This window comes from Arvicanthis niloticus, chromosome 9, assembly GCF_011762505.2.
Source record: "Arvicanthis niloticus isolate mArvNil1 chromosome 9, mArvNil1.pat.X, whole genome shotgun sequence".
NCBI lineage: Eukaryota > Metazoa > Chordata > Mammalia > Rodentia > Muridae > Arvicanthis > Arvicanthis niloticus.
Genome location: NC_047666.1, coordinates 26,971,191 through 27,093,086, shown reverse-complemented (window position 1 = coordinate 27,093,086; position 121,896 = coordinate 26,971,191). Strand labels below are relative to the sequence as shown.

The window sequence follows — 121,896 nt, the reverse complement described above, 5'->3', positions numbered from 1 at the left end:
TGAACAGGGTTGAACTGAAGGATTTGTGTTGCAGCCCTCTCCATTCCACGCTTGGCGGCCACTGTTTCCCCGGCCCTAGCTGCCGCTCCGGTCTGCAGGTCAGGGTCTAGTGAGAGAGAGAGAGTGGGGATAAAGGGGAAGAGACTCAAAGAATGGAGACAAGACAGAGGTTCTGATCAAGTCTCAAGTCTCGTTTATTGAAGGGAAATCTGGGGTATTTATAGGCTTTTGCCACGTGCCTTGTAGGCGAGTAGATACCACGTGCCTTGCAGGTGTTGATATGACGTAAGCCTTACAGGCGTGGATACCACGTGCGCCTTATAGGCATGTATGGCGTGGATAGCACGTGGACAGCACGTGAACTGCATGCCTTGCAGGCATGGATACCACGTGCGCCTTGCAGCTGGGGGCAGTAAACAGCAAAACAAAATATGTGGGATATCAGAGTGTGCTTTAGCTGTTGTAGGCTGTTGAAAAACAAGTCTCACGTCAGGGTATATGGCTCAAGATGGCTGCAAAGCTGATAGCCGCTTTCTGCTAAAAGTCGGCTCCCAACAGATTTGCTCCAACATCCGGAATGAGACCTGTAAAGAAAGAAGAGGTCAGATTATTCCCATTTGAAGGTATAATGACTCTAGAGAAGAGCCAAAAGGTGCCAGCAGACCTGATAAACTCAGCAGAGCAGGATACAAAATCAACATTAAAAAGTCACTGTGCTTTTTTTGTATAACAATCATAAGCCCAGTGAGAAAAGAACCAGGAAAACAATCCCATTCATGACAGCCTCAGAAAGAGTAAAATAGCTAGGAATAAACCTTAAAAGGAAAGGAAGACATTTATAATATATTATATATAATTATATGTACATATTTATATAATTATATGTACATATTTATATAGATATAAATTATAATGCATAGTATAAGTGTCTATATACATATGTATATAAAATATACAGTATGTAAAAGACAGCTTCTTTAACAAATGATGCTGAGAAAACTGGGCATGCACATGTAAAAGGAGGAAAAGCAGTCTGTATTGTTCAGCTTGCATGATAATGAATTAAAAGTGGATCAAAGTCCTAACTACAAATGTGAGGTTAAAGCTGCAAGGGCAAACACTTGCGGCCAGAAGCAGGGACAATGGCTTTCTGAAGAAGATTCCAACTGTAGAGGAAGTAACAGCCAGGACCAACCAATTTGATTGTATCAAACTAAGATGCATATCTAGAGAGACAGTCTACAGAGTGGGAGGAAATTCTCTTGTCAAGTATTCAACCAATGTGAGATTGATACACCATACACATAAAGAACTTTTAAAAAAGTACTCACTAAACAAATAATCTTAGCGACAAATGGAGAACAGATGATTTTTTTTTACAAGAATAGAAGCCACTAGTAAATGGATGAGTGATCAAAATGTGGTGATGTCCCCAGTGGTTATCATTGGTGAAACAAACCGGCAAATGGTGACAAGGATGTGGGGAGAGGAATGCGTAATCCTGTAGGGAGCAGTTTTGATGCTGAGGTCCTGTTCCTCATTTGGTTCTTGATCTGTCAGTAAAGAAAGCCATGGGTCAATTGCTGGGTGGAAGTGACTGGTGGGACTTTCAGGTCCCTGGAGGCAGGCAGGGAGATGAAAGAGAGAAAAATGGAGTTCTCCATGCTTTTGAGAGGGAGGAACCAAGCCACAATGTGAGATCTCAAAATTCTAGTGAATCAGGGGCCATTGTAGGGTGTGGGTGGTGGGGGAGCATCAGTTACACTGGTGTAAGTCGTAGAAGCTCTGCCTTCTGAGTGAAGGGATGCTTCCTTTAGTCATCAGCTATCTGCAGTTGCTGCTGAAGAGTGCTGACTTTGCCTTTCTCCGAATGAGTACCTAAATGTCTGTTTTCCTTAGAAAAATTTATTCATTTTTTACTTTTATGTGTATAGGTGCTTTGGGTGCATATATGTCTGTGTAATCCATAAGTGCAGTACCCGTGGAGGTCAGAAGAGGGTGTTGGATCCCTTGGAATAGAAGTTATAGGATGTTGTGAGCTTTTGTGTGGGTGCTGGGAATCAAACCCAGGTCCTCTAGAATAGCAACCAACGCTTTTAACCACTGAGCCACCTCTCCAGCCCTAATTGTATACTTTTGTTACTTCTCTCTGTTGCAAGGACATCATCCTTAACTGCTTCTGGAGCACTTTGCTGAGTACGGTGGAGGATGCTGTCCCTCTGGGCTCTGACTCCTACTCAGGGAGCTCACGAGGTGGTGGAGGTGCTATGGAACGAGCCTCTGTACCCTCAGCAAGTCCTACTAGACTCGGGATACAGTGCTGAGTCTGAATCCACGATCATACTGGGCATAGTGTGCATCCCGAGAGAAGATCAAGATTCACAGAAACCATAAAGAGCTGACTTAGGTTTCAAGGGTGTGGGACTGAGGACTTTAGATTCGTTTAGCCTGTATCCCCCAGACAGCTGATGATGGGTTTCCATTAAAAGGAAGAGTTTTAGTACACAGTTGGGGAATTGAGCATTATTATCTAGGTAACCCAAAGGAGATGACTCAAGGACGCCGGTAATCACTGAAGGATAAGGAACCAGTGTCATCCGGGAGATGGACATGTGGGTATGGGAGGAATCTGAGGTGCAGGAGAGAAGGAGATGCTAGTGAGGAGAACAGGCAAGAGGGATGGCATGTCTGTAGTCAGGCTGAGCCCTGCAGAAGACATGTGGAAAGCCCTGGCACAATCAAAGGCAAGTAAGCGGCAACCTGTCTGAATTGCCATGAAGTCTCTCTCTCTCTCTCTCTCTCTCTCTCTCTCTCTCTCTCTCTCTCTCTCTCTCTCTCTCACACACACACACACACACACACAATCTCAATCTCCATCTCCAAATCCCAACAACATGAATTAATATGCACACTCCTTTTACATCTTAAAAAAAATTACTTAAAAGGGCTGGAGAATTCGCTGGACAGTTAAGAGCACTGACTGGTTTCTCAAAAGACCCAGGTTCAATTCCCAGAACCCACTATCTGTAACTCCATTTCCAGGGGATCCAATGCCATCTTCTGGCTTCCACAGGCACCAGGCGTGCTTGTCTTGGGCAGACACACCTGTGGGCAGAACACTCATACACATAAAAAATATATGTATTTGAAAATTAGATACGAGGGCTTAAGATTCTATGATTGATTACAACATGCACACCCTGAAATTAAGTCTCCTTTCCACTTCCTTATTTTTACCTATTGTTATCTCTTGATAATAAAATATTGAAAATGAAAATATTTTTCTTGTAAAATTTTCAAAATATTTGTTTTGTTTCCCTAAATTACTTCTAAAGATAATATCCTGGCTAAGTTATTTGGCCTTTCCTGTTCTTGGTATTGGACACTCTGGTGAGGAAGCCCTATAAGATTAATTTAAATGTAGTGATTTCAATGGCACTTGGAGCATCCAGTGCTGCTTGGTATTTTCACAGATCCTTTGGGGAAAAGGCATGGTGCTGATGCAAACCATTATCAGAATAGGAGGGGCAGCGGGAGGTGCAGCTGTCTGCGAAGACTTCTGATATGTCAGGTCATCTGGTGATCAGACCTGAGAGATGGATGTGAGGAAAGGAGTCTTCCTATTGGTGTTCTGTGTCCTGTGGGGGGCTGGATGGGGTGGGTCAGGGGTTCAGACACACTTGGGTATTTCCAGTGAACTGGAGGGACTGAGAGAAACTGCCGGGGAAGTGGTGTCTGAGGGAGGGAGTCACAGAAGACTCACCCTGTAAAGAGGTGTTTCCCCAGGGAGGTGGGAATTGAAAGAACACCGTGGCTGCTTAGATGCCCACATGGGTGCTGAAGAGTAGAACAGAAGGACAGCAGGACCTTCTATAGGCTTGAGTGATGCAGCCTGCCATCCCTCATCCAGGAAGGACCATCCTCCTTCACCTGGAGCCCCTGGGTCCCTGAGAAGAGAAGAAGGCTCACTTTCTTCCTCTTTGCTGTGGACCCGATTTGATTTCTGTGTGGCACCAAGCCTGGAACCCCACAGAAAAAGCACAAGTGGTCGAAAGTCCAGCAGAGGGAGCTAAGAAGCAAGAGTCTTCTACCAAATACCTCAGCAGTTACAGCTACAAAACAACATGGTTATAATCTGCAACAGATTTAAGTCAACCCAGAAGTCCTGTGATTTGGCCAGTGCCCCCATGGAACTTCTGTCCTGCTTTGCTAGGTCCTCTTCCTGGAGGCTCAGGAAGACAAATGCAACATAGGTCAGCTGACATGGACATCTGCCCTACCTCATGAGCCTCCTTGGAGACAAAGAGAAGAGAATTCAATTGAACTTTGGATTATGAGACTAAATGGCCAATGCATTTCTCAGCATGCTTTCCCCCTAATAAGTTAAACAATGGCTTTCTTTAAGGTAATAGCATTATGCTTTCTGAGAGATGCTTCATTGGAAGTCTTGTGACAAGGCCGGCCATCAGATCTCTAAAGGAGGCAGCTAGTTACGCAGAATGCATCGTACGAGTTGATTTTATGTTTTGGCGCAAACAGTCCAGCCAGTAATTGAGACATGAAAAAGGAGAATAGGCCACAGAAAATACGGAAAAATAGTATTGTGGCTGTAAACAGAAAGGGAAACGCTTTTTTAAAAAAGGACATGGTTTGCGCTCTAAAAGAATGTTAGAAGAAATCGATGAACGGAATATATTAAATTCCTGGGTGAATGGAATAATAACGATAGTTTTGTACTAATAGAGGGTCTGCAGATTCATTCCTGGGTATTAAGTGAATGATAACCAGAGCCTAAGGGAACCTAAGAAGCATCTGAACCAGCCTCTGCTCCTCAGACTGTAGGAGAACGGTGAGTATGGAATGACTCTGCCTGAAAGCAATTACAGTGTTTTTATTTACTCACTGGAAACTCTCCCATAGGTCACATTTAGCGTTTTGAGCTAGTTGTATGGGTGAATTCCAGCCCAGGCGAGGGGCTCTCAGAGTTGTTCCCCCTGAGCACACAGTGAGCCGTTAGCCATCAGTTACTTCTAGCCCTGGTGACTTTGGACATAGTAGATGCTCCAGACAGGTGACTCTGCAGCAGGTAGACAACAGGGCCTTTCAGGTCACATTCCTCAGGTTGACTGGTGACCTCACCAGGTTGCAGCATGTTCTCCCATACAGACTTGTTACACAGGTAGGAGTCAGCAAGGATGGTACTGCCTTGAGACACAGGTAGAAATGTCTCCAAACTCTCCAGGAACTGGCACTTGGTGGATAAACATCCAGACCTCTGCTCTGTGTCATATAGAATAAGGGCCAGCCCAATGTAGTTAGGGTTTCCTCTGCCTCCCTGGACTCCCATATCTTTGTGAGCTGCCTGGACCACCTCATGACACACTGGAAACTTAGCTTTTTACTTTCCACCACAACAAAATGGCTTGCACAGGCTGCAGCCTTTCTTGTCCCTCTCAGAGACACCATGTTTCTTCCTTTCCTGTCCTGCTCCTGGTGTCATGGGGGTCCGATGCTGCTCCCTGTTTGCCGGTTATTTATCTCCCCCTCAGAGCCTGGCACTGACTTTCATGGTGGTTGCGGGAGGCATAGAGTGAACTTTTGATCTAGTCTTTCTCAAAATATTTTTTTTTTAGTGGGGGCACATGTCTTTGTAAGATAAATTTTGGTGCAAGTCTTAAGTCAATATTTTCTCAGTTTTATTATGTATGACTAGTCTAACTATATTATTGGTACCTTTGTAAGAACAGTTGCTCTGACCTACAAAAGCTCCACCCATATCTTTGGTTTTGATGTAAAGAAAAATGCAAAGAAGAGAAAAAAAGGAGAGAAAATTCCTTAATAGGAGGAAAGTGTGCACTACATAAGTATCTCTTTTTCCTCCTCTCCCTCTCCTTCCCCCTACCCTCCCCCTTTCCCTCTCTCTTCCCCTCCCCCCTCTCTTCCTAGACAGGGTTTCTCTGTATAGCCCTGTCTGTCCCGGGACTTGCTTTGTAGAGCAGCCTGGCCTCAAACTCAGAGATGCACCTGCCTCTGCCTCCCAAGTGTTGGGATTAAAGACACACAACGTCATGCCTGGCTACAAAAGTATTTTTTAACCAAACAGATTAAAAGAAAAATATCCACTCAGATAGAATAAAACAGTAGCAGAGTGTCTTTCTGTTCTCCTTCCTTTCCCACCGTGGGTCTTTTTCGAGTACTTCAGCATTCAGCTGCTGTGCCGGTTAAATGGTGTCCCTGACCAAGAGCAATGACTAAGCCCTGGGTAGAGAGCCGGAAGTGTGCACCACAGCACACGACCTAAAGCCTGTGGCAGGAAATCAGTTCTTTGAAATCCGGGGAAGAGGGTGGGCCCTTTCACAGCTGGGCCCCTCCTCAGATACAGTTCTCAGACCTGCTCCACCAGCATCACCTGAACGCCAATCCACTGCCCTGCTCCAGACTTAGAACTTCTGGGATGAAGCTAGCAATCCAAGATTTTCTTTTGGGTTCTGGGGATTAAACCAAGGGCTTCAGGCATGCTAGGTGAGAGGAGAGTGTCGCCCCTGGTGATTTTGATGCTCTGCAAACAGCTCATTTTTCTTGCCAACGATTGGTTTCTGGATGGGCATGTGACTTTATTCTGGTCACTGAGACTCTGTAGAGGAATTGTTGTTGAGGCTTCTGGGCAAAGAGTTCTTGCTTTTGGAAGGGGTGGTAGGGGATGATTCAAGAACTGCTCCGCCTCAGTCTAGATGGTTTCCTGTCTGGTTGAAGACAGAACTCTTGTAGTTCTACATCATGGGGAGAGCTAGAATATTGAACTAGTCGACATGAAATGACATCTGGAAGTTCCTAAAATTAGTGATATGATAGCCACATATGGTTAATATAAAAAAAATCAGTGGAATTCAGCATAAACTTGTATGAGAAAATTCTCATCTGGGGTTCTATTGTTTCTAGGTGTATGGACAAGTGACCGCCAAGACCTGCTCTCTAGCTTGTGGTTGGAGCATAAACTTACTAAACTTACTGTTTCTACACCCCAGAGCTCCCACAGAAAAGGACTGGGTTTCCTAAATCCAAGAGATGTATCTCTACATAGATTCTTAGCAGTTGCTGGTCTATTTGTGGCAGAATCAGGGGTGTAGAATGGCTGTTGAGGTGGGGCAGACATACCCCAGTCTAGGTCGGTTTCATAGTAAATATATTTATAAACTCATATGAATGAGTGGGAGAGGCAGCTAGGAGAAAGAGGGCCCTCAGGTTCAGTCATTCATTGCTCTCATTTCTGAGGTCAGAGACATCTCTGACTCTTTTCTACATTACAGCCTTTTATGAGCCATGTTCTGGGCTGCTCTCCCTCTGCCAGCATTTACCCCTCAGTGCAAACCCACCTGAAATCACAGACTCATCCCTTAAGGTCCTTGTTTCTCCTTATTTTTTCTTATTTCCATTGAGGTGGGAATTGGGGAAATTAGATAAAGGAGTACAGTTTGCTTAGCCAAGTTGGCCCAGTTCGTTGTTTGCTTGTGTTTCGATATAACATTTACTGCCCTTGGTAACTCATTTTGGAGGAAGGAAAGATGACATCATGGAGAAAGAACAGAGCCTCCAGTGAGTATACAAGTGCTATGAACCTACACAATAATTATTCTTAACCCTTACATACCACACAGACACTTCAAGGTAGACCAGAACACTGAAGTATATCATCTGGATAAGGGGTGACTCCAGGACTCCCCTGTTTGTAACAAGTGGAGCTTGAATTAGCAACCTTCTCAGGGACAACTCAGGAGATCTGGAATGTGGGTCTCTTTACCTTCACACTTCTATTTTAAATGTTAAGTTTCAGTTGTCTGGTACAGATTGAGGAAGAACATCTATGCAAGACACTTGAGCAGAGCTTTATACAACCCCTCCCCATGTGATGTGGTGGTATTTTTAGGTGATGCTTATACTGGTAAAATTGCCATAGTGTCTAGGGCCATGCCAAATAGGCACATGCATTCTACTTTATAGTGTCTTGAACCCAAACTTCATTCAACCCAGTAAGATTTTGCTCCAGCTTACTTTTCTCTTTGATCATGGCTATACAACACATGTACATCCTGCCCCCTCCAAATCTATGGCATTCTGTGTAACCAATGCTGAGTCCTGCATGATCATGGAAGGGATGGAATGACATGGTTCAGGCCCATGGAACAGAGCCAGCAGGGAATGGGCCTCTATAAGTGTTGACAGTTGCTGAGCATGAGGCTTGTTTGTATACCACACACACACACACACACACACATACACACACACACGCACACATACACACACACACACTTCTATGTTCCTCCTTCAGGAAATATTCTTCCAGCCAAGATTATTGGGAAATGCTCTTCCTGCCAAGGTATCAGGGAATGTCCTTTCTGCCAAGGATAATGATAATCAGAGGCACAATGTCCATGATAATTAGAGACAGCAGTAATTCTGGAGATGAGGGTGTGTCTACATCTCAGAAAAAGGGCAGAATGCTGCAACCTTCAGAACAGCCCTTAAGGCTGTGGGAAAGAACTCTGAAAACATGAGTTCAAAAATATATAATTTCTCAACTATGTAAAATATAAGGATACAATGTGCATTATATGAAGGGCTTCATGGAGCTAAAAGAGCAGAGGCAGCTGCACCTGTTGGACTTAATGACTCAAAACCAGGTGATGCACTCCCCCAGAGACACTCAGGGATGTAGGACTCGCTGCAATAACATGAGGTTTATTAGTAAATTGATAAATTGATAAAAAAAAAAAACCCAGTGCACTGGGGTTCCCTTGTATGCCAGCAAGAAGAACCCCGAATTATAGCTGAGAGTAGCTTGTATACTATTTTTACAGAATTTATGAAGGCAGTTATACAATTACTTCTTAAACATTAACCATAAAGACCAATCTCTAACAGCCTTCCCAGGCTCGGTTTCTGTTCCCAGGCCTGGTTGCTAAGTAACTCAAATTTGCACCTTATCTTTTTACAACAAAGGAGGTCAGCTTAAGAAGCTTCTGTTTACCCAGGTTTTACTGTGTTAAGGGCTCATAAACTCCCATCTTGGGTCTTTCTTCCTGGAATGTTTGTTTGAGTCTTTGGAATGTGCTTCTCCTGGGATGTGTCCCTGGGGGAAGTTAATGTTTGAGTTTAAAACCGAAATAGGAACTTTTTATTAATTTTAAGTTTCTACACACCATGAACCAGCTTGTCAGGAAGATATCAAAGAAGGAGATAAAGAGATTTGGTGACTGGTGATCTCAGGGAAAGATCCCATCCTGCTAAGTTTATTGTTTGTGCTTACAAAGGCAGGCAGATTCCTGAGTTTATGGTCAGCCTGGGACAGAGCTAGTTTGGGACCAGGTTATGGAGAGAATGGCAATCTCAGGATGGTATTCCCCCAGCTAGCTTATTGTCTGTGCTTACAAAGGCAGGCAGATCTCTGAATTCATTTCCAATGTTTAAAAAAAAAATGTGCTTGCTGTCTCTTTCAAAGAATCAATCGGCTGGGGTCATGGAATGCAGATTGGAGAATAAACAAAAGGGAACCTGGAGTAAATGATTGAATTGATATGTAAATAAAAGACTGGGCTTTGATATGTAAATAAAGACTCAGCTCTGCAGAGCTGAGCTATCTGGAGAACTCCAGAGAGCCCTGTCTGGAGCACAACACAAGGCTGTTAGCTTGTACCCCATGACTGACTTTGAGTCATTCTTTTTGCTGCTCCCAAACACCCCTTCCTCAGAACCCCTCTTCAGGCAGAGGCTGGTCCTTGGCAGCAGCAGCATTTCTTTGTGTGTATCCCTCAGTGCTTCCGTTATAGTTAGATACGTGTTAATTTAAGTTCCCATGCTACGTGTAACCAGGGCCACCTATATAAAGGGAGACTCCAGATCTGGCTCAGAGCCAAGGCATGGAAGCTTTTATTAGTTGTACAACTAAGCCAGTTCATTGCTTTCCTTTTGTGTGTGAGCCTCTATCCCTACAAAAGACCAGAGATTAATCAGAGCCTGGCAGATTTTGCATGTCCTCAGCTTACATCACTGTCCTGGGCTGACAGCAATCACTCAGTCTTTCACAGTTTAACTTAAAAATTAGACACGCATGCACTCTTACCATTTCCCATGTACAAACTGCATCCAGCATGCACTGGCAGGAAAGTGTGGGCTTCTTTAAAGTGTGAGTGAAAATTGAGACATGTTTATAAGTACTTCCATGTGTGGAGATTTTTTTCTTACCTGTTTGTGACAAACCTATTTTACAGTGATCTGCATTTCTTTTTCTATAGCTATTACTTGGACTTCATTAAAAGACTCCCATTTTCTTTGTATTCATGTTCACTGGCTTAAGTGATCTACATATAGAATTAGAATGGGGAGTAAGGATTTTACTGGGAGAAACGTTAGCTGGGGATTAGATACAGCTAAGTTCATTTGGGCAATCCGTGCGGTTTGTTTGATAGGAAGAGAAGGGAATTGCTAACCACTAGCTGTAAGTACTACTTGACACCCATGTAGAAGTTTTACAGAGGAGAACTGGGGCTTAAAGGGAAGATCTGATAGTGGTAGTTCTTCAATACAGTCGACAGTGTCCCACTGGAGCCTGGTTACATGTGGTCTGGGCACCAATGACATCCTGCTATTTGGGACATAATCAATCATGGGCTGTACTCAGCCTTCTTGAAATAGAATCTTCTTTCTTTCTTTCTTTCTTTCTTTCTTTCTTTCTTTCTTTCTCTCTCTTTCTCTATCTCCTTCTTTTTTCCTCCTTCTCCTCTTCCTTCTCCTTCTCCCCTGCCCTTCCTCCTCCTTTTAACATGAAGCCCAGTGGTTCAAACACACAGAGAAGCATGGGTGTAGGTCTGGGTAGCTTTTACTTCACTAAATCTGTGATAAACCACAATGACCAAAAGCAAAAGGAAGAAGGTTTTTTTAGCTTATGGTTCCAGGGGGTTAAAGTCCATAACAGCAAGGAAGGCACAGCAACAGGTAGAAGTGGAAAACTAGTTACAGTCTGTCTATACACAGGAAACAGAGAGCACAAGCTAGAAGTGGGTGGGGTGAAGCTATAAATTCTCAAAGCATGCCCAGTGACACACTTCCTCCAGCAAAATACCAAGTCCTAACAATTCCATCACCCCAGCAAACAGCACCAAGATGCCACTGGGGACAAGTGGGGGCCATTTCCCATTCAAACTCCCATAGCTTGCCATAGAACCTCAGTTCTTACTGTTTGTGTCTTCCCTTTGGACAGACACACCAACTTTGAATTTGGCCCAAAGTAAACATGTCACAAAAATAGGACAATCTTGTTCTGAAGAGAATTGAAAAGCGTATGTTGGAAGTTGCCACAGGGACCTCTGAAACAAGTTAACTTTATAATGTTGTCTGAGCTTCTATCTGCTGCATCAACAAAAAGCACAAACTGAATATCTCGGGCCACAGCTTTATTCTCTGGTAGACCCGGAAGCCGGATGTTCAAAATTGGTCTTATGGGCTAAAGTGAAGTGTCCCTGGGGCTGCTTCCTTTTGGAGAATATGAGGTGGGAAGTACTTCCTCCTCACTTTCAGCCTCTACAGTCTGACACACTCCTTGTCTTAGTTTTCCTTTCTGGCATTCCTCAGCTCTCTGCTCTGCCTTACACCTCGTACTTCCATTCTCAGATGTCCTAGTCCCCTTTATAAGGATCCATACAATTGCCATCAGGGCCCAGAGGATAATCCAGGGGCGTGTTGCCATCACAGTATCCTCAGTTTACTCATCTCTGTAAGTCCCATACTGTGTTGTGTAATCATTTTGTGTGTGTGTGTGTGTGTGTGTGTGTGTGTGTGTCTTTTCCTGGTTCCTGGCAAAGTCCTAGAACTCTCTGTGCATGTTGTGGAAGAGTATCTTAATCAGGTTAATTGAGATGGGATGATCTCCCCTTGGTGGGCACCACTCTTTTCTGAGCTGGGAACCTGGACCACATAAAAACTAAGAGGACAGCAGTGGGCATTGTTCCCTAGGAGCTGCTCCTCTCGTTTTTTTTGAGCCAATGTCTTTCTCCAGCCTGCAGCTTTCTCTTTTTAACCCTCAGAACAAACAATCACAAGTTAATTCCTACTTGTCTCTGTCTCTCCAGCACTGGGACTATAACTGAATATCGTTTCTTCTGGCTTTTGCACATGGTCCTGGGGATTGGACTCATATTCTCAGGCCTGTGTGGCAAGCACTTTTTTTTTTAGCCAATGATAGTTATGTTTCAAATGAAGATGAACACAAGTTTCAATTTGATGTCTACTTCACACTTTGTAAACAGAGCCTTTTTGCATGATGGATAAACTCTTGGGGGGGGGAGTGGATTCTTTATCAAAAGGACAAAAAAAAAAAAAAAGCACTTGCTCTTTTTAACCCTCAGAACAAACAATCACAAGTTAATTCCTTTCCTTTCAGATTACATTGCATGTTGCATGTTTCAGGGAATCACACTGAATATTTTCAGGGCTCCAAGAATTTCTCCAACAGAATACAGATTTATGATCTGCCCTATAAACAAATTGCTCTTCTGTCCCACATGATTCTGTAAAGCAGGAAGAACAGTATCAGTATCGCACACACAGGCTGTGGTGAGTAGAAAGAAGTGTCTGTGAGGCCAGTGTATCATCCTACCAGCCCATGAAGCTCTCTGCTCTCGCTTGCCCCCTCCCCCAGCTGCTCTCTCCTGTGTTCAGTTACTCAACTTGAACCTCAGAGTTTCGTATCAGCTCTGGAATCAGCTGTTGTAACTTCCTGTTCTGGCAGAGCTCGGCTGTGAATCTCATGACCTCAGGACAGTAAAGTTGGTGCTGAACAGTCCAGATTTGTCTATACAACATAGTTCTTGGGGTTGCAGACAGGGCTGAGAGTGCATGCTGTTCTTGCAGAGGACTTTGGTTCAGTTCCAATAATCTACATGGTGACTTGCAACTGTAACTTTAGTTCCAGGATATTTGATAACCTCTTCTGGCCTCTAAAGACACTAGGCATGCATATGATAGTATGATAATGTGATATATATGTATATATGTTTTAATATATGGTATATATCATATATATGTTTTTCCTCCAGGCACATCTTAAAAAAAAAAAAAAAAACCCTAAAACTAAAACAAAAGCACAAAGCCAAAATCTACAAAGATTGTTCTCTGAATACTGGGGATATAGCTCAGTTGGTACAATGTGCACATAGTGTCACAAGACTCTGGGTTCAAGACTCAGCCCCGCCTAAACTGGATCTTGTGCTACACACCTGCAATCTCAGCACTTGGGAGGGTAAAGCAGGAGGATCAGAATTTCAGCATCACTTGAGACCCTTTGTCAGAACCGAATTGCAATTTTCCAAACATCACACTGCATTTCCTCACGGTGGAGCCTGCAGGGGGACAGGGTTCCAAGTTTGCATTTCTGCAGTTCAGGTCTCTTTCCTTTCTCTGACAGGGTTTGGCTTTCTCCCTCCTGACGTCTCACATCCTCTCACCCAATATGTCCAAGTCAATCAAGTTGGGTGTGTCATTGTCTGCACATGTGCTAGGCCACTGGGTAGGCAAGGAGGGGAGCCTTAAACCACACCAGTGGTTTGTGGTCTAGAAGTAGCCACCACCTCAGCACCTCAACACTACAGTGCTTTGTGAACAGACAGCGCCCTTCCTCTTTCCTATGTCAGGCCTTCTGCATCTAGTTCAGAGTGCCTTTGAGGGGAAAAAGGAAGGGAAGATTGTATTCCCCCAGTTAGAGCAGAGATGGCACACTGTCGCTTGCTAGGGAGGAAGTCGCATAAATGGAGCTCAAGGGAATCTTCATGATTCATAATTTTACCAATGAGTATTATTTTCTTGTCTACTGTGCATTAAAAACCTGTTAATATGCTAAGTACTGTACTTAATGCTTTTTGTGGAATATCTCACTTGACCCTAGTAGCTCTAAGACCGAGAAGTTCTCAACCTTCCCAATGCTGCAAACCTTTAATACAGTTCCTTGTGTCATGGTGACCCCCCAACCATGGAATTATTTTTGTTGCAACTTCATACTTGTAATTTTTCTGCTTATGAATTGTGATGCAAAAACAAAACAAAACAAAAATTGTGATGCAAATATCTGTGTTTTCTGATGGTCTTAGGCAGCCCCTGTGAAAGGGTTGTTTGACTACTAAAGGGTCACTGCTGAGCTAACAAACTCACCATTGGACAAGTCAGCAGCAAAGCTTAGAATGGGTCAGCATCTCTGGGTCCTGCAGGACATAAGCTGAGGCAATCTGAGCCCTAGAAGTCTGTTCTCAGACTCCCGGTCTTGTCATTTCGCATCCTACCCCAGGTTTCTGAACTCACAACCTTTTCCAGATTGCCTGTGGGCTCCGTGGTGCGCAAGTCCAATTTTGCAAAGCACTATGCAAGCATAGACAAGGGCAAGTGTAACTTGGTGCAAACACCCACAAGCAGGCTAACGGACACCGAAACTCCTTACTTCCTAGCCAGGGAGAGGCATTCTTGGTCTGGGCTTCGCCAGAGGGACTCCGACCCCTCCTCTCTGCTATGGTCAAAGGTTGTGCTTTCCTTTTTGAGCTGGCAATTCCAAAGTTTATTTACATGCACTGTTGATGTCCCAGAAGGAATGCAGAATAAGTAGAAGACCCCCTGTGAAACCGATCACAGACCACTTAGCTAGGGAGCAGTACATCTCTGTCAATCAGATTCCTTTGGGACTTCTAATCATTATATTTGTGTTGGTCTCAGCAGGGGTTTTGCAGGTCTCTGCAGTCTGTGGTTGTGTGTACTATGATGGCTGGTGCATCCAAAGCCTCCTTAGGTTTTCATTATTCCGGTTGCTTTTCTGATCCCTTGCTCCTTTGAGGAGCATAGGCTCACACTCATAGCTGAGAGGCTAGAGTTCACAGATACATGCTGGCTCTCTGGCACATGGTTCCAGCCTTTCTAAGGACTGCTACTGTTGTACCAAGGTGTGCCAGTGTGGAGTGAATGGTGCCTAACCAAGTACACAGAAGGAGATGGTAGACCCACCAGGGTGGAAGATGGCTGATAACAGGTCTTTCCCTTTCTCTGCTCCAGACTGGTCTCCCCCACTGTCCCTCAAACACTCCAGCTGTGTCCCCCTCTTCCAGAATGCCTGCTCCTTGCTCTGGCAGAATGTTCATCCACCTATGTCTACCTGTCTCATTCTCTCTTTTTTTTTTTGTCTGGTCTTTTCTCAAATGCTCTCCAGTCGGTGAAGACTTCACCATCCAGCTACTTTAAAATGCCATGCTGCTCCTCTCCCACCAACCTGACAAGTCTCCATCTTTGCACAGCACTGGCTAAGACACCCACATACTCAGTTGTGTGATTTATTGCCTGTCTCCTCTCACTACAACAAGCTTCCTGGAAGGAGACTTTGCCCTCTCGTTGGCTGCATCTCCAGCACCTGGGCAGCGCCTGTGGCACCACAAGGGGAAGATTCACTTAGCATTTGTTGTATGGCTGAACTGCAGACAGCCCAGTCTCACTGAACCACTGCAAATTTTGAGAGAAAAGAAACTGCAAGTCAAAAGCGGTTGAGTATGGGCTGTTTTGTGCGGCTCCACCGGATATAATGCAACCCATATTAATTTGTTCAAGAAGGCTGTGAGCTTGGGGGATTTTTATCATTTTAAAACATTGAGATCTGCATGTCTCTCACCAACCCTGATCCACAGAGCAACCTTCTTCTAGAAGACTATCATCAGTAGAAGAAATGCCAGTCTTGCCTTTCAGACCTTCACTTCTCCAAATATAGTTTTTCTTGGCTATGGATTAGTTCAATAAACTAGAGTTTAATTTGCCACAAAACGAACCAGGCATTAGATCCAAAGCTGGGAAAATAATGGTGGTCAGCGATGAGACGGAACATGGGCGGGGACAATACCCTCAGAGCAGAGGAGGGTATTCCTGGTGGCCACCCAGTGTGACAGAAATCTTACTCTGCAACGTGACCTTTTTCCATTTAGCCAAGGGAATAGAAACCTCAGGCTTCCTGCCATAGAATCCCCGCTTTCTTAAAGCTAGTGTGCTAAAATCCAAGTGGAAAAAGCTTTGCTTTTTGGCATCTCCAACATATTTTTGAAGACAAATGCTGTGAAGTCTGCAATTCAAGGTGCCAGATGCAGCTGCTAGCCCCTAACACATAGCATGGGCTCTAAGGTTGTGTCCCCCACTGTCCAAGGTCCACACAATACAGGAGCTGCATTTAATCTCTGCAGGAGTGAAATACAATGAAGCTGGGGCACTGGGTGGACTCACATCCACAAACACTCGGGTTCGGTCCTACCACATTCCACGGCAGGCTACATGTGCTCACTTTGAAGTGAGATGTGGGCACAGAGCTTTCACCTTTCTCACATGATCTCAAAGAAAACAGCAGTGCATGCCTACAGCGACCCTTGGCCCCGCCTCTCAGGAGTGTGAGGGTTTGGCTTGGCTGGCTGTGGCACTGTGTGCTGTGTTCAAGTAGCTGTCAATCATTAATAATGCCTGCACATAGGAGTGGGGATGGTTCTGTCACGGTTGTCCTATCCCATTGTGAGGGATAGTTGTCAGCTCTCACCATGCCTCAATCATAAACCAGACCTATGCATGCATATAGAGAGTGAAAACACCCTGTAGAGATGGTTACTACTATCTGGAGTGTCAGGAACTTGGTGAGGGTATTGGTCTTTATCAAGAGGGGCCACTATCCACATGAAGTGGAAACGGCTGGCTTTGTTGATTTAAAATATTGAGAAAGATCACTCATGGGATTCTAAAATCACAGACTAAAAAATCACAAGGAAAGGCATAGCATGTTTAACCCTGTCACTTGGGAGGCAGAGGAAGGTAGATCTCTGAGTTGGAGGCCAACCTGGTCTACATAGTGAGTTGCAGGCCAGCCAGAGTTGCACAGTGAGACCTTGTGATCTTTTTGACAATAACTAACTAACTAACTAACTAACTAACTAACTAACTAACTAACTATATCGAGTTCTGGCTACCTCCCCTCACCATTCCGGATGCTTCCCTGATTGTGCATGGAGGGCGGGTGGCATATTTTAATGGCTACTGCTGGGATGCTTCTTTTGTGGACAGTGTCCTTCTCCCTGCTCTCTTGCTTCATGACCACTTTTGTGGTAGCATTTCCAGGGAAGCTACCCTGGCCCCCAAGCAGACCTGGTCACTGCTGTCCCCACCATATCCCATGAGAGTCCCACTTCTGTGCCTGGCACTACACCAAGTCCACAGCTCCCAATCCTGACCCTGCACCAAGCTTCAGTCTTTTTTGCACATCTCTCTGTGGAGGGAACTGCTGCTGTCCCAGTCATCAGAGTCGGGGTCAGAACTGCTCTGTTTCTTGTGTAAGAACCCCCAGGCTTCTCATCCCCACTGAAATGTTTATAAAAAGATAAAGAGAGAGGGATATGTTTTGGTGGAGGTGTAGGGAAAGGGGTGCCTCCCTTCCCCCTGAGGGACCAGCCACAAGATGGTGTAGTATAGAATAGAGTTATTCAGGGCATGGGGAGGGGAGATGAGGGGGTAGTAGAGACAGAGAAAAGCAGAGAGAGAGAGAGAGAGAGAGAGAGAGAGAAGAGAGAAGAGAGAAGAGAGAAGAGAGGAATAGAGACATTGAGGAGGCCGGCCATGAGCAAGTGGAGAGAGAGGTGGGAGGGGAATGGGGAGAGAGGGAGGAAGGGCTGAGAGGACAGATCTGGAGTAAGAAGGCAAGTGAGCAAGAGAGGAGGGGGTGAGCAACCCCTTTTATAGTGAGTCAGGCACACCTAGCCATTGCCAGGTAACTGTGGGGTGGAGCTTAGACAAAATGCAAACACTCACAACAGACTCCTATGTGGCTTCCCTTCTTTCCATGTCCCACCCTCTCTCCCCGACTCTTCCTCTCACTCTGGATGTTGGCTGCAGCCTCCTCACTCTGCTGAGCTGAAGACTCCTCAGTGATCCCCACTTCCCTGGAAGTCAAAACTCCACCAATGCTTTCTGGGCCCTGCATACAGCACCCTCTGGCCCCAGCCTGTCTTTCCTCTAATGCACCCCTTCTAAAGGTCAGAGATGTGCATCAGAAGCCATGCCAAGTTTCTACCCCGACTCAGGATCTGACAGTGCATTTGCTGTTCTAGAGCCCATTTTATAACCCTCAGTCTCCCCCTCCCTCCCTTCTTTCTTTCCTCACCAGCTGTGTGTGTGTGTGTGTGTGTGTGTGTGTGTGTGTGTGTGTGTGAGAGAGAGAGAGAGAGAGAGAGAGAGAGAGAGAGAGAGAGAGAGAGAGAGACTCTGACTCCTGAAGTGCAGGCTGCCCTTAAACTGGGGGTGGGGGTGGGGGTGGGGGGGACATCTGCCCACTTCAGCCTCAGTGCTCAGATTACAGGCGTGAACCACCAGCTGGTCCTTTTTGAAACCTTCCTATCTCCCTGACAGGGTTGTCAAGTCAGAGTGTGAAAGTGGCTGCCTGGGAAGCAGTCCCTCTTTCTCTAGTCCTGCTCACGCCCCTCCCACGTGAACGTTCACAACTCCCATTCCTCCTCAGCATATCCCTCCTCCTGTTAGATTTAGGTGAGAGGAGAGAAAGGAAGGAGAGAGGCTTAAACCAAGCTGCTTGTTCATGAACTTTCCCCCGGCAAATTGTTTATGTCTTAATAAATGGTTGGAATGAATAAGCAAATACATGGGTGTTCGCTTTCCTTATTGCTGATGTTAGCTCAGCTTTTACCATTAGACATCCAGTTCTTCATCTTCTAAAGGTCAGAGATGTGCAGCAGTAACCAAACCAAGTTTCTACTCCCCCTCAGGAGTTGACACCCACCTACCCCACGCAGGATCTGATACCCAGCACCAGCCTCTGTGGGCTGCCTTTCCAGAGCTGCTGCTTTTGCTGACTGACTTTCTTGAGTGTGCGCACCAACTTCCCCATGGGTCATATGATTTTCCCAAGACTCACAGGAACTCACCCCAAAGAGTCCAGGAAGTTCCCTATGTGTCTCTAAATGCCACCTTCAGAATGTTGTCAGAATTCCTACGTTAAAAGTTCGAGGACTGAAGCTTTGGGTGTTAAGTTTGGAGCTGCTACCAGGTGCTCAGTGGGACTGTCAGCTAGGGAACAGTGTGCTGGGCCAGGCAGGAACGAGTGTAGATCAGAGACTCCAAAGTCCCCAAAAGCCAGAGCCAAAGTGGAGGAATCCTGCACTCCTGTGGCACTGGTTGGCAGCCGGGTAAGCTAAGAAGTCCCTTTTCTCTCATTGCTGTGTGTACTTCCTGTCTCTGTGTCGGTGTGCTTACTCATGTGACTCACGTTGGCCAGTGACATATAAGCAGAGAAGATGAGCACAGGCTTGAAATACATTTATTGGTTCATGCAATCCTTTAGTTCCCAGTGAGAAGGACATGCCCTGGGTCACCACCCTCAGGCCTTGGGTGTTCACATTGCATTCGTCTGTGTTGCCTCTTGGAGATGTATATAAGTTGGAACTCAAAAGTGGTCTAGTCTGGAAACATCCATACATTATATATGTGGGGTACATATATGTGGACCCTTATCTATGTGGGGTAACTAAAGTTTTAGGGCAGCCATGCTCATCAAGATGAGAAAGACGAATAAACAGCCCACTGGTGAAATCATGGCTTACAGAGAGAGGAGAGAGAGAAACCAGAAATAGACACCAGGAAAAGAGGCAGAAAACCAGGCCAGTCACAGACCCCAAAGGGCAGATGGGGACTGCTCTGAGTTCTGTAAATCTGCAATGGCCACCTATGTCCATTGCTGAGAGGCTGTGAGGTGAGGATGGAGACCTGACCCACTGGTTCAGTGATAGAAAAGCTGTTGGTGTCCTTGAGAAGCCGTTCTATGGGGTCCTGGGGGTAAAAGCTTCGATGGGAGAAATCCAGGAAAGGAAAAGAGGAGAGATCACAGCAAGTCCAACAGTCCCTATTTAAAAAAAATTCTCAGAAATAGGCTGTAGCCAAGGGGAGGCAGTGGTGTTAAGAGATATTTCTTTTTTGCAGATGTGAAGAACATTGTAATGTTAATACTGATTGAAAAGATCCAAGAGAAAATAGGAAGAGGTGATGAAGTCGAGCTGGGGGAGAGGGGAGATGGCTCATTCGGAAAGCAAGGAGCTGGAAGCTGGGTCATCTGCCAATAGCCTGTGGGAGGTGAGGGAACACACACAGTTATCCAGGGGAACGTAAGTGAACGGCCCAGGCATGTGGTGTGTCTGGTGATTATGGAGAGCGTTTGGAGCCCGACGTCTGCAGAAACCTCATAGCAGCCCTGAGAAGTCGCTCTGTTAGTTACTACATTTACAGATGAGGGAATCGAAACAGAAAATAATCAAGGGGCGGTATCCAAAGTCACCCAGCCAGAAGATGGTGAAACTAGGAATCGAACACAGCCGTCTGGTTCGAAGGCCTAGAAGCTTAACCGCTAGCTTAAGCTGACCCAGTTAAAGATGTAAACGCCTGCCACAAACTGAGCTAGATAGAATGCAGGTCAAATCAGTGCTCATGAGGTGACGACTGTCGGAGCCTGTACCATCGGCCTCTGCAACAACTCAGTAGTCTTCTGAAGAAGACACGGAGGCCCAAGAAGATTCTGTTAAAAGGGGAGGAAAACTGAGTTTTTCTTATACATGCTGGTCTTGTTGTAAACACCACAGCATACACAAAGGGGAAGAAGCAGTGAGCCTTTGTGTGGTTCTGCCTGGCTGGAATCAACATACCCACCGAGTGCATCCCAACCCTGTGTGCATCAGGTGGGGACCACCAGAAACATTTTACCCATGCAGGTGTGAGCTATGTGGCCCTTACACAGCAGGAATTTTTAAAGATGGTAACTTGGGCAGAACGCTGGCTGCTTGCCTTCTAGAAAGCTTGAGTCGAGGAGGAGGAGAACATAGGAATCGAGGCACATGGTGAGAGCCTTGGGATTCTCTTTCTAGTTAATTAAAACCACAACCTTATAACACAAACATGCACTAGCTTTGCAAAAATTTCTAAACATCTTCTGAAGAAAGTGTGTTCATAACGCTACAACGCCAAACAGCTACCCACTTCCTCAAAACGCAAGGAAGCAGACAGTTAAAAAAAAAAAAAAACAAAAAAAAAAAACCAGTTGTTTATCACTTCACTTTAGTAAGGCCTGAGATTCTTCCGAGCAGGGGCTCTGCATCCCAAGAGGCAGTGTCAACTGGGATATTTCTGGTAAATCTGAACGCAGAGCAGGGTGCCAGCCCCTGGGGGACTGTGGGTGGGGCTTGGGGAGTTTGGGTGCCAACCCCGAGTGACAGATGGATGGCCGGTTCATGTGAGAGAAAGGAGGAGACACGTGGGCAGATCAGTCTGGAACGTAAGAGTGCCTGCAAAGCAGTCACCAGGCAGAGAAGGCAGAGGAACTGAAGAGAAGATCAGAAAAGCAAGAAGGGCACAGCCTGTGACACACTGGCCACTTGACCAGCTACTCACCGAAATTAGAAGCAAAATGTCCCTGAAGTTGCCAAGGAACTGGGATTTCCACTTGAAAGGGGAGGCTACAAAAATAGGTAAGGTCAGGGTCCAGGTCTGGGGTTTCTTATGTGTGAGCACCCACTATTTGCATGCTGGGTTGTGGGAGCTCAGTCGGCCAAAGCACACCACAGAGCAACACGGAGCTTGGCAGAAATGTGCATCCAGGTGGATGTGTCCTGTGACGTTCCAGCATGCTGGGACGGGTTCTCTTCTCTCTGAGTGGGGGCTACATGGGTCAAGGGAACTTTGGACGGTTTAGGCTGTGCATTGAACACAATAACGGAGATTTTGTTCATGTCACCAGAGAGTCAGTTTTGTCTGGCGTGGAAAGTCGTCTGTTTGTTTCAGTAAGAGGACAGAGACTGGAGTTTTTTCAGTGATTCATCTGTGAATGAATTCAAGGGAGTGTCACATTTTTGTGAGCCCAAAGGCTAATGAGGGGCTACCTACAGTTTAAAGCAGACAAGGAGAACGGAGTGAGTGTAGAGGCCATTGAAGTCTAAGAACAGTGTTCTAAGAAACAGAACGTGGGAGAACTCAGGAGAGCTGGAAAAGATAGACTTTAGTTAGTTATTAAGGATAATTTGAGATGGTCATACCATTTCCCTCAACAATGGTGATATATTGCTTCAAATCTATTGTTAGTTATTATATAGATGTCTTGTTTTCTTGCCCCCTCCCCCCCAATGGACTCTCACTCTGTAACTCGAGTTGGCCTGAACTCGCTGTGGAAACTTAGATTCACAGAGACCCACCTGCTTTACTGTAGTGCTTGGATTGTCAGCATGGCCTAAATACCTGATATTTCTTCTGGTGTTGAATTTTATCTTTAAATTGATCATAGTCGTATGACACACACACACACACACACACACACACACACACACACGACTGTCTACTCAGTGAGATGATTTCTTGATTTTAGACTTTTTAGTGTTGAGGTGCTTGCAACAGCGTAGAAGGATCTTTCTTAGAAGAAAGTTTTGGCCAGATGGTTCATTGTGGTTGGTGTGTTAAAATAAGCAGCCCACTGTAAACTCACAAACAGAAAGCAGGTCAGAAAGAAAGGGGCTTTGAAATGAAACTGAAAGTAACCAGAGAAGCCATTTATTTCGGTGATCAGGAGCTCACATTTCCAAATAGAGCTGGAACTGTGTGCTGAGGCCAATTCCAAAATGTGACGCGGGGAAGAGCCTTCTCTCCTGCCCATACAAACACACATGTCTAACTACATACGTGTCTAACTCTCACTCTAAGTCACTCAGATTCAATTTTAAGGTAGAATATCTGTCCCCCTGCTCCGTGGTAAGTGTCCCACCTCCTCGAGCAAGGCATCCCATTCTCTCACCTTCCATATTTCAGCTAGAATGGGAAACTTGAGAAAATAAATGTTAGATTTTTTTCAGAGATATAGAAAATCATCACATTAGGTTTTCAAGCCTAGGATTAGACTAAGTGGGGTTCCATAGTCTCTCTGAGTGGTTCTTACAGGTGACCCCTGGATTGCTTACTGTAGAACACCCTTTACTCCTGGCTGAAAACACAGACCCTCAGAGTCTACCCTGACTGTGAAGTCAGACTCTCAAGAGAGGACCCAGGATCCTGCCTTTTAATGAGCATCTCCATCTGATGAGCTGTCAGGTCCCTGAACGAAGTGCGGCAGGCTTGGTCACTGTGCAAGTAACACAGTTCCTAGTGCCTGGACCCACTGGACAGACAATGTTTGAAGTCTGCATTATTATATTATATTATTATACCAGACTGCATTATTATTTAGTTTCCCTTACTGACATATAATAACAAGCACATAAGGTTTAGAAGAGTCTTTGCTGTTACCCACAACATCTACATGGTTGTCACCACGTAGCAGTGTCACACGAACTGGGATCCAGATCATAGGTAGAGCCCCCTGAGGAAAAAGTACTTGACTCAGTTACAAGATCTCCAGTCCCTTCTCCCACTTCCCAAGTCCATATACAGCTGTAGGCATCGGTTTATCAATGCCAGAAAAGCCACTTCCAGAGGAAGGGTAGTGTAATTGAGAGTCCACACAGGGAAGCCAGGAACTGTGGCTTTCTAGCCTGGGTAGTATGGTATAGAAGGATCGTGCTTCTCAGCCTGGTCACTGTTGACATCTGGGATTGGATAGTTCTTGATTGCAGGGGTTTTTCTGCACATTGTAAGACAGCAGCATCCCTGGCCTCTACTCTCTAGAGGGTGGTAACACCCCTCTACCTCCATCCACTGTAGCAACCAAAAAATGTTTCCAGATGTTGCCAAATGTCTCCCCGGGAAGAGGTGGCAGTAGTATTTTTCCCTAGATCACTGTACCAAAGTGTCACCGTTATAAGATCATGGGAGACTGGAGCCCACACATCACGATTTGCTTTCTAGTTCAGTATTTAGGAGGCTCTTACTAAGATGTGATTTGAAGGGAATGGGAGAAGGTGTGAGCGCTTCAAGAAAAAAAAGAGGCTCTTGATAGAAAAATACAAGACCCCCCACCCCATGGAGCCCAGCAGGGGGTGTGCTTGTCCATTCAGTTTCACTAATCTTGCGTGCTGAATCAGGGCTGGAGAGAACACCAACTCCTCCTAGACTTGGGGGAGGACTGTGCAGCTATGCTCTTCCTCAGAGAATGGCAGGTACTGTTAGAGTACCAGAACTGCCAGGAGACCCCCTGCACGGCCTGGGTGGCTCCTGGCGCAGAGATGAGAGGCGGAGAACTTGGCCACCTCGAACCTGACCCATCAGACCTGATGGAAAACAAGGGTTAGACATAGAAGGTTTGAGGGCACTGGTCTGGACTTGAAGTAGGACCAGAAACACATCTTTCTTCCTCAGATGTAGGAAGAAAACTTACCATCTTAGTCTAGCAGACCACTTAGAATAATAATGTCTCATGTGTGAGTACATCTCACTGATAAAGTCTGTTCCTATAGCTAACCACTGTTAACAAAAATTGCATGTTTTTGATGGTTTGCTGTCCTGAATTTGTTGTTGTTGTTTGTTTGTTTGTTTGATTGATTGATATGTAACTAGGCGTGCAGATTGCTGAGCTAGGAACCTCCAATACCACAGAAATGTTTTAGTCTAGAAGACACCTATGAATGATTGGAAAGTGTATAGGAAACAAATATACTAATACTTGACCAACAAACATGAAAATATATAATTCTATTAGTCGGCAAGTGCAAACGAGAAGCATCGTGGAACATTCATTCTCATCCACTAAATCAAATCAACTGAGGAAATCTGATAATTCCGAGGGTTATCCACGCCTCAGTGTGGGAGGGTCTCACAAGGCAAGCCTGCCACCATTGTGGAGGATGGCTTGACAGAGCTCTCCTGATTGATTCGAAAATCTAACCCTGTTGTGTTTCTCTCCAGAGACCACATCCTAGAGAAGAGCATGCCGGTGGGTTAGTGTGCGGGAGAAGTCTACATGTCATTAGCAAGGGAGTGGGTTAGTGCCCAGGAGCATCTCTGTAAGATGGAGCACGTCCCAAAAGCAGAGACTTATTCATTAGTTTACGCCCAAGTGAATGGAGCACCAACAACTTCATATTGGAATTCTCAGAATGATAGGGTGAAATGTATCCATATTAAGTTTAAAAACTACACATGCTTGTAGCAAAACTATAAAGAAAAACAGAGTTGGATCTTATCAAATTCAGGATTATTGTTCTTTTGGAAGAGAAAGGATGGCAAAAGCATTTATGAAGGCCCTATCTCACCAATCCACTCATGTGGTTATATATCAAATGAACAACAAAACAAATTCAGATACACACAATCCATCAAAAACATGCAAGGTTTGCTAACAGTGGTTAACTATAGGAAAAGACTATCAGAGAGATGTGCTCATACATGAAACATTATTATCCTAAGTGTTCTGTATTAAGAACCAGTGTAGCCGGGCAGTGGTGGCACACGCCTTTAATCCCAGCACTTGGGAGGCAGAGGCAGTCGGATTTCTGAGTTCGAGGCCAGCCTGGTATACAGAGTGGGTTCCAGAACAGCCAGGGCTATACAGAGAAACCCTGTCTTGAAAAACAAACAAAAAACCCAAACAACAACAACAACAACAAAAAGAACGAGTGTTACTGTATTGTTAAAAATACCCAAAGCTAGCACCCATTCCCAAGTGCTTGACCAAGCACATTGGCCAAGCTCTGCTCACAGCCTGTGCTCCTTTAGTTTCTCAGCAGCTGGCTCCATGTGAGCCCTGTGTGAGCTCAAGAGGCTCCATCCACTAAGCTAGGACCTGCACTTCCTGTTCCACAGATGTCTGTCCACACGTCCCACAGATGTCCCAAGTACATTGTCCCTAGCATTCCCAGAGCTCCATCATTCATTCCACGGTGCCAGGCCAGCCTGTATGGGTCCAGCTGGACACCGAATGCAGCTGCTCTCCAGTGAGGTACACTGATACCATGCGGTCTGCGGTGACCAAGGACAAGCGTGTTTGTGAATTCAGTTTTAGAGACTTCTTTACACTTAATTGTCAAACTTAACACATGATAATTTAGACCAGCCTGGGTCTGGGCCAAGGTAGTCTATTTTCTGAGCTTCTTGTCACTGTGGTCCTTGTGCAGCTCAGTGTCCCCAGAAGCTGAAGATTACCACACAGGCAGCAGAGCCATGGCTGGAAACACACTTTCCTTCACTGACATTGAGCAGGCACTCCTTCCAGGGCCACATCTGTCTTTCTGCAGAGGTTATGTCGTTGTCCCTTATTTGAGTAAAACTGTCCCTAGGCTATTGACAACTTACCTTTAAACTGTTAATGTTAAACAGAGGGACATGCCTTCCACTGTCTAGGCTGAGAGTCTTCTGGTGACTTGGGGAATGAAGGCTGAAAATCCCCTCTGGGTCTCCTGTAGCAGCAGCAGGGAGAAAACCAACTTTAATGGTAAAGGGAAGACATGTTTTCTACCCACTTGCACACGGAGTGCTATCTGCAGACACAAGGCATTCTGCACTTCATGCTAGATTAGGAGCTGAGTGGGCAAGCTCGGTGGTTTGCAGAATTCAAGTCTCTTAAATGGGTCTGGGTTGAGATGGTTTTGGCCTGGGCTTACATAGCCTTGATTAGCTAACAGGATCTGTCTTGCTGTGTATCTGTCTGGCACCATTTACAAAGCATCTTCAGAGCTCCGTGGGGATCCACAGAGCTGCAGATGGGAGGATTCAAGGGTCGGCTGGGAAGGATACGTTGGTGACAACCGTCCTTTCACACACAGGCTTGGAAGAGAAAACTTTGCATGAGATAGCACCATTTGGAGCTACCTAGGTAGCATGAGATATAACATGGGAGGGCACAAAAGGCTTGAATGGGGCTCTAGCTGTGGCCATAGCAGCTGAGGCCAACTGCACCTCAGGGGAAACTGGGAAATCATGGACACAACAGTAAGGCACAAGCCAGGGAGGAGGGCTCCGTCACAAAGGGCAGCAGAGGAAGCTTTGCAGAACCCTAGGAGGAACTGAGATAAGAAAGTCATAAAGAGAAAAGATGATTTGCCTCTCCCCACTTAACACACCATTACTTTTCTTTGAAAAAAAAAATCATAGGATTAGATGCCAGATGTAAAGGCAGCTGGCCTATTTCTCTGAAACCTGTAAAAGTTAGGTCTGGTTCTTCTTCCCAGCCCCTTGCCCCCAGAAATAAGACCCAGGCTCAAAATATCTTTACAAATACCTTGGCCATATAGCGAGGCTCTTCTCTGAGTAGATCACAACCCATTTATTCTAGCCTACATTCTGCCACATGGCTGTTTACCCATGCTCAGGCACCATGTGTCTGTCTCATCATATCTTCCCAGGAGAATCTCCCGTGCCTCACTCTATCCCAGAATTCTCTCTGCTTCCCCAGTACCTTCTAGTGTACTCTTTCCTATAGGCCGTAGGTTGTTTGAACTGACAGGTGATGCGTCCACACAGTACACAACATAGTCTCTCTATAGGAACCTACAGTAGAGGCAGACAGGAAAAAAAAAACCTACAAGACTATGCTGAAACAGTTACTAGGGTCACAGGGGACACCACTGACCCAGAAGTCTGCTGCTGCCATCTTCTCCACCCAACCATATCCTTCCACAGGATACTGACCATTGTTTCTTAAACTTTCTCTCATTAAGACCTTTGTAGCCCAGGGAATTTTTACACAACTCAGGTATATAGGTATTTTAAGTTGCTATACAAACCAATATTTATTGGTAGTAATTTATAAACAACTTTTCAAATAAGTCAGGTACGCCTTTAATTTTACCACCTGTTAAAAATGAGAGCAGATTCACACACTAGTGAGAAAGATGTATTTGCTTATTTTTTGCACGGAGAATTAAATCTTGGCTGAATATTTGACATTGCAGACTACAGGATCTTCAAGGGTTTTCAGAGCTAATTAATATTTGATTTTATAACTGTCAGTGCTGAGAACATTACTTTGCATAAATATGTAATATAAAATGGCATGAGTTGAAGAAGATGGTTAAGTGGTTAGCCAAACTGTCTGTTCTTGCAGAAGACCCAGGTTCTGTTCCCAGCATCCACTTAGCAATTCACAACCAACTGTAACTCTATTTCTAGAGAACTGAGTACTGGATTCTGGCCTCTGCAGGCACCACCCACAAACATGGTACACGTGCATACTTATAGACAAACAGTCATACACATAAAATAAGAATAAACAAATAAAAATAGAAGCAAGATGGCAAAAGTTGTTTAGGGCCGTTTCAGAAATTGTTAGAAATTCTGCCCCAATTGTAAGTCAAAATTCATGACATAATTTCTTTTGAATGAAACTCAAGTCAATTCAAACAAAATTCAAACCAAAGATTCTAATTAAATTCAGCCCCCAAATATACTAATTTGATACTAGCATGCTGAAGACTGAAGGTAAAAAAATGTTTTAATTGAACCATTTTGCTACTACAGAAGCGGACATGTTTGTATGTTATAGAATCCTGCAATGAGTAACCTGGGACAGTCTTGACTATGAGCCAGGCATGGGCAGTGTGTGTTGTGTGGTGTCAGGCACAGCACAAAGTGTGCACGTTGTATGTTCTGAACCAGGACTGCAGTAAAATCCTGGGACACTGTAGGCGAGTGCCAAACTCCTCACATTCACCATGTGTTGAGTTTGAATTAACTTTTGGGCATTGCATATTCAGAAACCTTTTACTGTTGATGTAATTTCCATGACTCCCACATCAGTCACAGGAACCTCCGTGGGGCTGCAGCCACAGTTTTAGAAGATCTAGGTGTGCATCCTTCGATGAGTCTCAGACTTCCGTTCCATCCTGTGTTAATTTACTGTGTGGCATCTTGTGCATCTTTTATATTGTCCCTTTTCCAAGAAAGGAACCAGACTAGAAGGGCTTGTGACGTAACCCGGCAGTAGCCGCCTCTCTTACATTTCCCAAGCACAGCTTGCCCACTGCAGACTTCAGCTGACTTCCCTTTCTCTCTCTTCCCACTTCCGGCACCGGGCACCGGGTCCATCATGACTCAGCTAATCTCTGGAAAGAGGGTATAATGGTTCTTCATGAACCATTTCAGCAGAGAAGCTGACTCCTTTAAGCTGATACCCGTGGATGCTCCTGAACTTGGTGATATGACAACTAGTCGCTTTTTATCACAAAAGTTTGTTCTTTACTCTGTGGACCTATGAGTGAGGATGACCGGAAGCTGCCTGGAAGAGCTGGCGTGGTCGTGAGAGTTGTGGAGGGTTGGACTGTCTGTTGATGACTGACAGGAGGCATGAGGCATAGAAAGGGCGTGGCCTTGCATGATGCCGATGGCTTGACAGCACATCTAGGACACATGGCTTATTCTGCAATAAGAATCGTAACACCTATGTGTTATGAGAGAGGAATAGTCTTTCCGATACATCACATATGTACGGTGTTCAGCAAATCTATGTTCTTTGTTTACAGACAACCTCATCTTTAAGGTCAGACCATCTTCAGGGGAAAGCCCACCGAGCATGCTTTATTTCGTGTGGTTCTCTCAGGCTTTATTTTTACTACAAGACTGGCTGAAAGTTTGCTGGTTTGGAAGCAAGGACTGGCATGTGCCAGCAGCTCCCATCCAGAGCTCCACATGAGAAGGCTGAGTTTCCAGTGCTCAAAGGTTTACCATATGCACTCCCTCCTGATAAGGCACCTGCACCTACTATGTTCCTATTTCTTTTTTTTGCTTCCAGGAAGCTGAGTCACACCAAGGTCTGCCCATGGATTAGCATAGATTAGCATACTTGCCTTGTTGGTCCTCGCTTATAATTTACAGTTTTCTTTGAAAGTGATTAGCTATGTGAACACAAAGATCTCATAACCCCCTTTCTTTGAAGGCATCCAAGAACATGCACTGTATCAATACCCCTGCTATATACCTTATGGACAGATTCCGTATTTTGCAGTAGCAACTGAACACTATGATCTGTCTCAGATGAGTCTGGAGAGCACGTTGGTGCCGAGGACCATTTCTTCACAGGTCTGTCCACACCCCTCTCTCCTTTAGAATTCCACGGAGCAGTGGCACCTTCAGTCCATTCAAGCCAGTGATGTCATCCATTCACCAGCTCATCTCTTTGCTCACACTAATCTGTTTACCCCTATTTGACTGGTGCTTCCCAAAGAACGTTCTTCCTGTCTGCTGTGCCTCTCATGTGAAAAGTACTCCCCCACCCCCCTGTGGGGAAGAAATCTCGTGGGCGAGGGGAGGGAGTCCGGGGGCAGGGTCCCAGGGCGGTCAGGCATCAGGGTCCCGGGCAGGCTTCCCACATCGCCAGTGGAGGGTCCCACATTCACGCAGCTGTCGGTGGGCGGTCTGGAGGCTGCATCGGCAAGGTTCCAGAGTTCCAAAAGCTGGGAATCATGCGGAGAGTCCATGCGACACGTGGAGTCCGGTTTTCCAAAGCTTTATTGTTCATGACATGGTTAATGGATATAAGTGGTACGCGCTTTCCCCATCAAAAGCCAGGGGAGACCAATCTTATAGGGAAGGGAGAAAGGGGAGGGAATAACTTAATTAGCTACGCCCCTGGCCTTTTGATAATTCATTAATATTTAAATCTCTGGAGGTGGAGACTTGTTAATCAAGCCCTCTACCTGTGTCCTACGTGACTAAAGGTGGCAGGTTAAATGAAGTTACCTCATCCAAGGCCCAACACCCCCCCCCCAACACACAACTTTCTGAGGAAATTTTCCTTAACCTCAAGTCCGTCACAGTTTCTATAAACTGAGCAGATTATGTCCCCAGGACTGACTGGCTTTGATGAGCCCTGCCCGAACTCCTCAGCCTTCTCAAATGTGCCTAGGCAGATCATGTTTCTCGATGATTCCAGATCCCTTGTTGCTAGATTCTGGTCTCTGGCAGCCAGTCATTTCTGTACTTCCTTACATCACTAATGGCAAGTCACCGTGATGACAGAAGTTTACCTATCACCTCCAGACTGTCAGCCTGAGTGCCCCGTGCTCTTTTTGAAACCCACATTTCATCTTTATTTTGGCCCTGAACTTGTTCTGAGCATCTCAAGGTCTCCCTTCCATCAGCTGGCCTTGGGGTGGGGGGCTGTTCAAGGTATTTTGTGTGTTTATCAGATTGAATTGTTTCACAAGGCCATGGCATCTGGGGGGAGGGTAGATATGGAGCTGGGGAAATCATCTTTAAGTCGGGAATCATTCTCCCTAGTCTCCAAAAGTCCTTCCAAATTCTTTTCTTAGCCTATCTGAAGCTGTTGCTGTAGCTTCTTCATTTGCTTTAAGAAATCTTCCCTTCTGCTCACACGTTGGAGGCCACATCTGTTGCTGTGTTGCAAGTCTCTTCCCAGAATCATGCAATCCCCCTACCCTTATGTCTCTATCCTACATCCAGCCCCTAAGTTTGTGATCCTACTTTTTGGGTGTTCTTCCAACTCCGCTCCTCCCTCCCCATTGCCATGTGGGATCAGTTCCCCATGAAATTGTTCCAATATGTATCTGGTAGATACATATCATTGGGTGTTTATTATGTGCTGAACAGTCAGCTCAGGACTCCTGGAGATAAAAAGATCAAGATTCTGACAGTTTGTAGATTACAGCTGCCATGAGTGGTTTCTGGTCATGACAGGGATGCTGCTCACATGAACTTACAGCGGGGCTGACAAGGTCAGCTCAGCCACAATTCCAGACTGGATCTGGGAGGGACTTATGAAGCCCCATCCTTACCTGAGTAGCTACTGGAAACTGATGACTGCTGAGAGAAAGAGAGCCTGTTTACTTCATAGGCCCACATGCCCATAGGCGATCAGATACTGTGATCAAGAGAGCCTGTTCGCTTCATAAGCCCACATGCTGGTAGATGATTGGACATCTGTGCACATTCTGGCAGCATTAAGTGGACTTGGTGGGTTTAAAAAAGAAAACATGAATCTGGCAAGTCAAAGTGGGGGTGGGGGAGAATGGGAGGCGCAGGTGAACTTGATCTGAAATTTCTCAAAGAATACAATTTAAAATATTTCAACAGTGCCTTTTATCTAAGGAAAGAGTTTTATCCCCAAAAAAGATTCAGACATAGCATAGAAGTGTGACTGTCATTACAACATTTAAAGGACCAACACTGGGTTTGTTCTGTGAGGCCCTAAATGCTGATGTGTGTCATTCCAGCCCATCTGTGCCTAAGAAACCTTCCACTTCCAGAATGCATTCTCATTTACAGCCAGCAGAGGACGCCCACAGACAATGTTCTGTGGTTCCATTGCTCTCCAGAAAGCCCTGGATTTAACCAGTTCTCTGAGCAGCCTAATGCTTCCACAAGGTCCATCCTTCTGTGGCCTGAAATGCCCGGAATTATAATGAATGGAAAACGTAAAAGGCCTGTTTGTCTTCTTAACTTAAAAGTAAGCTTCCAGATTAAAATATTTCTTGAATGAAAAGAAAAAGATCTTGATTTGGGAATCCAGTCCTTGCATAGAGATAGGGCTGGGATGGAATTTGAGAATACAACCCTCAAGGACACATTTACATGGGTTAGATTACAAGGTCAGCCCTTTGCCTCCCAGAGCAGTGTCTGAAGGCGGTCACTCTCCTTCTTCATAGGTTGTTAGGCAGCACAGGCCAGCCACTACACACTGTACCACCTATGACCTCACCTCCACATCCTGTGAACTCAGTTTACCTCCTTTCCAGTCTCTCACTCCACTCCCTGCCACTCTGAACATTTTGGAGAAAGTCTAACCATTGGGCTGACTGCTTCTACTCCAGGCTTATGATCTAGGTGGGTACTTTATCTCTTGTTTTGAATGTTTCAATTCACTGTCATTTAGTTTTCTCTGTGTGTCTCTCTGTGTCTCTGTCTGTCTGTCTGTCTGTCTGTCTGTCTCTCTCTCTCTCTCTCTCTCTTTCTCTCTCTCACATCTTCTCTCACTGTCCCTCACTCTCAAGACAGGGTTCTTCTGTGTAACATACCTGGTTGTCCCGGAACTTGCTCTGTAGACCAGGATGGCCTCAAACTCACAGAGACCCACCTGCCTCTGCCTCCCGATGCTGGAATTAAACTTGTGTGCCACCATGCCCAACCTAAATGACCAAAATGTTTTGGCCTAAAGTGAGACCAAACATCATGGAAGGTAACTTGTAGCTGAGAAAAGATGGTCATGTCCAGTGGGCAGGAGGCAGGAGACAGATGGGGGATATGGCAGAGACCAAGGACAAAATGTGCCTCCAGAGGCCCCTCTAACACCCTCCACTGGGGTCCAGCTCCCCAGGGCCCACCCGATTTTCTGGAGTCAGTGGATTAATCCACTGTAAAGTCAGCATCCTTTAGACCCAAAACTTCTCAATAGCACTGCAAGCTAGAGACCAAGCCTTCGGCACAATGACCCCAGGGCATAGCTCACGCCATTAAAGGCCTTAATTCTGCTCTGGAGAATTAAGAACTTACTTAATAACTTGCTACAGTTACATAATAGCTTGCTAAGGCTGTTGGGGATTGAGTTTCAACATGAATTTGGAAAGGATATTGGTCTCTCAAGCCACAGAATCTATCTACCAAAGTTTCTTTTCTTTTGCCCCAAACTCTTGTCAGCTTGAGAGGATTCTGGGCCCCTGTGATGAGAAAAGGAAGGCACACCCTTGGCTGTGTCTCTGAGGGGGTTTCCAAAAAGAATCAGCTAACAGGATTATCTAGTTTGTCCTAGGAGCCCAGAAGGAATTAAAAATGGGAGATCAGGGTGGGGGAAAGAGAGGGCTCTGTGGTACAGCTACTACTTTCTCTCTGCTCCCTAGACATCATGAGTTGCCTTGCCCATGTGTGTCCTCCCCCATGTTGGATTAAACTCTGATACCAAGAGCCAAAGCAAGTCCTCCAGTTGTCTTCCTAGCCATTTGCCAGGCTTTTCTCCTTCTCAAGGCCTCAACAGTTCCTCATACTCTTGTTGAGACGTTTATATTTCAAAGCGAAAAATGTGGCAGCTAAAACAGAATCGTCCCCCTTTCCTGTTACAAAGAGATTCCATCGGCTTCCACCTATACCTCCAGTTTTGCCTTCAGACATGAACATGGGTATTCATCTGGACACCTGCATATTATCAGGGCCTCCACAGTCTCCTCAGGTTGAGGCAGTAAGTAAGCCACTGGAGCATGATCACCGGGACTCTGTGCCCTGCCCACCTCCGGGCCCCACGAAGCCACCAGACATGGTTACCTTGGGAAAAGCTTTTCAGGGCTCATTTGCTCTCACACCGTCTGGCTCTCCTCGATTTCAGTACCCACTCTTTCTGAGACCCTTCAGCAGAATGCCCTCCTCTGTCACACCTCGTAACACTCAGGAGTCTCAGGCAGCACTGGCTATGGTCGTTCATGGGGAGACGTCAGGGTTCTTGTTCAGAAAGCATTAAGAATCACAAGATGGCGGCAGCTGAACATCAACCCAGGTGCAGGAACCTCGTCAGGGCAGGACCGCATTTGACTGCGTGGCACAGGCTGCATGTTTGTGAAGTTGGCTTTGACCAGGACTTAGTGCACCGGTCTGAGACCTTCCTGTGGCTTGACTCTCCAGCTGCCACTCTACTGTTAGCTGTGTTCTGTCTCTCTTGTGGATTCTGCATAGCTCAGTCGTTTGCTTGGTTGCCTTAGAGGCTTCTCTCCCCTACTTTGGTTAACACAGGATCCTGGATTTTCTTCCCAACCACTTTACTTGGCTTTAGTCAGAGGCTCTACTCTTCACATAGCCGCTGTAGCCAAACACTCAGAGTCGGCTTCATTCTCCCTTTTTGCTCCCATCTCACACGAATCCACTGATGAAGCTCTGGGCTCACCAGCCTGTCTCTGGTCTGACCTCGCTATTGTCCCAGACCCTGAAACCCCAGCGTTTCTCACCCTCGCCACGCCTCAAACTCTTCCAGGTAACACATTCTCCACACTAGGCCCCACTCAGCACTTCTTAAAAAGAGTCAAATCATGTCATTTGTTCCTTCAAGCTATCAATGTGCTTGGAATCAAATTAAAAAAAAAATCAGTCTTCATCCGTAGGCTAGGCACACCCTTACCAGCCTATCTGCAAGGGCTCTGGTCTTCTTGCCTGTGCTCAGTCAGGTATGAGGACCTCCAGTTCTGGAGGCACTCGGCTTGGGGTTTCTCAAGGCCAGGCCTCTGTTCTCCTTGAAATGCCCCTTCTGAGATTTTGCCATGTCCTATCTGATGCTTGTTCAGCCTTAGAGAAAACATGATATTTCCAAAGAGCCTTTGCTTGAGCACAGTCTGCTGTGCTCCAGTGCCTCTGCACCCCACCTCCTTAGTCTCTTCCTGACAATGTGATTTTGAGTCTGAAGTGATCTCACTCGTTTGCCCACGTGCACTGTAAGTTCCCTAAAGTCAAAGCTTTGTCTATTTAATTTACTTTCAGATCCTCCAGGAATTAGGATGCGCCTTCACGTGATAGCTACCACAGAAAATACCGCGGAATAGCTGGGCTTTTTCTGACTTTCCTCTAACTTGGGGACATTAAATTAAAATGTGGCCAAAGCATATTTACGTTTGTTATCTCTAGTTGCTGTTATTATGACAGAACAGTGGTATGATCTCTCTCACACACACACACACACACACACACACACACTCGTGCATGCACGCATGCACACATACACACACACATTTGGAGGGGGGGCGGTAGACTGACTTTTGGCTTTAGAAGATAATTTGGACACTGGGGAGGAGACTGAGAATTTGGACAGTCTCAGTCCCAGGGCCTCAGTCCCAGAGCCTCTACGGCTGGCAAGGATCACAAGGAGTATGCCTTGCTTCTTACATCAAAGTTTTCTAGAGTATGGGCAAGGAATTCCTCTGCTTGAGCCCTGAGGGGCCAGGCATGTAGGCATTCATTTCATCTGCCTCCCTCCCCTGCTCATCTCTAACTGGGCACTGGTTTTCTTCCTTACTGTCTAGAAAACAGCCATAAACTGAGGGCCACAGGTACAATGAACAACATAGCTTAGTTCTCTTTATTGGAGAAAAACCCAATTCACATTCACTACTGAGGATGAGAAAAGTGACCCTTGGGAAGTAAAAATACTGAGGCTGTAGAGTGTTCTTGTAGTAGTTAGGATTAGTTAACATAAATGAGCCACTGAGAGGAGGAGTAAGAGTGAGCCAGGGAGAGGAAGATGGGGGGAGGGAATGAGTCAGCAGAGCAGGGAGAGAAATCCAGCGTATGAAGGGGTGAAAAGGCAAACCAAGAGTGGGACCGGGAGGGAAAGGGAAGGCTGTGATGTGGGCAGAGGGAGGGGCTGCTGTATGCTTTTTCAGTAAGACCAGTAGCTAAGTGGAGCTTACCAACTACATTTTCATAAAATAACTCCTTTGCCTGTCCATTACTGCTGGCAGCATTCATGATGGCTGCTCTAGACACTTCACTAGGGCTCCACCACGGGGAGAGATTGGGAAACTAATCAGGGACTCCCTTGCAGCTAGGATTCTGGAACCAGATTACTTGTGTTGATTAAACTAGAAGATAAGATAAATTAAGGAAAGGTGTCTTCCTGAGGTTCCACCCATGGCTGCTGTGGACAATGCTGGTGAGCCAAGCAGGAACTCTCAAGATTTTCCAGCAGCTAAGCTTCAGATCCGGCCTTGTGTCCAGGCCGTCAGAGTATTGACAATCATCTCAGTGCTGAGACAGTTTCTTCTAGGTGGCCTCGGACAGGTGGGCGATGTAAGAGTCAAGTGTTATGGCTTGGGGAGGTGTTCTAGGGGATAAAAACTTGCTCCTTTAGTTCCTCCAAATATTTTACAATCGCCTAAAACTTTTGTAAGTCAGTTCCTTCTTGCACTAAACTCTTACTCCTACACTGCTGCATGCTGCCTTACTAGAAATTTTGCACTCATTAATAATTAATTAATCATTGCACTCATTCTCAAATCCAGGGAGGTTAATGTGAGGGATCACTCATGAACTCCAGGTGCCTGTGGCGTACGTACAGCTTTCTGGTCTTGATGGTTTCCTTTACTGCCCAAGCTTGGCTTTCCTGAAACTCAGAGATCTACCTGCCCCTGCCTCCAGACTGCTGGGATTAAAGGCATGTACCCTCAGACCTGGTTCTAAACTCTCTTTAATTCCTTTTACAGGTTAGAGGCTTAGCTGGGTGGGATCTTGCCCCTAGGCCACCACTCCCTTAATTCTATTTAATGTCAGGATTTTATCATCTAAAACACAGGACTCAGCGCCATTCCACTTCCTGGTGCCCCCTTTCTCCTCAAACTGTACATTTTGTAATTTTCACCATTCATCTTGTTCATTTTCATTATAAATCTTTATAAGAGCGAACATTGATAGCCATATTCCAGAGTTAATATTTGGCCATTTGGAAATTTTCTGTGCTATCACAGTTTACCCAGAACTCTTCAGTTTAGTCTCAGGCAGATTTTTCAAGTAAGGCAAAAAGCAGCCACATTTTCCACCAAAATATCACCAGAATGGTCTCTAGGCCGCATACTCATATTCTTCTCTGAAACCTCTTGAGCTGGGCCCCCACCATCCAAAGACACCACTGTCTTCCATGGTCCTACTAGGACGGCCCATTAAGCCCCATTTAAAGTGTTGAACTGCTTTTCTAACCCAAAGTCCCAAAGTCCACTTCCCTCCAAACAAAAACATAGTCAGGCCTATCACAACCATACCATGGTCCCTGGTACCAATTTCTGTCTTAGTAAGGGTTTTATGCTGTGAAGAGACACCATGGCCACAGACAGCGACTCTTATAAAAGAAAACATTTAATTGGGGGCTGGCTTACAGTTTCATAGGTTGATACCATTATCATCATGGCAGGAAGCATGGCAGCATGCAGGCAGACATGGTGCTGGAGAAGGAGCTGAAGGTTCTATATTTGGATCTCCTGAAAGCTGGCAGAGAGCTGCCACTGGACATGGCTTGAGCATCTGAGACCTCAAAGCCTGCCCCCAGTGACCACTTCCTTCAACAAGGCCACATCCTAATAGTGCCACTTCCTACTGGCCTATGTATGAAGGAACAATATCACTGAGCCATGCATATGTCAACAGATCCAGGGAAAGGAGGATATTGCACCCCTTCTCAGTTTCACCCCTTTCCCTCCTGCACCCCCTTTCCCTCTCTGGCACTCTGCTCACCTGCTTTACCCATGGACTGACTGTAGGCTTCTGAGAACCACAATGCATACTCCAGGTCATGCACTCCACTTATGGCTCTTTCATCATTTCTCACTGGTGTGCAGGCTCTGCACCCCAATCATAGGGATTAAGACATGTTTGTCTTCAGTCACCCAGAGCAGCCTGAAGTTTGCTTACACACTGGGTGGTCAGGGCTGTTGGCTTCTTTTCTGAGTTTGTTTGTTTTTCTCACTCCCAACCTAAACTTGATGGCCAAAGACTTTGGATGGAAAAGCAGTACAGGGTGGGAGAGACCAGAAAACTCCAGGGTGCAAAACTGGAAAGTGGTACTCAGGGCAAGAAGGAAAGTCAGAGGACCCTCAGCATGAACAGACATGGCCAAGAGCCACGCTGGCATCTGGCACCTCATAGGACCGCTAAAGCAAGTTCTGCCCCCAATGGGCAACACCCTTCCCTTTCATTTTCATACACATCACCTGCTAGCTCTCTTTCTGTTCCACATAATGTCTGAGTAGCTTACATGATTCCTAGATAACGCTGATGTCAGGCCTATAATCAGGATTTTCCCGGTGTGCTCAAGGGCTGGTTTCCGAGAGTACATGCCCTCCAGAGGTTTTATGAAGAAATGCATATGAACACACACATCCCCAATGAGGTCTGTAATCTCACAAAGGTTAAAAACACTGCTGTATGTTTCTAAGTGCAAAGAAAGCCTTTACAAGCTGGACAAGTGGCCCCCACCTCTCATCTAGGGTGTCTTCTGGCTATTATGTGTAAGGGAACGCAGAAGAAAAGACTAGGCTGGTGGGAAAGCATGGCATGGCTTCACTAGCTCCGTCCATGTTGTTCTAGACTAAACTCCATGGGCTCGACTCGTGCAAATGATAACAGGTGGAGGATGTTCCTAGGACTGTTTGAGCTGCTTTTAGTTAGTGGACTAACAGGTTCCAGCTGGCCCCTGCTGGCAGCCCCTGTGAACTGATGCTGTCAGGCGCCACCAGGTGGCAGCAAGCCTCCCAGAGCAGCAGCCTGTGCAGGTGGCCAGCAGCCTCTTCACGAAGACATTGCAGAAGTATAGGCTTTAATTTTGAATTTCATTTATTGTTGCTCTTCTCTTCCTAATTGTTGAGGGAAGAGTGTGTGTGCCAACTGCCCTGGGGTCACATATTTGGTCCTTATGAAGGGCAAGGAGAAAAATCACCCTCCACAGCCACACATCTAGAGGAGAGAAGGGCATGGGAGTTGTTTTAACTGATAGAGATTACTACTAGCTGCTATAGATATCTACCTAGAGGTTTTCTGTGACTATGATGCATCGTCTCTCTGAGGTAAACACTGAGGAGGGGGAACACTGATAAGTCTGAGTTTAACTCTGTGAGACACTTGTCAGCAGTTTGCCAAAGTGGCAGGAGCATTTCCTATCTGACCAGCCTCCCAAGAAAGCACCCTCTGTGTCTTGCTCGCCAGTCCTTGCTGTGAGGCTGACTTTAAATTTTACCGTATTTATTCCAATATGTTTGTATTAGTGCCCCACTGTGGTTTTATTTTACATATCATACTCACTAAAGAGATACAGTATCTTTTCATCTGGCAAAGTGTCAGTTTAAATATTTTGGTCATTTTAAAAGTTGGCCTGTTTTCTCAGGGATGAGTTTTGAGGGTGTCTCTCTTGTCCTTCCCCTCTTCATCCCCTCCTCCTCCCCTTCCCCCTTCCTTCCTCTCCTTTTTTCTTTTTTGAGTTGTATTTTATTGAGTATGTTGTAAGAGAGCAGCAGGCTGGGAAGTAAGTGGATTATCACCTTCAGCCAAGAGTCTGCTAAAGTAGATCTTTTGTCAGATGTGTGATTGGAGGTACGTTTCCCCTCGCTGTCACCTGCTTTTCAATCTCTTATGTATATCCAAGAGTGAAACGTGTTGATCCTGGTGGAATCTAGTATCAAAGTTTTCCTATGTAGATCATGGTTGTAGTGTCAGGAGTTGGTCTTGGTCATCTTAGCCCAGGCTATTCTGTGAAGAACAAATTAATTCTGTAAGTATTAGGGATTCTGAGTCTTTCCTTCAGCTACTTCCTGCAGTGGCTTATAAACATCTTCTTTCATTTTTTTTTTCTTTACTAGTACTGCCCACAAGAACACTCCCACAATCAGGCGTAACAAATATGGATTTTCCATCTGACCTCTCAGCCTTCCGTTCCCAGGCCTCCCAAAGACCATAGAACCAGCATTTTCTAAAGTATCGCTCAGATGAAGTAGCCAGTGCACATTTTATGGCAGAGCTGCATCCTCTGGAAGCTCATGCCCCAGATATTCTACCCCCAAAATAATGAAACTCAGTCACCTATCAACTGACACTTTAGGTTTTAGGCACCAAGCTGTTTGTTTGTTTATATTTGTGCTGTGGAACATTTTCCTGCATACGAAAGGAACAGATATTCTTGGAACCTTTTCTTGAATCTATGTGCAACTTCCTCCTCGTCCTCCTCTTGGGTCTGACTTTAAGCCAGCTCTGTTCACAACTGGTGTAAGAAGGCAACACCAAGGAAGAAAAGGAGAGGAGGCAGTGGTTGAGTGAAGAGTCAGCGGAGGAGACTAATGATTCATTCAAAGGCGCAGTTGCTTTTTTCCTCATCTTATTCTCAATTCACATCTAAATCTAAATTGTCTACTCTTGCCATCAAGATGGCTCCTTGGTACTTGCCACATAAGCCTGATGACTTGAGTTTGACTTTCATCTAGATTGTACAGAGGAAGAAGAGAGCAGTCTTTCCCTGACCTCCATTTATACACATATTTACTGTGACAAGTGCACAGGTGCTCACACATATGCATGTGCACACACATTCATCACACACAAAATAAATAAATAAATAAATAAATAAATAAACACTTGCTGGTTTTCTAAATTTATCCCAACCCAGTTTATTATAAAATACATAAGCTGTTTTATTTTTGACAAATTTCTGTTTTTGGGGCTGGATTTAGTTGAATGGAATTGTTCCCTAAAACATAAAGGAAACTGGGCCAATGACAGAAGCACTAGGAGTCTGTATTCCTACCTGGGGAATCATCCTTGCAGAATCCACCTAGTTCAGCCATCTTGGAACTCTGGTGTTGCACAGAGGTTTCAGTTTTCCAGGAGAAGGTTTGGGTGGTAAATTTGCATTTAATTTTGGTTAAATTCTTGATCTTAAGTTTCAAGATCTTAAAACATGAGTATTGTCTTAGTCAGGATTCTCCAGAGTCACAGAACTTGTGAAATGAATCTGTCTGTCTGTCTGTCTACGTATCAAGAGAATTTATTGGAATGACCTTCATGCTTCAGACCAGCTCATTCAACAATGGCTAGCTGTGCACTGCAAATCCAAGAATATAGTAGTTGCTGAGTCCCATAAGGCTGGATGTCTCAGCTAGTCTTCTGCATATGTTGGAATCGCATAGAAGTAAGTTCCAATGTCAGTGAAGGAATAGATGTGCTAGAAAGGGGAGGACAAATGGGCAAAGAGAAATCTTCCTTATCCTATGTCCTTGTATAGGCTTCTAGAAGAAACTGTAGTTTATATTAAAGGTGTGTCTTCCTGACTCAATATCCAAATCAAAGGCATGTGTCTTCCTGCCTCAAAGGTCCTGACTAAAAGTGGATCCACCTACTTCAAACCAAGCAGAAAATCTCGCACAGGTGTTCCCTACATTTCCGGATTGTAGTTCATTCCAAATACAGTCAAGCTGGCAACCAAGAATAGCATCACAAGTACCTACCTGTCTCTCATTGCCACCCCTGTGGGTGGCAATACATACCCTGAGTAGCTTGTGCTGCTTGCTGGAGCCAGGGTGGACAAAGAGACTGGATCATCAAATGACAGAAATCTGTGCTTCAGGCAAACCAGGGGCAATCATTTCTGTTTATTCTACTCCAGCATTGCGTGAGCCCTCCCTCTTTGAGTATTGACTTTCAGAAAAATTTAAAGGCCCATGCCTTTAATTGGACTTTTTGAACTTCTCTGGTTTTTTTTTTCCTGCAAATGAACTAGCCTGTGACATTCATAACAGATAAAGTTTAAAAAGCTGGAAACCCCTGGAGAAGGGGGAAAATCTGATTTCCAGAGTTGTGTTATCAAGTTCAAATGTTGAGCTTGCCCTTTCTGTCTCACTCTCTCTCTGGCTCTCTGGCTCTGTCTCTCTCTCCTTTTCCTTTCCTTTCTTTTCTTTTCTTTTTTTTTTTGGTATAAGAACAACAAAATAACAAAGTGTATGAAGAAACATTAAAGTATGGTCTATTCAAAGGGGGAAAATAGATCAGCATAAATTATCCATGAAAAGAAAATAGAAAACATAAAAGAAAATTTAAAAAAATGCTGAAGCTAAAAATCATATAAAATGAAATGAAAATCTCACTAGAAGGTTTCTAAACCAGATATGAGGAGGAAGAAAGAGAATCTGCAAACTCAAAGGTGGCACATTGGAAATAGTCAAGTCTGAGGAACATAACACAGATTAGAAAGTGCTCAGAGCCTAAGGGGTCTGAAGGATATGAGTCAACACAGAAATCAAACACTCATTGTTTGAGTCTCAGGGGAAGAGAGAAAAGGGAAGAGAGGATGTCTGAAGAGCAATAACTGAAAGCTTCCCACACTTGATGAAGAACCAAGATGCTGAGTTAACTACAAGTGTGATGAGTTTAGGGCCTACAAAGATGGGTTTGTTACAGCCAAACTTTCAGAAAAGGGTGATAAAGAGAAATTTAAAAGCAGGGGGAGAGAAGTGACTGATCACCTACAAAGGACTCTCAACAAGATCATGAGAAATTTTTATCAGAAGCTTTTGATCTGATGATGAATTCGACCTTCTAGAAAGAAGAGAAACTGTTAATCAAGAATCTTATACCTAGCAAAACTATCATTCCATAGTACTAACTCAGCTCAGATAAAGGTGCTGGCCACCCAACCAGATGACCTGAGTTCAATCCCTGGGACCCACATGGTGGAAAGAGAGACCTGACTCCTGAAAGTTGTCTTTTGACCTTTATATGTGCTCTATATGTACACGCGCGCGCGCGCGCGCACACACACACACACACACACACACACACACACACACACACACACAAAGGTATTTTTAAAAAGTGAAAGAGAAGGTAAGACATTCCCAGACAAACACAAGCTTGGGAATTCGTTATTCTAATCCTGCAAGAAGTTCTAAATGCGGTCCTGAAGGTCAAAATGGGAAGTTACTAACTATAATTTAAAGACAACAAAGATACAGACCTCGAGAAATGTGTGTGTCCTACAATTATGAAAGCAACTTATAACAGTGCTGTGGAACTATACCTTTATTTCTGCATAATTTGAAATGTTAAAGATCACTCTAGATGCTATCATAATTGCAATTTTTGTTTATAAACTATACACTCTTCTTAATAATTTAAGGGATTTAAAACCTTTAAGATTAAAATTTTGTAATTTTTTTGGAACTACAAGATATAAAAATGCAATTTGGTGACATTTAAGAACTGAAGACACAGGGACAAAGGCATTAAAAACAGCATATGCATATTATTAAAGTTAAATTGGGATAAACCAAAATTAGAATGGAATAAGTTTGGACTGTCAAACATAATTCCAATTGTAATCAATATAAAATAACTAAATGACATATACAAGAGAAAATAAAAAGTCTAAACGTTTTGCTGTAAAAATTCAATGGAAGAAGATAGTCCTTTAGAAAATAAGGGACCAGATACTATAAGGAATGTGTGAAATAAATAGCAAATGCACAGAATTAAGTCCCTCATCATCTGTGATTATTTTGAATGCATTTTTCTTAATGGAGAGGAAAACATAACCCAACAATGTGCTGTCTGTGTGCACAAAACCACAGTAGATTAAAAGTGAAAGCTTTAAGATAGCTTCCCTGCAAATACTAACTGAAGTGTAAGGACAACTATGCTCACAACCATTAAATGCTCTGGACCTATAGAGGGGCCAGAGAAGAGATGTAGTAAGGACTCAAATCACTGAAATCAAAACTGGAATCGGAGACAGTGACACCTGTTTCAAAGACACACAAATAATATAAGTTAGTACACTGGACAGTTATGTACCAGCCAACTTGATAACTAGAATAGTTGGAAAAGCATCTCAGACATGCCACACTACTGAGACTCAGCTTGGAAGAACTAAGAAACTGGAATAAACCTACAGCTATGGTCAAGACTGAATCAGCAATTGCAAACCTGGGAAAGAAAGACATGAAACTTCACCAATGAACATCAAAGTATTATGACTTTATATTTATCTTGTATTATGTGTGTTGAGTGTTCTGCGTGCATGTAGGACTGTGCACCCAGTACCCTTGGAAGCCAGAAGAGGACGTCAAATCCCCTAGAACTGGAATATTACACATGGTTGTGAGCCACCAGGTGGGTGCTGGAAATCAAATCTGGTTCTTTAGAAGAGCAACCAGTGCTTTTGGCTGATGTATCAGAGAGAGAGAGAGAGAGAGAGAGAGAGAGAGAGAGAGAGAGAGAGAGAGAGAGAGAGAGAGAGAGAGAGAGAGAGAAGACTTTCCAGCTTGTTTTATAAGCTGTCCTTACCCTGAAATCAAAGCTAGCCAAAAACGCTACAACCAAACACAAAGTTATCCTTTATAACAGTGCTGTAAACACTCCCAACCAAGTACAATCAAGCTGAAGTTTACAGTGTGAAAGGCTGTGTGTTGTTATGATGGGATTCATTACTGGAACCCAGGATGACTCAGCCTTAAAATGCCAATCAATATGATGAACCACATGACAGAAGAAAGGAAAAGGAAAACTACATGATTATAGATACTGTGAACGTAGCAGTGCTCCACCCCACAGAGCAGGAGTCTTCAGCACCCAAGCATGGAGTCCTCCATTCTTCATTATTCACTCTCAATAAGGCTGGTGTTGAACGTATTGAGTACAAGTTCACAGTCTTCTGAGAACACTGAGCTTTCCAAACTTTGTCTTACCCATGGATAATATAAGCAAGTTATTTAAGTATCATTGCATTCATAGACTATTCTAGACATTTGTCATGGATGAAGAGGGCAAAGCTGTCTCACCTTGTGGAGTTTGTATATGAAGTATTTAGCTTTATAAAACCACACTGGAAATCATTCTCTTTTCCAAGTGGAGACGATTCTTGTTCTCCATGGTTTCCATTGTATTCCCCCCTCCTCACCTACACTTTCAGATTCTGTTTCACACTTTTCTGATTTCCTTCTTTTTGTTGCTGAGATAACCTTGGTTGTTTTAAAAGGAGAGCTATCATTGGAGGTCAGAGATACACAATGGCCGGGGGTAGGTTTTGGGGTAGGGAGGCACAATTGAGTTTCCTTCTTAAGTTCCCTCTCAGGCACCTGTGCTTGAGCAGAGTGACTGTGCAGGGAGCACTGCTCAGATCAGGAGCTCAGTGCTCCCCACTCATTATCTGGTTAAGTGATAGAGGCAGAGGGGGAGCAGGTCCATCTGAGGGAAAGGTGACCTCTGGGTCACTTCAGGGATTCGAGGGTGAGTAGTAAACACCAGGGTCTGAAAATGTAGACTTGGGGAAATAGCCATGAAGAAACTCAGGGCAATGGCTGGTTGCTGTGGGATGCCAGGCTTGGGGAATGTAAATAGAATCTTGAAAGACTGAGTGCCCTCCCCCACATACATTCCTGTGTATTCCACTCTTGAAATTCAATGGTTATTGAGTTTGTTGCCTTTAAATCTGTTCTTTTCTTTCTTCTTTGTTAAGGTATTCTAAAACTAATTCTACATTCAAAGAAACCCTTTGCTTCACGCTGAAGTAAGCATCTTTGGAAATGCAGATACTGTATTTCATAACTACATTGCTTTGATCATGCTTAACAACACTAATCAATATCTTATGTCATCAGACTTCCAATCATAGGTAAATTATTTCCATTTCTAGTGGGACATAGACTCCCTTTGTGAGGCTGTATCATTGGCCATCGCATCCAAAGTATTGCTCACACATTGGGTAGAGTTCAAGGCAAAAATTAATCTTCCCAAAGACCAGTGGTGGTCCCCGGAGCTCACTGAAGCAATGCCCGAGGAAGGACAAAGGCCTGTGGCCTCCAGGACTCAGTCTTGATGGGCCTGGAGTGTTGTTTCCCTGGAGGCACTCTGCCAGTGGAAGGTAGGGTTCTTACGTGTATAAAATGCAAATACTTCAAGCACCCTAACACACTATTTATTAATGAATGTAAGTAGATAATAAAGCAAAAACCCCTACCTAAAATGGCTAGTCTTGATGCTGGGGGAAGGACATAGCTCTCTTTACTTTTGGCACTGGGTAACTCATGGCACGAATCATCCCACAGTTCCACAGATCTGGATCATTCTTCCTCACATTCATTCTGGGGAGGCAGGTAGCTTCTGGACAGCCAGAGACATGGCCACCTTGTCTGCTCTGCTTCATTTGTCACTCATTGCCAAATCTCTACTTGTCTGCACTGAGGAAGAGGCAGGGCTTGGTAGGAAGTGCTCACAACTCTGCAAAGCTTCTTGTTATTACACTTGGTTTCCTGTTATGCAGAGATGTGCAGAGATGTGGAGAGAGAGAGAGAGAGAGAGAGAGAGAGAGAGAGAGAGAGAGAGAGAGAGAGAGAACGAACCAGGGAGCCATAGCAACTGAAGCTTACCCAGGAGAGTCAATGGAGCTCTATAGTCCTAGGAAACATGAAAGCCACAAAATGTGAACAGTTCAAAGGGGTTCGGAAGGCACCACTAAGGAGAATGTTCCTGAAGGCAGGAAGACTTTGGAGACAGGCTTGTTCCTAGCCTGGGTTTCCAGAGCTGCTAAATAGATAAACAAAGCAGAAAGCCAGGCCCTCCTCATCCCCATCTCCCCACCTCTCTCTTCTTTTTCTTCTTCCCCTTAGTACACACACACACACACACACACACACACACACACACACACACACTTCCTCTCTGTCACCAACCCCCATACTACTACCACGGAAACAATATCTGTGCCTGGCTTTTCTGTCAGAATTCATCACTATCTACACCAAATTCCTTTCAAAGGTGGGTTCTGCTTCTTTCAGTTGTCATGATCACCTGACTAACAGGAAAGACATTTCCATCAGGTGTCAAAAGTGAGATGCACTCCAGTCCTGGGCACTGAGGACAGACATTCCGAGAACAACTGTAGATGCTCCATGAATCTGTTCTCAAGGATGAGTGTCTGGGGCAGTTCCTGTGCTACCTGCAGTCTCATAGCTCCTCCTGATGTTCTTCACACCGAAGTGAAAATGCAATTGTCATTACTTCCTTGGCTGTTAGCAGCTGGAGGCAGCAAGGGCTTTGCTGCTCAAAGGGTACCCTAGAAACTTCTTCTCAGCCTGGGGATGGAGCTGGGTTAGCTCAGCACTCTCCTTCCCACTCCATGCCCACAGTAGGCTTCAATCAGCATCTTTATGGTTCTTCTAATGAGCTTGGGCAGTGAGCTGGTAAGACCAGCAGGATTACCTAATATGTCCATCTTCCTGTTGGTGTCAACAAAGTCTGGGTGGTAGGTGTGAGGTTTCAGTATGATCTTTCTGTCAGTGTTTTTTCAAGGCCTGACGAGTGTCACATATGACACACTGGGCGGAAGTAGAGGCACGAGGTTGTTTATACATAAGGCTTGAGGCAACTTGGGTTGAGTCTGTCCCCCAAAGTTCACATATTGGGAATTTAGACTGCAGTGCAGCAGTGTCTGGAGGTGGGGCCTCACGAGAGGAGGTTATGTCACTCAGAGGGATGTCTTTATCTGGAGATTAGGTTGTTACAGAAAGTGACTCCAACCCTCTCTTGGTTGCCTGCTCCTCCCTCTCTCTCCGTGGGACATTGTAGCTCAGAGGCTGGTGCCATGTGCAGCCTTCAGAACCGTAAACCAAGTGATCTCTGATCTGGGTGAAATACTCAGCTACAAGTGTTCTGTTAAAGCAACAGAGGCAAAGGCCAGCGGCTTCCTGTGGTCGGTCCTCATGGCTTTGCTTCTACCGAGATGAAGGATGGGCTGTCTGTCTTCCACATGCCGTCTTACTCTATAACCATTTTGATTTGTAATGTGGGCAGCTCTCTTTGCCACAGGATGCTGTTCCTCTCTGGGTCTTATGACCTGAGGATGGATAGCTGGCTTTAAATCACTAGCTGGAGATAATCACTCTAGCTCTGAAATTCAGACCCTTGCCTTTAAGATGGAGGTCATATTCAGGTACTACCTAAAGAAGAACCTGTCTGTGCACAGAAGTAATGGAGACCCATACCATAGCAGGTACTTGTAAGGACTTGCTATGTCTTAAGTAACTGGCTGTTATTACTGGAGTAGGCATCAATCCTTCTACCAGCCACCACCTGCACTGAACAAGGGAACACACCAGAAGTCCCACCAACAGAAAAATTTTCCATTATTTGTTACAAATATAAAGTTCCTTGATGGTGATTGCCAATGTATGCTAAAATGTTTATTTATTCATTCACTAACTATGCACCAATGACTGTCTGCTGGCCAGACCCCTTATTACAGGCTATATGGTGTTCTCATTGTGTGGCACTCAGTTGCCCTATATGATACTCACTCTGTGGCCCTTTCTGTGTGACACTCACTTTGTGGCACTCTCTGTGTGACACTCACTCTGTGGCACTTTCTGTGTGGCAATCACTCTGTGGCACTCTCTGTGTGGCACTCTCACTTTGTGGCACTCTCTGTGTGGCACTCTCACTCTGTGGCACTCTCTGTGTGGCACTCTCACTCTGTGGCACTCTGTGTGGCACTCACACTCTGTGGCACTCTGTGTGGCACTCTCTGTGTGACACTCACTCTGTGGCCCTTTCTGTGTGACACTCACTCTGTGGCACTCTCTGTGTGATACTCACTCTGGGGCACTTTCTGTGTGGCACTCTCACTCTGTGTGGCACTCTCACTCTGTGTAGCACTCTCACTCTGTGGCAATCTCTGTGTGGCACTCTTACTCCGTGGCACTCACTCTGTGGCAGTTTCTGTGTGGCCCTCTCTGTGGCACGCTTCTGTGTTGGACTATCACTGTGTGGCTAAGCATTCTTGTTCTCTAATTCCACCCCTGTCACTTCTGCAGATGGATCTTGGGGTTCTGTGAGTTTCTGACAGATGGGTGTTACACAGGTTGGATCTGACACTGTCTTGCTGTCTGTCAAGAGCTCATCAATATGGGCTGTGTGAGTGGTGGGGAGGCTAGCTCACCTAAGGTATACAAATGCCAAGCCTTGCAGAGACCCCTGTCTTCTCCTTGTTCATTCTACACTCAGACTGTGTGTCCACTTGCAGAGGCATCTCATAGGGGATCCTTTCCCACCAACACCTTCTTAGTCCAGGCCTGTCTGGCACAGCTGGCATACTGTGTGGTGTCCTATGAGCCTTCCACTTCCACTCCTATCCCTTCTCTTATCCTTCACTTTCCTCAGTCTTGCATCTCGTTTGACATTAAACCAACTACATATTTATAAAGATACTGTTTGCATCACTAGCTTCTTTTCAACTCTTGTGTTTTAGAGCTAGGCACTAGCTGAGGCATGTCCAGTAACATTGTTAACTCCTGTGGGTTAATCAGCCACAAAGTGCTTCTGACACTCACAATCTCATGAAGGAAGAAACAAACTATAGTACAGACTGAGACTCAGCCATGGCCACTGTCACAGAATTCTGCGTACCTCTCTACCTCATCCTGCTGATTGCACTCATACTGGAGGCTTCACTGGGGGTCCAGGATATAAGATGAGCAAGGACAAGCACAGAGGCAGCATCCTTGTCCTGTTACACTGCAAGTGGAGAGGGAGCCGGGGAAGAGAGCTGCCAGCCGTGGTGACAAATGCTGAGCCACATACTTGTTTCCAGGGAAAGGGGGACAGGGCTGGAGAACTGCCAAGTTCAGATACTGGGTCTTCTCATGGAGCTGTAGCCTGACTTGAGTCTGTACTCAGTCAAAGGGTGGGCAAGAACTTTTAAGAGGCAATCAGTGCTAGGAGCACACTGTCCTGCAGTTTGGATGTGGAGGAAGAACAGAAAAGCCACAAAGACTCCAGGAATGATATGGGCAGTGTTTTTAGGCTGGATCTTCTAGGAGAGAGCCATAGAGGATTGTGGGAGATTTGTAGTCAGGAGACAAACGTAAGGGCTGTACCTAAGCAGGTCAGCCCATCAGCAATCTCATCTCTGCTGACTGCAGGAGCCACAGCCTACTGGGTCAGTCATAGAGACAGTCAGGACTCCAGCTCTAGAGGCCAGAGAAAAGCAGGCTGGGATATATTTGTTAGTATAAGATAGAGATGGTAGAGAGTAAGAAGCAGGAAGGGTGGTGGGTCTGACTAGCAGAGTGGTAAATTTGAGAATTTCCCTCTGGTGCCTGAGGGCAGCTAGGTGATTGGTCTGCAACCGATTAGAGAGGTCTGGAGGGGAGTCACAGGAATTCTCCTCCCCTTTCTAATTTGTTCAGACAGGTTTCCACAGTGATGCTCAGCTCACAGTGAGAAAACACCAGCAGCTCCTCCCAGCTTTCCATCCCTATGACCTTCCTCCTCCTCATGTCCACAGCCACCCGATGCAGAGCCTCAAGCAGGGCGACAGAAGAGCATAGAGTAGAGGTGCTGCAGAGGGGGCCCCAGGAAAGTTTGTGGTTATTTTTCAGGTCAGTGGGTCAGCAGATGGGAAGATGAGGAGGAAGTGACAGTGTCTCTGAGGCGACTTCTCTGTTCATACTTCCCTCTTTAATTTTTTTCTTGTTCCAACTTGGGGCAAAAATGAGCTAACTTTTGCGACAGAAACAAAACCCAGGGTTCATGATACATCTCCTGTTTCCCTTCTTTCACTGGAGACCCAGCTACACAGTGCATCTTCTATTTCTCTTATACTGCAGACTAAAATTCAGCACGGACAATCTAATTGTGCAACATGTTTTTCATAGTCCTCCCTTGTCAATGACATGTAATGGCTGCCTATTTCCTCTCAGAAGAAGGTTGAAGCTTCACTCCACACCCAAGGCCACCTCTCTGGCCCACTGGTCCATCTGCTACCAAGTGCTTGAAATACGGCTGTTGTAAATGTATATTTACTTAATTCTATTTACCTTGATCCATTTAACTGACCACACCCACCTACAGTGACTGCCAAGTTGTCTAGCACAGCGCTAGCCAGGGGCTTGGTCTTCTCTCTTCTAGAGTAAGGCTGCATTTCTGGCCTCATTGAAGCCCTCAACCTGCTCTTGCTCCAGGGAATTCTGCAAACCCTGAGTAGTTGCAGTTTCAGTGTTTATAGAATTGTCTCTTTCCCTTGTCCCCCTATAACCTGCTCTGCAGCCCATGCCTGGTTCATTCCTCTTCCCTGAGGGGATTCCCGACCATGAGTGTGAAGACCAATTCATAGCAAAGCTTGTCACTGTGACCATTGTGATTACCAGGAATTAACCATGGACACTTGCGGATCACCCATGAAGAGATACTGTTCAAAGAAATAACAAAGAATGCGAGTCAAACCCAGGACCCTCCAGGCTGCTGCTCCCACGCTTGGATCATACATAAGAGGCCTGCCTAGTGGGCCAGGACTGGGGGCTAAGGTGGGGCAGGAAGCTCCTCTGTGGAGTAGCTGCTCACTGTGCCCAGCTGCACTGTTCTCTCTGACTTGGACTGACTTCCAACTGTATATAATTCGTACAGCTCTCCCCACATGCTCTAACTTACAGTGGGTGACCCTGGACTTATGGTCATACTGAGCATAGTAGGATGACAGCAGGCACTAAAGAAACACTGGCTATATGGTACATATATGGTGAGTGCTGTCCCTTTAGGCACTGTCTTGGTGCTGTGCTGACTTCCTCTCACATGGCTGTCATGTCCTCTTTGGGCTATATTTAAGAACACTAGGTGTTCACACATCTTCCTGCCTTCCCCAGGTCACTCGTCAGGGCACAGGTATTTTTAGGGGTTTGGCTATTGTTTGTTTTCACCATAAAGAAGCATGAAATTTCCTCAGAACTAAGAATAGAATACCCTAGCCATTGGGTTCCATGTTCACCAACTTCCCTCCAGTCTACATTGTCTTTTTGGTTTCTGTGAATTCCTGTTCTGTTTCTGGATGCTTCTGACGGCTTCTGCTTCTCTTGCCTCTAGCGATGATTCTAATAAGGTCTGTGGGATCCCGGGAGTGGCTCAAGAGACCCAAATCCTCACAGACACCACATGCCTTTACCTAATTTTTCCCCTTTCCATGTTGGTTCTATTTGGTTCTATGGATGCTCTTCATCACTCTGCTGCAAGAAAGGGGTCCTCTTCCCATATCTGATGTTGCTTCAGATGAGCAGCCATAGGAGTTGCACTGGGATGGGCCTACACGGAGGCCATCACAGCAGAAGAGAATGCCCACTGATTGCCTCACTCTCCATCTTCTTCAAAAGTGTTTTGTGTGAACTACACGCTCACTTTTGTCTATGTGTACCTTCTCCCTAATACAGACGGGTCTTTTCAAGATACACCCTGACATAGAAAGATACAATGTTGCACAGAGTCTTCAGTCCTTCATTCAGGTCTACTCCTTCTTGTTGCTCCACGGCCAATGCCTATTCATCATCTCACCATCCTGGTGGGCCCTTGGAGTAAGTGGTCAGCCCAGGGAAAGACTCTGGAAATAGTAGATAGCTGAGAAAAAAGATTGGAAATACAGGTTTAGTTTTTTTTTGTTTTGTTTTGTTTTTGTTTTTGGTGAGGGTGCCAAGACATACTGATAGAAAATGATCTCTTTACAAACCAAATGGGCATCCAGCTGACAAGTCATCTTCCACGACCACTGTGTATATGCTTTCCCTTGCTGATGGCTGTCCAATGCAAGGCTCAACCAAGCATGTTCTGCAACTCTTGCAGTTCCCTAGTGGCAGTTAAGGAATGAAGCTGTAACTATCTTATAGGAACACAGAGTGGTTGCAGAGGTGAAAGGCCCAGTTGGGTGGAGCCCAGTGCACACAGCCCCATTGTCCTCTGCATTATACAGAGGACAGCTCTCGATACAGGTGCAGTGAGTGGAGAAAAGACTACCAGCCTGTGTAAAGTTCTGGTGCTTGGAAGGATACCGTGAACATGAAGAAAGGCTGAGGACCGAGGGCCTAGGAGCTAGGTAAACAGGAGTCAAAAGCACCAGGGAGAAGTTTCCAGTTAAATGTGCTGAGGTGAAGATGAGTGAAGATAGCAAGTCTGAGCCTGAAGTGAGAGACTGAGGACACGCTCAAAGATGGCCTTCATTCTTATAGCTGGACTTAGTCACCCGTTGACAGCAGTAAGTGTAAGCACACGCCTAACTGAGTGTGGTCAGAGGTTTCTGTGTGTTGTTTGTTTAATCTTCACAATTCTACACTGTCAGGACCATCATCAACACTTTAACTAGTGTGGAAACAGAGGCCCGGAGAAGCATCGGTCAAAAACAAGGAGAGAAAGGACAGGTCTCTCTCGAGTCAGGTGACACAAAAGGGATGAGGAAGAACTTGATGATTTAGCCATGTTATTCATATCTCAGGGACCATCCGAGGCTAACTAAAGGAAGAAGAGGTAGAGGCTTTCCTCGACAGCAGAGTGGAGCACAGGCACTTGGTATCAGTGAGGACAGAGCGTCAGCACAAGGACAAGGCTTTGAGGAGAAGTAACTGATTGAGAGGTCACTGTTGAGCTGGCTAGAGACGAGAGAAGGCAGGTGTTAGAAGAAAGGGTTGGCTGGAAACCAGGGTGGCGAATGGGTCACTTTGGAGGTACAGGAAGGAAGGAGACAGTTGTTCTGGGTGGGGGTTACCATGGAGGTGTGGGTCAGGACCCAAGCAAATGACAGAACTCTGTAGGAAGGCAAAAGACAATTATAGCAGGCAGCGGGTGGAAGGATCTGGTCTCAAGTCCTGCTGCTGCTTCTGTTTGTGGTGACAATCTAACTAGAAACACAAGACAACTATACCATCCAAAGCCCTTGGCTTAGCAAAGTGAGGCACACACACAGTGGACAGGGGACTGGAGGGCACGAGATGACACTTGGCCAGAAACTTTACGAGGTGCCAAGCCCTTGTGGGCTGGCATGTGAGTATGGTCTGCTGGAGAGACCATATTGGGCAGAGAAGTTCAAGCTACAGGCTGGCTCCCCAGAATGGCCATGGAGGAAAACCAGGCAACTTCCGGTGGTCTCTGCAGCTGTGTGGGCCTTACTCTAAGCACAGAGCGGGACATTATTTTGTCCCCTGTCAGATACTCCCACGCAGGAAAAGGAAGCACCTTCCGTCAGATGCTGTGGCCACTTCCTCTTCAGAGGCTCCAGCCAATCTCCGTTTTGCAGCGCTCAGGGCCGGAGGCAGCTGGACTGCAGGAGCTGGTCGTCGGTTAGGCTCCTTTCAGGAGCAGGACCCTGTGGGGTGTGGGGGAGAACAGGGCTTCCTCTCAGCCTCCCCCCACCCCCACCCCCACCCCTTCACTCTTGACTTTTTCATGTCCCTCGGTCAGCCTGCCTGTCTGTTCCTCTCTATAGCTCGGTCGAGGAGTGTGATGACCGGGGAGCAGATGGCGGCCTTTCACCCACCAACCACTCCCAACCCCCTGGAAAGGCCAATTAAGATGGGCTGGCTGAAGAAGCAGAGGTCCATCGTCAAAAACTGGCAGCAGCGGTACTTTGTGCTGAGGGCTCAGCACCTCTTCTACTACAAGGACGAAGAGGACTCAAAGCCGCAGGTACCTGCTGGGTGTGTGTCCCTACCTCAGGCCCAGAGGATGGGGTCTTGCTTCAGGCAGGGGCCCACTGGCTGCTTTCACTCCTATAGGCCCTGGGGTCAGACACTTCCACCTGGGGCGATGCTGTGGTCTTATGATTTTTCTCTATGTTCCTTGGGTGTGAGGTTGGCAGAAATGTTCTTACTAGCACAGCGTGGTTTCTGGGGCACCCCAAGTCTGGTCTCATGGTGGCACTGAGATGGTAACCCATCATGGTAGCTTAAGAGACCTGATTTAGGCACTTTTGGGGGACAGGGTTCCATAAATATGTATTGAACAAGTATTGTATTTAATTCCAAACGTATAATGTTCTCATACTTGTTACCACTGTAGACCCTCGAAGTAAATCAGTGAGTAATGCAGGGGAAAGATTTGCTGAACGGAGAATTTACTAGAATTTACTAGAGAAAACAGACTCCAACAGTTAGGAAGGTGAGGCTAAGATGTATATGGATGTTGGGGTGGCTAAGCAGATGAACGGACAAGCAGGAAATAATCACAGTAAGGGGAGTGTGTAGTTGTTAGAGAAGATGAGTTGGGCAAGAAAGGAGGAGAATCTGGTGAGAGAAGTTCGGGAGACACGTTGCCATCTTAAGTGGGTTGCGCAGACTGACTTTATGCAGGTCGTGGCAATGCTTGGTGGATCTCTGGGACAAGAGCCTCCTGGGCAGAGGGAACAGCCGAACAGGCTAGAGGGGCACGTGTGGCCTGGGTGGGCAGCCCCCGGGGTCTGGTGGGTGGGAACAGAACCAGAAAGAACTTCTGCTTTCTCTGGGAAGCAGAGGGGGAGAGAGGTCAGAGAAGCGAGGGCAAGGGTCAGGTTGTGAATGTCACTGAAAACGCTCGGGCAGTTACACCCAGTGTCATGGGACCCACTTCAGGGTTCTGAACAGAGGAGAGACAGCTGTTAGCTTGCTGTAAACAGATGGTTCTGTGTGCCCTAAAACAAACTGATATTGGAGAGGAGAGCGCAGGGCACAGATGATATGGATAAGTGCAGACAGTGCTAGGAATGCCAGAGGGAACTGGGGGCTGAAGTCAGCGGCCAAGTTCAGGATAGACTTTGGGAGTAGAGGAACAGAGTCCCACACAGGGGCAAGGATAAGTCTACCACAGCTTTGATCTCCAATCCCAGGCCTGGGGCCCTTCAGCCTCTCCTCTATGCTGATGCTCCTAGTGGATAGTGAGCATGGGACAAGCTACCATAAACCATGACTGTGGCATCCCGAATATAAACTGAAGTCTCTAATCCCCAAGATGGCTACATACCCACATAGAGTTCATATCTGTGGTGATGGAAGCGGGGTGGAAGAGCTTTACTAGAAATTACTAGAGAAAACAAACTCCAACAGTTAGGAAGGTGAGGCTAAGACGTATATGGATGTTGGGGTGGCTAAGCAGAAGAACGGACAAGCAGATGGGTGGAACCAAAATGAAACAGTCACTGAGTTTCCACCGAGCTGGGCTTTTGTGGACGTCTGTGTGTGGTGACTGGACTTCCTGTTCTTAATGAGTGACTCTGAGAGGCAAGGGCGCTTCAGCCACCCGAGCCCATGGAAAGGGCCGCTGGGTAGTGGTTGTCTCCGTGCAGTGTGGAAAGCGAAAGGTGTTTCCCACTGAATGCTGCATTCTTTTTGTGGCGCTGCAGTTACTGTTTCCTTTTGTGGATCCAACTTTCTTGTTTAAAACAAGACAATACTGCTTGGCCTGTGTTTGTCAGGTGATCTAATGACACAAAACACACACGAAAACCTGTTGTGTAAAAACGAACTAGTATCAAGGGGTAGAAGAGTCACGTGTAAGCCCTGGTCTGTTCCCTTGTAAGAAATCCACAGCTTCCCGGGAACAAATTGACTGGGAATGAGTAGGCAATGTTGTTCTCTTAAGTCCCCACGGATGGTTTGTTTGTGTGAGATCTGTGAACGATGTAATCAGGGAAAGAGGGCAAGCGAGGAAACCATACGGCCGCTTCCAGGGGGCCTGATAAAACGAGAACACTCATTTCAGATCTAAAAATAAAAATCGTAGGAATAGTTGGTTACTCTTTATAAAGGATTTATTTTGCTATGTGTTGCTGGGCATATTTGATAGTAAAAGCTGCACTGTAGGAAATTTAGACCATTAGAAAAAGACAAATAAATTATTCACAATCTCATCAAGGAATAGCTGCCTCAATCCAGCATTTCCTGTCCACAGAAACTTAGAAAGTGATCCCGTAAGTGTGAAATAAGGCCATGATTTAGTAAAAGTAGCAATAGGTCACAAATATTGTTCCTTAGTGTTGAATATTAGTCTACAATGTAACCAGTGATTGTGGCAATTAATATATTGTATAAAGTTTCTGAAGTCTAAAAAAACTAATTTCCAAGTGTTGGAAAATAGAGTCGATGGTCAGGTATTATCACAAACCAGAGCTGGCGGCTGTCTTTCAGTCTTCATACAATCTCCATTTATCTTCTTAAAATAAAGATGGTCTACTTCATGTTCCCCTAACTACACTATCATTTGTTACCACTGTGGGGTGTCTTGAAAATATCTGGAAATAAACTGAAAGTTATAGTTGCAGGCTAGATTCTTGAAAACAAGGAATGCTCTATTTCCACATTCCTGAATGTGGTTACAGACTTGACGGAAACACACGTCTGCAGAAAGAGCAGACAAAACAGAGCTGTCTGCGTGGGCTTAGGGGAGTGGGCATTTGAAAGCAACCAGGATGACACAAGGGGAAGACTGGCTTATTTCATAATTAAACGTCAATGTTAGAAAATAAAGCTTCAAATAATAAATGGGAAACTGGGTGTGTATATTTGGCAAACAGATGTTCTTAATAAACCAATCTATAGGAAAATGGCCAAATTTACCAAAGAAATACAATGGCCAATAAACATGTATTAAAACTTTGATCTCAGTAATAATTAGTGTTATACAATGCTCATGAATGAGCCACCATGTCCTCTTGTCAAAGTGGGAGAACACCGTGCACAGCTGGAAGAGCAGGATGCCCTTACCTTACAGAGGACCTTTGTCCCACATCCCCATGTGCAGGAACTTAACCTAACAGGCCTGTCGGCGGTGTGACAGTAAATGCGTAACAGCAGGCTTTGATGGCAAGTTTGTTTCTGTGTAGAATTTGCCCATGTCTGTGGTCTAAATATTCATTTCACGATTGATTCAAAGTGCCACGTGAGGGCTGGAGACATGGCTCAGCAGAGCAATGGCTACTTTATCATAGGACCCAAGTTTGATTCCCAGAACCCACATGGTGGCTCACTGTCTGTAACTCCAACGCCTCTTATGATTCCACAGGTACCAGGCACGCATGTGGTACACAGCTATACACACAGGCAAAACACGCATACACATAAATCAAAATTAAATTAAAAAAAAATCAGAGTACCACATGATGTCTCAGATGCCAAGAGCTCCGTGTTATATAAAATTTCTACCACAGAGATAAATCACACCACGGGCATAAAAAGATGTGGCGATGAACAGGAAACGACAAGTTTGGGATAACGTTATCTTTTTATTTCCTTACTTGTCAAATGATGTGCGGGAGCTATGTGCACATGAGTGCAGGTGTTCGAGGAGCCCAGAGGTTTCAGCTTCCCTGGAGCTGACATTTATGGGGTCCCTGTGCTAGGAACCAAAACTCAGTCCTCGAAGAGAAGTAAGCACTCTCAACTGCTAAGTCCTCTCGCCAGCCCCACACCATCCTTTTAAACAGGGAACCATTTTCCATGTGCTCACATAGTGTAAGTCTTAGCAATGGCTGTGCTTAGCAGCTGGTCACAGAGCTTGTGAATGTGCCTCAGTCTGCCCTCTGGAGCCAGCACACTCTAGCTCTGCCCTGTGTCCACTCAAGGTCCACCCATGCCAACTGGCAAAGTTGGATATGGCAAAGGTAGATATGCCCTACTTTGCCCCCAGGGTGCCTTCCTGTATTCACCCTCCTGCTTGCCTATGATGTCCAAGGGACAGGGACAGCTGTCGGATGTGTCGACACCCAGTATGAGTGACTTGAACTCTGACTTTTTTGAGCTAAGTCTGGTTGGGAAGTTCTGGTCAGGAATTCTGGATTCTCACTGTCTGGTGTTCAAACTGTCCTTTTCCTGTTAAGTTACTTGTGGTTAATTAACTTTTCAGCTAATTAACCTCTCTAAGCCTTGTTTCCTTGCCTCTCCAGTCAGGAAAAACAGTCCTTCCTGGATTTCCCAGGATGATTTGCTCCACTCTCAGGAGCAGTGAGCAGTTTGACACCTGGCAGTTGCTCAATAAATTATACATATATGTAGTAATGCCAATACTTTATTTTTACAATTTGTGATGAAGTAATTTAGGGTGTCAAATGACAGTTTAGAGAGGTACCTCTGAAACTAACTTCCGTTCCTGGTGGCATTTCTTCCTGAATAAAAAGGACGTCACTTTTCCCTCTGGAGCTGCACTAACCCAAACTAGTACAGCAGCCATATGGCAGGAGGCTCATGTTGGGAGACAGGCGGTCTCCAGACAGTGAGGACCTGCAGGTGACAGGATTAAAGGCTAATGAGGGATCAAGTGCTCCACCTTATGGACAGGCTCACAGTGCTCCTCCTCATAGACAGGATCACAGTGCTCCCCCTTATAGACAGGATCACAGTGGTTCCCCTTATAGACAGGATCACAGTGGTCCTCCTCATAGACAGGATCACAGTGCTCCCCCTTATAGACAGGATCACAGTGCTCCCCCTTATAGACAGGATCACAGTGGTTCCCCTTATAGACAGGATCACAGTGGTCCTCCTCATAGACAGGATCACAGTGCTCCCCCTTATAGACAGGATCACAGTGCTCCTCCTCATAGACAGGATCACAGTGGTCCCCCTTATAGACAGGATCACAGTGGTTCCCCTTATAGACAGAATCACAGTGTTCCCCCTTATAGACAGGATCACAGTGGTCCTCCTCATAGACAGGATCACAGTGCTCCCCCTTATAGACAGGATCACAGTGGTCCTCCTCATAGACAGGATCACAGTGCTCCCCCTTATAGACAGGATCACAGTGGTCCTCCTCATAGACAGGATCACAGTGCTCCCCCTTATAGACAGGATCACAGTGCTCCCCCTTATAGACAGGATCACAGTGGTTCCCCTTATAGACAGGATCACAGTGCTCCCCCTTATAGACAGGATCACAGTGCTCCCCCTTATAGACAGGATCACAGTGCTCCCCCTTATAGACAGGATCACAGTGCTCCCCCTTATAGACAGGATCACAGTGGTCCTCCTCATAGACAGGATCACAGTGCTCCCCCTTATAGACAGGATCACAGTGCTCCTCCTCATAGACAGGATCACAGTGGTCCCCCTTATAGACAGGATCACAGTGGTTCCCCTTATAGACAGAATCACAGTGTTCCCCCTTATAGACAGGATCACAGTGGTCCTCCTCATAGACAGGATCACAGTGCTCCCCCTTATAGACAGGATCACAGTGGTCCTCCTCATAGACAGGATCACAGTGCTCCCCCTTATAGACAGGATCACAGTGGTCCTCCTCATAGACAGGATCACAGTGCTCCCCCTTATAGACAGGATCACAGTGCTCCCCCTTATAGACAGGATCACAGTGGTTCCCCTTATAGACAGGATCACAGTGCTCCCCCTTATAGACAGGATCACAGTGCTCCCCCTTATAGACAGGATCACAGTGCTCCCCCTTATAGACAGGATCACAGTGCTCCCCCTTATAGACAGGATCACAGTGGTCCTCCTCATAGACAGGATCACAGTGCTCCCCCTTATAGACAAGCTCACAGTGCTCCCCCTTATAGGCAGGATCACAGTGGTCCCCCTTATAGACAGGATCACAGTGCTCCCCCTTATAGACAGGATCACAGTGGTCCCCCTTATAGACAGGATCACAGTGCTCCCCCTTATAGACAGAATCACAGTGGTCCCCCTTATAGACAGGATCACAGTGCTCCCCCTTATAGACAGGATCACAGTGCTCCCCCTTATAGACAGAAACCCTCTTCTCCTTTTTATTTCTGCTCTTTCCTGTTGCCTTTCTTTTCTCTTTTCCCTCCCCTCTCTCTGTTTCTCCCTCCCTGCCTCCCTCCCTTCATTCCTCCCTCCCTCCCTCTTTCCCTGCTTCCCTCCTTTCCTCCCTCCCTCCCTCCCTTTCCTCTTCCTTCTTATTCTTTTTTTTCTTTCTCTCTCAGACATCTCTATTCCTAGACCTGGGAGCTTTCTTCTTCCAGGCCTTGGATGTTATTTGAGAATATTCTTAAGCCTCCATTCCTTCAGTGTTTTCACTGCTGCTGTATTTTTGTTTAGACTGTTCAGAATGACAACAACTTAGAATGAGATTAGGAGTAACTCAATCCAGAAAGAAAGTTGGCCCTGTCACTTCAGACAGTCATTTGGCTCCCAATCTAAATCTTGTCTGAATGGTGGGAGTGACAGTCCTAGCAGCTCCTGTGCTGTGAGGATGCCCTGTGGGTAAGCCCAGTGCAATTACTGAAGCATTGTGTGCAAGTGATGTAGAATTCACTTGGCTCTCTGACAGGCCATCTCCAGTCAGGACCTTGCTCTGCCTGTCCTAGGCATGGGCAGCTGCTTCTCACTCCGGCCAAGTCAGAGGGGTGCCCTTCAGACTGGAAGCAGCGTTCATGCTTCTCTGCTCACCTCCCTCCTCAGCCCGCTGTTAGTATCCCATTCATTCTCCCAACTTAGCTGCTTCCTAGTTAAAAAAAAAAAAAGCTGCTTGTTACATAAAAGTATAACCTTTGATCTTTTAGGGATCCATGTATCTACCAGGCAGTACAGTCAAAGAAATCGCCACAAACCCTGAAGAAGCTGGGAAATTTGTCTTTGAAGTTACTCCAGGTAGGTACCCTGCATTTCCATCCCACACCTAGAAGTCAAGGTGATGGTCCATCATCCAACCATGTTATGAACTCACAGTGGCCTTTCATATAGTTAAGGAACGTATCTCAGGTGACTAGCTAGCATCAAGGGCTTTAAAGCCACCCAGGACAAACAAGGGCCCATTTGGTGCAATCCCAGGAGTGTTCCAGGAGTCTGGCTGGATACAGGAGCTGTAGCATGAGGCTCTGGGACCTCCCTGTGAGCAATCATCACTGCAGAATACTACAGCTGAGATAGGCTCTGAGCGGTGGGATCTCCACTTGAATGAGGTGCAGTGATCAAATGACAGTGGTCCTATGTGTTCCAACAGGACCAAACGAGAAAATGCAAGTTTCAGCTTTTGAGAACTTTAAACATGCCAGGCGCTGCATGTCCGGTGTGCACACATGGGTTGTATGCTGGAAGCTGCCTGTTCCGAATGGAGGACGTATTAGGAGTAAAGGGAATTTGGCACATACCCTGGACCTGCCACCTGCCACCTTGGGGCTGGGTTTTCCTCCTCTCTGTCTCTTGCTCTGAGACAGCCATAGCCCTGCCAGGACATCTGGCATTGCTAGGCTGTCTGGTTGCCTTGATCCCAGCAGGGAAGGCCATGAGGTCCTTTCTTTTAGACCTTTCCCTGCTCACATGGGTGGAGAAGGCAGTGTGGCGAAGGAGAAGGGTGCCCTGCCTACAGCAAACCTGCCCACACCTAAATTCTGGCCACGCCTCTCACAGCACAGCAGCCTCTTTAGCTTCTCCCTGACTCTCTGGTTTACCTGTCATGAGGACAAGGATGACAGAGAGCGTTAAGTGGAGATGACCGAATGAAATGTTTGGTTTGATACCTCGTACGTAGTACGTGCCATGCAAATGTTTGATACTGGGCACATCTAGCGGGAATGGTGATGCAGAGAAAAATCCTGGCTGTCTCTCTACACCAAAGAAAAGGAAAGATGCAATCCAGGTGGTTTCCATGGGTTCTTGTATTCTAATCTGAAGACCCAGCCTTCTCTTCCTGTCATTCCAGTCACACCTCCTATCTAGGAAAACCCCACCCCTCTCCCTCCTGACCTGTTCAGTCTGTAGGATCTGTCTCTCTCTCCCGATGCAACTCCTGAAATAAAACCAATCACAATAGTGTGTGTCCCAACGGATGCGTTTTCTACTCACAAAGTTCCATGGAAGGCTCCAGCTGAAGATGCATTGTGAGCGCTCCACATAAACTACGTAGAAGGACTGCTCTGCGGGAGGGAAGAGCCAGTCCTTCATCATCACCTTGTCATATATACAGCCACCTGCAGGAGCTCCTAGGTGCTCACTCCTTCCGCTCTCTTTTCCCCTCCCTCCTTCCCTCCCTTCCTCCTTTTTCCTCTCTCCCTCTCTCTGCATCTCTCTCTCCCTTCCCCCTTTTCTTACTCTCTCTGCCTCTCCCTCTCCCCCCTCTCTGCCTCTCTCTCCCTCCCTCTCTGCTTCTCTCTCTCTTCCTCCCCATCTCTCTCTCTTGCCATCTTTCAGCCTCTCTGTCTTTCCTTCTGTCTCTGTCTATTCCTGTTCCAGTACCATCCTCACTTGAACCACACATACGGCCAAATGATCACATAGCAATCCCAGACTCAGAACCCCCGTTCCTGTAGCACCGCTGTTTCCAATGCTCCTTCCAGTCTGGACTGAGATGTGTAAAATTTCCAGTTCATCTCTTCGTCCTCTCGCAGAAGGTTATGCTGCCATAAGAAACAGGTTTTCTAACCCATGCAGTCTCTCAGAGGCCCCCAGTTTCAGGGGCACACATAGCGTGTAGTTGTGCCTTTGATTTTGCCTTAGAGCAGATCACTGTTGAGGGTGAACACCCCTCATTCCCATGACCTTTACCTCGAGCACAGGTGTGGGGGCTGCTCCTTCTGTTGTGTAACACATCTCACTCAGCTTTCATACATGGCACCTCAGGATGTGCTACCGCTCACCGACAGCATCTGGTGGACATCTGCTAAGAGCCAGTGAGGTTTGCAGGGCCTGTGGTCAGCAAAGAACAGAAACAGCCACACACAACCTAACATCCAGCCACATACTAAATAGCATGGGTGAACTGATGGGACGAAAAATTAAGGCAAAGAGAGCACATGTTCTGACTGAAGGAGGATGAAGGTATTTGCTTTGTCACTAATAGTGGAGTGGAGAGAGGATGTGTCACCGAGAACGTGGAACTGGGGTAAAATGAAGATGCCAAAAGAGAAAAGCTAAGTGTTCACCTTGAGGAAGCATTTCCAAGGACAGGGATAGCCAGTGCAATGTCCCTGAGCTCTCCTGTGTCAGCGAATTCCAAGTGGACCCATGAGGTCAGGTGACTTGGTTGCAGAAGTGGGTAGGTTTGACAGGCACGTCTTGGCAATTATAAGAAATTGCGCTTCTATGCTAGAAGGATGGATAGCTACTGGGAAGGTCTAGGTACAGCGGCATGACATGGCTCATGGTTAAAATTCATGTGAGTTGAGAATAAAATGTAAATTATAGGGCCGAGGACAGAGCAGGGTACCAGTAGGGAGGTTTGTGCAATGAGACACCAGAGGCAGTGACTGAAGGAAGCATTTCCCAAGGACCCCCCAGGAACCGGTAAACCAAGAAGATGTCTTTTGACAGTGCAGCAGACTGAAGTGTGTTTGTGGCAAAGAAGAACAGCAGATAAATGCTGCCCTGTAGGACTTCCACAGGGAGGAAGAGAGCAGCAGCCTTGCTTGATGTTTGGCTGGGCCTTATTGGGTAGAGACCTGGCATCTCTGGGCTTCAGATTTAATAACTCTAAGCTGGTGACAGCATAACTCTCTGCCCCATTTCAAAGGGGCCCTGTGGTTACTCAGGTAATTTGTAGTTCTCTTCTGAACATCTTTTCCTTCCAGTTCTACCCCTGGAGACAAGCATAGGAAAGGCTCTGTGGAGAAGAGACAATGACAAGCTGCGTTAGAATCAGCTCATCTTAAATGGTGAACGACACTTGGCATGCTTAGCTGATACCAAGCTAAGTGGAGAAGGCCAGAAGCAAAGAGACTGAAAAGCTGGTTTCAGCAGGAAAATCCAGAGCTGGGCCCCTAGGACAGAAATAGTGGCTTTTTTGAAATGACCTGGTATTTTAGGAAGAACGGGCTTCAATAGCCTCCTGTAACTGAGGGGATTTCTGTGGGTTTGTCCCTTCTAACACCTTTACCACTAACACCTTCACCAACTAAAATAAGTCTGTATCTGCAGATTTCTGTCTGTGAGGAGGTGGAGGGAGACATCAGGTTCCTTCTCTCCCTCGTTTCTCCCTTTGTCACTTTCTTTCATTTTTGTCCCTCCCTGCCACCTCTCTCCTCTTCATCTCTTCCCTCGTTGTTGGCTCATTTGATACATTTAAGCTCTACTCAAGTTTAAAGTGAAGTGTAAGTGAGGTCCTGTCCATCTCCACGAGCCCTGTAACTAAGTACTGGAAACCCACCTTCTGAGATGCTCTGTGTGGTCCGAACATCTGGTGACAGGAGACACCAGTTCTATGAGACAGGCGCTCTAGTGCCCTTTGTGCCTCTTGCCTGGGGTTTTTGTTCCTTTCCAGATCTCCACAGCTAAGCTCAGGCTGTCTTGGGAAGCATCCATTGTGGGTATGGGGACCACAAGTCTCCCTGAAGGCCTAACTGAATGCTGCAGTTGCTCTTCCTGTCAGTAGTAAATAGCTTCTGACCTCTCTGCCAAAGCCAGGGCGACTGAAAGCCCTATTTTCAGTGACTTGTCAATAGAAATATGTCTTTGGCCAAAGCCATAAAAGTGGTTCGAGATCCAGAACCACTGAGCAAGGTTAGACAACAGGATTACTGTCTGTGCTTCACTGAACTAAGAAACCAGTCAGGTTCAGCTTTTGCCCCTCCCCCTGGCTCTGGCTCCTCCCACTCTACAACCTGCATCTCTTTCCTCCAGCCTCAAGTGACCAGAACCGCACAGGACAAGACTCCTATGTCCTCATGGCCAGCTCCCAGGTAGAGATGGAGGAGTGGGTTAAGTTCCTCAGGAGAGTTGCTGGCACGCCCTCTGGAGGTAAGAACTCTCACAATCCTTTCTGAGGAGGCCTCTGGGAAGAAGGAGGAAGCAGGCTCCAGGCACCACCTCTCTATTCAGTGTTCAGAGGGGAGAGATCAGAGTCCCCCAGGGGCCATTGGCCAGGTCCTCCGCTGAGTATGAGGAAAAGAGACTTCCACATATCTATCTTTCCTCCTAGCTCACCTCAAAAGGCCAACTCCAGATCAAATAGAACAGTAGTGGACTGTGACACCCCAAAGCAGGGCTTTCTCCACTTTAGACAAAGTACACTCTTTGAGATGAATAGCTTGGACTAGCCACCCTGGGTCCCTGGTGGCATTAACTCTTAACTGCACCATGAGTCCATTATGTACCCAAGAGGGCTGATGACATGATTTGCAACCAAGGCTGGTCAGGACAGAATGACAGCTGCCCTCTGGGGAGGGGATAGGGGTCTCTTCTGGTCTTACAGATGTGTGGTAAGTTCTGCATTTAGGCCTTTCTAGGATGTATGGTGTTTGATTGAGCAGTTTAGCAGTGTTTTCACACTTGGCAATGGCCTGACTGCAAACAACAAACAACAAAAACCTGATGCAGAGTATCTGTGAAATCAGCATGTGTGACTTTAGTGCGTTCTCTTCATTTTATAAAAACATAAAACAGCCCAAATGGATAAGTTCACAAAAATACCACTTTCCAAACATTTCAGAGAATGAACTACTTGTGTTGACTCCAGGAGAACTATAAATATGTAATTAATTATTGATGTCATCTCTTATCTTAGAGCTCACTTGTGGGAGCATTCATGGTTAAATATTGATTTGATTTCCCAACAGTTCCTTTCAGAAATTACAAGGACACCAAAATAATTTTATGTAAAATTGAAAAAAATTAGTCATTTGAATTATTTTAATGCTTCTTTGTTCCAGCCAGGGTTGCATGTACATATTTTTTTTCCTGAAAGATAAATGTAGAATGTATAAAATTTTATATGCCTTATAACTTAGTTATTCTGTGTTATTATAAAATCTTTTAAATGTTAATTTTTAGTGTGTGTGTGTGTGTGTGTGTGTGTGTATGCATATGCATGTGGTGCTTGTGGCGGCCAGAAAAGGGTATCAGATCTCCGGGAGCTGTAGCTACGGGCAGTAGGCTGCCCATGGATGCTGAATCCATACTCTCACAGTCTGCAAGAACAATTGTCCTCTTAACTGCTGAGCCATCCTTCCCATCTCTATTATAGGATCCTATTGAGTCATTCCGAGGATCAGGATCGTCTTAATGCAGAATAGAATTCATGTCCAGTGATGTTAAGGAACAGAAAGGGTTGCTGGGTAGATACACTGAGGACAGGGACTGCGATGGGCCTCACAGGGTCAGGAACTGAGAAGTGGAATTCGTATCCTTTTCTCTTGGGCCCATTGACTTTTCCTTGCACATCTGCCTGTTTCCGACCAGCCAGCAGCTCCTCGTGCCCACACTTGTCCTCTGCAGCCCCATTGTTAATTTCTGAGAAAGAAGCTCCACCTGGCTCAACTGAGGTCAGGATTTCACCTGAAGACCTGGGTCCTGTATCCCACCAGGAGACACTTGGAGAAAGAGTCCTTTAGAGTAGGAGTGCATCTGTCGAGGCAGGGGTTTCACTGGCCGTTTCCCAAGTCCTAAACACACGCTTTTATTATGATAACTGTGACCAGAGGGGTTTTTTTTCTTCTTCTTTTTTTTTTTTTTTATCATGTAAAAGCTTGATTCTGTGCCTTCCTGGTCTGGAATAGCTTCACCATGACCTTCCTTAAGCCCTGGACTGTAAGGTCAAGAGCCTGCTGACACGTCCTTTTCCCACTGAAGGGCTTTGACCATCGGCAGGGGTCATGGGTGTTGTCTGACTTTGCATCTGTTCTGTCTCAAGATTATCTCTGTGCTCTCAGTGGGACCTGCTGTGCCCTCGTCAAGACTTCAGCCACCACCCTGAGAAGGAAACCAAGTTTAAGTCCAGGGCATGGGGGCTGGGTGGAAGTGGGGGTGGGGAGCCAGGAGACTGCACTGTGGGCTTGTTTGGGGAACAATGTTAGCTCGGACGTGAGGACTATACACTAGACCAATGTGGCAATGTCACAGAGTAAAATAAGGGAAACTGACCCTTGGTGTCATTTTCTTGAGACTGAAGAGTTCTGATCTCTTCTCCTAAGCAAAGGCGGCCTCTCTATTTATTGAACAATATGGAGAATAGAGCATCAAAAAGGAATAAGGAACATTTGTCTTGATCAATCTTTTATGGGAGTCTCGAGGGGAAGAACTCTTTTCTAGGGTCCTACTGACTCAAGATAGCACACAAAACTATGGCCGTCAGTACCAGTCTGTTCCTGCGTGTTATTTGCATCATTTTTTGGGGGGTGGGGGTGGGGAGGGTGTTGCTTTTATGGGTCTGCTGCTCTCAGCAAATGGTCCTCAGTCTAGTCACACCAGCTTGCGTGCACATCTATTGTTCTGAGTCAGGGGCATGGCTGAGCCTTGAAGGAGAGATAGGTAGCACAGCACCTCAGGAGTCCAAAGTATCTTAAGACCGATTAGGCTGTTTTTCTTAGAAGTCAGTTGATTCTAAGCAGGCCGGGGATGCCGTATGTATGTAGAACGAATGCATAGTTCTAACTTATCTCTAAGCCGTTACTAATTGGATACAGGGGAGGTAAAAGTTTGATTTGTGAAGGCAAGTATCATAACAGCATTTCTTAGGAAAGTCATTCCCACGGATGAGGCATAGGTTGCAGACCACAGAGTTTCACTGAGGTCCCGACATCACTCATTGGCTCTTCCCAGGTTAAGGCAGGGAACCTCAGTCTTGCAAGAGAAGATGGCCGCTCCCAGGAGACTGGAGAGGGGTGGGGCCAGGGCTCCCTGTACTGCACCATCACTGAACTGCAACTGGGTCAGTTCAGATGTTCTCCTGAAAACAGTGACATCACCAAGACACATTGCCCTCCTTCCAACCCGAGGGCAGCTCTACGTTTCCCACGTCCACCTCGACCACCTCTCATTATCTTTACTCCTGTGCCTGGTCAAGAAAGACTCTTCCCTGCTCAAACCCCCACTAAGCTGCCATATCTGCCCTCTGACACGCTGATGTCACTTTATCAGAGTGATCCTGACAACCGTCATGTCAAGGCCCCTCTGCTCAACCCTTTCCTTCTCTTCCATTCTCAAAGTAAAAGCTAAAAGCTTTATACTGGTTCACAATGCACAATGTTCCCAGAGTTAGCTCTTTGCCCTTGTTTTCTAGACCCTTCTTTCATGCCCATTCCACTCCAGTGTCATCTTCTGTACCATCATCATCGTCCTCATACACCACAGGCATGCTCCTGCCTTAGAGTTCCTGCACATTATGTTCTGATTAGAATTCTCTGCATGGCTCCATCACGTGTGTGTGTGTGTGTGTGTGTGTGTGTGTGTGTGTTAGTTTTTGTTTGTTTTTCTTCTTCAAGTTTTTTTTTTTTTTTTGTTCAACAATCACCTCAGTAATTCCCCTCCTGGTCGTTCTGTTCAACATTAGAAGCTGTCTCTGCCTATGTCAGCCCTTCCTAGTTTCTGTTCTTTATTTTCTCTCCAGCATACAAATCCTTTCTAACTTATTAAATATTTTTTTAGTTCATAGTCTTCCCTCACTGGGATAAAATCTTCAATCTATATGTCAAGAAGTGTGTGTGTGTGTGTGTGTGTGTGTGTGTGTGTGTGTGTATCTCAGGACTGAAATGGTGAGTGGCTTGTGTTAAGTGACCGGGTTAAGGAAGAGGCCCTCCACAGCAGAGTTACTCTGGGTCACTCTCCCAGGCTATTCTTGCCGTTAGCTAATGCCAAGCCAAGAAAGGGCTCAGTGAAGTGAGTTGCTCCTCCTAGAATCATTCTCCACTGAGCATATCAACAGCAAGCCTTGCTGAAGTTTCCTTTTGATCCAAAGACACCATTAGAAAATCCAATGAGCACCTGGAAACTAGCCAGAATGATAGCTGGACATGAAAAGCTTGGCCTTCCATAGTAGGATGTCCTGACACACCTGTGGCCCGCCTAAGTGCCAGCGTTAAAAGGGAGAAGCCACTCTGGGCAGAACTGACACTGTTTTCTGCTCCTGTCACTGAAGAGTTTTTCTGCTCCAGGTTTCCTAGCTTCTCAGGTGTCCCTCCTTTCTGACAGATTCTGTAAGGTCCTCATATTTCCTTCGGGAGCAGCTGCTTGGTACCTTTCAGCCGGTCTTGTTTACAGAGGACCAGCTGGATGGACAGGCCAGAGCAGCCGTACCCTGGAAGCTGGGTAATCTCAAAGTCTTGCTAAATTAGGCAGAAAAAGAGAACAGAAGCATTAACTTCTGACAGCTTATCCCAGGCCACACTTCCGGTGTGTGTGTGTATGTGTGTGTGTGTGTGTGTGTGTGTGTGTGTGTGTGTGTGTACCTGCCTGCCTGCATCCTCCAGACTCTCCTCTCAGTATGGAGATCGAATCCTCAGCTCCTCGTGGTGGAAACCTGGTTTCTGAGCCCTGGGAACAGGCAATCCTGGTGGCAGATGGGGTCTGTGTTGACTCTTCTCCTTTCCCTCTGGATGCTTGCTCAGTGGCTTCTGGGCACAGGAGATATGTATAAAGCTTCATCCTTCTCTCTGCTGCTCTGGTTTGGAGACAGGGTTCAACTTCTTTGTTTAGTGTCTTTGTAAATTTGCCAAGGGTTAGGCCACGTAAATACCCACTTATTATGAGCCTCAAGGAGTTTTCCTCTGGCCTTTTGGCTTTTTTTTCCCCCATGCTTCAGAACATGATTTCACAATCCATAGCTCAGTGCAACGTGTGGGATGTGCAGTCCTTGCCACTCTTCTTCTGTGTGACCTAGTCTTTTTAGCTAAGCCTGATAATTCTTATTTATTTCTAAATATCTTATCTCCCCTTCCCCCAGCTCCTAAATATAAGCAAGACACATGTTTATTCATTTATTTTAAAACTCTGTATGGCTCACACGCCAACACTAGGGGGACAGATTCAGTGGTCTTCCCCACGGGGGAAGAGAATACAAGCACTCTCTTAGGAAACCCACACTCTACTAAAAGACACAAAAAATTAACTTTTAAAGCCCAAAGTTACAATATAAAATTATACCTTCGAAAAACACTATGAAGCTGGGTGCAATTGCTTACACCTGTGACTCCAGCACTTGGGACCCTGAGACAGGAGGATGCCTGTGAGTTCAAGGCCAGTTTAGGCTACAGAGTGAGTTCCAGGTCAGGCTGGGCTAGAATGAGAACCTGCCCCTCATGAAATAGAAATGAAAATGTATTACAGAAGAAAAATACATAAAGTAAATCTTTGTGAAAAAGGTTGAGGAAGGCTTCCTTGGACTAGAAATGTTTCACCAAGCCCCAAATAGCCAGCAGAGGTGAACCTGACAGAGAAGTAGGAGGCAGAATGGTGTCTGTATCGGAGGGAGCAGCAGCTGCAAATGTCTTGAGACAGAAAGGTGAGTGTGGGGGTGGGGTGAGGGGAGCAGAAGAGACAGCTAGTGGTGGTTACTAGGAGCAACAGGAGAAAGTTTCAAGCAAGAAGGTGGTAAAGTCAGATTATACTGAAAAGATCATTGTAGTTGCTGTGTGCATCACAGCCTGGGCTGGAGGCAGCCAGTTACAGAGAAGGCAGCAGTAGACCAGAAATGAAACTGGGGCTGCCATCCAGGCAAGAGCGGGTGGGTGGCAACTTGTACAGGAAGGTGGTGGCGGAGCTGGGAGAATCAAACAGGTTTGCACAGCCTTCTAGAGGTGATGCTGCCAGGAAGTGGGTGTGAATTCCATGTGACAGAGACAGTGGTGTCAAAGAGGCATCCGGATTCCTGGCTGGAGAATGACAGAGGGATGGATGCTTGGTTGGCAGTGTGAGACTGCCCGGGGCCCTCCCTGGCAAGGCTCTCCTTGCCTGGATCTCTGCGAGGGTCTCTAGAGTACTGGGGTCAGTTCCAAGAGATCTGTTCCATCTTCCTGACAGGAGAGGCGGAGCTGGCTCGCTTCACCCACCAGCCTACCTCTGAGATCATTGTCTCAGAAGACCCTGACTGAGCCATGCATGTCTCTGAAAGCCTTTCCAGGAGAGGGTGGGCTGGCTTCATAAAGGCTAAGTGCCGTTCTGTGTTCCTGCCAGACAGTTTGATATACGGTGCAATGCTGGTAAACGCTTGCGTGTGGGATTTTCTTCCTTTCGCTCTTTCTTTTAGCCCACCTCAGAGCTGTCCCCTGAATGGCGGCTGACAATTAGCTGCTAAGTAAAAGGAGGCACTTATTTTTATTGTGCTCTGACAGCTTTATGTTTACTCTCTGAAAGCCAAGGGAGCCTCTTGTGTGTAAAGGTGAGTAGGGAGAAGTGTTGGGAAAGGGCTGGGCAGGTGCTGACACATCCCTAGGATTCCTCCCAGGAGTCAGAACCTGAGCAGCCTCTGCAAGCATGTGCTGATCTGGAAGCCAGAAAGGACAGTTAGCTCTTGCAGTGCAGGAGAGGCCAGATTGACTCCTCAGAGGCAGAGGGCTTAGCAGCCATGCCTCACGTCCCCAGGATGCCGCACTGGGAACTGGGTTGTGGCTTTCCCACCTTGGCGCTGCTCTTTTGCTGGGACGTCAGGAAGAGAGCCCCCAAGCTCCGAAAGAAAGGTATTTCTTTCCTGTTTTATCATTCTTCCATGATAGGAAGACGTTTCTCAAATGCCCCTTGCTCTTGCGTCAGGGTAGGGTATGCATCTGAGACTGAGCCCTGGGAAATTGTGATGCTAGCATGGGAGCTGTGCTGGGGTCTGACTGAGGGAGGGATTCAGAGAAGTTCAGAGATAACAGTGGAGAAGCAAGAGGGCACGGCTGAGCTAGCAGTTTTCAGTTCCCTAAACCTTCAGTGCCCTGGGGTTTGGTAGCCAGTCTGGGGAGGGGTCTTTGGAGCTGACCGTGGGAGACATGGGAGACTGTGGGAGCAGTTGTCATCTGTGAGAATGGGATGTTACTGTCCCCAGGCTATTCAGGACAAGGCTCTTCTGTTCAAAGACTTAGGTCTTGGGACTGAAGAAAGGCAGCTGTGGCATCTGGGTGGGGGCTGCTGGTGGCAGTGGTGGGATGCTAACGCTCGATGGCACAGTCAGAGCTGGAGCACTGTGAGAAGCACAGGAATTCTTGTCCCCGGATCCTCCCTGGACATGGGTGATGTCTCAGACATTATTACTGTGACTTTGTGGGGAAGAGTGCACTGTGGTAAAACCCAGAACTTTATGCATGATAGGCAAATGCTCTGAGCAATATTCCCATCCCTTTTAAAAAGTGTGTGTGTGTGTATGTGTGTGTGTGTGTGTTCACGTGTGTTGAGTACATGAACACGGGAGCCAGAGATCAATCTTGGGTGTCATTCCTCTGGAGCCATCCACCTGGTGTTTTGAGATGTTGTTTTTTCACACATCTGGAACTGAAGCAGCCTAGGCTGGCTGCCCAGTGAGCCCCGGAACCTGACAGTCTTTACCTCACTGGGACTAAGACTGATGATCAAGCTCTGGTGCCTGCATAGCAAATGCTTTACCCGATGGCCTATTTCCCCAGCCCCCCATTTTGGTTTCTTAATTTTTTTTTTAAAAAGACTGTGGCCTGATGTCCCACTGACTTTTTTTTTTTTTTTTTAACATGACTCTAGCCTATACTGAGGCTGAAGCAGCTTTAATCTCTCCAGCCTACTTTCATATCATTCTAGGTATATCGGACAAACATGGTCAGTTCCTAGATCAAAGACAAAGTCATCAAGCGAAGGAGTAAACGAGATCACACAAGATAGCAATTCAGTAAAGTAGTAAACAAAGCCCTCTGGTCACTTTCTAATATTCTTATCTGAGCCTCCGTTCTTGTCCGAGCCCAGAGACAAATGCCTAATTCCTAGAAGCGGCACTGAAAGCTCTCAGCAAAGAAGCAATCTAAGGGGGTGTCTTTGGGGCTTGTTAGAAAGGATAGAGTCCATTATGGCAGAGAAACTATGCAGCAGGGGGAGGCAGCTGGCCATGTTGCATACACAGTCTGGAAGCAGAGTGAACATTAGGCTGGGCCATGCTGTAAACCTTAGTGCTTGCCCTCAGTGACCCACTTCCTCCAGGAAGGCTCCACCTTCTAAAGTTCCCTAGCTCTAACTAAGGACTGTGTTTTCTTTTTTTTTTTCTCTCATTTTCATTTTTTATTTATTATTTTTATTAGAAACTTTTTAAAAATTATTAATCAAAGGATTTATAAGTTTGGTAATGCTCAATAACAAGATGTCCATACAATCAGAAGTATATACCCAACCTAGATATACCAATTACCTTTGACTGGCAGAGACATATAAACATCCACCTCCATGTTCCCCCTTCCCACTCCTCCCTCTCTCCCTCTTTCTCATCTCCTAGCTCCTCCTCTCCTTCTCCTCCTCTCCTTATTCCTCCTCTTCCTCTTTATTCCTCCCACCTTAGCTCCTCCTACATATCACCCTTCCTATTAAAATAAAACAAAACTTTTCTCTCAAAATACAATTAGAGCAAAACTATACCAATTTGTATCAGTAAGGTACAAGATAGACCTAATACCCAGTCCATCATTTTGTTGACTATATAGAACCTCTATTATCTCTCCTAACTAGAAGACTTAGTTCTGAACCTGGCTTTTTTTTCTTGGCTTTAGAATGAATGTCAGCTAAAAACCATCTTCTCAAATCTTTTCTCTCAAAGTAAATAGCTGGGATTGGCTATGAGACTATAAGTCTTCAACCCCATCAGAAATTCAGAATGACTGAATTAACTGAAATTATGGGAAGTACAAAGCATAGCTTCTAAAACTTAGCCAATTTATAGAGACCGCTGAACATCTAGACAGTCCCTATACTACAAGACATTGGAGCATCCGACTTCAGCCTTCTGGCCCAGGATCATCTGACAGACCTAGTAATGCAGAATTATTAAGGGCTGATTACTCTGTCTTGGCAGATATAATCAGTCGACTATTCTGCAAGTGTGTCCTTTTCTGGACAGTATTTTGTCTGTAGATGAAAAGAAATAATTCTTGCCTAGTGGCTGTCTCACCACAACTGGAGTAACTCCAAAGATGCTCAATTTCTTCTTAGAATCCAAAGACATGGAAGCTGTCAGAAGCAGACAGGTCTATAATCAAAATGAACATTAATACAGAAATGTTTGTAACATCAATTCTGTGCTCTTCTGACGTTTTAAAAACCAATTATTCATGTAAGGCAATCTGGACTGTTGTCTGTTAACTCCTCTCAGCTATTTCTAAGTAAAATATAGAAAACACCATAAGAATAGGGCCTTAACTCACAGTCTAACCATCTCAAATCAGTTAAAAAAGTTAAAGAAGGACTGGGTCTAAGCCTTGTATACCTAAATGTGTAATATAGGCACAATGCCTTTGAGAGTAACAATATTAATCTCACTTTTATATCAATAAGAAACTTGTACCAATGAATACCTTAACTTTGAAATCAAAGTAAATTTTGTACCATTTAAGAAATTATAACTTCATCTTAATAACAATTATACAGATTTCTACCTGTAGGTTATGGCTATGCAATAACCCCTAGCTATTCCTCCCTGTTCCTACAAAACCACTACTTTTCCCTAGAAAGATAGCTCAATATTAACCACCTCAGTCCCCAAGCCCAGGGAATAGGGGCGCTGACTCTTCATTAACTTCTTCAAGCTGATTACGGGCATTATGATATTAGAAGGGGGGGGGAGAGTAAATTGATAAGCCTCTGATGTCTGTGTCTTCACTGCATCAGGCTGGAATTCCTGGACATCAGAGGTTCGAGCAGGTCTGCTCAGCTTGCTTGATGAGTAGATATACCAAGGCTGTGTATTCTATAATATACAATTCTCAAAACAAATTTTAGTATCAAGATATTTTTTTGTTTGAATTCTGAAATCCAGTCTTCTGGTGGCCTGCCTCTGTCATGTCTAATCCATATAATTCTGGGAGTTTCTTTGAGGGTGTGCTCCCACCATCCTCCCATTCCTGCCTCTCTGCTCTCGAATTCCCCATCACTAGGGAATACAAACTTTCAGGCACCGAGGCCCTCCACTTCTACTGATGTCTGACAAGGCTACCCTCAGCTACCTATACGGGTGGAGCCATGAGTCCCTTCCTTTGTGTTCTCAGGCTGGAGATTTTAGAATGGCTACTCCAGCTTGTTTCTTAGGACCATTTGCTTGAAAAATTATTTTCCAGCCTTTTACTCTAAGGTAGAGTCTGTCTTTGTCACTGAGGTAGGTTTCCTGTATGCAGCAAAATGCTGGGTCCTATTTATGTATCCTGACCGTTAGCCTATGTCTTTTAATTGGGGAATTGAGTCCATTGATGTTAAGAGATATTATGGAACAGTGATTGTTGCTTCCTGTTATTTTTGTTATTAGAGGTGGAATTATCTTTGTGTGGCTATCTTCTTTTGGATTTCTTGCTCTTTCTAGGGTATAATTTCCCTCCTTGTATTGGAGCTTTCCCGCTATTATCCTTTGTAATGCTGGGTTTGTGGAGAGATATTGTGTAAATTTGGTTTTGTCGTGGAATATCTTGGTTTCTCCATCTATGGTAATTGAGAGTTTTGCTGGGTATAGAAGCCTGGGCTGGCATTTGTGTTCTCTTAGGGTCTGTATGACATCTGTTCAGGATCTTCTCCCTTTTATAGTATCTGGTGAGAAGTCTGGTGTAATTCTGATAGGTCTGCCTTTATATGTTACTTGGCCGGTTTACCTTACTGCATTTAATATTCTTTCTTTGTTTTGTGCATTTGGTGTTTTGATTATTATGTGACGGGAGGTATTTATTTTCTGGTCTAGTCTATTTGGCATTCTGTAGGCTTCTTGTATGTTTATGGGCATCTCGTTCTTTAGGTTAGGGAAGTTTTCTTCTATAATTTTGTTGAAGATATTTATTGGCCATTTAAGTTGGGAATCTTCACTCTCATCTATACCTATTATCCTTAGGTTTGGTCTTCTCATCCAGGATTTCCTGGATGTTTTGTATTAAGAACCTTTTTCATTTTGTGTTTATCTTTGACAGTTGTGTCAATATTTTCAATGGTATCTTCTACACCTGAGGTTCTCTCTTTTATCTCTTGTATTCTGTTGGTGATGCTTGCATCTTTGACTCCTGATCTTTTTCCTAGGTTTTCTATCTCCAGGGTAGTCTCCCTTTGAGATTTCTATACTGTTTTTACTTCCATTTTTATGTCCTGGATGGTTTTATTCAATTCCTTCATCTGCTTGGTTGTGTTCTCTTGTAATTCTTTAAGGGATTTTTGTGTTTCCTCTTTAAGGGCTTCTACCTGTTTATCTGTGTTCTACTCAAATTCTTTGAGTGTTATTTATGTCCTTCTTAAAGTCCTCTAACATCATCATTAGAAGTGATTTTAAATCTGAATCTTGCTTTCCTAGTGATATGGGGAACTCAGGACTTTCTTGTGTGGGAGAACCAGGTTCTAGTGATGCCAAGTACCCTGGGTTGCTGATGCTTATGTTCTTGTGCTTGCCTTTTGCCATCTGGATCTCCTTAGTGCTACCTGTGCTCACTGTCTCTGACTGGAGCCTGTCTTTCCTATTATCTTGCTTGCTTCAGAACTGTGTGGGGTGGGTGTTACTACTGGGGTTAGAGCTGGGGCCCAAGATCTGCTCAGTGCCTGTGCCCAGACCAGAAGGAACCAGTGCTCCAGGCCAGGAGTGAATTCCTGGGTCCCAGTGGGTTCCAGTTACTCCCTGTTTGGGGTGAGTGTTGCTGTCTCCTTATCTAAGATACTGCCCAGGTTAGAGCTCCTGGGAGGCCTGCTTCCTCTGGGTTCTGTGAGATTGGGGGCAGAGCTGCCACCTGGGATCTGCTCCATGCTTGCCCCCCCCCAACTGACTGTAATAAAAACAGATTAAACTGCTGCATAGAGGGTGCGGCGGTGGGTGTTGGGCGAATGTAGTTTTAGGCAAACTTTAAACTCAAGTTCAGCTTCTCAGTCTCCAGCTTCAGACTAGTTCAATTAAATCAGTCAACGGTCACACCCAAGAATAGCCAGACCCAAAGCCTGTGCAGATAATTGGCATTTGTCAACTGACTGACACATAGTCTTAGAAAAATTCCTAACCTGGGCCTAGTTTTATTTGTTTGTTTGTTTTGTTTTGTTTTGTTTTGTTTTGTTTTGTTTCAAGACAGGGTTTCTCTGTGAAGCCCTGACTGTCCTGGAACTTGCTCTGTAGACCAGGCTGGCCTCCAACACAGAGATCTGCCTACCTCTACCTCCCAAGTACTAGGATTAAAGGTGTTCACCACCATCACCCGGCTGGAATGTGATCTTCTTATTTGCAAGTTTTAAATGGTAAAGTTAAAAAACAAACCAGTCAATTGCTGTGAAGATTATATTGCTTTTTAGCTTTTAGCAATCATAACATTTACCACTGTATATGATGATTGTAATTAATAGGTTGAATTTTATTATCGTTAAGACTGAAGCATTTCTTCTGATTGGTCCAGAGTGACAGTGAGCCCCTGGGAATGAATGAATTAGGTATCAATTCATTGTTGCCAAGAGCAGAACTGTGGAGCCCAGGTGCCCTGAAGGAGTGGGGATCAACCTGGGCAGGCCAGGGTATTGTCTTTGAGCCACACCTGCCCCACTGTCTTGTTCCTTCACTGGCCTCTGGCTTGTGGTCTTTGGGCTGCCTCTGTTTCTGTCTCCACACGCAGGCTTTCCCCTGTATACCTGGAAGAAAAGGTAAAGGCACGGGCCTAGAGAACAAGACCAGTACAGTCGGTGCAGTTCAGCGGGTGCTGGGGGGTGGGGGGAGCAGGTGTCGGACTTCAGGGGCTGCTTTTTTGTATGCCACTCTCCTGTGTGGTCTGCAGTGGGAAATGACACAACCTGACCAAAGACAAGCATAGGGTGCTTTTTTTTTCATGGAAGAATGGGCACAGTGGCTCTCCTGTCTCGAGGGCATGTGCTGAGTTCTCCCTAGAGGGAATGGCTTTGGCTGAGTTCTAAGCTACAGATAGGAAGCTTGGAGACTTCATCCTATAGATGGACTTCAAGGCATGAGTTTCTAAGGCAGGGAGTGAAGACAGGGAAGAGGGTGCCTGGCAGAAGCTAAGGCATGAAGGTCAGGGAGAGAGGAAGAAGCATTGGAGGAGGGTGAGAACAGACAAACGGTATGAATGATTGGGTAGTTCTGGGAGCCATGAGAAAGCATTGCAAGAGACGGGTGTGACCTCCTGTGCCCCAGCTGCTGATTGGGCAGTGAGAGAAGCGCTAGAAGCTTAATTCCTCAGTTTAGAAAAATGTAAAGGCCATTGGTCTCCTTGACATTCGGGAGCTTGGAGAATGCTGACTAGAGGGGTAGTGTGCAGACTGGGAAACCTGGGAGACAGCAGGTGGAATGTTCCTGAGGACTAAGGCAGCCTCTGTGCCAGGAGATAAAAATAGAAAGTGAACCAGACGGGCTGTCTGTCTCTGAGGCACTCACAGCCCAGTGGAAGAGTGCTGTTTAAATAAATCATCGAGAAACTACATAAGAGGTGATAAAAGAGTGGCTTTCATGGGAGGTCTGTGGACTCAGAGAGGGCTCTGTATCCTCTCTGAAGACATCCAAACACGGGCAGACTGAGTGTACAGGGGGCAGGGCATCAGCTTGAGAGTTTTTAAGTACAAGGGTACTTTTTATTCTAATAAATGATTTTGTGAATTAAGCAGAAGAAATCTGAAGAAACCCAGTTGCCCCTCCCTCCAGGTTGGAATAATACAGACAGTGGCTGTGAGAATAGAGTGGATTACAGTATTTCCGGGTGGGGCGGTCTATTTGGAGGGAGACCGTGTTTAGGGATAACTCCAATGTGATGCTCTTGGTCTTGCGAATTGGTCCAGTTGGGTTAGGTACCTGATGTCAGAGGCTTTGTGGTCTCATGGCAGTTGGCATTTTGTTGACTGACTAAATGCTGAGGGTTGTAAGGAATGCTGTGGGGAGCAGGGACTAAAAAGAAAACAGGAGGAGACGGGGATGAAGAAGACACTGGAAGAATCACCAGTCTACACATGGACTTAGGGGAAGAGAAGAGGGAGGAAGAGTAGGGATAGTTGTAATTACTAGTTTCTAGGTGGTACTCAAATGTGAGGAGACAGGAAAAAGAGGTGTAGGGGAGCCATCAGGATGAGAATGAGAATTTTGTAGGCACATGAAGAGGTATTAAAAGACAGGTAACACTGTCAATGTTTGGAGAAGACCAGCAGGCATGGGATCACCTAAGGTAAGATTTTGTCACTGGGAGGGCATCAGAAATCACTGAGAAGTTTTGAGGCAAAGAGTGGAGCTGTGGAAACTAAACTCTGAAGGGTTGAGAGGCTTTTCAACCTGAATAAACTCAGTGGTCTGTGCAGGAGGGAACGCTCTCCCGAGGGAGACAGATATTTTGTGAGTACAGCAGTGAATAAAAAAGAGGCAAGGATGGCTGGTTTGTGGGACTGAGGTAAAAATTTATTCATGAGCTAGATGCTCTTGACTCTTTGTATCCAAAAAGAAAATTTTATCACACAAAGAGTCTCCGCAAGGGTGGAAAGGATGGAGTTGATGAGGTTGGAAAGGAGCAAGTAGAGGAAGAACACAGGAATGATCCTGTAGAGGAGGAAGGCCGAGAGGAAGGGCCTGGGGAGCAAGCATAGGTTATTACTTCCCTCCTGAAGGAGTCACTTGACTTGCTGTCTTAGGGTTTTATAGCTGGGAACAGACACCATGACCAAGGCAACTCACGTAAGGACAACATTTAATTGGGACTGGCTTTCAGGTTCAGAGGTTCAGTCCAGTATCATCAAGGTGGGAGAATGGCAGTGCCCAGGCAGACATGAGACTGGAGGAACTGAGAGTTCAACATCTTGTCCTAAAGGCAAACAGAAGACTGACTTTCAGACAGCTAGGATGAAGGTCTTAATGCCCACACCCATAGTGACACACTTACTCCAACAAGGCCACACCTTGTAGTGGTGCCCCACCCTGGTCCCAGCATATTCAAACCATCACAGTTGCCAAGGCAGGGAGGAGAGGCAGGAAAGTGAGCACAAAGGGAGTGGAGGTCAGAAACAGCAGAGTTTCAGAGCCAAGGTCTCATGAAGACTGGTTATGGCACAATTCTAGGATACGACACTGTCCCTGTATGATGACACCCTTGTAGTTCTCAGTAGCCTGAGAAAGTCAGACATTTGGGTTGTGGGAGCTGACAGGGTAGAAATGTTAGAAGGAAAATAATGTTGAGAAATGAATATCCTGGTAAGAGATATGTGAGAGTGGCTGAGAGTACAGAGGGAACACAGACTGGAGAAGGCTGATGGACACACAGGAAGAGAGTGGAGGGAAGGCTGATGGATGCATTTGCTGTTTATCATGTGTTCCTTTCATTTTCATAACAGGAAGTTGGCTAACTGGAGGCAATGGCAGGGTCTTTGTGCCCCTTGTCATTCCACATGGCTACTGTCAATCCTTTCAGGACATTTGATGACTGTCAGAGGGGAAACTAGATTACTTTCCATGAGAGAGATGACTGCTAGAGATTCAACCAAAGAAATGCTGAAATAACCATGAGCTATTGGGAAACACTTGGTTATAGATATTAACCTACCAAGTAATTCAGCAAAACTGTTGGCCATCCTCCTTGTCCCAGGCCTGCTGGGGGAAGAAGAGACCTTCCAGGTGTTTCTAGACACAGGAACTTAGGGTCACATGCTCAGACACTGACAGACACAGAAGTCATGATAGCACAATGTGAGTCTGGTGGGATGTGCAGAGAGGAAGAAGAGCATATGGATCGGGAATGTGGTATCTCTGTCTGAAAGCAAGAAGGCCTGGCAGAGAAGATGATATTGGAAAAAGCCCAGGAAAACCAGGAATTCCAGGAGTCAGGGAAGGGAGCAGACATGGGAGGGAGAAGAGTTTTTGAGGATATAGGAACTGGAGAGGACCATGTTTTAAGGCTATCAGGATGAGGTGCTTTTGAATACATGTTAGTGGGTCATACAAAATGGTAGGTGGGTGCCAGGCCAGCACTGAGATGCACTAAAGTCAAACAGGCAACATCTGGGAAGATTTGGGATTAGAGACAATACTGCCAACTCCCAGCACCAGATGCCACAAGGGCACTGGGGCCAGTAATAGAGCACTGCTGTAGCAACTGGGAAAGAGGTGTAAGACCTCAAAACCAGGGTACCGGTGCTCAGACAGACCAGTGGGCTGGAAAGGTAAGCACCAGAGGGTTTTGAAAATGCAAGCTACTGGAGCAGAGGCTAAGAAGACACCAGGAGTCAGGAATCAATACAGATCTTTAGCATTGGAATCCATATTAACTAATGTCTGGATAGAAGACAGCCAGAGAGTCAGGCAGAGAACCAAGAGACTTCACAAAGGACCAACCTCTAGGACAAAGGTTTGGACAATGCTAAAGCCATTGCCTTCTGAACTTGAAGGGTACAGAGGAGCCTGGGAACCTGGAGGAAATACACGTGGGCAGTGGCTGTCTTTATTTAGATCTAATCTTGTCAAGCAGAGGGGTGAGGAAATTACAGAGCCTGGTGCTGACAGGGCTGAGGTGGAGCTCGCCTACTCTTGCTTTGCTGGAGGCTGTGTAATTTGGAAAAAATACTTTTGCAAAGCAATTTGCATACCATTGGGTCAAACCACTTGACCTCCCAGTTCAACATGCAGAAAATTGCTCTAAGAAAATAGTTGGACAGCATGAAATATGTGCAGTCATCTATCCAAACACTGATTAATTAATTCAACAATAATCAGACATTCTGCCTGTGGGTATAGACATTCCAGTGGGTGTGTTTGCTGTAGCCATGCTTTTGACAGCAAAGCAAACAGTGAGTTCTAAGACATGCCATAACGGTGTGATTCGGTGTGAGATAACCTAGCGATGGGCCTTGTCCTTTGATGCTCTGTGATGCCAGCAGAATTCAGTTCTTGACTTTTTCTTCTGTGCCATATTTAAATAGTTTAGAATAATGACATTAAAGAAGACTCAAGAGATGGATCAATTGTGTTTCCTGATCTGTCTCTTGGGGCTGTTTTCTTCCAGTCTCCATACCACCCAGCCTCTCCTGAGCGTTGTGTGCCAGGAAGCTTGTCAGTTCCCTGCTCTACCTCTGCTCATTCATTTCATCTTGACAGCCACCCCGAGGTGACAACACTATCACAACCACTTCACTGTCAACCGCCTTGAGCCTTGGAGGCATTGGTAAACTTGCCAGATCAGTAGCTGGGGCAGGGCATATTCAGGCAGTGAGGCCCTGGGATGCAGTGGGCTGTCTCTCATAGCATAATGGAAATAATATGCTTTCTCAGTAAGAAGTCAATCCATACACCCTGAGATGAAGGAAAGCTCTTTCATATGCATGGCTGACTCTCTCTCTCTCCCTCATACATATGTATGTATGTAGGTAGGTAGATAGATAGATAGATAGATAGATAGATAGATAGATAGATAGAGGCTAACTAAGAGTCGACCCCCAACAGAAGATTTTAGTAGCTTACATACATCTTAGGCTTACGCATTCTACACTCGCTGCCATCCTTAAATCTCTTTCAGGTCCCAACCCCAGGTTACACTTCAAATATTTCAAACAGAAGCAGGAGACTGCAAGTCTGGCTGCTTAGCAGATAGGAGATTTACACAGCAAAGCTATTACGTATTGCCAGAATGATTTTAAGCACACCACTGTTGTTCTTTCTCAAATAGTTGTTACTCAGGGTCATCTTGCTCACCTGGCAGAATTATGTTTTTGCTGATCAAAGCACAGGGTCCTTAATGGTAGTCCAGGGTTATTGTAACTGCTCTGCCCACCTTGAGCAGCTCCTTACAGGTACACCTTAGTTACTGATCTATTGCAGTGAAGAGATGTGACCATTGCAACTCTTATAAAAGAAAGTATTTAATTGGGGTTGCTCACAGTTTCATAAATTTAGTCCATTGTCATGAAGGTGTGGAGGGCACGGTAGTGTGAAGGCAGACGTGGTGCTGGAGAAGTATCCCCCAGATCTACACTGGGATCTGCAGGCAGCAGGAAGAGCAAGCCACTGGGCCCACCCACTCCCAGTGACACAATTCCAACCAGCCACACCCCCTAATCCTTTCAAATAGTGCCACTCTCTGCTAACAAGCATTCAAATCTATGAACATATGAGGGGCCTTCTCTCTCAACCCCCCATAGAGCCTAATGGCTGGTCAATCCTAGTGAATAAACATTTATATCCTAGCACCCTAACCCTAAATGTCACTTATCTCTAACAGGCCTGGTTAGCATACTACTTATTTGAGGAGTATTTTGGAGACAATGCTCTTATCTCTAAATTGTACTTGTGTGACTGAATGTCTTCTAAGCAAACTTATTAGTAAGTCCTTTATAATACCAATTCTATCCCCTTGAGTTTCTGCTCCATCGAGGATGCTCCCCACAAGAGCCATAGACCCTCTAACACAATCCCCAGTGCCAGGCATAGAAACCTCCCATTGAGCTATTGGTAGGACAGTGGAAAAAGACTCCCCAAATATAAACTATTGTGCTGTTCTTGGTTTCCTCCCAAGAGTTAAAATCCTATTTCTGAAGACACCACACTCAATAGATAAAAGACTTAGAAGAGTTGGGCTGAAACTGACTTGGAAGCTCTTCCCTCAGGATTAGCTTTCTTCGTACCAAAAGGTGTTGTGCAACCTGCCAAAGGAGGAAAGGAATCAATAGCTCTGCCCAACTGTGAAGCCACAGCAGTGAGCAGAGTGGCAAGACATCCCCAAGGGTGCAATGATGGCCCTTATATTTTGGGGCAACCAACAGCTGTCTAATTGGATTGAAGACCTACTCAACAGGAAGGAATGCATACCTGATACTATGAAGCTAGCCAACCACTGATGGCCAATGAGGTGTTGGACCCTAGAGGAAAGCCTACCATAGCCCTTTCCTAAACCTGCACAATTTCTAACTGCATCCTAAATACTTACCTTTATGCCCACAGATGAGTGTAGCTTTCACGCCTTGCCAAAGAAGCTTCTTTTTTGCAGCAGGTGGAGATCATTACAGAAGTCCACATCTGTTCCAAAAATTCAGAGAACAGCTGAGTCTGTGTTGCCCAACCCCAATCTAAAATACAACTCCGAAGCTCCAGGAATGTCATGAAAGAGGGGACCAAAGATTGTAAGGGCAAGAGGACCAGGAGCTCTGCTGGGAGATAGTGTCTGCTGTATATGACAGGGGCTGTGTACCCATGACAGCTCAAATATATGGTCAAATAAACATGAATGATGACAACACCAGATGACACACCAATGTCGATAGAGGAAATCTTACAAGAATCTGCCCCTAGATGAAGAGCTACTGGCAATCAAACAATAGCCAATGAGAGAGAGGGAGAACCAGTCTTCCCAGGAACATGCACCTGGATAGGTTCTGCAATCTCAAGTGGTCAGCCCCAAACACCTGCACAGAGAAACGCTAGTAGATTTAGTCAGATGTGTTTGCATGTGTGTGTGTGTGCAAGCATGTGCACGTGCGAGTGTGCATGTGTGTCTGAAAGAATAATTAAAGAGGAAAAAGCCGTGGATTTGAGGGAGGGGCAGGGCACACGGAGAGAGCTGGAGATGAGGGAGTGGGGGTGGGAATGACGTAAATACAGTATTCATGCATGAAATTCTCAAAAGTTAAATGAAAAAAATAAATAACATTTTCAAAGAAAAAAATAGTCTGGAGAAATATGCCTTAGTAGCTAAGAGCACTGAATACTCTTCAAGAGAAACTCTTGGATTTGCTTCTCAGCACCCACAAGGCAGCTCACAACCACCTGTAACTCAGGTCCCATCGAGCCTTTAAGGACATTCATGCATGTGGTACCCAGACATACATGCAGAAAAACACCTGTACATATAAGATAGTAATAGTAATGTTGATAATAATTAATAATGATGATGATTTTTAAAAAAACAGCAAATGTGCAAAGCCCCTGACTACCCACTGATTCAGTGAAGGTCAGAATAACTCATGGTTTCCATATTTCTTCTTCCCAGCGGTGTTTGGCCAGCGTCTGGACGAGACCGTGGCCTACGAGCAGAAGTTTGGCCCTCACCTGGTGCCCATCCTGGTGGAGAAGTGCGCTGAGTTCATCCTGGAGCATGGTGTGAGTGAGGAGGGCATCTTCCGCTTGCCGGGGCAGGACAACCTAGTGAAGCAGCTGAGAGATGCTTTCGATGCAGGGGAGCGGCCCTCCTTTAATAGGTATGCTGTCTTTATGGGCGTCTGTCCTGTCTGCCTCTGTCCAGTGGCAGAGCCTTGGGAGAAAGGACCTTAGTGGAGCCAGGGAATCTTCACAGGGGATTCAGAAGCTGCAGATCACAGTAGAACAAGGAGTCTGTTCTGTTTGCCACTCTGGGTTTGGGGGCCTGAGACAGTTAGGAGAGTGTGCAAATGATTTATATCTTTGGGCAGATTCAAGTGATGCTTAGGATGTGAGGGAAGGGGCATGCAGATCATGGGGGGAAGCTGAGGCTTCTCATAAGAACATCCTTGTCATGCAGGCTAGAATCATGAAGAACAGCGCTAGCTACACATAAACGTGTGAGAGGGGATCACCACATGTGTCTTCTCCAGCATTCCAGGTGTGGCTAGAACTAGTAATTCTCATATGTGATTCTGAACTCAGCGCTGAGCCTTCTGACTGCAGTACACACACACACACTCACACGCACATGCATGTGCTGCGTGCACGCGCGTGCGCACAAACACACACACACACACACACAGTCAGACACCCATGGCAGCCTGGCATTCAATCTTACCCTCATCAAAGGTTTCCAGCCCTATCTGGAGCATAGCTGGTGTGGTGACACTTCTCACAGTTCATCTTCTTCTCCAGGTGCCCAGCAAGTATGTCCTCTGCCACGCTTAGCTGGTACAGCCCCACCACACACGGCATGCTCTGTTGACTGTGCAGTACCTAGTTCCCTGCACACACTTGTACTGCTGGCTTAAGACCAACCACTCTTTCCAAATTAGCAGCTCATCAAACAAGATTTGGTACAATGGGCTTGAATGCTGCCTAGTTTACAAATGTTGAAATCCCCTGGAGTTACTGAGTACAGAGGGGAAAGTTCTGGAGGTTGAGTCATTCTTGTGCAGGAGTCCATGTTCTTCCCTTTCAGCCTCACTCTGTTCACCAGCGCAGCCTGTCTCTCTTCTTTGTTTTACACTGAAGCATTGCTGAGGCCATCTGTTTCTCTCCATGCCCACTCTGTCATCACTATAGGACCATCTCTCCTGCCCTTAGTACACCCTAGGTTAATTTCTCATGTAGTTTATGCAAGCAACAGTATAGTTGTTAGCATTGGAACTGCAGCAAATTATGGGTCCTTTTAACAGCTCAGTCTCTTACATGTTATAAGCCGGTACCTATTCCAGTATGCTCACTGTCACTGTATCCGCTTTTCTTCCTAATTTTTAATTATATTGAAGTTGATCAAAAGATGTGTGTGGGTTATTGCTTGGAAAGTAAAGTCCATTATCCAAAAGGAAAGACACTATTGCTAGGATTTCCCAAATGACTGCTTCGATGCCAGCTTAAACTCAGCCCAGTTGATGTGGTTGGTGACACTGTGGCCTTTAATTCCCATGAAACTCAGAGTTTAGAAGGGGAAGGAACACACACACACACACACACACACACACACACACACACAGAGAGAGAGAGTGTTAGTTCTATGGCCAACTCCTGGGTCCATATGCCACTGAGTGGACAAATCTTATTTGAAGAAGAATGTATAATTCTTTTTGTTCTTGTCATTTAGCTAACTTCCAATATATTTAAGGCCAAGTTTTCTTCAAAGCATATGTCCCAGCACCTATAGATGACCCTGGCTAAGCAGGCTTTTGCCACAGGCATAGTTGTGTGATAAACTAAACCTTTCCTATAGTTTTAGCTCTTCTGAACCCTAACCATAATTTTTTATCCATCAATGAGATACAAGAAGTTGTAAGGTCAAGAAGCCCCTGCCTGGCATCCCAACCATAGGGCCAGTGAGCACCACCTCAATCTTCTACAAGGCTGTATACTTGGTTCCATCCAATGGTCTGCTACTGTTAGTTTCACCTGAGCAGAAGAAGCTTGGGGCCCTTGCTTAGTGAGATCGTGGCACAAGTGTGCATGGTTCTCACCAGATAGGGGAGGGCAAATGCAAAAGCCTCCTTGTAGGGCCAGGGGGCTGGATCTGTGGTTAAAGAGCTTCCCACACAAGAAAAAATGAGGGTGCAATTCAGATCCCCAGCAATAAATGGAAGGTGAGCATTATTGTCTGTAACTCCACTCCTTCAGAGGCTGGGACAGGAAATTCCCCCAGAGCAAGCTGGATAGCTGAATTGGACAAATCTCTGAGCTTTGGGGTTCAAGTGAAGAGTTGTACCTCAATATACATAAGGTGGGAAGAAATCAAAGAAGACACTCATGTTGATTTCTGGCCTCCACAGAAACATGCACACACATGTATGTGCACCCATATGCATGTGAACATGCATAAACACACACATCACACACATACACATGCAAAAACAGTTTTAAAAATGTCCTTGTCAGGTTTTACTAGGCTTGGATGCCTCCTGGTCACAGCACTGATGTAGCCCCCATCTCTGTGCCTCTCTGTGATAACAGACAGGCAGGCTACATGGCATATATGAGGCTCCGCGGCAACCTGGCAGGGCCAGCTAAGATGACCCAGGACTCAGAATGAACAAAGAAAGTCCTTAAGGTTGATCCTTTGGTTTGTAGGGATGGCCAGCTCAGAAGAATGATTCTGGAGACTTAGACCCCAAGGGTGACCCTGGAGTCAGCACTAACACAGTGGGGTTCCCCCCATACAGAGAAATCAGCACCAGTTCCATCGTGTTAGTGCTAAAAATGACAACCAGAGATAACTGAGACTTCAGAGGAGGGCTTGACATGGTCTGGTGGAACTTGAGAAGTCCCCAGGAAAACGGTCAGTGATGATAAGACCCAATAAATCAGAATGAGCAGTTAGCCAAGCTAAGCTCAGGTACTGCCAGCATCATCCTTGTCAAAATTAATTGGGCTTTCTAATAATACTATATAATATAATATAATCTTCAAACTACCCCTATTGTGTCTGTGGCTATAATCCCTTTCTTTTCTTCTTCTTCTTCTTCTTCTTCTTCTTCTTCTTCTTCTTCTTCTTCTTCTTCTTCTTCTTCTTCTTCTTCTTCTTTCTCTCTCTCTCTCTCTCTCTCTCTCTCTCTCTCTCTCTCTCTCTCTCTCTCTTGTTCTCTTTCTTGATTTTTTTTGAGATAGGATTTCTCTGTGTAGCCCTGGCTGTCCTGGAACTCACTCTGTAGACCAGACCAGGTTGGCCTCAAACTCAGATCTGCCCCCACTCGGCTTCCCCAGTGCTGGAAGTAAAGGTGTGCACTGCCACCAGCCTCCCTTTCTGTTTCTAATGTTGGATATCTTTGCCATCTTCAGTCTCTTGTGATAAAACGTCTTTTATTTTTTATTTTTTGGACAGGTGAAAAAAATAAGAATTTAACGAAGTAAATAATAATTTTAATTCATGAAGTACTTGGTTACTTAAATATTAGATGATATTAGACAGTACAGCATGTAAAAGAAAAGTTCTCACATAGGTTCAAGTAGAGAAATGAATTAAAATGTATAGTCTATCAAGTGGCAATTTGTATAAGAAGAAAACATCTGGACAGGTCCGTCTTTCCAGAGCTCAAATGCTACAATTGATAAAACATCATTTTAAGCTGAGGTTTCTCTTCAAGGGTCTCTTTTTCCTCCTTATCTCTGATGCTGTGTTTCTCACTGACAGTTTTTATCCCTACTCTGTATGTCTGGGCCATGCTGGCTGTGGATAGGATGGGAAGGGCAGGGGTTGGGAATGGTAGTGGCTTTCAGATCCGGAGTGGAAAGAGGGGACCCTGAGGGGTTCATCTGAGATGAAGGATTAGGATGCAGGAGCTTCGTTGCAGATGGGGTACAGCAGAGGCCACAGACAAGTCTGAGTATACGATAAAGATACTGGATAGACTGTGCCATGGGACATCTCAGAGAATCCTTCCCCTATAGAGTGACAGGTCACAAGTCTTCTGTCACCTGCTCAGGTGCTTTCATAAAAGGTCTTCCTCAGTTGGGTTTTTCTCAGGGGTATTTTTAGACAGTGACTCAATAAGGTAGGATATTTTTGAATATCCATGTTAAGAGAACATTCCCCAGCCTAAATTTCCTGCTTTGGAGTACAAATAGTTTTCTATGAAGCTCTGTGTTCTTTCTCAATGGTAGCAAGTTCACAAGCTGCAGAGGCAGGGGTGGGGTGGGAGGAGTGGATTGGGGGAATTAGGAATGGAGTATGGAACAAGCAGGGCTGTGTTCCTCCAAAACTTATTTTATTGATACTGTAGCTTAAATACATATAAGTTTCACATATCATGAGATAGATGGCTTTTGATTTTTTTCCTCAAGCATTTAAAAAAGTAGTAATAATTTCCAGCTAGCAGCCTATACAGAAATGCAGGTTCTAGTCCAGATCTGCCTCCTAAGTTGAGGCAACATTTGCTGTAAACATCAGAAGCTGAACTGCAGAGCCTTGCCTTGCCCATACTCAACTAAATATCATCTCAGACTGTCAGGAGTGGGGGCATTTCTCACTCTGGAGGACACACCTGTGCTTTTCAGATTTCCCCCATTATCTGACTTGACTTCCTCTGAAGAGTCACATGTGTCTTCCAAGCTGTCCCTTTCTACACTCTGACCTCCTGAGTTTGTCCTGGGCTTCTCACATCCAGCACCCACCATAGTGTTCGGTAATGTGTATATCCTCAGTGCTGTAGCCGGATGGAACTAGGTACATCCCCGAGGTTTACTATTGAAACCATGGAAAGATCACTAACTGTAAGTTACTAAGTGATCTGAAGAAAGCAGAAAAGATCAAAAAAGTTAAAGAGAATGTCATGAAAAGGGGAACTTTAAAGTTACCCTCGAGGCAGCCATGTGGAAGCAGAGGGATGTGAGTTGGAGCTGTTCTGGAAGCTGGTGTCTGGGGCTGCTTCAAGTTTACCAGACTCTGGTCCTTTGTAACCTGCCCCTCTCCAGTTCATGCTCTGACACAGTGGTCCCTCAGAGCAGGTGGGAGGTCCTGTACACTAAGAACAGCTTATTTTCTTTCAGGGACACAGATGTGCACACGGTGGCCTCTCTATTAAAGCTCTACCTCCGAGACCTGCCAGAGCCTGCGGTTCCTTGGAGTCAGTATGAAGGCTTCCTGCTCTGTGGGCAGCTCATGAACGCAGATGAGGCAAAGGTTGGTGTCTCTCCAGCTGGCTGTCTTACTTAGAAGAAAGCAAAAAAAAAGCAGTTAATTTTCTAAACAGGGTTCTAATAGGTGAGAGTGGGGGTCACACCCCTTGGCAGGATACTTTATCAGATTGGAACTATAGCAGCAATGCCAGGCCAATGTTGCCACTCTTGCTGGTAAAACAGCACAAAAGACTTGGAATTGACTGCCATTCTCCCATTTGGTAAGTTATACTGTGTATTGGTCACTACCTCATCGCCGTGGCAAAGCGCCAGACAGAAGCAACGTAAGGAAGTCTCAGCTGATACAGTTTATGGTGGGGTAGAAGTCGTAGCAGCAGGGGCATAGGCCCCTGGTCATGCTGCATCTGCCATCAGGAATCACAGAGATAAAGGCCCGTGCTCAGCTTGCTCTCTTCTGTTTAGCAAAATCCCAGACTATGGGCTGCTACTGCTCACCATCAGGGTGGGCCTTCCCGCTGCAGTCAAACATCCCCTGAGATACATCCCCTGTAGATGTATCCATTGGCCATTCTAAACCCGGTCAGGTTGATAACTAAGAATAGGCACCTCATGCATATTCTATGAGATTCCATGTATTTACTTAAACCAATAGGATTTCCATAGCGATGTAATCTTATCACTGTTCCATGTGTTAACCTCTAGCCACAAGTGATATGTCCACAAAATAGGGCTGATATACCAGAAGAGCTAAATTTTTTATTTTATTTACATTTAAATAGCTACATACAGCAATTAGCTACTGTATGGAGGAGCACAAATTTCCACCATGTCGTTGTCTGCATTGCCTAGTGTTGTTTGGAGGAGCAAGGCACATGAAACTAATTTGTTACTTTAATTATTATTTTTTTTTTGTAGTAGAGCAATTTCTTCTCTGTTCTTTGGTGTTTGTGATATAGTCCAAGTCAAGTCACAGGACACCACACTCACAGGGCCAGTGAGAAAATTGTTATTGGAATTTCCTGGGTTGACTGCTCGTGGAAGCCATAGTTATAAGGATTCTGGCACAAAAGACTATTCTCTATTTCAAAGCTAGGACAGGAAGAGAACAGGTAGGAAGACAGCAACAATGATTTAGCCAACAGTTGTAGCTGCTTTCCAAGGAAAAAACTAGGCTGCACAGTCCGATGCATAGTCTTGTACCTGAGTTGTGGGTATTGTGGGGTTGACAGAAGATACAAAAACCCTTGATTTACAGGGGCATTTCAGATCTCCTTTGTGAATGATAAGGCTTAAAAAACACCTAAAAAGAGTCATCCCGCATGTCATCAGAGGGTGATCACAGACTCTGCAGGCAGCTGTGGTCAGCAAGAGCAAAGAGTCCTGTCCTTCCTGTCCCTGGCACACGTGATCTTCAAATGGCCACATCTGAAATCTATAGCCATTGTAGAACTTGAGCTGCCCTTCCCAGTGCATGCCTTCCAGCATGGCCATTCTGGCCTGCTTCCCAGAAGTTCTCAGCAGAATCATTGGCTCACTACTTCTAAGGTAGTTCTGAGATATTAGGTTGTGGTTTGTTGTTTATTGGATCACGGTATCTCATTCATTGAGAACATTATCACGAGTGTCAGTTATCAGAGCTCAAGATCAGGAAGAAGGTCAGAAGTGAGTGAGCGACATTATTACAAACAGGCTTTTTAAATGCACAATACAAAAAATATGTGGTAGCTGGGAATATATCTCAGTTAGTCGAGTGATTGCCTAGCATATACAGATCCCTGGGTCTGATTCTCAGCCCGACACAGACTGGCTGTGGCGGCACACACTCCAGAGGTAGAGGCAGGAGAATCAGAAGTCGAAGATCACCGCTGCCTACATATGGAGTTCAAGACCGGTCTGGGCTTCAATTTTCTGAGAATTCACAGTTACTTACAAATATTTTAACTCACAAAACTGTGGGAATAGGAGAGACAAGCAACGTGTTCTTCCTGTACAGACTCACCACTCTGTTATGCCTCTGCACTCATTGCCAACAAACAGGCAGTGGGTTTGTTTACCAGTGCCAACAATCTCTTCCAGGCTCAGCAGGAGTTGGTGAAGCAGCTTTCTAGCCTTCCAAGAGACAACTACAACCTCCTGAGCTACATCTGCAGGTGAGCCTCCAGGTGTAGAGCCACAGTTTCTGGCCACATCAGGAAGAAGCCCCCGGTAGAAGAGAACATTTCCTATAGTCACTGATTCTGGTCCAGAACGGTAGAAGCTCAGCTCTACTTCATATGATTGACAGAGTGGTCATCAGGAATCCCTGAGAAGCTGCACACAGAATACATGTACTCCTTCCTTCAGACCTGTCCAGGGCATGCAAGAGAACCTGAAATGCCTGTTATCCCTGAAACTAACAGCCTGGAAACATTCATTCTAGGCCACCACTTATATTTTCCTGCAGCCCTTTCTGAGGACCTACTGTGTGAGGTCCTTGTGGCAACACCTTACAGGTGAACCAGCCCAGATCTGCTATGGTGGACACCTTCAACCCATACACACCTCAATTTTTTCTTTTTCAAAAATACTACGATGTTATTTCCAAGTTATAAAGATGATTCTGACTTAATTTGAACACCACAAAGAGACAAGAACTGTAAGTGAGGACCAGCACTTACATGCAACCCCTCGTCCAGGGATGCCTTCCTGCTCTTGGGTGTTCTAGCTTCTGATGGATCTTTTCTACTGCAGTGAAACTGCAGGAAAATGGTTCTATACCCATGAAAAGCATGTCCTTTATCATAAAATAAATTATCCCATAATATCTCATAATTTTCATCATTTGAACACATGATTTTTTTATTTCTCCTAATTTTATAAATAAAATTCTTATGAAATAAATTTTATAAAAAACCTAAATTTTATGGTATTTCAGTCTACCCGCTTTTAAATAGTTTTAAAAAATATCCTGAGTTCCTTTACTGATCTCTTTAGTTGTTTTCGTTTTTCTAACAAATCTAAGGACTTCAGGCTTCTGATGGGTGGAGGGAGGCATAGCAGGGCTGAGTGCCTGCCGGAAGTGAGAGATGCTGTGTTCTCCAGTCTAAGGGTGAGAATGAGGAGGCACCATGGATTTGTGCGATATGTTTAAGACCTTCTTACAGACATGTTTTTCCTCTTCGGAGACATGGGTGGGATGGGAGCCTAGAAGCTACCGATAAAGGCAAACCACTGATGCTGTCGGACACGTATCTGAATCCTTAAAGTCACCTCTTCTTCCCAAGCAACCCTTGCTGTGAGATTTTCCACCTCCAGCCTGCCCCTCCCCCGGCTACCGAATAGTCCATGGCTCCTCATCTTTCCTTGGTCTGTGAACTTCCAGAAAGTCTTGCAGGCAGAACCAGTTCACTCCATTCCAGAAACAGGGGAAAGAGCTAGATTTCAACAAGTATACAGCTGCTGGGTCCAGGGAGTGCTCTCGCTCTCTCCTGGGCACTTCCCATTGTCTAAGATGGGGTTTCTTGTTGCCCACAGATTTCTGCATGAAATTCAGCTGAACTGTGCCGTCAACAAGATGAGCGTGGACAACCTGGCCACTGTGATTGGAGTGAACCTCATCAGGTCGAAGGTTGAAGACCCTGCTGTGATCATGAGAGGTACGCAGGCTGATCCTGCTGGGGAGAATGCACGCTGGGAGCTGGGAGCGGCACGCAGGGAATGACAGCGGGAACACTGCCCCTAGTGTCTGTTTGCTGTTCTGCAGCTTACAGAGCTTGCCCGCTTCCCTCTAATGACTTTATTAACAGCCCCCATGAGGTCAGCAGTAGGAATGACATCCCCTGCCCAATGATCATGGAGCACAGCAGTCTAACCTCAAGCCAATTAACTAGTGTTTCCCAGCCTTTTTATGACTTTAACATACCCTTAGTCAAGAAGAGCAAACTGGGTTTTGTTTTACAAGCTGGTTTCACCAAAAATAGTAAAGCTAGGCTGAAAAGCTTCCTAAGGGTTGTGTCTTGGCTCAATAAGCAAAGGACCTGACAGAGAGGATTCGTGCATGCATGTGAAAAGGAAGCGTTCCTGACACCCGTTTGCTTCAGGAGTAATAAGAAGACAGATCATATTGAGGACCATAGGAGAAGAGAAAGATTACCCCCACACACACACACACACATTGCCTGTTCTTATTATACCTGTTGTCTGATGAAGTCTGATCCAAGGAAATATAGGTGGAAAGTGTCCTCAGTGGCTCATTGCTCATCTCCCCTATATATCTTTATTTTAGTACACCCTCTCACTAAAAATATTCTACAGCAAACAATTAAAACAGGGTCCCATTAGAGCAAATGAAGCCTGTGGTTTTTAGGATGTGGAAATACTGTATTGGAGGGTGGCAACCCTTGGGTGCTTCTGGGCTCCTGCTCCACGTTCCAGCATGGCATATCTCTTCTTTCTTTCAGGGACTCCTCAGATCCAAAGGGTGATGACCATGATGATCAGAGACCACGAAGTCCTCTTCCCCAAGTCTAAGGATGCACCACTCTCACCCCCTGCCCAGAAAAACGATGCCAAGAAGCCTCCAGTGCCCCGAAGCTCTGTGGGATGGGATGCCACTGAAGACCCGCCCCTTTCTAGGACAGACAGCTTCAGTAACACAGTAAGATGCCCGCTGTGCCTCAGACTCTTCCTTTAGCCTGGTCATTCTGAGGCAGCAGTTTGAGGAGCTGTGGGCATAGAGCTGACAGTAACCTGTCAGGATACATTGGGAAAGCCTGGGCTAGTGACATGTGTGAGAACTGCCCTGCATGCTGGCTCTTTGGATTTTTCTAAAATCATCTTCAAGACAAAAACTCAGGGAAGTTTGACAGAGAAAATAAATGCAGCATTGCATATATTTGGGTAGGAGCTGCTGACCATTCTGAGGGAGAGTGCAGAGGGCACGGGTGTCCTGCTAACGATGAACGTGATTTCTTCCTCAGAGCAGGGATGTGTCCGTGCAGCCTTCCTCATTCTCTGATAAGCTGCTGCCTTGGCAATGTCAGCTCCTCACTTGGACAGAAGGCTTGGAGCTCACTTGGAGCTCACGTTCACAGAGTCCCCAGACTCTGCAGTCCCCAACGTGTAGAGTATGAGAGCACCAACTCACAAAGGTCAAATATTTTCATGTATTTATAGGAACAAATGTTTTTTAAAAGAATCTGTAGACTTTTATAGCAGCTTGATTTTTTTTTTAAATGGGGCCAAGTCATAAAATTCAAATTTCTAGTTGACCAAGATGGGGGTTGGGGATGGGCAATAAATTGTGATGGTTGTAGCTTTGTTTTAGATGGGTTTTGTACGGCCACAGGCATCTTACTAGTGCTCTAAACTGAGTTACGATTTAAAGTATTGTTAACCAGTCACCCACAGGCCTTTGCCAGCCAAGGCTCTGCTCCTTTGACAGTGGTCTCTAGTGACAGGACAATAATCTGTGCTGAGAAAGTAATTGGATGAGCCCCACACCCTAACCCTGGGGCACAGTGTATCACATGCATTTAGCCCCGCCCCTTAACCCTGGGACACAGTGTATCACATGCATTTACTTTGGTTGAGGATCTGAGGCAAGAGAGGTTGACCAAGGCATCAGCACTAGCATCCTCTAGAGCAGGACTTCATGTCCCTGTTCCTCTTCCCACTGCAAGACCGCAGGCTCTAACTGAAGCACGGGATGCACTAGAAGTTCTCTCAGTCCCTGACTTTCCTAACTTATGTAGGAAATGATTTTTTTCCTTTTCTTTTCATTTTTTTTCTCTTTTTCTTCACAATTTGGTTTTATTAACAGCCACATGGTTAAAAAAAACAAAAACCCCAAACCAAAAATTCATAGAAAGGAATCAGCTGAGAAGTGTAAGACTACTTAGGGGACGAAAGGTTCATGGCAGCATGTGGTTGGCAGTTACAGTCCACAGTGGCAGGGAAACCATGGCAACAAGGGCTTGAGGCGCTGGGCTCAGCGGATCCACAGTCAGGTAGCAGAGAGATGAGTGCTGTCGCCCAGTTCCCGTTCTCTTTTCTCTTCAGTCCAGGATTGGCTCCGCCCACAGGTCACGTGGGCCTTCCCAAGTCCTTTACTCTATACATTCCTGGCTGCCTGCCCAGGCTCCAGGATCGTTTCTATAGTGATTCTAGATTCTGGCAAATTGAATCTTTCCTTGAAGTTCTTGGCCCATTTTTTCCTGGTCATTGATCTTTTCCTTTCCAATCAATATAAGCTTGGTACAACACGGAGTCACCACAGGAGACCTTTACTGCCTGTGAAATATACACTGTAAAGCGTTTGCCAGCTCACTGTTGCTGTTTGGCTTTTCACTTAGCATATGGCGGCATGTTTGTGTGACTTTGTTCTTCTTAATTTTGGAGGTCATGGAAACACATTCAGTGGAGTTTACTGAGCTTCTCTTATGGGTCTTGGGCTCTGAGTCACAACTGACAAAACCTCCTAAATTCATGAAAGGATCCTAGCTGGCGATTTTCATACCAATCAAGCATATGATTTTACACCATACTTCCTCTCTAGATCTTGAATGGCTAGAGCCCCTGAACTATAAGATCCTCTTGGCAAGTTATCACAGAGAAAATTAATTGAGGTGATGTACTGAGGGTGTCACAGGAAATACTTCCGGTCTCTAATTCTTACTTTAGGAGAATGGCACACCAAGGGGGGTAGGGGGTAAAACGTATATAACAACCATGGATATCTTTTCCAGGCAAGTAGTCCTGATGCCACCAGCCCCACTGGACCACAGCCAGGTGACCAGAATCAGGAAGACAGTGGAAAAGCCCCCAGGGAAAACCCAGGAGACTGGAAGATACAATCCCGTAAAAGGACTCAAACGCTCCCCAACCGGAAGTGTTTCCTGACGTCTGCATTCCAAGGCTCCACTAGCAGCAAACTGGAAATCTTTAAAAATGAGTTCTGGTCTTCATCTTCAGAGACTAAGGCAGGAGAAGGACACAGGAGAACTATGTCTCAAGACTTGTGCCACCTTTCCAATGACCAGAGGACTTCTACTTATGATAATGTCCCCACCCCACCAGAGTCCCAAGGGATCCCACCAGGTGCACTCTCTCCCCCTGCCAGTGACTCCAAGAGAGATGCTCCCATCAGCACAGACTCTGAAATGGAGTCTGGAAGTAAGAACTCTGGCGAGGATGACCTTGATTCTTTGCAGAGGATGGTCCAGCACCTACAAAAGGAAATAGAAACCCAGAAGCAGATGTATGAGGAGCAGATTAAAAAGTAAGTCACGTGCAGAGGGCCAAGTGCACTTGACTTCTGTGTTTAGAAGGAAGGATACTGTCCCCCACCTTCCAAAATGTCACAGTATTAAAATATTTCAGGGGACAGAGCAATCCGTAGCAGCCAACCCTAATAAAGGACCAAGGGAGAGAGATGAGACAGGTAAGTTAGTGAAAGATCCTACGCTTCTGATGAGACCCATGGAAACGTAAATATGAAGCCCACACAGCCTTGAGGGTGAATATGCGTAACTGAGTCGGGGAATTTCCTTGTGCTCCATATTTGTGTATGTTATCAGGGCTGACCATCTGGCATTGAATAACAATTGGTATGCTCTTCTCTGAGATCACTGTTTCTCCCACCCAAGGCCTTCCTCAGCGGCCTGTTGTTGTGTAGGGTTGAGGTCTTGTGGGCCTTCCCCCATTCACACTGGCAGGTTTACATTTGGGCAGCCATGTTGGTGAGGCTTTAAGGCTTTAGCTTCTGAGTGACAGGAAACAAGGCCCCCCAGCAAACTCCCTGATTGTCTGGCTCTTAACAATCTTTCTGCTCCTTCCTCCACAATGGTCCCCGAGCCTTAGGTGTGGGAGTGTTTTGTAGGATGTATCCACTGGGGTTAGGGCCCACAATTCTGCATTTTGATTGGTTGTGGTTTTCTGTAATGGTCTTTGTTTCAAAGAGGGAAGCTTCCTTGCTGAGGGGTGAAGACTACGCTTACCTGTGGTTGTAAGCACAAGTTAGATTGCTGTTAAGGATTATGATGGTGTATTAGGATTATGATGGTCATAGGTTTTCCTCCAAGATCCATGACTTCACTAGCCCTGAGTAGTTAGCTAGGCTTCTGTACCAGCAGGCATGGTTCCCCTCTTGTTGGGTGAGTCTTATGGTTAATTAGCTGATGGTTACTGCCTAGGTTTGTGTGCCACGACAGCATCATTAGGGTTGACATACCATGTTGGTCATTGTTGTGGTCCCCTCCCCATTTTTCTTCCCTGACAAATTCTTTCTCCGAGAGGTAACTTTGTCCAACTTGATACACAGAAAACTTGTCATAATGAGAAGGATGGGCTTTCATATTTATGGATACTTTTATTAAGATTTAGGTACCAAAAAGAAAGACTATTGTGAGTCTTCATTTATTGTTCCATATAGAGGGATGGCTCTCAAGAAAAACATGTTCTTTGTCTGATAACCTAAAATCTACCATTTGTGGAGTTATAAGACTTCTGTGACATCTTATCAGGTAGCAAATCAGTCCCAGAAAAGGCTCTCATTGTGCCCTAGCCTGAATGCCAGTGGGGATCAGGAAAAAGACTGACTGCCATAGAGAGGTCTGCTTTTCCCGAATACATCAGCGTCTCTGAGTCACTCATTAGCCTATCCATGGCAGAAGCAGGAGAATTAGCAGCTGGGCAATGCCTTCTAACTCAATCCACATAGGAAGCACCCCATTTTTCAGAATAATCATGGGCTCAAAAAGTATCAAAGCATTCTTGAAGGCCACACAGCTGATTAGTGTGGGGCTGGGTTTTGAACCTTGAACCCAGGTCAGTCCGGCTCTCAAGTTCATGTAGATTCTACTGTCCACTGCAATCAGTGGTCAAGATTCAGCACAGCATCTCACTTTATCCAAGCCAGGAGGGAATGAAAAGCCAGAGGAAAAGATTGAATCTATAATGTGAGGCTCTGGAGGAATGAGGAAGAGTACTGTAGGAAGAGCAGGACAGACAGGAGCAGCCATGGCTCTGAGGGCTGGCCCACATAGAGTCAGCCATGGCCCTTGAACACAGAACCGGGGGCATGGGCTCAGATGGGAACTTATGTCTGCAGATGATCATGGGGGGCAGGGGGAGTAGTATTCACAGAATGAGCTTGAAGAGGAGGGCAGCACCCAGAAGATGAGATTCTGAAGCAGATTTCCAATCACACACTTTGAATTTCATCCACAGACCAGAAATTTCCTCCTTAGGCTTGAATGATGATCGTGTTCACTCATTCTTTTTGTGTGTGTGTGTGTTCACTCATTCTTAAGGATTACTTCCACATAGCTTGGGAGGGCACCTGGGGCTATATTAGGATTTTAGCTAGTAGCAATGAATGTCATGAAAATTCAGGAAACTTATACTTCACCCAACCTGAGCAGGACTTGGAATTTTAGTGGGAACCCTGGTCCCCAAAGTATGTTTCCCTTTACTTTTCCAAATCTTGGTTCCAGGAGGGTCTTGGCTAGGAAGGGCTTTGGCCCAGGATGTCTACCCACCGGAGCAGGGTAGAGAGGCACCATGTGCAGAGATGCTGAGAATCTAGAATATGGACCAGCCACAGCTTTAGCTGAACTAGGCAAACACAAGGTGCTATAAGGTGGAGACACAGATCCGCTACAGATGGATCCTTCTTTCAAATATTTTGTCTGATTAAAGAGATGATACAATACATATAACTGACATGGAACACAGTAACCTAGGAGGTGTCACCAGGGTGTTAAGCAGGGCTCTGAGTGCTTTGGAAATTGAGGTTTTTCTGTAAAGTCGTCTTCTGGAAGGAAGAGCATGCACAAGAGGCAATGGCTGGACTGACATCTCGTGTACTCAGAAAGGCAAATGAACAAGAGTTGAACATGGGTGGAGGGCTGTGAAGGAAAGTTTTAGAATTAATACTCTGCTGTTCCTTGGTTTCCTTCCTTGCAGCCTGGAGAAGGAAAATTACGATGTCTGGGCTAAGGTGGTAAGGCTCAATGAAGAACTGGAGAGGGAGAGGAAGAAATTCGCGGCCCTGGAAATCAGCCTTCGAAATGTGGAGCGCTCCCGGGAGGACGTTGAGAAGAGGAACAGAGTCTTGGAAGAAGAAGTCAAGGAGTTTGTGAAATCAATGGAAAAGCCCAAGACAAAGACCGAGGCTTGAGGGTCTGAGTTGTGTGGCAGGGACAGTCAACTCCACTTCTCCATGCTCCTAATGATCAGGAAGCAGGGTTACCTCCTGGGATGGACAGGGTATCTGAGGGGATGCGCCACAATTCTCAGCGAATACACAGAAGATGAGAGTGAGCAGGAAAACGCCAGGACACTTGCGGCCGTGTGCAGTGCTCCAAGGATTGCGTTATTCTACTGTGGGAAGAGTGAATTGGAATCTTCTAGTGCATGACCAGGTCCAAAAGGAGATATTTAAAGTGTGTGGCATCTCAGGACCCCAGGCCAGAGCTAGGCCAAGGCCTCAGTTCTTTGTTTTCTATGTGGCTGAGTTGCCTGGTCAGATGGCTCTGGTCTGCTCTGAAACATGGGCAGAAAATGATACTTAGCTTTCCAGTGCTAACCAACTGAGGGCTGCTTGGAGAGCCTGGACTGGTAGAACCAGAATCAAACAATATTTATGAAGGCAAAATGGGTGAGAAAATTATATTCAAATAAAGAAAATAGAAAATGAAAATCAAGCAAGGATATTGGTAATTTATGAAACACATTTATTAGAATTAGTAAAGGAGGGTTTGGAGAGCTGGCTCAGTGGCTGAGAGCACTGGCTGCTCTTCCAGAGGACCCAACATCTACACAGTGGCTAATAACCACCTGTAGCTCCAGTTCCAGGAGATGCCCTCTGAGGGCACCGTATATACATATGCTGTCCATACATATATGTAAGCAAATACCCATACACATCAAATACATACATACATACATACATACATGCATACATGCATACATACATACATACATACATACATACATACATACATACCAAGAGCAAAGAAAAAAGACTTAGTAAAAGGCGCCTCTTGCTTGAAGCAGGTGAATCTTTCTCTTGGTACATGACTGTGTGACCAGGGCTTTGGTACCTGAGTTACCCTCCAGTGGATGAAACTTCTCTAGAAAGCCTAAGAACAAAGGTTTCTAACTATGAAATGACTTTAGAATTATGGATTTGTATAGTGAGTAGTCAAGATTATTAATTATTATTCTCATTGTTATTTTCTTCAACAAAATGAAAATGAGTTTATTTACTCTTTAGAGGGGGATCGGGCACTATTATCTGTTTTCTCAACTATGGCTAATGCCACCTGCTTTTTGTTGCATTCATTATAAAAAACAATCCATGCTATGGCCGGCTACTCTCTGGCTGTGGTGGTCTCCCTGTCCCCACAGCTATTCCCATGCAGTGATACCGCCCAAATTCCTGCGGTTGAATTGCTACTGAACCACTATATTCTCAGTCATCCATCCCCTGCAGCTAGCTGTCACAAATCCCCATAACCCAGTAAAATCAAAAGTCTAGAGGATTGTAATGTATCATTAAGATTTACAACAGTAAATTCTCAACTCATAAAATGCCCACACAATGAACTCAGAGTCAAATGATATTGATAAAAGCTGCCCATCTAGATTGGACAAATTGTCCTGTCTTATTCTATCCCTTCTATGATATACATAGCTATCTGTGGCTATTTCAAGCCACATGGATCTGGTTTGTTCTTTTCCTCCATCTTCTCTGCCCTTCTGTCTGTTTGTCCCTCTCTGTCCTGACTCTAAAACTCTCAGCCCATCTTCTTTTTCCACGGCCCAATCACAGGCTCCAGGCTTATATTTCACATGCCCTCACCTGTGGGTCAACAGCAATCCACAGCCTTTGACCATGGTTTGTTGTTCAAAGTATAAACAGTTCAGGCAGGAGAGTTCTGTTCTACAACCACTAATGCCCTGACGGTACTGAGGGAGGAAGGATGTGTAGAGCATCACCATAGCAGTGAATATCACCACAGCATAGAGCATCACCACAGCACATAGTATCATAGCATAGAGCATCATCTTTGGGACCTGCCTGCAGAAGACAGAGAGGAGGGCATTATTACTAAGAGGAACAGTGAGGGCTGGTAAGGTGCCTCTGTGAGTAAAAGCACTTGCTCACAAACCAAACCTGATCTGACTCGCAAGAAATCCCTGGGACCCATATACTGGAGGAAAGACCCAATTTTCCCCAACAAAGTTGTCTTTTGACCTCCACCCATGCATATGCCTGAGTAAGTACACACACACACACACACACACACACACACACACACACACGTAAAAAGAACATAAAACATTAGGCTTCCTAGGAATTACTCCTTTGTAAATTGTAGCCGCAGGCATGGTGCCACGCACAGGACATCAGATTTGATTGGATGAGGACCTGGAGTGCTTCTGCTGGCACACGTCCTCTTTCATTGGCTCACACTGCTTCTTTGGGAGCTGACAGAGTAGAACATGAAAATGAGCAGTGTCACAATTCCACAGGGGATATTTTTCATAGACCACAACAAGGGGTCCCTGGAGTCTCTTTCAAGGTCTAAAATATAGGAGTGTGGGTTTGGCAGCCTGCAGTCAGGCCGAGGGGTTGTCCAGGATGGAGCCCCACTATGCTAATCTCGGTCTGGCATCTACCTGCCGCAGAGAAGCGGAGCTGGAAATTATGGCTCAGATTTTTAGGGCAACGTCCAAAAATTAGCACACAGGGAAGGCGAGGAGTGTAACTGCAGGTTCTTGAACCCCAGTCAGGAAAACACAGAAGCACAGATTGACTCCTTAGTGTATCTAATCCAGCCTGTTCATTCAGCAGACAGGGAAACTGAAGAAGACAAAAGCTGACTGACCAGTGTTTCCAAAGGGGAGGTGAGGGACCTCAGTTCAGAGATTCTCAGCATCTTTCGAGGAGTTCTTTCCTTCTAAACCTTAGTCGTGTACTGAAACTCACGACAGCTGCCGAGTACTTCCAGAATACAAAGCTGGCCTCAGCTCACAGTCACAAATGAGACCCACCAAATATGGAGGCACTTTTCTTCCTTGCTTTTCGACAGCAATGCTGTTCTGTGAGAGGGGCTTTCAGTGTCAGCCACACACTACAGTCCCCTATGGTCTTTGACAAACATGCAAATGCTGTGAGCAGTGGGGTAATGGCCAGTAATTCCAGTGATAGAGTGGAAAGATAGAGGCTTCCAAGACTACAGATGGGCTCAGGCCCAGCACGGGCCACTTACGCTAAGCCTGTCTTAAGTGGAGATAGCCTGGGCGGCTATTACTTTCTATATTCGTCAGGGGTCTCTAGGGCTTATAGAATGAATCTCTATATATAGAAAGGAGATTTATCAGCAGGATTTTCAGGCTGTGGTCTAGCTAATCCAACAATGGGCAGATATCAGTGGAAAGTACAAGAATCCAGGAGTTGCTCAGTTCAAGAGGCTGGGTGTCTTAGCTGGTCTTCAGTACGCACTGGAATCCCTAAGAAGTAGGCTCCAATGCCAGTGAAGGAATGGACTCCTGGCAAGAAGAGGGCAAACAGACAATGAGAAAAAGCTTCCTTCTTTCATGTCCTGTTATAGGCTGCCAGCAGAAGGCATGGCCCAGATTAGAGGTGGTCTTTCCACCTCAAAAGTTCTGGATTAAAGGTGTGTCTTTCTATCTCAAGATTTGGATTAAAGGCGTGTCTTCCCATTTCAAGATCTGTATTAAAGGTGTGTCTTCCCATCTCACAGATTAAAAGTAGATCTTCCTACTTCAAGTGAAGCAAAGTCCCTTATAGGTGTGCCCTCCAATTTTGGGTTTTAATTAACTCCAATTGTAGTCAAGTTGACAACAAAGACTAGCCAGTACACTTTCCTGTCATTCAGGTTTCGAGGTGAGGAGAGACACCCTAATTGTGGGAGGCACAATTCTCTTAGCCGGAGACCTGGACTGAATACAAAGGAGAAAGTGAGCTGAGGACCAGGGTTCATCTCTCACTGCTTCCTGATTGTGAGTGTCCACAGTGCTCAGACTTCGATCCTGCACATCACAAAACAAAACAAACAAACCAAGCATCTGACTCTCAGCTGTTGCTCCATATACATTGGGGCAGAATCTTTGCTGGGTAGGCCTAAAGAACTGGCTTAGTTCTAAATTCCAAGTTGATTCTAATTTGTATTTGTAACCAGGATTGTTATGGTTCTAAACTAAGTGTGGTTTGAATCAGGACTAATGATATTATCAGATAGACATTCACCCAGCTCCTGTCTCCAGTCCACACAGATCTGGTCTCTGTTCTTTTCTATGTGCTGGCTTTGTGTGATCATTTGTAAGGATAAGAGACCAAGTGGGGAATTATTATATGTGCACTTCACAGATTGAAAAGTATGACCCTAAAGACATTCCAAAAAATTTTCAGCAGTAATTTAGTTTGGGGATTCTGAGGTTGACAATGGGGTTGTTCGATTTGCTTTGAAGTTTGAGTCAATGCATTGCCAAAGAAGGTAAGGAATCAAGGCTGGATGTAGGGTCTGGAGGGTAGCTTGATTACAACCCTCTCTCCTTAAGAAATATATATATATATATATATTCCATTTTACAGAGGTGTCAACACAGTGGCCTGGGCACAAAAGAAAGTCTGCCTAATTTGTTCAGAGACACATTGGCCATGCCCTTATACATAATACACCAAAGCCATCTCTCGGGGGTTAGGGAGATGTCAGTAGGTAAAGTGCTTTCTGTAACAACATAAGGATGTGACTTCTCCAAACCCAGGTTCTAAAAGGCTAGGCATGATGGCACATGCTGGGAAGGCAAGACAGGGTCAGGGCTCCTGGAGCTTCCAGCCAGGCTAGCTAAATTGGTGTATTTCAGGTTCAGTAAAAGAACATCCAAAGATAGGGTGGAAAACAAAGGAGGAAGATGCCCAACATTGACATGTGACCTTCATGTGCACGTGGAGAACTCTGCAGAGTGTGGTGGAAAGAAATGGTGTCACACATTCCTCACCTTCTCCTCTGTAGATGTCTTTGAGTTAGTTGCAAGATCTAGTCAGTAGAAGGTCACAGCCCACTGGCCCACCCTGACTTGGAGCACTCTGGGGCACCCTTAGCATGTTCCATGTGGCCTGGCTCTTTGCTATGCTTCTGCTGGATCAGTGAGCAGAAGCAACAATGTCCTGTGACCGCACTGAGAACAAGGTGATGCACCGAATCGGACCTGACCTCTGTTTCTTGTGTTTAATCATTGTTGATTTTCTGGCAAGGACACAAAGCCCATGTTTTCCTTAAAAGCTGTTTCTTTCCCAGGCTGTGAGGGAGAGTTGTAGTTTGTCTTCTTATAGGGAAAAAGCTGGGTGAGCAGCTTCTGAAAGACAGACACAGTTGGGAAGTCAGGCCTTTCTTATGCTGCCTCACAAGAAAAAGGGCTGTGTGGGTTCAGCTATGACGTAATGACCATGATGCCCCCTGGAATGAGGAATTTCCCTTAGAGCAGGGTGTAGCCCACTGTCCCTTTTGGCATGGGGCTCTCATAGTGAGGCCTGCTCTATGGGATTCCTTCGCTTCGCACCTTCAGGATCCCTCCACACCTCCAGGATGCCTTTACTTCATACCCCCAGGATCCCTCCACTTCACACCTACAGGATCCCTCCACTTCACACCTACAGGATCCCTCTACTTCATACCTCCAGCCACTCTCATGGATCTTTGCTGGCAGAAGAGTGGGGGGACATAAACAGGGGTGGAGTTGGAAGTGTAGGTAGGTAGGTACATGTGCATGTATATATTGTAGAGGTGGCATAATAAGAACCAAGTGACCTCAAATTTCTATCCTGGAAACTCTGGAGATCAACAATGAAGAGATCTTCATAGGGGCCCAAGGGTAGACGTTGTCCCACAAAAATCCACAGAAATGACTAATATTTGTAGCTATCTCCCTATAGTTGAGTAAGGTAAGGACTACAGCTGCCACTAGAGAGAGCCCTTGGCCCATGCCGCTCACTCAGGTCACAGCCTGGAATCCAGAGGCAGGGTCAGCCTGGAACAGAGGACAGGAGGCCAGTGGCCACTCCAGTACAGTGTAAGCTCTGGGAGCCCTGTAACCAGACAACCAGTTTGGCATAAGTCATGCAAAGCCACCGTCCAACCTTCCTACCATACATTCTCAGGTTTGAAGAACAGAGATGAAGATGCATTTATGAATACTGGTCTCATTACTGACCTGTAAGACCTATGAGGCCCAGACAGTGTCTATGTTATCGCATTGACTCTGACACTTCGGAGAGCTCCAGGTACATGGAAGTTAACGATGCCGAGGAGTCCCACACTGTGTACCAGGGCAAACTTACAGGGGCACAGTGCTATTTTACATTACATATTTTTTTTAAAAATTACTTTATTATTATTATGTGCTTGTGTACATGCATGTGAATGTGTCCGTGTATGCAACAGAGCACACGTGGAGATCAAGAGACAGCTCTTGGTTGTCAGCTCTCTCTTTTCATGGTGGGATCAGAGGGGCAAGTTTAGGTCACCACACAGGCATGAGAAGGAAGCACTTTTGCCCACAGAGTCATCTCACCAGCTCTAGATGCACTTCTGAGAGAAATTCAGGGACCTTTGACACCCATGGAAGCCAGGGAAGTCCACCAGCTGTGGGGTCTTAGAGCTTTGGTATTAGGTTGTCAGCCTTCCGTCCAGCACAGCAAGCACCACACAAAGCATGGTGGGCAGAGAACAAGAATGGCAGTGCTTAGCCTGAGCTCCCAGTCTGAGAAATCCCACAGAACGCAACAAGAGGTCCCAGGAACAGTGGTTATTTACAGATGGGATTCTAGAAGCATTGTTTTCCTTCCATTTACACGCTTCTATCCAAACAGCTACTAAGTCGCCAGAGCCTAAGTTATTAAAGCACAGATGCTTTCAGGGAGAGATCTGTAGAGGTCCATGCTAGACACATGAAAAGGATCCCCTGGTGCTGAAGAGGGGGCTGTTGGGAGATGGCGAGCTGGAGAGTTATTACTGTGGGTAAGAAGCCATGTGTAGAAGAGTTGGAGTCAGTCTAGGGGTTCCAGAGGATGAGTGATTACTCTGGAAGGGGCAGCGTCTGTCAAACAGAAGTTCCTGGGTTCTATTGCTTAACTTAATGTGCCCCGGGCCAGGCTGCTCACCATCGGTAGCCCGTGTAACACTGGAGACACTGTGAAGAAACAGCTATATTTGTAAGGCAGAAATCTCTGTCTTGCCTCCATGTTTGGGAGCCTCGCCCAGAAATCACATTTTTATGAGACAGCATCTCACAGATCCAAGGCTGACGTTGTACTCACTGGGTAACTGAAGGTGACCTTGAGCTCCTATCCTCCTGCCTCCACCTCCGGAGTGCTGGGATTGCAGGTGTACACCACCTTGTTTTATGTGCTGCTGGAGACTGGACTTAGGAATTCCTGTGCTCTGGGTAAGTTCTCTACTGACTCAGCTACACCCCCAGCCTTTTGTATCTTAAGTCTTGTACATTTTTCCTCATTGATATCAAATTCCTTTTCTCCGCATCTTTCTCACAATCAGTAGGTTTGTGTGTTTAATCTTGGCTCCTTTGTCTTGCCATGGGGATGAACTAAATTGAGCTCTCTTAGCAAAGAAGCAGGAATAAACAGGGAATCTGCATTGCCCACTTCATAAGGCTGTCATGAGGATTAAGCAAGGTGTCACCATTGGAACTCTGCCTGGCACTTACTAAGAGCTTTAGTAAGTGTTAGATACTATTTTTTATTTTTATCTTAATCATTTTTATTCTGTCTCATCACCCCTTGCTGTGACGGCTGGGAGTACTGAGGAACCCTTTGTGTTCCCTCTGGCTGGCTTGCCATACACTATACAATGCAGAAGAAGAGACCTTATTTTTCCACAGAAACTGCAGGTCAGATGAATGCTGCAAGTGGACAAGGGCCTCAGGGCACGAGAACATAAAGGGTTTGTGATACTCTTAAAACATATAGAGGATTTACAATACCCTTTACCCTTTACCGAAATGGGCTGCACAGGCGGCTGGTGATGCCTTGGAGGGACTGTGGACTCCAGAGGACCTGCCTGGGTCACTCGGCTGGGGCGACTCTACTGTAGTTGGGGAAAAGTAAAAAAGGCAGGAAGCAATGAGAATTCTGCCGAAAGAGTGCCACCAGCGATGGGACAAGCATTTCCAATGTGAGCCCGTAAAGGACATTTCAGATTCACACCCTGACAGTTTGTGCGCTCATCAATCTTGGCCAATAGAAAAGCCATTCAGAACCAGCAGGAATCCCCCACACTTTCCTTCCCAGGAGATCCACTTCTTCATGAAGCCGGTTGGTTTTGTTACTAGACACTTTTCTTGAACTCTTTCCTGACTTCAGGCACCTGCACTACGTCAGCTTAGATCTTTATCTCCTCTTTTGCCTCCCTCCTTCCTCCTTCCTCCTTCCTCCTTCCTTCCTTCTCTCTTACCAAGGGAATCTGGAAAGTCAGAGAAAGAGGTGGACAAAGAACCCGAGCCACAGCAGGCAGCTTGTGGGTCTGAAGTCGCTGACCCACAGCTGTCTGCCTCTAGAACTTGGGTGGGCAGCAGGAAATGCTGCCGAGAGTGTGCTACGAAGGAGGAGCTGCTTCTGACAGGCCGAGTTGCCTTATCTAAGGAAACCGGGTGTGTAGGTGTTTCCAGCCATTCTAACTCAGGGAGTTCAGGTCTGCTTTAGGCAACCAGTGTTCTTAAGAACATGGCAAGGCAATGAGAACATTAGGCAGTAAAAGAAACTTACAACGTGTTTGGGAAGACGCACATCAGTCTAGTGTGTAGCATGTGACACTGGGCAGGCCCAGAGTCATATGTGCCCAAGAATTGACCTGGTCTCGGGGTTCAGAGACTCTGCATGTGGAAACAGGAAAGATTGTACAGGTATGGAATTCCTGCAATAGGGAAGGGAAAGAGTCATGCTTCTGAGAGAGGACCAGGAGATTCAACTTCCTCACTCACCCAATTTAAAAATACTCCGGACACTTACGAAGCATTTTCCAATGAGACACCTTAACCTGATACCAACAACTCATTACTTCTAACGCCGGGATAAGTATCCCATAGACTTTCACTGGTGTATTCTAATGGCAGCAGTCCTGCACAGGTTCACGTTTGAAGAAATATCATATTTTATTCTTTGACATTCGTTTATTTATCCATTGAACAAATAGTTATTGGCTCCTATTCTAGCAGGCACTTGGCTGGGCATGCAGTCGTATATGAGGGGTGAAAACTGTTTCAGTATCGGCCTCAGGGAAAAACTGAAGCTTTAAGTGAATGCTTCAAGTTGAATCGTGTAACTTGTTTCCCAGAGAATGTGTGAGCTCAGCCATCAGCTCGTGCCTTTGGTAGTTCTCATCGAGCCTGCTGTGAAAAGTGTTTCCTGATCCATTCAGCCTCTCCAGGATGAAACTAGATGGATTCTGAAGCCACATCTAGTACAGATACTTAAATCTGAATACTCAAAGGGTGATTAAATATCCTAAAATTACCGAGCCAGTAGCCAAAACCCACTTACACTGGTCATAGTAGAGTCTTGAGGAAAGAGCGCCAAGTGCCAAGACAACTGGGGAACAGCAATGAGAAACGCAGACCAGGGAGCCACTGAGAATGTGTGTTCAGACACAGACCACTGACGGCTCTCTCACCATGACGTCACTTCCCCTCATCTGTGCAGCGCTAAAGGGATGACCACATCCAGTCCCAATTTTCTGTCTGAATATATGAGTTAGCTGGAAGCCAAGTCACATAGAGGTTTACAATGAACCCACGGGTGGTGCTATGCTTCCTATAACCCTGCCACTCTCTTTCCTTTTATGATTTGAAAGTGAAATGTCTCTGGATACCAAAGGGGGCATTCAGCAAGAAACAGAAAAGAACTGAACCAAACTCACTTTCTGGAGGATAAGCAGAAAGCAGCGGCTTGAGGGTCTAAATCCGAGAACCACACCCACATTCTTCTACCACTTACTTAGGAGGTCTACAGCAGCCATTAGCTGTGTTTGCATATCTGAGAACAAGAAAATGGACAACTTGGGAAGAAAAGATCTATTTGACTCATGGTTTTAACAGGACTCATCTATGTTTTCTTGGTTTCATATGTTTGAGCCAAACATTGTGGTAATAGGAACATACAGCAGATAATAGCTGTTCACATCAAGAGGAAACAGAATGACAAGAAAGGGCTCAGTAGTCATTGGAAAATACCAGCGATTTCTCTTGGGTCTCTTTCTATGGGACTTTCACTGCTAGAGGAGATCATTTCAGATCGATCCCTTCAATCCCTTTCTCTTCCAGAGTGCCTACTCCAAGAAGCTGAAATGTCTTTAGTGTCATTGGGAGTGTCCAAGAGGAGGTCTCCAAGGACTCTGATGAACCCTGTTACACACACACACACATACACACACACACACACACACACACACACACACACACACACACACAGAGAGAGAGAGAGAGAGAGAGAGAGAGAGAGAGTTAGTTAGTTAGTTAGTTAGTTAGTTAGTTAGTTATATGAAGAAGCTCATCCTATTAAAGTTGGAGGTATTGCTAGTTCACTTGGGTAGCAAGCATGAAGCGCTGGGCTCCATCCTCAACGCTGCATGAAACAGGTGCAGTTCCACACACTTGGGAGATGGAGCTACAGTTCAGAAATTTAAGGTCACCTTCAGCTATATGGTGAGTTTATGCAACCTGATCTACATGAGACCTTGTCAAAAACAAATAAATAAATGTATGATAAAGTCCAGCTCCCAGCTAAGCCCTGTGCTGTGGGGAAAAAAAAAAAAAAAAAAAAAAAAAACCCATGTCACAGGGAAATGTGTGCATAAATCCAAGGCGGTCAGAGCCTTCAGAGGAGGGAACAGGCTTCCACTGGTGGTGCTGTGAGATGGCTGCTGTGGCCTCTCACTGCTGGCACACTTCCACTGAGGCTTATCACTGTTAATCCTCACACTTGCCCACGAGGCGGACTCTTGTATTCTCTTGACAAGGTAATGCAGCTGTGAAGAGGCAAGCTAGGGTTCAAGCAGAACAGGCAGGTGCCTTCACTCAGCCTCTTACCTCAGAACAAGCGAGCAGGCAGAATGAGCCATGGCAGTGTGGGCATCTGTGTGTTCCCAAAAGCTATGGATCAGTGGGGAATCTCACTTTTTCTCTCCACCCACCTAGCAAGGTGCGCTTTGTAAGGCGTTGGGCAAAATACTGTCAAGTACTAAAAGTTTCGAGAATCCTTGGTTGTAAAACTGTGGCTAGGAGATTTGAGGGTTTTCTTCTCTCCTTTTCCCTTCCTAGTCCCACCTCCAGCTCTTCTAATGTTGCTACTTTCCATGAGGTCACAAAAATTTGTCCGTATCACGTATAATTAGGAATACCAATAACAATACCCCAACAGATATTTCTGCAGGGAGAGCAGAAGAAACTCAACAGAAGAAACATTCAACAGTGTGAGAAATTGTCATTTTCCCACTTTTTAATGGCATCAGCTTCAGAAGTATGCAGGAACACAAACTTGTACCTGCCAGATCACAATCAAAGACGATATTACCCCCGGAGGTTTCTCTCAAGGGTTCCGGGTTTGTTCCATCTGAGGGTTGGGTGAGTGTTACTTGCTAAAGGAGACTGAAAAATTAAAAAACCAGAATAACATGAGGCACAGTTCTTCATGACAATTGTTTCTGTCTCAAATGTCAATCTCATTCCTGTAGGTAAACATGGATTCAAGTCTAATGTTTCCACTTTAAGAGTTGGAAACCAAACTATACGAAAATGAAGATTTTTTTTTGTATGGCCACTCAGCTATCAGTGACAGCCTACAGTTGCACCAAGAATCTGGCTCTTAAAAAAAAAAGACTCCTTTGTTTTACGGGAAGGTCCATTGATTCACATTTAATTTTGTTTCAATGCTAGGACAGACATAATTTGCTTTTATCACTTTCCCTCTTTCACAGAATTGGCAGTGGAATGTTCCAGATGCCACATGAATGTGATAACAGGAAATGTGTCAACATTTAGACTGCCTGTAACCAGATGGATTTGCAATTGTCAAATAGTTGATAGTTTGGAATCAGCCTGAGTAAACTAGTGCATGGGGCTGAAGAAGATTCCTTGAAACTAAATGCTAAGAACTGACTCCCATGCTTTGAGATTCTGCCTGGCAGCTGGCATATGAGAAGCTGTCCTTCCCTGAGTTTCAGTTTATCATTGAAGAGGATACACAATTAACTAAGTAGACTTGGAAAATATTTTCCTTTGTTAATTGCAAATTCATATGCAGACAAATATTCATTGCAAAGTGCATTCAAAATAACTGCAGCCCATTGGATGCTGCTGCACACAGGAAAAGCCTAGCTGCTTCCCAGCCAGACATTTACAAATTTGCAAAATTCTGAAGCATTGCCAGTCTTATCTTTCTATCAACTTTGATTTGCATATTTAATGTTACTAAAATGAATTCTTCATATGTATATGCAATGAATTTGTTAATGCAGATTAATAAGTGCATTTTAAAAATTAACTCTTAGCATAATAAATATCAAAGGAAATAAATAACGCTGAAAAATTTCAAACCTTCAAGGTGAGTAGTTGAATTTTTAAAGGGATCAAAGAACCTTGAGAACAAAGTGCTTAAGAACTTCCCACTCTATATGATATGTATATGACCAAGAGTAATTTTCCTTGCATGATCAGGAAACTACTTTGAAAATTCTCCCTCAGAATAAAGTAAGGGAGGATAAAAAGGTCAGAGAGAGGAGGAGTGGGAGAAATGATATAATTGTATTTTAATTTTTAAAAATTGAAAAAAACTGAAAAAAGAAAGAAAGGTTTCTAATTTACAAACTAGCTCAAAACAAACAAAAAACAAACAAACAAACAAACAAACAAACCAACACCTGGTTATGCCTGGTTAAAGGAAGCCCCACTGTGTTAGTGGTAGATTCAAGGTTCTCAGCAGGCTTATTGGGGGCTTTAAGGATGCTGTTGGAAGCACGTCTATGTGAAGCACAGACAAACTGCCTAGAACGGGGTGGGGAAGTCAGGAAACATCCACCCAACGCCTGATTGTCAGCTAAGAAGTGAACAGAGGCGTGAATCTCAACAGTAGGAGGAGGATGTGCCTCAAATAATACGGTAGAAAGCAAATGAGGAAGGACACCCAACCTCCATCTTTGACCTTCACATACGAACAAGCAAGCAAGTGAAGGAGCAAGCGAACGAGTAAGCCAGCATTCTTGTACACTGTAGAGTTCTACTTTCTGGAATCAGATAGAAAAAAGTCTCAACTCTTAAATCCTCTATTTCTACTTTATCTTTAAAGTTGGGAGGTCTAGTCATTTACTCGCTGTTGTACAGCTATGCTCTCCGGTGGCCCACTGCCACAGGCTGCCTCATTTTCTATTATTTGCCTGGCTCCTGAGGTTGTCTATTCTGACAGCCTACAGGAGCCCTGGGATCCTTTGATGGTCTAAAAGGGGTGGGAGCTGTAATCGACAGCAGGAAGACAACTGTACAGTCTGAACAGCAGAGATGTTGAATCTGGCACAAGAACCTCAGGTCGAACTGAGTCACTGGGGAGCTGGAGTTAGCTAGCGGCATCTAGGTCCACCCTCCAAGCAGTAATCTTAAGATTCTGTGTAGTAACCAAAGTGAGAACTTGAAGGCATTTGAGTCAACCGTATGTAGCTGATTAGCTACAGCTGTAGGTGACTGATTATTTGCATCTAATTGGTGATGGTATGGCTTTGGAGTAACCAGATCTCCAGCAATGCCTTGTTTTGGTATCACTGGGATGGTCATGGGGGTGCTGCTAACAGGGCCCCCTCAATATCTGCCCTGAAGAGATCTGTTATCCGTGGCTGACTTTTCATACCCAGTCGCCATTTGCCAAGCTAGTTGAGTAGAGCCACTTCCTCAAATGTCAGCTCTGGATCCAGAAACATCTATCAGTGATAAGACGTTGTCATGGTGAACCACAACAAACCAAAGGTGACAGATCATGGGACTTGTTACTGTACGTCCTGGGGGATACACAGCCTTCAGTCCTTGCGTTCTCCGCACAGAGCTTTTCAACACCACATCCTGTGCTGTCTCAAAAGCACTTTGCCTTTCTCTTTGCAAGTCCTCAAGCAGATGGCATTCAATTGCACTGTGTGGTTCCTACATAAAACAGAACATTATTTGCCTGGATCTATTTGTTAATAGCTGCCATTTTGTTCAAGCATGTTCCTGAAGGTTTGGAAGAACAAGAATTGTAGTACATAGAATCTGGAGTTCACTGTTTTATGTCTCATCAGAAAGTGAGGTATTGACCAGGTATCAGGATAAAATGTCACTGAAATATCTTGTTTGCATGAAGCTAAGGCCTCAAATTAAATGATGAGAAATCTAGAGTTAAGATTGATACTGGTACAGATTTACTAATGATGATGATGATTTTATACTTCCAAAAAATTTATATATATATAAATTTATATATATATGGGTTTATATCTCTGGCTTGAATGTATTTTTAAGATATTTTTGGGCTACCAAGTATTGAAAAACTAAAAATGATTTGACTTAGGGAAACCGTTATGCTATTAGAAAACCTTTTACATGCCTACAAATATTCTATGAAAGTTGATTTTTGTGACTGTTAACTCATGTCTAATGTATCTCAATTTACTTAGCTGATAGTTAAAATCAAGGGGAGAATAGGCAGCTGTCTCTCAGTTCAAAGGGAATGAGACTTGCTTCAAAGGCGAGGTCCTGGGATCTCTTCCTTGTGCTTGAAACAGAAGAGACGTGAAGGATGTAAGTGTAAGCCCCAACAGGGAAATCTGGGGTTGGAAGAGGCCAGTGATCTGGACTGGTGGAAAACGGTAGGACCTTAGGACCATTTTATGCTTGGTCACAATGAGAATTCATCTACTTATCGTCAGCAGGAGGCACAGTTTTATTCTCTCCCTCTGGGTCTGGATTGGCTTAGTGACTCACACTTGCCCAAAGGGATGCTGAAAGGGGAACACTGCTAGCCTTTGAGGAGAAAGATACACTCTGGGAGCTTTCGGGCTATCCCCAAGGTAGCCTTGTGGAGAGAACATGCCGAGAAAAAAAAATGGAGAAGTCCCCAAGATTCTATCCCAGGTACCTTTGCCTTGATGGTACCCCTACTGCCATCAGACCAAGGACATCTCAGAGAAGTCCCCTTACAACTGAATCAACCCAAGGTTTATGAACAGAAGAAATGGTTGTCATCATCTTAAGAGCCTCCTGGGTGTGTTTGTCTCATTGTGATGGGTAACAATAATGAGATACAGCTACAGGCAAGATTGGGACATTGGTACACAAGAATCTGGGCTCGACACAACAGGGGTCAACAACCAGCCTTCAGGTCACTGGCCTGCAAGTTTCCGAAGAATTCACTAAGAGAAAAGCTTGAAATGGCCATTCGAAAGGACCTGGCAAGGTATTAGGAATTCCTGGGTTTGTAGTGTTGTGGTCCAACAGGATTCAACCTCTAATTTCAAAGATGCTCTTTAGCCTTGAGCCCTGGCCATGAGTCCTCCAAACAGCCCCTCAGGCTCGCACAGGCAGTCCTTTCCACTCCTATAGCCTTCTGAGCCACCATGTACAGGCTGCCAAAATCCACAAATAAAAACGTGCAATTAAATCTGAACTTGAGGTAAACATTGAAGAGTTTTAGAATAAGTACGCCTTGTACAATATTTGAGAAGTGTTTATAGTAAAAACACATTATTTATCTTAGGTTGACGTTTCACTAGCCACTTGGAACTGATGTCTGACCTCACACTGCGTCAAGCTGGAATGTTATGCTTTGAGGCTATGTCTAATTCTCACAAGTTTTTGTTAAAAAAAAAAAATTGCAAAAACTTCAAAAAGGAAAGAAGGAAAGAATAAAACATGTGACAGCTGCAGCAAAAAAACATATCAGAGGCCGGTTTCATGTAAATATTATGTTAATTAAAACAGATGAAGCATAAACAAAATAACTTCAGGGGGCTGGTTTTTGTTCCGCCTGGATTTCTTAATATAGTAACTCAGTTCCCATCCTGTTAGTGCCCTTTCCTTATCAAACGTTGAACTGGGTGTAAGGAAGTTTAAATTCCCAGAGATTGGAGAGCATTCTCTAAACACTTGCAACAGATGGTCTCTTGCCTGAAAAGCGTTCTTCCTTTCGGGGAACAGTGATGAACTTGGCTATTTCAGGAAGATAGGCTGTGATTCATTTTTAGACAACAGGTTTTCCACTCTGAGGAACACTCCTCCCATCCCATCCTTCTGCTGAGCCTGCCCACAGGGCAGAGATCTCATTTGCATACACCTTAGGCATCACAGGAATAAAGGGAAGCCTGCACAGCTCCTCATCACCTCAGAGATAGTGCAATCCCCTTACAGATTTGTAAAGCGTCATTTGAGAGGAGGTAACTGATAAAGTCGAGGTACTACCAATAGCAGAGAACTGAAGAAGAAGGAGGAGGAGAAAGAAGAGGAAGAAGAGGAGGAAGAGGACAGGGAGGGGGAGGACGATGACAATGATGATGATGATGATGACGACAACAACAACAAAACAACAACAACAACAAAAAACAACAAAACAACAACGTCTTTCTGCCCCATCAGAGGTGCTTGGTCCACTCCAGCCCAGGCACGGCGCCTCAGGGCTTTTAACCTCTTTTAACCTCTCACAGTTTCTCAGGCCATGTGTTGCCTTTTTCTTTATACTTTTATCTTTAAACAGAACTGTCTGATTTGCAGAACATTTTTCTGAATGGCTCCTCTGCTGTTTCGTCATCAATAATCAGGCTGTTATACATTTAGGCAACAATAATAATTAGAAGGTGGGTTTGCTAAGGAAATCAGCCAGTGTTCTGTGTGTGAAATTGCTCTTGATACAACGCTGTTTTGTGCCTCTTATCAGAAAATCTTAACTTGAGCCATATGCTCTAAACTCTTGTCATACTCTTAGTATCTCATTTTAAAGTAAAAATGGATTGCATGTCCATGAATTTCCCAGCTTTCTTGGGGTGGATGAGATACAGGAGGTCTGTGTGGATAGACTGAGGAAGAGAGAGAGAGAGAGAGAGAGAGAGAGAGAGAGAGAGAGAGAGAGAGAGAGAGCCATTTCTGTAAGCTGCCTGTTGAGGACTGTGGGTCCAAGGTAATCACATAATCCATTTATCACCACCAAGTTAACAAGCTCTCACCCCAAATATACTCCTTCTATAGAAAGAGCCACTTCTGGGCAAAAGTGGGCTCTTTTCCACATGACCAGAGTCACATTCTGGAGTCCCATGTCTTGTTTCTCACAGCCCCACAAAGATCAGTTCATACGAGTATCATTTTCAGGGTTTTAACATATGATTATATATGATTATATATTATATATATATATGTATATAGTATGTGTGTGTGTCTGTGTGTGTGTGTGTGAACTCTGAACATAATAATTCTCACACATTGTTATAAGCTACATTGTAAAGTAGCTTGTCCCTCTGTTTCCATCCAGAGCATCCTAGTTGCCTCAGTTTAAAAAAAATACAGAATGAAGTGGCCAGTCAGAGTGACCTTGTCCAGGTCAGACCACATGTGGAGAAAAGCATCAGGCCCCATACCATGAGTGGCATCTATGAATGGAATTATTTGCAGAAGAATGTATAGGCTGCTGAAGAATTCAAAGCCAAGTCACAAGAACAGCTTTCTTAGACCCTTGAGTCCAGGCCTAGCCCATGCCCTTGAGGAACACTCTGCTTCCTCCCCTCCAGGACGGAGGACAAGGGCTGTGCTTTCTGTCACAAGTCAGACACCAGGATGTTGGAGTCCACTTGAGAGAGGCAGAAGAAGGTCTCACGGGAGGAGCTGTGTTCTTCCATCTCTGTCTCCGGCCCCTCAAGGCCCGCATGCTGCCATGGGAATGATCTTCCTCTCAGAACTCCAACCAACCTTCCTCATGCCCCCATGCACAGGAGGGAGCCTCATACCTTACATGCTCAGATGCTCACATTTCCTGAGGCTCTAACGAAGATCCTTTGTGCTTCTCCAGTGACTTTTACACACAATGACCCAAACTACTAGTTAAACTGAGCACAGAACAAGAGAGTCCCCTAAGAAGTCAGGACACTCCTTATCACTAATGTTTGCAGAGAAGTTGGATGTATTTTAATGTCTATCGAGAGAACAGAACAGACCAGCTGGCTGGAAGGATCCCCCTGAGATGACATGAAGTTCAGTAATGAGATCAATCAAATTTAACCTCAATAGTTTCCAAATTCATTGCAGGATTTGAAGGAGTATTTTTCCAGTTATTAGCAAGGAGGAGCCAATTTGGTTTCCTTCTCTGTTGCTAGTATCCCTGGAGTTTGTACAGGATCACATAAAATGAAAAGACTATGCAGTGCAGCCTGCTGTCTCTTCGAATCAGTTCCTACTAATTAAGCAAGAAGTTGTATCCCATCTGGATACAAGGATATGGAAATATAATGAGGTAGAATAGGGGGAGAGATTGCATCTAAAAAATAAACTGCTGGAGATTATTGTCAAAATAATTTTTCCATTTTATTCAACAGGATGACTCTAGTGTACACATTTGTTTAATGAACAGAATGTAAAATATTTATTTCCATATTCATTTTAGTCTTAACTTTTAGTAATCTGGACATGAATGGTGAACTTGCTTTACCAAAGACCATGACCGCTTAGCTGAATCGGCGTGTCCCAGTATCAACCAGTTTCCTAAATGCCCCGGAGCCTGCTTGCGAGAGCTAGCATTCATCTCCCCTACCGCAATTAGGTCAGGGGCTCACAAACACCCGTATGCATGTGTGATAGAAATGGACTGATTCCTATAAATGGTCACTCTCCACGGGGTGTTTATGAGTAGATATGTTTCCACATGTGCTAGTCTCATCAAGTGCTAGCTCTCTGCTAAATGTGGATAATCAAGTGTCTTTGGGAACACAAAAACACACACTGAAAACCCAAGTTTCTTTTCTACCACACACGAGCTATGGAAGGTTAAGTGGACTGGAGTGGGGCTCCGGGACGGAAGGGGACCTGAACTGCACTGCAAATAAGTTAGCAAGAGAGTTTGTCTACATACTGCTGTACTTTATGAATTTGGGAAATTTTGAGATATAATTTTTTTTCATATGAACATACCTTTCACTGGAAGAATATAAAAAAATGATAAAACTGTAGTAACTATTTTTAAAAAGTATTTCATCATTGAATTCTCAGATTAACACTTTTATACTGAAAAAGGATGAGGTGCTAGGAGAGCCACTCTGGAGAGTCACTACATTGACTTTTGGGTACAATTGTTTGTCTGAATTGGCATACCAGGGAGGTAATGGGCATTTTCAGAAAAGAGATCCCTTCTTTGGGAGCTTGTCCAATTAAATTCACTTATAGCTGACAGTTTTGCCTTCATGGTAAAGAGAACCATGGAGAGTTAGGGGATGGCACGCCATTTATTGACAAAATGCCTCGAAACATTTGTACTTCAGTTAAACTCTACTATTTACAAATCGGCAGGTACAGGGAGGGGCTCACAGTTTACCCACAAGACACAAATACACAAAGCCATGGCCGGATCCCTTCAAATAACAGGACAGTGCCGGGCAGTGGTGGTGCACGCCTTTAATCCCAGCACTTGGGAGGAAGAGGCAGGTGGATTTCTGAGTTCGAGGCCAGCCTGGTCTACACAGCGAGTTCCAGGACAGCCAGGGCTACACAGAGAAACCTTGTCTCAATCCCCCCCTCCCAAAAGGATAGTTTGATGCAAAAAAGCAGGAGCAGGGGTGGACATATCTAGGTGTAGATTCTAAGTGAGCTACGTTCCTGGGAAGAGCACACTGTGAGCTGCAGGAAGGGCTATTTTATCCAAGAGGGAGTCACACACATAAAAATAAAATTTTAATATTCTACACTATATTACAAAAATAAATATATTAATCAATAAATATTAAGAAGCCTAGAAACTTTTACATGACTGTGCAGGTGGGGTGAGGTGGCTGTCAAGTGTCCCTGCTACTCGAGAATCATTAGATTTATTAGCTTTTTCCATCAAAGCATAAGAAATAAAAAGAAAACAAGACCGGTATGGGCAAGCCACAGTGGGAGATCTGTCATTGAAGAAATGTGTCGGTTACGGTTCAGTTTGCCGAGAGCCTGCCCATTCTGTGGTTTCAGGTTAAGTCGGTGAAGTGGAAAGGCGGCAAGCGGCTGTTGGGAGAAGGGAGAAGAATGCTTCTATTTATGGCTTTTGTCACTCCACTTTCTGATAAGGAAGCAAACTCACAACAATAATGAAAACAGTAACACTTGAATATCCAACACGTGGCTATCTGCACGCCTTTCTACAAGAAGGCCGTCATGAAAACACCACTTACATTTGTGCTGAAGTAGATGGAGCAGCATGTGGGGCTTGCAGACAGCCTCAACTGTCACCTCTCCTCAGAAGCTCAACTAAGTCTCTCCAGGAGCTGCCTTGGTGAGCGGCAGTGGCTATGTCAGGATACAAGAGCTGACATCTCTAGTATCAGAATGTTAATGTCAGTGATGTTCTGTGGCCAGAAAGCATGCAGCTCCAAGGACCTGGCTGTCATGTTTCCCTGGAGTTTGCAAGCCATTTAGCATCACATG

General features: G+C 45.3%; 2 protein-coding genes across 2 annotated transcripts in view; one reads left to right on the top strand and one right to left on the bottom strand.

Annotated features, from left to right (window-relative positions):
- Positions 1-21,264: 21,264 nt before the first annotated feature.
- Arhgap25 (Rho GTPase activating protein 25) lies at positions 21,265-101,891 on the top strand. The gene is made up of 11 exons (XM_034511791.2): positions 21,265-21,563; positions 54,689-54,888; positions 61,712-61,799; positions 65,763-65,879; positions 85,955-86,162; positions 91,117-91,249; positions 93,283-93,356; positions 94,720-94,841; positions 95,646-95,842; positions 97,932-98,464; positions 101,152-101,891. The coding sequence occupies exons 1-11, from the start codon at positions 21,503-21,505 to the stop codon at positions 101,363-101,365; spliced, it is 1,947 nt and encodes a 648-aa protein (XP_034367682.1). The 5' UTR covers positions 21,265-21,502; the 3' UTR covers positions 101,366-101,891.
- Positions 101,892-119,789: 17,898 nt separating this feature from the next.
- Positions 119,790-121,896, bottom strand: part of Bmp10 (bone morphogenetic protein 10) — a 9,823-nt gene continuing 7,716 nt past the window's right edge. The window contains exon 2 of the mRNA XM_034512508.2: positions 119,790-121,896. This exon is cut by the window's right edge and continues 3,062 nt beyond it. The gene's annotated coding sequence lies outside the window, so the exon portion shown is untranslated.

What these genes read in the sequence shown, in the direction of transcription:
- Arhgap25 (XM_034511791.2), top strand. Translation starts at nt 21,503, where the DNA reads ATGTCCCTGAAGTTGCCAAGGAACTGGGATTTCCACTTGAAAGGGGAG. An exon ending in TGTCTTTGAAGTTACTCCAG is followed by an intron (nt 61,800 to 65,762) that starts GTAGGTACCCTG and finishes TCTTTCCTCCAG; the next exon opens with CCTCAAGTGACCAGAACCGC. An exon ending in TGAACGCAGATGAGGCAAAG is followed by an intron (nt 91,250 to 93,282) that starts GTTGGTGTCTCT and finishes AATCTCTTCCAG; the next exon opens with GCTCAGCAGGAGTTGGTGAA.